At 34.8% G+C, this 142,755-nt stretch overlaps 13 protein-coding genes and 2 pseudogenes across 16 annotated transcripts; 7 read left to right on the top strand and 8 right to left on the bottom strand.

The window, feature by feature from the left end:
• Nucleotides 1–8,593: 8,593 nt before the first annotated feature.
• LOC110623174 lies at nt 8,594–9,264 on the bottom strand. Its single transcript, XM_043960121.1, has 2 exons — nt 9,178–9,264; nt 8,594–9,076 (listed from the first exon to the last, which is right to left on the bottom strand). Exons 1-2 carry the CDS (start codon nt 9,262–9,264, stop codon nt 8,594–8,596), a joined length of 570 nt encoding a protein of 189 aa, XP_043816056.1.
• A 2,881-nt stretch (nt 9,265–12,145) lies between these two features.
• Nucleotides 12,146–18,404, bottom strand: LOC110623702 (vacuolar protein sorting-associated protein 55 homolog). The gene is made up of 5 exons (XM_021768721.2): nt 18,224–18,404; nt 17,350–17,401; nt 14,373–14,412; nt 14,208–14,292; nt 12,146–12,526 (listed from the first exon to the last, which is right to left on the bottom strand). Exons 1-5 carry the CDS (start codon nt 18,241–18,243, stop codon nt 12,343–12,345), a joined length of 381 nt encoding a protein of 126 aa, XP_021624413.2. The 5' UTR covers nt 18,244–18,404; the 3' UTR covers nt 12,146–12,342.
• Nucleotides 18,405–18,720: 316 nt separating this feature from the next.
• Nucleotides 18,721–20,146, bottom strand: LOC110622450 (WD repeat-containing protein LWD1). Of its 2 annotated transcripts, none has more exons than XM_021766946.2 (2): nt 20,022–20,146; nt 18,721–19,884 (listed from the first exon to the last, which is right to left on the bottom strand). In XM_021766946.2, the coding sequence occupies exons 1-2, from the start codon at nt 20,038–20,040 to the stop codon at nt 18,863–18,865; spliced, it is 1,041 nt and encodes a 346-aa protein (XP_021622638.1). In that variant the 5' UTR covers nt 20,041–20,146; the 3' UTR covers nt 18,721–18,862. The 2 variants fall into 2 exon arrangements, with proteins under 2 accessions (XP_021622638.1, XP_021622639.1); XM_021766947.2 differs by having other exon boundaries at nt 18,721–19,889; nt 20,022–20,134.
• An 18,680-nt stretch (nt 20,147–38,826) lies between these two features.
• Nucleotides 38,827–49,409, top strand: LOC110622405 (probable UDP-N-acetylglucosamine--peptide N-acetylglucosaminyltransferase SPINDLY). 2 transcript variants are annotated; one of them, XM_021766895.2, is made up of 18 exons: nt 38,827–39,136; nt 39,603–40,039; nt 40,409–40,570; nt 40,700–40,875; nt 40,979–41,054; nt 41,323–41,451; nt 41,674–41,793; nt 41,876–41,944; nt 42,028–42,109; nt 42,371–42,465; nt 43,190–43,254; nt 43,942–44,140; nt 44,951–45,145; nt 45,869–45,963; nt 46,100–46,235; nt 46,384–46,601; nt 48,054–48,181; nt 48,465–49,409. In XM_021766895.2, the coding sequence occupies exons 2-18, from the start codon at nt 39,629–39,631 to the stop codon at nt 48,887–48,889; spliced, it is 2,781 nt and encodes a 926-aa protein (XP_021622587.1). In that variant the 5' UTR covers nt 38,827–39,136; nt 39,603–39,628; the 3' UTR covers nt 48,890–49,409. The 2 variants fall into 2 exon arrangements, with proteins under 2 accessions (XP_021622587.1, XP_021622588.1); XM_021766896.2 differs by having other exon boundaries at nt 38,835–39,136; nt 39,629–40,039.
• Nucleotides 49,410–50,196: 787 nt separating this feature from the next.
• Nucleotides 50,197–52,371, bottom strand: LOC110622841 (peptidyl-prolyl cis-trans isomerase CYP18-2). Its single transcript, XM_021767520.2, has 6 exons — nt 52,233–52,371; nt 51,981–52,076; nt 51,822–51,883; nt 51,359–51,492; nt 50,640–50,724; nt 50,197–50,406 (listed from the first exon to the last, which is right to left on the bottom strand). The coding sequence occupies exons 1-6, from the start codon at nt 52,302–52,304 to the stop codon at nt 50,361–50,363; spliced, it is 495 nt and encodes a 164-aa protein (XP_021623212.1). The 5' UTR covers nt 52,305–52,371; the 3' UTR covers nt 50,197–50,360.
• A 13-nt stretch (nt 52,372–52,384) lies between these two features.
• Nucleotides 52,385–76,139, top strand: LOC110622840 (mitochondrial fission protein ELM1). 2 transcript variants are annotated; one of them, XR_002489188.2, is made up of 10 exons: nt 52,385–52,724; nt 52,806–53,101; nt 53,244–53,340; nt 53,607–53,756; nt 73,123–73,249; nt 74,325–74,437; nt 74,516–74,579; nt 74,663–74,724; nt 74,837–74,945; nt 75,620–76,139. XR_002489188.2 is itself a non-coding variant. In XM_021767519.2 (10 exons), exons 1-10 carry the CDS (start codon nt 52,539–52,541, stop codon nt 75,740–75,742), a joined length of 1,359 nt encoding a protein of 452 aa, XP_021623211.1. In that variant the 5' UTR covers nt 52,385–52,538; the 3' UTR covers nt 75,743–76,139. The 2 variants fall into 2 exon arrangements, 1 of the variants encoding a protein (XP_021623211.1); XM_021767519.2 differs by having other exon boundaries at nt 74,663–74,756.
• LOC122724568 lies at nt 59,218–62,914 on the top strand (annotated as a pseudogene).
• A 1,941-nt stretch (nt 76,140–78,080) lies between the features above and the next one.
• Nucleotides 78,081–79,071, top strand: LOC110621888 (casparian strip membrane protein 1). The gene is made up of 3 exons (XM_021766166.2): nt 78,081–78,503; nt 78,599–78,722; nt 78,808–79,071. Exons 1-3 carry the CDS (start codon nt 78,244–78,246, stop codon nt 79,027–79,029), a joined length of 606 nt encoding a protein of 201 aa, XP_021621858.1. The 5' UTR covers nt 78,081–78,243; the 3' UTR covers nt 79,030–79,071.
• A 655-nt stretch (nt 79,072–79,726) lies between these two features.
• On the top strand, nt 79,727–86,353 carry LOC110622925 (mRNA-decapping enzyme-like protein). The gene is made up of 8 exons (XM_021767665.2): nt 79,727–80,078; nt 80,204–80,244; nt 80,423–80,472; nt 80,703–80,847; nt 82,048–82,104; nt 83,353–83,476; nt 84,593–85,057; nt 85,914–86,353. The coding sequence occupies exons 1-8, from the start codon at nt 79,920–79,922 to the stop codon at nt 85,968–85,970; spliced, it is 1,098 nt and encodes a 365-aa protein (XP_021623357.1). The 5' UTR covers nt 79,727–79,919; the 3' UTR covers nt 85,971–86,353.
• A 930-nt stretch (nt 86,354–87,283) lies between these two features.
• LOC110622304 (small RNA-binding protein 11, chloroplastic) lies at nt 87,284–89,969 on the top strand. Its single transcript, XM_021766772.2, has 4 exons — nt 87,284–87,560; nt 89,262–89,330; nt 89,420–89,526; nt 89,607–89,969. Exons 1-4 carry the CDS (start codon nt 87,449–87,451, stop codon nt 89,769–89,771), a joined length of 453 nt encoding a protein of 150 aa, XP_021622464.1. The 5' UTR covers nt 87,284–87,448; the 3' UTR covers nt 89,772–89,969.
• An 8,193-nt stretch (nt 89,970–98,162) lies between these two features.
• Nucleotides 98,163–99,433, bottom strand: LOC110622138 (probable F-box protein At2g36090). The gene has a single exon (XM_021766543.2). It carries the CDS (start codon nt 99,350–99,352, stop codon nt 98,282–98,284), a length of 1,071 nt encoding a protein of 356 aa, XP_021622235.1. The 5' UTR covers nt 99,353–99,433; the 3' UTR covers nt 98,163–98,281.
• A 6,226-nt stretch (nt 99,434–105,659) lies between these two features.
• On the bottom strand, nt 105,660–107,834 carry LOC110622530 (protein trichome birefringence-like 8). The gene is made up of 4 exons (XM_021767064.2): nt 107,359–107,834; nt 106,645–107,034; nt 106,368–106,526; nt 105,660–106,255 (listed from the first exon to the last, which is right to left on the bottom strand). The coding sequence occupies exons 1-4, from the start codon at nt 107,739–107,741 to the stop codon at nt 105,922–105,924; spliced, it is 1,266 nt and encodes a 421-aa protein (XP_021622756.1). The 5' UTR covers nt 107,742–107,834; the 3' UTR covers nt 105,660–105,921.
• Nucleotides 107,835–109,431: 1,597 nt separating this feature from the next.
• Nucleotides 109,432–113,869, top strand: LOC110622144 (annotated as a pseudogene).
• A 5,589-nt stretch (nt 113,870–119,458) lies between these two features.
• On the bottom strand, nt 119,459–120,885 carry LOC110623539 (B3 domain-containing protein At2g36080). Its single transcript, XM_021768524.2, has 2 exons — nt 120,007–120,885; nt 119,459–119,798 (listed from the first exon to the last, which is right to left on the bottom strand). Exons 1-2 carry the CDS (start codon nt 120,746–120,748, stop codon nt 119,599–119,601), a joined length of 942 nt encoding a protein of 313 aa, XP_021624216.1. The 5' UTR covers nt 120,749–120,885; the 3' UTR covers nt 119,459–119,598.
• Nucleotides 120,886–124,367: 3,482 nt separating this feature from the next.
• Nucleotides 124,368–134,512, bottom strand: LOC110623538 (lysosomal Pro-X carboxypeptidase). Its single transcript, XM_021768523.2, has 11 exons — nt 134,363–134,512; nt 133,813–134,151; nt 133,524–133,713; nt 133,316–133,449; nt 132,271–132,383; nt 132,050–132,173; nt 131,749–131,904; nt 125,004–125,150; nt 124,823–124,902; nt 124,649–124,698; nt 124,368–124,549 (listed from the first exon to the last, which is right to left on the bottom strand). Exons 1-11 carry the CDS (start codon nt 134,495–134,497, stop codon nt 124,440–124,442), a joined length of 1,578 nt encoding a protein of 525 aa, XP_021624215.1. The 5' UTR covers nt 134,498–134,512; the 3' UTR covers nt 124,368–124,439.
• Nucleotides 134,513–142,755: the final 8,243 nt, after the last annotated feature.

Raw genomic sequence — 142,755 nt, 5'->3', positions numbered from 1 at the left:
TATTATCCCGAGACAGGACAAAGTTCTTGGGGAACTTGATGTCATCCATTTTAACCTCAGAAGCTGCAAAAAACACGAAATCATAAAGAGTCAGTATACTTTCTGATATCATGAGCAAAGAAGAAACAGAATTGCTAGACAAAGCAATATACCCGTGTCCCGGACATCCCTAAGATTGGACACGAACATACACTTCTCGACGTCATACTTCTCGACGTCATACTTCCTTTCAACGGAAGTCAGTCGAAGCAACCCCACCTGCTCAATAAGGCTCAATTGGGGTAGCTCGTTGCAACCCGGGTGGACCTCCTCCCAACTTAGATCCACCTCCCACGATCGGGCGGACTCTAATTTCAGCTCCACCACAATGAAATTCTCTACCCATCCCTTTATGGAATCCTTGTAGCCCGTGAAAAGAGACAACCCAGTACGGGGGGAAAAGTAATAAAAATTCTGAACTGCCCTAACCAGACAAAAAAAAGTGACAAACAGACACGCTGTGGGGGTAAAACCCTAACTCAGGCAGATAGACTCAAAACAGGACAAAAACAAAATAGAATTTGGGGATAACATCCGAGGGGTTACCCCGAAGTACTCGAAAACCTCAATAAAGAAAGGGGTAAAAGGAAACGGTAGACTGAAATCCCTCTGTTTGAGAAAGAACACTATACAGCGACCCCTTTAGGGATCAATCAAACCAGGAGGAGGAGGGTTAGGAAGGACTATCCTTTTGTTTTGAAAAGGCGCTCGAATAAGATACAGTGGAGTATCTAAGAGCCTCTGGGAAATGTGCTTAGTTATGTTGGAAGAAGTAATATGCGACCTAATATTAACGACATCGGGGAGCTTCGGACCCTCCATAGAAGAGCAAAGAAGCGTACCTGAAAGCACAATAAGATGGAAGAAACAGAAGAAGTTGCAGGAAAACAGAGAGCAGAAGAGAGCGAGTTTCTTGAGAAGACAGGGAGAATTCAAAGGGAAAGGCAATAATGAGATGAAACTTTGTTCTGAGCAGTTTTGTCTTGGAGTGGCGCGATCATTAATTGCTCTCGAAGTTTACCCTCTCAACGGTTAGATGGTAACCAGCGAGAAGGTAAAGGGGCAAGGAGATGACCGCTGGGCTTCTCCACCTCTACAAAGGGCCAGGCCCACGACAACGACCCATCAGCTGAAGGCCAGCACGCTATTCGCATAAGATAAACAAGTTGTCAAAACTCTAAAACCGAGCTCCAGTCGAATCCCTCCCTCAGGACGATCTGACGCGCAAAATGCACGTCATCACCGCTCAGGCAGTAAAAACCAAGGAAAAAGAATAAGTCATAGAAAAGCCCAAGGAGACAAACAGGAGGAAGCATGATAAAGGTCATACCTGCCCACCACTTAAAAAGTTATAAATTTGACTTATCATTATTAAACAAAGGCTACGAGATCGGAAATAAGCAATGAGGGCACTCTGGAATTGTACAGAGCTGAGGGCTCAGAGTCCAACTCATGAATAAAAGACAAAGCTCACAGGTCGATTGGTCCAACCCGGGGAACATAACTTGAGAGCTCAGTTGGCTAAGGAGACTCAAAGCTCAATTCATCGAGCAAGGACAAAGCTCACAGGTCGGATATTCTAGTTCGGAAAAAGTTAACCGAAAGCTCAGTTGGCTAAGTGAGTCCGGAGCTCAGCTCATCGATTAAAAGCAAAAGCTCACGAATATGGTCAGTCCAGCTCGAAAAAAGCAAAACAAAATTTAGTTGGATACAACTACAAAGAAAGCAGTCTCAGTACTTCATCCACGACAAAGAAAGAACAGCTCAAGTATGAACGAAAAACAAGAATTTCGTTAAAACGAAAGTTTCATTACAGCGCGTTACAAATACTCGCATTACAGAACAAAAAGCTATCCTTAGAGGATTTACATGATCAGATACATCGTCTACGTTTACATCATTATCACCTATCATTATCCTAGTCTTCGACACAGAGGAACTCTTGAATACGGGAAACGAGCTCAGTAGGTCGGCCGAACCCTGCGTCGTTATTATAGGAGAACTGAACAAGTTGATTCCCATAAGCATTTCTCACTGTTCCCCTATGGACAAACATTCGGTTGCCCAAATGTGATGCGCGGTACATCCGAACAAGCTCAGATATTATATGTTGTCCGGATGTCGCGCATGAAAAACATAAGTCTTCGAGTTACGGCCTCAAGAAGATCGCAGAGCATATATTCGAAGGCATCGCCGAAAGCTTGACTGAGTGCAGCAGATCTCAGCCTTTCATAATACGGGTACTTCACACCAGAGGGGGTAATAAATTGATCATTTTCGCCACTTCCATTTATATCAAAAGAAGACAACATGGACATCGGGGAAATTTCCTTCTTGAAGGAAGATAAAGTCAAAACAGACCTCCTAACAGCCCATAGCCTCCTTGAAGCCCAAACAACAACCAAAGGGGGAGGCCAGCCAGACGATCTGGATAAAACAGTTTCAACGACCCGCCGAACGACTCCACCCGCCAACCGCCCTACTAGAAGGACCTCAGAAGCAACATTCAGACTCCCTCGAGGTAATATCAGATTTTTAAGAGTTTTGGACTGACCCATCTTTATCTCAGGTACTGCAAAAAATTCCAAATAGAGAGGTCAGGGTAATTTTTTGTTAAAACAAAGAAAGCGAGGTAAAAGCAAATCCCTGGGGCAACAAAGCAATGAAGCCTCTGGCTCACCTTAATCTGTGTGAAGAAAACGTCAAATACATCCTTTGCGGAAAAAACAGGAGAATCTCGCTGGAAGGAAAGACTCCTTTTCTTCGACAAAGGGCCTAGAAGTGAAGAAGAGTCCACACTGATATATACTCGAAATCTGAAGTCTTAGCGCAAAGTAACTCTAGACCCTAAGACCACAAGGTCAGGATCCTTAACAGATATTCATGGAAAAGGAAAAAGAAGCGCACCCAGGCAATAATGACAAGAAAGTAAAGAAGAGCAGAGTACTTGAGAGGTAAGGAAAGACCAGAAAGGGAAAGAGGCAGATAGAATTCAAGAAATGAGGAATGACAAAAAGATGAAAGGGAGTTATGAAGGCATCTGAACGCGAACAGACGTGGTCATAATGGTTCTCGATATTCACCCCCTCGGCAGTCAGAGCAATAACTACCGAGAAGGTGAAGGGGCAATTGATGACCGCTGGATTCCTTCATCCCGGTCCAGGGCCTCGACCACAACCTAAAGCCCACTAAGTAAAGGCCCACGTACTTGGCACCCAAAGCAGGTCCGGCTCATCCAACTTCCAAGGCCAGGCTCGATCAAGCCTCCTCACCCAGATTGGCTCAGTCCGTGCGAAGCAGGCCCTTTCCCCTCTGGCCCAATTCTCGGCCCGACCCAGTATCCAGAATGATACTCACCGGACAGCCTGGCAGATCCGTTTGAACGTACACCCAGGGAGAATCAGGGGCCGTTACGCATGGGGCAGGCGCCTGATACCCTCGTACGCCCGAATCTGTATGGCAGAGACGCGTGGCCCAATCCTAGAGAGACCTTTACACGTCACCAGCAAGCAAGACGAAATGGATAAAAGGGGAGTCCCCCCCTCAGAATGTTTAAGCTTTATTTTCCCTAATACAAGAACCCTTGTAAAACCCTATTCTATTGGATCTCAGATCATCAACGACGAACCCATCTAACAGAAATATCAGTTCTAGAGTTTAACATAGATTTACAATCATTTAAAATCAAACCCAGTTTAAAAATGTTTAAATGTGTAGACTGAAGAGTTTGAACTACTTGCAAACAGTCCATAAGAATGTAGCCATTCAAAGACAAAAATTCTGTCACAAAGAGCAAACAGTGACGGAGAGCTAAAGGTTCAACAATTATCGGCGTACCATTACCTTTCGAGAAACAAAAAACACCATGTTAAAATATACCCTCAGAGTTTTCCACAACAAAAACGTAGCCAATAAAATCTTGAGCTTGAAACGAAGTCCCATCAACTTGACAAAACCAACTGAAATTGTCCAAACTTAAAGATGACGCACGAATTTGGAGAGGAATGGTTTCAGGATCACGAGCAGGGTTAGAGAAATAAAACAAGTTCTTGCCCTGATATAAAGTAGCAGTGGTATTTCTATGCAATGTTGAAGCTCTACATCTTGTATTTGCGAACTTCCATCATCAGCCTCTACATCTTGAAACTCTTCCTCACTTCTTAACATGGTTGCACTTACAATTTGTTTGGGATTCACCTCTGTTTACGATGACAACTCCCACTGAGATTCAAGCTTGCTCACTGAAGTGGCCATTTGATCTATCTGCTGTTGGAGGCTTTGCAAAGTCTTCACCACCTCATCAAGACTAGTATTGGAACTTGGAGGTACTGGTTGGGCTTGATATCCTTGATAATTTTGGTAGTTGTTAGCCCCTGCATAACTGAAGTCTGGATAGGCTCCCCAATCTGGATTGTATGTGTTATAGTATGGATCATGTCTTGGCTATTCATAGAATCCTCCAAATATATGTCTAAACTGACTATTGAATCCTCCAAATATATGCACTGGTTGGTCATCCTCATAAAGTATAGGACATTGATCAGTTGGGTGTCCTATATGTGCGCAAATCCCACATAACTGAGATTGTTGAAGTTGTTGAGCTTGACCTATGACATAACTTTTCACAGCAGAGGTTAGTTCAGAAAGTTGAGAATAGAGAATAGATGTACTTATCTTATCCATGAATCAGTTCTGCGATGGCATGCTCTTCTGTGGAGGTTCGGTGGTGCTTTGATCAGATTTGGTCATGAAAGAAAAATAGATTAGTTAAATCAATTTCCCGGCAACAATGCCAATTTTTGACTCGCGGTTGTCGAAGCCATTCAAAAATAACCTTTCTGATTATCAACAATCTTACAACTGTAGATAGTGGTAAAAGGATCGAATCCACAGGGAATTGAAAACTTACCTATCTTCCTTATCAAGACCAAGAGAATTAACTAAAAGCAAAGAAACTGAAAGCAAAGTAAAAGTAAATTGCAAGTAAAGTAAAATGGGGGTTTTGAGATTGATTCAGTTAAACTAATAAAGAAAGCAATAAAAGAAGGCAAATAATTAAAATAAAGGAAATCAATAATGAGAAAGCTCCAGGTGAAGAATTGGATCCACTTTAGTTGTTGGGATTGATCATTAAAACTTAGGTTCTTTTGATTGATTCAATAGATTAGTTATGGAGATGGAAAACGCTTCTCACCACCATGTCTCTCCTTAATTATAAACCAATTAGGAAATGTCCTCTAATTAATCACTAATCAACAAGTTGCCAAGGAACGTCCTTGGGTCTTAGGCATCAAAATAACTGTCAATTGCATTAAGAAATAGAGAGATCTAATCCTAACTATCCAAATATATGGTGATATTGCTAGATTATGCAACTTCCTTAGTTTTTACACAAGTGTTCTTGTGTTTGAACAATACAAGCAATTACGGACTCAAAATTATTCAAACTAATAATATATTACCTTGCAATCAAGAGTCAAGTGGCCACATTGATCATAATAACAAAGCAATAATGGAATTAAGCACGAAATTGCACAAATATTGAATAAACCAAAGATAACAATGTATGTTCAGATCTCACAATCCATAAAACAATCAAAGTTTCAACCAATCTTCAATTAGAATTAAAGGTTTCAGGCACTCATGGCTGAAACAAAACCAAAAACAAAAAAAAGAAAAAAAAAAAGAAAAGAAGAAGGGAGAAGAGTGGCCGAAGCCTTGTCTTGCAAAGGGATGGTGCGCTGAATGGGATAGATGGGAGAAGAAGGGTGTGCGGCAGCCCCTTGATGGTCTTTATATAGTGTTTGAGTGTTGCTCTAGTTGCTGCCCAAGTCTTGCCTTGCCACCCAACCTTGCACATGATGAGGTGAAGCCTCCCTTTGAATTTTGAATTTTGAATGTGCAAGACTTGAGGTGACATGTGTGTCTTCTTTAGCTTCCTTGACAAGCTGAATTTGAATTTCAAATTTGAATGTGCATCTTCATAAGATTTGGCTTCTTTAATAAGGAAAAGGATTCTTGAAGATCTTGAATTTCAAACTGCTCTGTTGACTGCACTTTCCTTATTTGCCACTTTCCTTATTTGCCACTTTCCTTATTTAGCACTTTCCTTAATGAGCTGAATCTTGATTTTGAATTTTGAATTCTCTTAAGAATTTGAAATTTGAATTTCAAATTACTTTCCTTATTTGGATCCTTTCAAGTTGCACTTAGCATGCTTGCTCTCCTTTGCTCCATTTCAGGCAATTTTAGGGGCATTTTCACCAAATTGTCTCTTTACGCCATTTTCTGCAAAATAAGATTAAAATCACAAAATTAGGCAGAAAAAGTATAAATGAACCTTAATAATATCATAATAAAATGGACTAAATTATGCTCTATCAAATACTAATAATAGCCCTGATATCTCTTGAAGAAAAAAGCTTTATTAAAAGAGCAATGTTCCAAACCCTCCCATTACCTTCAAAAAGATCACAAACACGCAAATGTGATTCAATAAAATCGGGGCCCACATATGCAAAAAAGGTATCCTCCTTAGGAATCCAGGAAGCTGAAGCCACTAAAATCTTCTCTCCATTACCCACCCTCCACCTTGTACCCCTTCGAATCAACTCCCTTGATGCCATCACACTTTTCCAAATAAAACTAGCACCATTACTTATATTGGCGGAAAATAAATCACCATTTGGGAAGTACTTTGCTTTAAACACTTTATAACAAAGAGTATTAGGATTTTTTAAGAACCTCCACAGTTGTTTGCCAAGTAAAGACAAATTAAAACTCCTAAAGTCCCGAAACCCCATACCCCCCTCATTCTTTCTACTACACATCTTCTCCTACGCTAGTCAATTAATACCCCTTCGCCCTTCTCTTTTACCCTCCCACTAAAAGTCATTGACCATTCTATGCAATTCATTCAAAATAGTAATGGAAATCAAAAAATTATTCATGCAATATGCAGGTATAGCCTGCAATACAGATTTTATGAGAACCTCCCTGCCTGCTCTAGATAGGAATTTGCTGCTCCATGAATTAATCATATTCCACATTCTTTCTTTTAGAAAACCAAAAATTAGTTTTTTGTTCCTCCTAATAAGAGAAGGTAACCCCAGATAGGCACTATGACTCAATGGTAAATGAACATCCAGGATATTACTGATATTAGACCTTACCGCTCTAGATAGGAATTTGCTGCTCCATGAATTAATCATCTTCCACATTCTTTCTTTTTGAAAACCAAAAATTAGTTTTTTGTTCCTCCCAATAAGAGAAGGTAACCCCAGATAGGCACTATGACTCAATGGGAAATGAACATCCAGGATATTACTGATATTAGACCTTACAGAGGATACCACATTGGGACTGAAGAAAATGCCAGATTTGTTGAAGTTCACCACTTGACTAGAAGTAGCCACATAGGTATTGAGAATATATTTAATAGTATGTGGTTTCTCCAGTCTAGCATTAAAAAATAGTAGAGAATCATCTGCAAAAAATAAATGTGAGATCTTTGGGCATCTAGCACCTGCCCTATAGCCCTGCAACTAGCCTCTAGATTCAGCATCTCTAAGTAGTAATGATAAGCCTTCCGCACACACCAAATAGAGATACGGGGAAATAGGATCCCCCTGTCGAAGACCTTTACCAGGCATAATAGGACCAATCCAATCACCATTAAAATTGATTTTGTAAGAAACTTCCGAAAAGTACATAGTCAACCACCTAATCCATTGAGTAGAATAACCAAATCGTTCCAGCATGCCTTTTAGAAACTCCCACTCTACCATATCATAAGCCTTAGAAATATCAATTTTAAGTGCAAAATTACCATCATTTCTGCCCTTATTAATTTTCATATTGTGTATCATTTCAAACGCAACCATAACATTATCGATAATCAATCGATGAGGGATAAAGGCAGACTGATTCTCAGAGATAATCATAGGAAGGACCCTTTTAAATCTGTTTGCCAAAGCTTTAGCCACAATCTTATATCACACATTACATAACGCAATTGGACGAAAGTTTTTAACAGTTTCAGGGCTATCCACTTTAGGGATCAAAACAATCAATGTTTTAGTAAGAGAAGAAGGAAAAATACCTTGTTGAAGCCATAGGCAACAACCATTGAAAACATCATTGCTAATCAAGTGCCAAAATCTCTGGTAAAATGCATGATTTAACACATCCGGCCCAGGTGCCTTGTCTGGATGCATCTGAAAAAGAGCAGCTCTAAATTCCTCATTTGAAAGGGAGCACAATGATCAGTATTATTGGCATCACTAGTAAAGGGCGGCACCAACTCAAAAACCCGTTCACAATCCACAGAACTGCTATAAAATATAGACTAGAAATAATCCAGAACATGATTTTTAATTTTCTGCTCATCCTCAATCCAGGTACCCGATGACTCCTTTAATTTAGTAATACGATTCATTCTTCATCTACCATTAATTTATGCATGAAAAAATTTTGTATTTCGGTCCCCATTTTTAATCCAAAAGCACTTTGCCTGTTCTTTAAGTCTAGCTTCTTCCTGCTCAAGGAAATGATTTCAATCTTCCTTTAAAGAGGCGTGAGAAACAGTACTGGTCCCATTATCCAATAATCTATGTATAGTCTTCTTCTTTTGCCAAAACTCTCTATTTCTACTCCTACCCCACAACGAAAGAGCAGAAACTAAATCATCACGTTTCATCAAAAGGTTGTATGGTATAGAATTAACCCAAGCTCCTTTAACAACCTCAGCCAGACCCTCATCACATAACCATGCATTATCAAATCGAAATCTCCTTCTGTCTCCCCTATTATCCTTAGGAGTTGTATTAATCACCAACGGTTTGTGATCCGATCTAGAAACATGAACAACCAAGCAGACAACATTAGTGAATTTACGAGCCCAGTCCTCAGTAGCAAGGGCTCTATCAAGCTTCTCTCTACCTAGATTATTCGACTCCCTGCCCTTCTCCCATGTGAAGAAAGAGCCAACAGTGGGTATTTGAACAAGATTAATGTCCTCAAGTGCCTGTCTAAACACCTGCATAAGATAATTTGGCAAAGTTGCTCATCCTTCTTTCTCATCTCTCGAGCATAAATCATTAAAGTCTCCTGAATAAAGCCACAGAAGAAAGCTTCTACGAGATAAAGCTCGAATAAGATTTCAAGACTGATGTCGTCGTTGCGATTCCGGAAACCCATAATAACTAGTAAACCTTCATTGGACATTATCTTGCAAAACAACCGAATCAATAAAATTTGAAGAAAAACCAATCACAGAAACAAGTACATGACTCTTCCACATTAACGAAAGGTCTCCTCCAAATCCTTTTCTATTGACTGAGAAGCAACCATTAAATTGTAAAAAACTATGAAAAAATTTCATACGAGAACTAAGAGATTTTGTTTCGATAAAAAATAAAATGACCGGCTTGTAACTAGTAACCAAATCCTTCAATGCATTAACTGTCTGAGAATTGCCGAGTCCTCGGCAATTTCAACACAGGACGATCATTACTTTCTGCTATCCTGACCTTTGACGAGATGAGCTTCTTCGATAGTCAATTAACGCAGATCGTTTTCCATGAGAGAAGGGAAAATAAGAAGTTAGATTTAAGAAGAGGAAAAGATGAGAGCATCAAGTCACAGAAAAATTACAGAGGAAAACTTATCTAATTATATAGTTTAGTTACTAGTCAAAGGATATATATATATATATATATATATATATATATATATATATAATATTGGTTGTATTTTATTTTATTTTATTTTTTATAATTTATCATTTTAAATTATTAAAATAAAATAATAAATAATTAATAGATTGTATGAGTAAATACATAAAAAAGAAAAAGAAAAAAAAAAGAGAAAATAAATAATAAAAAAGAAAAAAAATAAAAGTTAAGGGACCAAATTAAAAATACACTAAAATTTAAATAATTTTAGATGAAAATTACTACTGAAATTAAGATTATTATCTTCGTATATTTATCTGTTGCTCTTAATAATGTCTTAGCACTGGATTTTAAACATAAGTTTGATAATTAATGGATCATATTAATGAATTTAAATAAAAAAATCATGGACTTTAGGCCTTATTAACTATTAGATTAATATAATGGTCTAAGAAATAAATATTCATATGTAATTTTATTAAGTGTAAGAAGGTAATTTAAAAAATAAAATAAAATAATAATTATTAGAAAAAAAAAAAGAGTCTAGAGATCTCCGCCAGTGCCTTGCTTTTTTTTTCCAAAAGAAAAAAAACCATCTTTAAAAATTTTACATTGAAAATATATATCACCTTTTAAAATAAATATATAAAATAAAAATATTTATTATTATTGAAGGCATATTATAAAAAAATTTTATTCTTTATTTTGCAAAAGATGCAAATATATCCAATCACTATAATTATAATATCAAAGTTAAACATTATATTCTTCGACAAAAAAGAAGAAGATAAACAGTATACTTGAATTGAAATTTTAGATTATAAATGATTTCCTAAATTTTATATTAATAAATTTATTTGGAACTCAAATTTTTCAATATTAAAACTCTGTATATTTATAAAAAAAAATAATTTATATGTGAAAAAATATGTTATGTTAAAAATTCTTTGTGGATGGAAATAATTTTACTTTTTTATTATTTACTTGGGATATTAAAATATAAAAGATACTAATAAATTTATGTATAGAATTAGTAATTTTAATAAAATTTGAAAAATACATTTTTTCACAAAAAATTATTTTACTCAAAATTGATTAGAAAATATTTTTTTATTAATAATTATCATAAATGTTCCAAACATAAAAAGCATGGAAATTTTTTTTCTACTCAATTGAAGCATAAGCCGTGATTGGACTAAGCCAAGATTGCCTTTAAATTGACGTAATTTGAACTAAATTCTAAATCAGCATAAATAGTTTTTGTATATGTGATATGTTTTTGTATATGTGATATGTAATATCCGTCCAGATCTCACGAGGCTATTATATTAAGTTATAAAAGTTTCACAGAGAAAAAAAAAATTTGAGTATCATATCACTCGATATTCAGAGTAATATAAAACTCATCTCTTCTGAATTAATTGTCTCTTATTCTCCATAATGTCTCTAATCCGAGATTTTTTATTTACTAACGGATACCACTCGAATTTTTAAAAATTCGATAATTAATTTTATTTTTTTACAGTATAAAAATAAAAATTATATAAAATTTAAGATATATATTCTTCATTTTTTACATATTTACTCTAAGATTAAGATATTTCTTAAACTTGTCATTGTCATTTCTAATAAATTACATACTTTAGCATCGATGTGATTGTTTATAGGCATCCAACCATTCTACTATTTTTTTCTTTACATATTGATTAATCACACTTAAGCTTATTAATCAGTGTCTTTAGCAAAAAAACTATGATGATTATGTCAAATTTGGCTCTCTGCCATATTACCAATTAAAATATTGAGTCTAATAATATGAAACTCACTATTCATTCTCTTATTAATAATTTCATTTTATTAATAAAATAATAATTTATTATATATTCACACATTTTTATATTTTAATGATTTAAATAAAAAAAAAAGAAGAAAATGAATACATATTTACTATATAGCCTGACTTATTTGTTAATGATATATGGATTTGTTTGATAAATTAGATTTAAATTATTTTCCCTAATTTTATATATATATATACATCATGGTAAAAAAATTAAAATAATCTAGAGTGGCAGTGCTCTCTTATCAGCGTTATCATCGGATGACTAGGAGGATCATAAGCACCATCAATTAGCAACGAGGATTATTACAATTGATTTTGATCCGTTGCTAATTCATTGACAAGGATTACAAACATACATCTTTTAGTAACAAAATTTGATTTTTTTAAATAAAAATAAATTTATTTGCTCAAACAAGTAGTTTCTTCAAAATAATACAAAATGTTGGGTCAATTTCAATTAAACAAAAAATTTCAAAATATTGACTAAATAATTTAATGCTAATTTACCCAACGATTTTTAGAAACATAAAAAACATATGCTGAATTTACCATATGAAAATAATGGAAAATAAATCGTAACAAAAGCAAATAACTGTGAATCCATGTTCCCTTGGAAGATTTAAATAAGTGGAATTTACAGGATGGGAAATCTTACTCTTCTTTTCCCAGGTATATACAACTAATTGGTCATAATCTGTAAGTTCAACAAAAGCATACAAGTTATATCAGAATTCATACATGTCATATCAGAATTTGACAAGCGTCAATTATCAATCATTCAATCAATCACCAATCGTCCTCTAGACTGGCGCGATGAAAACACAAGACTGTGCAAACAAATATGAAGAAAGATGTGAACTCGATCAACATAGCCCCCGTTTCAATCATATGAGCATGCCTAAGGATTATAGGAATGGCTATGCTCCCAACAGTTGACGCCCCTGTAAGGAATTTAGCAGCACCGATCCAACTGCAACACAAATAAAAATAGATTCAATATAGTGTTGCATTTGGAAGGCAAGCTTTAAAAATCAAGAGATTCAATTATGATAAAGCTAATCCACCTCCCCCAAAACAAAAAAGAAACCAAAGAAAAATTTCTCCCTATGGATGTTCTTGCGTATACATATCTATTTTTTCACAGAAAATAACTTGTCTATAGAAAACATTTTCCATTTGTTGTTTAACAACAATAACAACCAAGTCTTAATCCCAAATTAGTTGGGATTTACTATATGAGCCTTTTGTTGCCGTTAAGCATTGACACCAAGTTCATATTAATAGTCAAGACTTGCAAATCCTTTAATATTACTTCTTTCCACATCATATTTGATATTACATTTTGTCTCATATGGCATTAAAATATATATATAAAGAGTAAGTTAATATATGAAGCATCTCAAACTTTGTGAGTTTGAGGAGCGTTGATGCATGCAGGCTTCTCAATAATGGAAGGGGGAAGAACAAAAAGCAAAGTAGAAAAGGAAAATAAAGCAAGTGAAAATATATATGTATAAATAAATATAGGAAATGAAGTCACAGCAAATCAAAAACTAACCAAAAGGAGGTGGAGCATGGCCGGAGAAATAACTTCCTATCCTCGAAACAGGAAGTTATTTTCCCTTACAAGGCGAGCATTTTCCCATGAGTGGGGAAATGACTTCCTCTCCCTTAATTTTCTTTTGCACTCCCAACCAGTGGAGAACACAGGTAATATTTTCTAGCCATGAAACAATCGGAACCTTATAGGAACAGAAAGTTTCAAACATAATGAAGTTGATAAACTTTTTGGAACAGACGCTTTTATAGACCGAATTCAGTAGTGATGCCAATCAGCAAGATCCAGACATGATCTTTTGGTTTAAATTGTTTAATAAAGTTTAAGAATTATTATTTAGTTTATTATATTCATAAATATGTGTTAAAATATAAATTTCAATGAAAACAAATTTAAGTAGTTCTAACTTTTTTGGAGAATTTGAATAGAATTTCATATTTCATATCACACATTTTATAAGAATTTCAGAAGTACCTCAAATAAGTTTAAACATAGGCACTCATGAATCTACATACAGCCAACCCAACTCATCTGAAATTGAAGCCTAATCGAGTTGAATTGCTCTATATTCATGAAAGTAACCCGTCAAAAAGAGCTTATATGAAACCTAAATGTCAACATCTCAAATCCCATGAACCAAATGCAACATTACTGCATTTGCACAACAAAATTTATTTGATTTGTGAATCTACATGTAGCCAACCCCATTCCATTGGAGACTAAGGCCTAGGTGAGTTGGTTTGATCTACAATCATGATTCCAACAAATCAAAAAGAGCTATTGATTATCAAACCTAAATTTCGACATTTCAGATTCACTAGTCCAGTGCATTTGGAAATATTTGAAGAAAAAAACAAACAAATCTGTCATAGAAACAAGATTTGATAATAAAATTCTTGGAATGGAATACTGCATGAGATGCGGCTCATGAAGAAAAGGGTGAAAAATATCTGTAAAGCTTCAAGTTACCATAGAAGATATGAAATAAACAAAATACCAGCTACTGTCTCCCATGTGTGTGTACATGAACACCCACATAAAATAATTAACAAGAAATAGTTAACAGTACAAGGGTCTAAAATTAAGTACTCACCCTCCACCATCCCGGCTAATCAGAAACTGAGTGGACCCACCTCCAAAGAATAAACAAGGCATAGGCACCAGCACATACATGAGAGCTGTTAGACAACAGAATTACATCATCACTCTGTAATGTGAAATTGTAGCATGCAAGTCGAATATACCAAACAGTCCAAACCTGATAGCATAGGCCACCAGTTGCTGTATATTGCACAAGCCTGCCATCCCAAGCAAAAATTTTAAGGAATTAGAAAAAAAAAAAAAAACTCTTGTTAATAAATAAATAGACAAACAAACATCATCTTCTAAACCATTTGTAGAAGATTCATACAGTTTCCTTTCCTTTCAGCACTCGTCAGCCCCTAACCCCTCTTCTTTTTTACATTTGATAGAAGAAGGAATTATTAGTTAGAGTTGGCAGGGAATAAAATCAGGAAATGCATTCTCCTTCAATTGACACTAGAAATAGAACCAGAAAAAAAAAATTAACAGAGGTAGCTTTAACTTTGTGCCTTTCGACCTGGCAAAATAACTAAATTGGTTTTCAAAAATGACTCCAAAACACTAGCAAAATCTAGTTTTCCTCAGAAGATAAACAACAAGCCACAGGTTTCTTCTAATTTCAAATATCTCTTATCCATGATCCCATCAGAAAGTTTTAATTTGCATTTTGCACAACCATAGGCCATTTCAAAATTCAATTTAATAAAAACTTTCCCATGTTTATTCCTAGCATCATTAACAGCCTCAGCAACTACCAAATCATCATCCATAATTTCTCATCCTTCAATAAGAACAATATGGTTGGAATAATGGTATCATCTAGAATGACATTCGATTTTATCAGATAAGACACCATAAACAATTTTCTAGATACTAGTCTCCATACTAATAGGTTGGAAATTCTTCATGTTAAAAGACAATCCTTCTAAGAAACAAGGGTGAAAAATTAGATCCAGAATTCCAAGTTCCAAGTGTTACGTTCTAACCACATCACTAGAAGAGAATTCTTAAGAGATTTAGCAAATATCCAACACTCCTGAAAATTTTTTCTAATATCCCATCTTATGACTTTCCTTATATTTTCCTCACTAAAATACCTTTGAAACCACCTACGTATTTTTTTCAAAAAACCAAACTTTTTTCTGGTATTGTTAGAATTGATAAAATTTCATGCTACATTAAGGGGGTGTAATGGAAAGTTATTCATATTTAACATAGGATTTGTATTCCTAAATAGATAAATAATATATGACTATAATTACTAAAATAGGAAGACTTGATATATTCCTATTATAGTCGGAGAATCGCTTAATTTATAGTATCACACCATATATGTCTTAGATCCTCTATTATAAATGGAGAAGCCTTTATATTTTAAAAATATAATCCAATTCAATAAAGATATAATCTTTTGAAGCTTTGTGTCTGTGGATGTAGGCTCTCGTAGACGAACCATGTAAATCTTTTAGTATTATTTTCTTTTCTCTTCTATTATTCTAATTTTAAAAGGTATAACTGAGCATGATGACTTGATCTTGAGAACAAGCCAATTGGCGGACTAGAATTCCCTAGGACGTGCAATTAGATAAAATGTCACCTTAGATGGATGACCCAAAAACTCCAGTAGCTTGAATCCAAACAGAGAAGGGGGGAAAAAGATAGTCCAGATTCTACGTTTCTTGAGACCTAGCTGTGATACCATGCTATTGTTGGTGTAGAAAACTGAAATATATTTCATGAAGAATGACTACAAATTTATATACAAGCCTTCCCAAAATAAAGCTAACTAACTAGGAAAATATACAAACTCTATTCCTATAATTATGCTAATTGATTTGGAAATCTACTAATTTTCTTCCTATTATTTAACAAGGACAAAAGTCCAAACCACCTTTAACTAAGATCCATATTTTAATAAAAATCAACGTAAAACAAAGTAAACTATAGGATTAAAAAAAGTCTCACTGATAATTGCCAATTTATTAATGGTAATCTTCCTCCACAACAATTAGCCAACAAATGGAAAAGTCAAGGGTGGAAAAGTCAAGGGTCCAAGTGTCATAATCCCCCTTTTTTTAACTCAATTCAACGGAGTTTTAAACCTCAAACTACTTTCTTGCCAATAGCTCCAATGTGTTTGCCCAATCTAGATTGAGTTAATTGTATTTAAACTCATTAAATAAATCATAACATAAAACTTATATTAATTCCAAAAGCATTCAAGATGTAACCTATTAAACTAGGTACTTTCTGACAATTAAATACCAGTAAAAGACATAAGCAATATTTAGTCATCAAATGAAACTAGAACTTTGTACAATGTATTTAAAGTCATGATTCAATAAAGCATAGTCCCTTCCCGTCGGCCTACATTGGCACACAGTTAAAAAAGAATAAAATGAGGAAAGCCAATGCTCAGATCAAAAAACCAGAATACAATGGCCCTTTACTATGGTTTCTTCTAATTATTCCATGTGGAATCTGAAACAATATGTCATATGACAAATTTATCATCTCCCAAGTTCAGCTCCCCCTCTCACTCCTGCAATGGCTATGATGATCATGCACTTAATGGCCCAACTTGTGATTCTATGCAACCTTTACACTTCAACTCAGAAAGGCAACCTCACACTCTCCCTTTGTGCTTACCCATTGACAATGGACATTAACTAAAAAAAATAGGCAATTTTTGGATTGTTCCTAGATTGCCTCCCAGTTTTTCAAAGTGTTAAAAATGGTCCGTCCATCCATCATCTTATTTAAAGGAGTAGATTACACAGAAAAAAAAAAGTACATTTTTTATTCAATCTTGCAACAATAACACAAGCACAAACTAAGATAACTTGACTCGTCAAGACAAGTGAAATAAAAGTAACTGGATAAATACTCAAGGCACTTTAAGTAGAGAAGCATGCCATCTCTTTCATATGAATCTCCTAAAAGTATAGCCAAGGAAAGACGACATCAGGAATGAAAAAAGGCAGAAGAAAAATATGTCTAAGATCAGCTAATATACACCCTGAAACATGAAAAACCCATCAGACAGTAGATCCAACATGACATTAAATGACAACAATATCAATGAAAATCCCATTAGATAATAATTACAATACAGGGTAATCACAATGCAACCAATCAAATAAAAAACATACCAATACTTGCAGTAGAATGCTAGCTGAAAACATAAAAGCAAGTCCAGCAAGCCTGCATTTCAGTTAACACATTATAGGCATTATTTGGAATACATGACAAGCTAAAATTTTGGATTCAAGCATCCAACTTACACTGCAGACAAAGGTCAATGTCCATTCAGCAACACCAGAGCAGAAATGCACCCGGAAAAAAAAAAAAAAGAAGTTAGCATCAGAAATTAATATTAGTGTAATAAAACAATGAGGTGCCAAACATTAAAAATCAATAAGAACTGATATTATACACTACATTACAGTAATTTGGACTCCAAATAAATACATGAGTTTGAAACATGAATAAACACAATCCACTATCAAACCTAGCCCATAAATTACAGATAATTCTACCTTAAAAGATATTGTACGATAAGTAAGCTTCGAACATACAAATCGGTATGCCTCATTATTTTCAGCAAGTTCCATTAGTAGAGTAAGGAATTTAAACCAAACTAATCTAACGAACCAATCAATATTGTAAAAAAAGAAAAAAAAATGCCATTTACATCGTTCCTTCGCTCTTTATCCCGAGAAACAAACAGAGGATTAGCCTCCAAATAGTGAAAACACACATCCTCTTAGGTGAATTTAACTCAAATTCAACACCTGTTGAATCCAAAACCCTCGAAAACTAAAGCAAACCCGAATTGAAATGACTAACTGGAAAAAAATTCTATAAATAGGTACAATTGCTACAAAATTAAACGAAACAAAAGGGGGGAATGCATATTAAATGGGGAAGGGAAAAAAAAAACAAAAAAAAGATGATCTGATCTCAATTCAAAACGAAAAAGAGAAAGTGGAAATGACTGAAGAAAGAAGAGATTAAGAAACAGTACCTTCAATCGTCATCGCCATTTTTCTGTTTTTTCTTCCTCAAAAAATAAACTGAAGGATCCGATTTCGCTTGTGTGTCCGGAAGAGTGAAGGGATGTTCTTGGTCCTTTCCCTTTTCTCTCCTTTCCAAATAAAATAAAGTCGAATACTATCTGTGACTTTTAACGGCCGGGAAGTAACCGACAGTAACTAAAGCCTGCTCGAGAATGGAAATTTTTTTTTAAAATACAAATACACGTTTATTAAGAATATGTCCTATAAAATAGCAAAAAGAAAAAAAGTCAATCTCTCTCCTTTCTTGTGAAATATTATATTTTTTTATTTTATCCAAATTATTTTTTTAATTCATTTTATTAAAAATAAAAAATTAAGTTACAAATATAAAAATTTAAAGATGAATGGTAAGTTAAATATGAATTTTTTCATAATAAAATATTATCATTAAAAAATAAATACAAACATCTCCTATCTTTGCTTTGAAACTAGAACCCAGTCAAATTCTTCCATGGTTTGGGCAAGAGCCACTCAACTTTTTATTCATTAAATTGATGTTAGGACATGTTTCAAACGAACAACTAGTCTCAAGCTAGCTGCATTTCAAGCTTAATCACAAGTCATACATGAGAAGGTGTGCAATTTTCTAAACCTTCAAGAGTTGCAGTTTATTCAAAGAAGCTACAGCAATCCAATCCAAATGAACAGGCGACCAATGTACATTGTTGATTTCAGCCATTGATCCATACCACATAACAGGTTCCATATCACCACCATCACCGTTTTCTGACCGGAACACTGATTCCACCACTTCCCATATCAAAGCTCTTGAATCATCTCCGACCGAGCATATCTGCCGTCCAGCAACCGAAGCCCAAGATATAGCATTCACACTTGCCTTATGTTTACATAGCACCATCAAAGGAGTAGTTGGAAAGCGAATGTCTAAAACTACCACCTTATTGCTATCCATACCAACTGTGGCTACGAACCTTGGGTCAAATTTATTCCACTCTAATCTTAACAAAGGACAATCTTGAATAGGATTCTCATAAATTATAGTTGATCTCTCTTTGTCTCTTAGGTCGAAGACTCTAACTGAGCCATCGCCAGAAACAGAAGCAAAAACGTTGAATCCTCCCCAAGAAATATCATACACTTCTTTATCATGGGCAACTAATTGAGAGTCTACAGTCTCTTTCTCTATATCCCATATTGTACAAGTGGTGTCTACACTAGATGTCGCCACTCGACGAACGTCAAAATCAGCCCAATCAAAAGAAGTTATAGCAGAATTGAACTCGCTACTCTTGTTACCGTTGAAAAGGGACTTGAGCTCTATCCTGTCGTCGTAGATTTGCCATAGACGTAAGAAGTCGCCGGAGGTGGCCACAATGTCGGGATTTGAATCATCTTCAGATGGGAAGAACATTAGATTTGTGGGTGCATAAGGGTGATCGAAGATGAGGCGGTTATCGGTGGAGAAATCACAAGTGTCGAGATTGAATTGGACGAGTTCAACTTTGTTGCTATAGTCTTCGAGAAAACTCCCAATGGCTAGCCGGCGTGTCTTCTCATGGCGAACTGACCAAGCTAGCGCATAAACAGGCCACTGAGCCATGTACGTGTAGACCCCTACTCGTTTATTCTCTGAAGAGCTTTGCATGGCTGCTCTATACACATCAAATCCAAAATGAATGCATTAAGAAAGGAAAAACTGTAATTATAATAATGTGGACAAGTAACCACGGATAGCTTTACCAAGAAAAATGAAGAGGGTGAGAGAGAAGCAGAGAGATTCTTACATCGATGAGGAACATCCATGGGAGAATTGTCTGAGAAGAAGACAGAGTCCAGAGAAGAATAATTTGATGTATATAAAACAGAGAGAGGAGAGGAGACGGTGAATTAAATGGAAGCTGAAATGAAGGGAAGAGAAGGAAGGGAAGGTGAAGCTAACAGTCAAATATAGTCAAATATGTTGAGGTGCACTGTCATGATTTATATAATCGTGACATCTCAAATTTAATTATTATAACTTTTGTTTTTTTTCTTTAAATCGAAGATTAGGGATTGAATGTAAAATTTCAGATCTCTCAAATTTATTTAGATATATTTATCGGGTTAAATATGTGGGTATATAACCAATTATTAATATCTTCGTAAAATTAAAAGAAAAGTCTAAAATATGAACTAAAAATTCCTAAAATTTCACCAAACTGCTAAAGTTCTAATAAGAAGAGAGGCTGCGGGTTGCTTCATTAAGAGGGACGGTTGGGAATTGCATATCTTCCCTTCCTCTTTCGTATTTAATTAGCAAATGTGTCAAATGCTATGTTTCAATGTCAACACTTAAATTGACAATATATGAGGTACTTTAATTTAATTAATTTATTATTATTTATTTAAATTGATTTATCAAATAGGATATTCAGTTCATAAAAATTTTATTTTTATTTTATTTATAGTAATATTTTTAATAGATAAATTATTATAAAAATTTATATAATTTAAAAAAATCATAAAAAATATTTTTATGTAATGTAATATATTTGATTTTGATAATTTATAGTTATATAAAATATAATATCAGTGCATATTTATAAAATTTGATAGCTAAACTAATAGAAATAATTAAATTTTTAATAAATAATATATTTTTCAATTATTCATTTATAAATGATAACTTATTAGAAAATATAATTTTGTATTTTCTCGTCCTAAAAATAACTATTTTAATAATTATTGAGATTTAAATTCTAGATTTGACATAAAAATAATGAAGAGTTTTACAAAATATTTAGAGACTGAAAAAAAAATCATTCACTTAATAATATAATAATATTACTATTAAAGACTTAATTGGTTGCTAAAAATAATTTATTTTAAAACTTTATTGTTTAAATTAATCATGAGTTTATATATATATAAAATTATTAATTATTATACTTAAATTATTTTTCAATGAGTTTTTTTTACTGTAACTAAAATTAAAACATTATCTACCATTTAATAAAAAATTAGTATTTTTTTGCCAAAAAATGATTTTTCCTTTAAGTCATCCACATTATGAAAAAGAAATTGATTAAAAAATTGTAAATTTATAAATATAATAAGAATAATTTATTTGTTATATAATATATATTATTTAATTAAATAATACCTTTATTGATTATTAACTTAGCAATTATATCTAATTTAAAAAATATTCAAATATATTATTGTCTCATATGATGAATTTATTATCAATTATATTAAAATATATGTATTTTTAATAGAAATTATTAAATATTAGTATTAATAAATATTAAAAGGATTATTAGATAATTGTGATAAAATTCAATGTGAGTACAATTTTATTTTTAATTAAATATATTAAAAATTAAGATAATTGTTATATTATTAAATTGTTAGATTGTATTTTAAAAAATATATTATCAGATAATGCAATAATGATATGTTACAATTACAATTTTTTAATTTTTATATATTAAGTTTATTAATCTTAATTAAGTGATTTTTTTTAATTCAAAAATATATTTTTTGAAAACCATCATTTCTAGTTAAATTATTTATATAGGGTGACCATGGTTTAAATACAAATATTGAAGAAGCATTAAATAAATAATTATAGGGTTGTATTATGAATATAGTAATTGAAATAATTTTTTGAAATTTTCATTTTTTTAATAAATTGAATGATAAAATATGAACTAACCCTAAAATTGAATGACTAATCTAGTGGCTTTTTGAGTTAGATTATAAAAATTATCTTATAAGTAGATATGCTTATAAATTAATTATGCTTATAAACATTTAAATTTTTTAATAGTTAGATGATAATTAAAATACTTATAATAATCAATAAATAAATCTCATATTTAAAAAAAATATTTGTTATTAAAATTATTTAAAAAATATTAACTAATCCTGCTTAAATTATTTAATTATATAAAAATATTAATACAAATTAAATCGGTATGAACTATCACTATAAAATAGAGTCACGTGTTAAAAATCTAATAAAGTAAAATATTGATATCACCCATAAAAACAAAGATCACGACATATTCAATACCTCAGCAAAACTCATATTTTCTTGAGTTGGTTGAGATTTTATAAAAAGTTACTGTCAATAGATATAATTTAATAAATTTTCATTATATATATAATCGTGAAATTTTTTATTTCCTAGAATTAGATTTTAATTATTGCTGTTAAATTTTAAAAAAATTTGATAATTAATTCTAATGGTATTAAAGCTAAATAAATCAAGACATGTTAATTACATATTCAAATTTAAAAATAATTTATTATATTCATGTATTCTTTCAATTTACTATTTAAATATCAAAATGACCGTTAATAGACGCTAATTACCTTATTTTTTTTCCACTTACCACAATTTAAATCTATTTCAATCATATCAAATATAATCAATAAACTCAATTATTTTGAACCAGATATATTAATTTTGACTAATTGAAATTATCCATTTTTTTATTAGTTAGTATAGTTGTAACAGCCCGAAAACCGAACTGCTACCGGCACTAGGATCCAGATCGACTTAAGGTTGCCGGGACCCGTAGTAAGCCTGCTATACTGTCTGTGTACCTGTGAAATCTCATACATGAGCATACATTTTCTGTTAAACCAGTAAAACTTGTCTTTCCTCCAGGGCTTAACTTGTGCATGCACTATATCTGGTCTATCAACTCATAGTGTTAAGCCTGGTTTTCTCATAGACATCATCAATAAAGGAAACATACATACAGAAACTGACCATGTATATACAACAAGGGATTACAACTCTCTAAGTCAAGCACAAGTCTATACACTGTACACTATCTCTTTATACAATTTCATGTCCATACTAGCTATTACATCACTTTTCTTCTTCCAAACCCTGCTGGACTCCCTCTGGACTCTGAACCTGCAAATCTGGGGGATAGGGGAGAGGAATGAGCTATACAAGCCCAATGAGCAGAACTATAAAACATGAGTTGAAAACATGATCTCATGGAATGTACTACATCACATCATCTCAGGGATCAGACATGACCACCAACAATCCCACTCAAGGATGCCTGACCTAGCTAGGTCTTACAACCTCCGTCTGCCTGGCCCGGCCAGGTCTTACACTCTGCCTGCCTGGCCCAGCCAGGTCTTACTATCTCTGCTGCCTGATCTAATCAGGTCTTACCTACAGATGGCTGCCTGGCCCGGCCAGGTCTTATAACAGAGTTTGGGCTATTGGAGTCGCCTTGGTCTATCCACAGCCTCATACGCATCGTATTATGCAATGCATCATATTCGTGAAACTAATGCAATCATCCTACTAGACTCATTATGATGCATGATATATGCTCAAAGCAGTTTAAGTCTGAAAAGAGAAGTTTCACTCACCTCTGGCTGACTCTGTACTAACTCTGCAGGTTCTGAAACCGTGCTCACTGCTGACTTCCCTGATTCCTCTGGTCTGTTCCTACACAAATGAGGGACCAAACTAACTCAAGACCATCTCTAAGAAACTCCCCAAAAACCCTCTAAACGATTCCCAAACAATCACAGAAAACATACAAAAGAAAGCTGGACAGGGCACTTTCGGCGGCAGGTTCGGCGGCCGAAACCCCTCTCCAGAGATGAAACTCATGCATGTTCGGCGGCACCTTCGGCAGCCGAAAGTCTCGTCCAGAGACGAAACTCAACCTTCGGCGGCACTTTCGGCGGCCGAACCTTGCCTCCAAAGACGAAAGTCCCAAGCTTCGGGGGCAAGCTTTGGCAGCCGAAACTGCCTCCACAAGGGGTTCGGCGGCCGAACCTGGTTTTGCCCGATGGGCAGAACTCTGCTCTGTTTCATGCAAACTTTGCCCAAAAACCTACAACATGAATATCAACTACTCCCAACTAGCACATACACATATATATGCACAAAGGGGTCTCAAACTATCCTAAAACCCCAAACAAACATAGCACATAACACTTAAACATGCTTGAACATCAAAGACCACCAAAAAACCTCACCTAAACCTAATCATGCATACTACCCCTCACCCTTTCATAAAACCTTGAAAAATCACCAAAGAAGTTCAGGATCCACCCTTACCTCCTTAAGAACTTGAGGATGAGTGATCCTAACGTGGAGATCTGAAGAAAACCTCTTTCAAAACTCCAATAGGCCGGACTTGCTATTTTTGCTCAAAACCTTCAAAACACACCACAACTCTTAAAACCCTTGAAAGATTTGGTGAAAAACATGGAAAACATGAAAGTCAACTTGGGAGAGGCTGGAACTCACCTCTGGCTGCAAGTGGATGAGAAATATCCTCCTTCCACCAACCTTTGGCCCTTAAATAGGTGGCTGGCCAGACCACCTTCGGCAGCCGAACGTGAATCCGAAACCATGCAATGTTCGGAGGCCGAAAGTGACCTTCAGCGGCCGAACCTTTGCATTTTCCCTTATTGCTTTTCTTTCAAAACTCATTTCCTTTCACACGTAAAAACATTCAAAACCTCTTTAAAACACACCTGAAAACATATGTCTTACCCTTCTCGAGGGTTCCGACACCCGAGATTCCACCAGACGACAGGAATTCCGAGGCCGGACTCGAGCCGGGTATTACATTCTCCCCCCCTTAAGAACATTCGTCCCCGAATGTTCCTCAAACAACGAAACACATAAACACATAGATATTTTGCAAACCTAACCTTAGAACAGATATGGATATTGTTGGAGCATGGATTCTCGTGTCTCCCAGGTGCACTCTTCGAGGTTATGGTGGTTCCACAAGACTTTCACCATTAGTATCTCCTTGTTTCTCAGCTTTCGAATCTGGGTGTCAAGGATTCGCACTGGCTGCTCGACATAGGTGAGATCGCTTAAGACTTCCATCTCAGGCTCACTAAGAACCTTCTCTGGATCTGACACAAACTTTCTTAACATCGAAACATGGAATACCGGGTGAATCCTTTCCATCGATGCAGGTAAATCCAGCTTATACGACACAGGCCCGATCTTCTGCAAGATCTCAAAGGGACCTATGTACCGTGGAGCCAATTTACCCTTCTTTCCAAAGCGAACCACTCCTTTCATCGGAGACACCTTTAGCAACACCATATCCCCCTCCTGGAATTCTATCTGCTTCCTACGGATGTCTGCATAGCTTTTCTGTCTGCTTACAGCTGTTCTGATCCTCTCTCTGATGATAGGCACTAACTTGCTGGTAATCTCAACTAACTCTGGCCCTGCAAGAGCCTTCTCTCCTACTTCTTCCCAGCAAACAGGTGTTCTGCACTTCCTCCCATACAAAGCTTCATCAGGGGCCATCCCTATGCTAGCATGATGGCTGTTGTTGTAGGCAAACTCCACCAGAGGTAGATGCTGCCTCCAAGAACCGCCAAAGTCTAACACACACATTCTCAGCATATCTTCTATGGTTTGGATGGTCCTCTCTGACTGACCGTCTGTCTGTGGATGGAAAGCAGTGCTGAAATCCAATCTTGTACCCATAGCAGCTTGCAGACTCCGCCAAAATCTGGAGGTGAACTGAGGTCCTCTATCTGATACAATCGACACTGGAACTCCATACAGCTTGACTATCTCATTCACATACACCTGCGCTAGCTTGTCCACAGAATAGTTACTCCTGACTGGAATGAAGTGGGCAGATTTAGTGAGTCTATCCACAATCACCCATATGGAGTCTAGCCTGTTGGACATCGCCGGTAACCCCACTACAAAATCCATAGCTATGTTCTCCCATTTTCACTCTGGAATCGGCAGTGGGTTAAGCATTCCAGCCGGCTTCTGGTGTTCTAGCTTCACCCTTTGACATGTCTCGCAGGCTGACACAAACTGTGCCACTTCCCTCTTCATTGCTGGCCACCAATACACCCTTCTCAGATCTTGATACATCTTGGTGGCTCCAGGGTGAACGCTATACCTTGCATTATGAGCTTCCCTCATAATGTCTTCCTTTAAACTGCTATCATCTGGTACACATAATCTCTTACCATGACGAAGAATCCCCTCACTGTCAAAGCTGAACGCTGCACTGTTGCCAGACTGAACAGTCCTGGCAATTTTCACTAACTCAGGATCTTCGTGCTGTTTCAGAGCCACTTGCTCTAGAAACACTGGTGGAACTCTCATCTGTGCAATCAAAGCACCTGTACCAGATAACTGCAACTGAAGCCCTTCATCCATGAGTCTGTAAAAGTCCTTCACCACCGGTCTTCTCTCTATTGCAATGTGGGATAAACTGCCAAGTGACTTTCGGCTTAAGGCATCAGCTACAACATTAGCCTTACCCGGATGATATTGGATCTTACAATCGTAATCACTGAGCAATTCTACCCACCGTCTCTGCCTCAAGTTTAACTCTCTCTGACTCAAGATGTGCTGCAGGCTCTTATGATCCGTATAGATCTCACACTTTACCCCATAGAGGTAATGCCTCCACATCTTAAGTGCAAAGATAACAGCGGCCATCTCCAGATCGTGTGTCGGATAGTTCAGCTCGTGCTTCTTAAGCTGTCTAGAAGCATACGCTATCACTTTGTCATTCTGCATTAACACACAATCTAATCCCACTCGGGATGCATCACAAAACACTGTGAACTCATCATCACTATTCGGCAGAGCTAACACCGATGCTGAAGTTAACCGTCTCTTTAACTCTTCAAAACTCTCATCACAATCCTCTGACCATACGAACTTCTGATTCTTCCTGGTCAGTCTGGTCATAGGAGCAGCTATCTTCGAAAAGTCCTGAACGAACCTCCGATAGTAGCCTGCCAAACCCAGAAAACTCTTGATCTCTGTCACTGTCGTGGGTATAGGCCAATTGGCTACTGCCTCTACCTTCTTGGGATCTACTGCTATTCCTTCCTCTGATACGACATGTCCCAAAAAGGCAATGCTCCTTAGCCAGAACTCACACTTGGAGAACTTGGCATACAAGCCATGCTCTCGCAAGGTTTGCAAAACTAGTCTCAGATGCTGGGCATGCTCCTCCGCATTCCTGGAGTACACCAAGATATCATCTATAAAGACGATCACAAAACGATCCAAGTACTCCCGGAAAACCCTGTTCATGAGATCCATGAATGCTGCAGGGGCATTAGTCAACCCGAACGGCATCACTAGGAACTCATAATGCCCATATCTGGTTCGGAAAGCAGTCTTGGAAACATCTCCTTCCCTGATCTTTAACTGGTGGTATCCGGATCTCAGATCTATCTTCGAAAAACAACCTGCTCCTGACAGTTGGTTGAATAGATCATCAATCCTGGGTAAAGGATACTTGTTTTTGATAGTAACTTTGTTCAACTGTCTGTAGTCGACACAAAGTCTAAGAGGTCTATCCTTCTTTCTGACAAATAATACTGGAGCACCCCAGGGTGAGGTACTCGGACGGATGAAACCCTTAGCTACCAAATCCTGTAACTGCTCTTTCAACTCTCTCAACTCTGCTGGTGCCATCCTGTAGGGAGGAATAGAGATCGGTCTGGCACTGGGCATCAACTCTATCTCGAACTCTATTTCCCTATCAGGTGGTAGTCCTGGAAGCTCTTCAGGAAACACATCTGGGAAGTCTCTAACAACTGGTACTGAGGATGGTTCCCTAACCTGACTGTCTAGCTCTCTCACATAAGCTAGGAACCCCTGACAACCCTTCCTCAACATCCTATGAGCCTAGAGGGCTGATATCAAACCCCTAGGTGTCCCTCTCATGTCTCCTCTGAAGACACACTCTGACCCATCCTGGTCTCTGAGACTCACTACCTTGTCCCTGCAGTGCAAGGTAGCACTATAGGTAGATAACCAATCCATCTCTAGAATGACATCAAAATCTGTCAACTCTAGAACCACAAGGTCAGCTGGAAGGCATCTATCCTCTATGAACACTGGATTGAACTGACAGACTGACTCTGCCAATAATGGGTCACATCTAGGTCCACTGACCCAGAGAGGACACGCTAACTCGGATACAATCAACCCCAATCTCTCTGCGGCTCTAGAAGAAATGAAAGAGTGAGAAGCACCGGGGTCCATCAACGCATACACCTCTGAACACCCAATGATGAGATTACCTGACACCACTGTGTTCGAAGTGTCTGCCTCCTGTTGCGTCATGGTGAAAATCCGTGCTGGAGCTGACGGACCTGCACCTCGGGAACCCATCCCTAATGAAGAGGCTGCCCCTCTTCCTCTACCTCTGCCACTGCTTGGTGGACGGACTGAAGCTGCTGACTGTACAACTCTACCTGAGGTCATCTGCTGGGATGGTGCAACCAAAGTCGCCTGAGGACATTCCCGTGCATAATGTCCCTCCTGCCCACATCTATAGCAGGCTGTAGATCCCAACATACAAGCTCCTCTGTGCGGTTTCCCACACCTATTACAAACTGGAAGATCTGTGCCAGAGCTGGAGCCGCTACTCATGCCCAGACCCGTCTTAATCCTGCTCCAGAACTTGCCTCTCTTTCCTCTGAATTTATCCCATCTCTTTTTGCTCGCACTTGCCGTACCAGAAGCCTGTGCCTTTGCTTGCTTGACTACTCCCTGACTGATGGCACTGGCCTCCATCTTTCTAGCAGCATCCACAATGGAGTGGAAACTCTCCTTCTCCGCATGAAGAATCAAAGAGAAATACCTGGGATGAAGCCTTGTGGCATATCTCTTTGCCTTCTTCTGATCCGTATCATACGCCTGACCCACGTATGGTAACAATTCCAGGAACTTATCTGTATACTCATCAACGCTCATCTCCTTCGTCTGTCTCAACTGCTCAAACTCCACAACCTTTATCTCCCTAGAACTGTCAGGGAAAGCCCACCCAGCAAATTCGTTGGCGAACTCTTCCCATGTCATACTGTCTATTCTGGGGTCCACATAGTTCTTGAACCATTCTCTGGCTTTCTTGCATTTTAAAGTGAACCCTGCCATCTCAATGGCCCTACTCTCATCTGCTCCCAACTCACTTGTTATCATTCTCACTGCACTGAGATACTCAAAGGGATCATCTCCCGTATTGAATTTAGGAGCATCCAACTTTAAGTACTCAGTCATCTTCACCTTACTTCCCCCTGAAGAACTGGGTTGTGCTTCAACAACAGGGGCTACTGGTTCAGGTGGTGGTGGTGGAGGTACTGGTTCTCTGGCTTCAGGCGATGCTGAACTTGGATGAAAAGGTGGGGGTGGATACATATGATATGGTGGATAAAAGGAAGGATAGGGCATATAGGGCATGTAGGGTGGATATGGGGCAAAGCTGGAGTAATCCGACGTGCCTCCCATCGGATACCCTGGGCCCTGTGGAAAAGGTGGATAGCCAAACCCAGAGGCCTTTGCGCCTCCCTGGGACTCCCCCCTACCTTCTTCTGACCTTCCTATACCCATACTTACATCTCTACTCTGAGCTTCCTCCACAGCAACTCTCTCTTCTTCTGATCTTCCCCCTCTGCCTATTCCTCTTTTGCTTTCGTCAGAAGACCTTCGAGGGTCTCTTGACGTTCCCTCCTTGCTTGACCTATGAGTCCTTGCCCTTGGCAATGCAGGAGGACGAGCAGCTGTACCCTCACTCTCAGGTGGGACTCCAGTCAATCTCGCGGATCGACGAGTTCCTCGCATCTTACCTCTCTCTGGAAACAACACATAACAGCGCACATAAGCAACACATAGAGGAAAACAACACATGCAGCATGACATTGCACATCATCAGATAGACAGGACTAACATCCTATCCTAGTGGACATGTTTTCCTATTGTGCTTGACCCACTAAACCTCTATGAGCCCAACTCTAGCTCGATAGGTCCGACCATGTGAACCTAGGGCTCTGATACCAATCTGTAACAGCCCGAAAATCGAACTGCTACCGGCACTAGGATCCAGATCGACTTAAGGTCGCCGGGACCCGTAGTAAGCTTGCTATACTGTCTGTGTACCTGTGAAATCCCATACATGAGCATACATTTTCTGTTAAACCAGTAAAACTTGTCTTTCCTCCAGGGCTTAACCTGTGCATGCACTATATCTGGTCTATCAACTCATAGTGTTAAGCCTGGTTTTCTCATATACATCATCAATAAAGGAAACATACATACAGAAACTGACCATGTATATACAACAAGGGATTACAACTCTCTAAGTCAAGCACAAGTCTATACACTGTACACTATCTCTTTATACAATTTCATGTCCATACTAGCTATTACATCACTTTTCTTCTTCCAAACCCTGCTGGACTCCCTCTGGACTCTGAACCTGCAAATCTGGGGGATAGGGGAGAGGTGTAACGCCCCGAAAATCGGACCGCTACCAGCGCTAGGATCCGGGTCGACTTAAGGCCGCCGGGACCCGTAGCAAGCCTGACATAAAACCTGTGAACCTGTATAATCCCATACATGATCAACAACATGCATAAAAATTAAAACTTTTCTTTCCATACTCATCAACCAATACTCAACCTGTGTATAATATTAACATAACATTGATCCCTCTATGGGACCTCATCTGTACCCCCAATGGGTGGTATAACATTCGTTGAGTTGGTTTACATAAACATCATAAAAATCTCTAAGATCATGTGTTAAAAGGGATACAACAATCTATAGTCAAGCACACACTAACATCCATAAAACCTCATTACATAACTATACTGTACTTTTACATTACAATTTGATCATGTCCATTTCTAGCTATTACATAAGCATGACTTCTTTACTCTATCCGGACTCCCGCACTATACTGTACCTGCAAGCCTGGGGGTAAAGGGAGAGGGGTGAGCTAAAAGCCCAGTGAGTAGAGCTAGTAAAATACATTAACACTATGCTCAAATGGAATGCATCATAACACAAACAATTCACATAAGGGTTGGGTGAACTTGTCACCAATTAGTCCAAGCTAACATAGTGCCAGGCCGTAGCATGGGGTCCTGGTCTTCCTGTCATACATACATTACTTACCATTATTCCAGGGCCTCCTCTGGGCTCCTGGTCTTCGAGTCCACAATCGTGCCAGGCCGTAGAATGGGGTCCTGGTCTTTCATTTCCGTGCCAGGCCGTAGAATGGGGTCCTGGTCTTCCTGTCATGGACTAATTGGGTCATCCAACATTCACCCACATCAACAACATATGATGCAATGCGGCATATTCGTGGAACTAATGCAATCACCCTATTGCATAATCATGATGCATGAAACATGATAAAACATTTAATTTAAAAGATTAAGTTTAGTTCCACTCACCTCTGGCTGACTCTGACAACACCGAAGCAGCTGAACTCACTGCTGGGGTCCTCGGTTCCTCGGGTCCGAACCTACACAGGTGGACTCAAATGAGGGACCAAACACACCTGAACATAACTATAAACTACTCCCCAAAAACCCCCTAAAACATCATGAAATAATCACATAGAAATATGCATGAAATGGCTGAACAGGGCACTTTCGGCGGCAGGTTCAGCGGCCGAAAGTCCTGGACAGATCCGAAAGTCAGGCACTTTCGGCGGCACCTTCGGCGGCTGAAAGTCCCAGACAGAGACGAAAGTCTCTTTTCGGGGGCTACTTCGGCAGCCGAATGCTGCCTCCACAAAGGGGGTTCGGCGGCCGAAACTCCCTTCGGCGGCCGAACCTGGTTTCTGCCAGAAGGGCAGAAACTTGGTTCAAACAAACCTCTTGCCTCCCAAAACCTCCCATCATGCATAATCTTGTTCTACAACATGCATACTTCACATACATTACACCTAGGGGTCTCAAACTATCATATACCCCAACTACAACACTTCAAACACACAAAAATCAACATACATTGCTCAAATCATCAAAATAACCCATAAACTCAACATATAACCTAACATGCATTTCTACCCATAGATCTTGCATAAAACTTATTTAAAACACATATGGAGCTTAAGATCGGTTCTTACCTCTTGAAGATCGAGAGGGAGACGACCTAAACTTGGAGATCCACGAAAATGAGCTCCTGAGTTCCCAAAGCTCCAAAACTTGTTTCAAAAGCTTAAATCTTCAAAACCAAGTGAAAACAAGTGAAAATCTTGAAAGATTTAGAGGAAAGACGCCAAAGATGGGTGAGGGGCGGCGGAGACTCACCTTGGCCGAAAATGGGGGAAAAAGCTCGCCCGTTTTCGGCTAAGGGACCCTTTTATAGTGGCTGGCCAGACCATGTTCGGGGGCCGAATGTGCCTCCGCATGCATGCCATGTTCGGCGGCCGAACATGAGGTTCGGCGGCCGAACCTGGACTTCCCTCACTCATGCTTTCGGGGGCCTAACGTGCCTCCAAAACGCATGCATGTTCGGCGGCCGAACTTGTCTTTCGGCGGCCGAACCTGGGTTTTCCTCCAAGGACTTTTCATGCAAACACTCATTTAATTTCATACTTAAAACCATTAAAAACATGAAAACATTTTACAAAAACATGATTTTACCCTCCTAGAGGTCTCCGACATCCGAGATCCCACCGGACGGTAGGAATTCCGGTATCGGAGTCTAGCCGGGTATTACAAGAGGAATGAGCTATACAAGCCCAATGAGCAGAACTATAAAACATGAGTTGAAAACATGATCTCATGGAATGCACTACATCACATCATCTCAGGGATCAGACATGACCACCAACAATCCCACTCAAGGATGCCTGACCTAGCCAGGTCTTACAACCTCCGTCTGCCTGGCCCGGCCAGGTCTTACACTCTGCCTGCCTGGCCCAGCCAGGTCTTACTATCTCTGCTGCCTGATCTAATCAGGTCTTACCTACAGATGGCTGCCTGGCCCGGCCAGGTCTTATAACAGAGTTTGGGCTATTGGAGTCGCCTTGGTCTATCCACAGCCTCATACGCATCGTATTATGCAATGCATCATATTCGTGAAACTAATGCAATCATCCTACTAGACTCATTATGATGCATGATATATGCTCAAAGCAGTTTAAGTCTGAAAAGAGAAGTTTCACTCACCTCTGGCTGACTCTGTACTAACTCTGCAGGTTCTGAAACCGTGCTCACTGCTGACTTCCCTGATTCCTCTGGTCCGTTCCTACACAAATGAGGGACCAAACTAACTCAAGACCATCTCTAAGAAACTCCCCAAAAACCCTCTAAATGATCCCCAAACAATCACAGAAAACATGCAAAAGAAAGCTGGACAGGGCACTTTCGGCGGCAGGTTCGGCGGCCGAAACCCCTCTCCAGAGACGAAACTCATGCATGTTCGGCGGCACCTTCGGCAGTTGAAAGTCTCGTCCAGAGACGAAACTCAACCTTTGGCAGCACTTTCGGCGGCCGAACCTTGCCTCCAGAGACGAAAGTCCCAAGCTTTGGGGGCAAGCTTTGGCAGCCGAAACTGCCTCCACAAGGGGTTCGGTGGCCGAACCTTCCTTCGGCGGCCGAACCTGGTTTTGCCCGATGGGCAGAACCCTGCTCTGTTTCATGCAAACTTTGCCCAAAAACCTACAACATGAATATCAACTACTCCCAACTAGCACATACACATATATATGCACAAAGGGGTCTCAAACTATCCTAAAACCCCAAACAAACATAGCACATAACACTTAAACATGCTTGAACATCAAAGACCACCAAAAAACCTCACCTAAACCTAATCATGCATACTACCCCTCACCCTTTCATAAAACCTTGAAAAATCACCAAAGAAGTTCAGGATCCACCCTTACCTCCTTAAGAACTTGAGGATGAGTGATCCTAACGTGGAGATCTGAAGAAAACCTCTTTCAAAACTCCAAACTTCCAAACTTGCTATTTTTGCTCAAAACCTTCAAAACACACCACAACTCTTAAAACCCTTGAAAGATTTGGTGAAAAACATGGAAAACATGAAAGTCAACTTGGGAGAGGCTGGAACTCACCTCTGGCTGCAAGTGGAGGAGAAATATCCTCCTTCCACCGACCTTTGGCCCTTAAATAGGTGGCTGGCCAGACCACCTTCGGCAGCCGAACGTGAATCCGAAACCATGCAATGTTCGGCGGCCGAAAGTGACCTTCGGCGGCCGAACCTTTGCATTTTCCCTTATTGCTTTTCTTTCAAAACTCATTTCCTTTCACACGTAAAAACATTCAAAACCTCTTTAAAACACACCTGAAAACATATGTCTTACCCTTCTCGAGGGTTCCGACACCCGAGATTCCACCAGACGACAGGAATTCCGAGGCCGGACTCGAGCCGGGTATTACAATAGTAATACAAGTTCCTTTTATTATTATTATTACAAACAATGTATATCCTTTAATAATTAATTAATGGTAGGGAGATTTATAATTTAGTCCCTGGATATTGCCATTATTAACAAGTCAGCCCCTATATGTTTAGAAACCTATTAAAACGTCCCTATGTTTTATTTACATCAACGAAATAGTCCTTCCGTCCTCTTTTCCATTAAAATTAGATAAAGGAGGAGAGAGAAAATTTTTAAAAACTAATTTTACCCTCAAATAAAACCTCTTATTTAGTCATTGGATATTGCTATTATTAACAAGTCAGTCCCTACATTTTCAAAAATCTATTAAAACGTTTCTATCTTTTTTCATATCTATTAAAACGTCCTTATCGTTTCTTTCTGTCAATGAAATAGTACCTATCTTTTATCATATCTATTAAAACGTCCTTATCTTTTCTTTCCATCAACGAAATAGTCCATCATCATCGTTTCTTTCTGTCAACGAAATCGTCCCTCCCTATATTTTTATAAATCTATCAAAACGTCCTTATCTTTTTTCATATCTATTAAAATGTCCTTATCGTTTCTTTTTGTCAACGAAATAGTCCCTATCTTTTCTCACATCTATTAAAATGTCCTTATCGTTTTTTTCCGTCAACGAAATAGTCCCTCCTCCTCCTCCTCCTCTTCCTCCTCCTCCTCCTCCTCTCCTCCTTCTCCTTCTCCTCCTTAAAAAGGAAGAAGATGATGATGATGATGAAGGAGAAGAAGAAGAAGAAAAAGAAGATGATGAAGGAGAAGAAAAAGAAGATGATGAAGGAGAAGAAGAAGAAGAAGAAGAAGAAGAAGAAGAAGAAGAAGAAGAAGAAGCAAAAGAAGAAGTAGAAGAAGAAGCAAAAGAAGAAGCAGAAGAAAGAGGAAGAATTGATGAAGAAAAAAAGGGAGGAGGAGGAGGAAAAGAAGGGGGTAATTTGGTTTTTTACTATATTTTTAACGGCAAAAATAGACGGAATGACTATTTCGTTGACGGAAATAAAACATAAGGACGTTTTAATAGATTTCTAAAAATACAGAGACTAACTTGTTAATAATGACAATATCCAGAGACTAAATTATAAATCTCCCTTAATAGTATGACATACATTTTATTTTATTTTCGGTTGGTTCAATAGTAATTATTAATTTATAAAATATTTTAATTTTATTTAAATTCAAATTGTTATTTTATTAATTTAATTAATTTAATATTTGACTTTCTGTAAAATTGAAAGTATTTATTTCTTAAGGGAGACATCTCACCTAATTAAGTTATTTTTTTAGGAAATTTATTTTCTAGAAAATAATAAATTTGAATCAAATATATAAGATAGACAAATCTGTTTATAAACTTTAACAATAATATATTTTGAACTTATAAATTGAACTAATAAGTTAAAAATGGATTAGATTTTTCATTTTTAATACCTGTAGATTAACTTATAATCTCATTTTATCTAAAAAAAAATTATTGTATTGCACTTACTATTTAACAATTTGTTTATTAAATAATGAGGGTATTTAGCTTAATTTATAAAAATTAATTTATAAATACTAAATGCTTAAAAGTTATTTAAAATTTATATAAGCATTTAAAAATTCTAAAAAATTATGTGTTTAATTAAAATGTTTATAAGTAATTGATAAGTACACAATAATTAATTTATAAACACATTTATTATTAAAATTATTAAAAAATATTAAATATGATATATAATAAAATTTTAAAATTAAATAATGGCAATATAATAAATTATTTACTTCATTAAATCATCTGATCTGTTTACTATATATAAGTAACAAAATGAAAAGCTAATTTTTTTCAATTTATTTCTTTATATATATATGAGATGATCGTTTAGAGCGTGATAATCCAACCTTGTAAATCAATATATACTCTAGCTGAATTTGAAAATTGAGTAACATCATCAAATTATAATTAAATTAACCGGTTTATTTGCAACACAGTTTATTTATTTTTGTCAATAAAAATATAATAGCTAATTACATTAAATATTATTATAATGAAAATCGGTTTCCATTAGAATAATGCTAATTTTAGAGTTTATTTCAATCATTAACTATTTTATCTTCATATTTCATATTACTCAAAACTCAAATAATTCAGTATACAAGTTTATATCTATCGAATAACAAATACTCAACCGAGTCTAATAACTTTTGATGGGTTGAGATCCAAAGAAAGTAGAGTTTTAATGTGTATTTTTATTTATTTATTTTTGTTAATAAAAACATATTAGCTAATGACATTAAATATTATTATAATAAAAATCAGTTTTCATTAGAATAATGGTAATTTTAGAGTTTATTTCAACCATTAACTATTTCATCTTCATATTTCATATTACTCAAATAATTCAGTATATAATTCTATATCTATCGAATAACAAATACTCAACCGAGTCTAATAACTTTTGATGGGCTGAGATCCAAAGAAAGTAGGGTTTTAATGTGTATGAAAGAGTTTGGTCTAAAAGGGTATGTCTAAAAGGGTTTTAATGTGTATGAAAGAGTCTGGACTCTCGGTTAGCCTAGCCTACTTTAGTCGCGGGTAGGATGGTGTGTTGATGGATCGGCCTAATTGGTGAGTTCTAATGGATCTTAGATCTGTCTTTTTCTCTACCTCAGCACAAATGCTAGAGACCCAACGACCATCAACCTTCAATTTTTTTTACTTATAAAGCTAAAAAATATTATAAATAAATAAGAAAATGTATTTTGAAAACTTACAAGTTAGTTTATAAGCAAAGTACTAAGAGAAACACGTTGAATAATAAATTAACTTATAAGCTGAATATATCATTGTCTCTCCATAGATAAGATGCCCCAACTTACCAATCTATATATTTTTTTTTTACATTGAAAAAAAAATCTATTAATTAAAAATTATTGAACCAAAATTAAGCAGGCTTTGGAAGATTGATATTGATTTTCATGGAAAAAGAGTTTTTCAAAAAAGTATCACTTTAAACGTTTTTACAATGAAAATATATTAATTTTTTTTCAATCAATTGTAACATTATTTAATTATCATATTTTTAAAAAGTATTTTTTAATAGAAATTATAAATCAACATTAACCTCATACTTATCACATGCAAGCTGATAAACATCTAAAAATAAGTATATATGTTATTAAAATAAGTAAAAATGTATTAATCATTTCAAATAATAAATTATGTTATTTTTTTTACTATAATATTACCAAAACATGTTTCCATCATATTATAAAATAAAATTTATTTTAAAATAAATATAAAATCAAAATTACTTTTTAATTTTTAGAATATAACATAATTAACTCATTTAATATAAATATTTTTAAATAAATTAAAATTAATGTAAATAGTTCGTGGGGTTTAAAATTAGATTAACATAATGTAATAAAATATTTAACTAAATTGATTTATAAACATTAAAATAATCCATTTAAAAAAAAATATTAAAATCAATCACCGCCGAACTTTCTATATTTGGAGTCAAGGCCGGACTCTGGAAAAAGAACACTTACTCAAGGCTCATCAGACTGCGGATCCTAGTCTGGTAACGCAAAGCAAGTCTGGCCATACGCACGAGCCCATTCGAAAGAAATCTAGTATAGTGACGTGACAAGAGATAAGAGAGCCGGCCAAATCAACTCACAAAAATTAAATGACCATCTGACATGGAGAGAGTTTTGACACATTCATATGTACAGATATGAGTGACAGAAACAAGTTGCACTATAGCAGAAAAGTGGTTAGACGTCATTAGAGAATAAAAGAAAAATGAATAATAAGAAAGAAACTTTATTTTCCATTTAAACTTACACGACTACTTAAACGATTACTCGAAATTCTATTCTATTTTTTTAAGTTTCATTTAAATAAATAGTTAAATTTAAAATTATATTTTTAAAATACACTATTTAAATAAATGTTAAAATAGAGATACTAAAAACAAACGTTTTTAAGATTTCAAATTTGATTTGAATTTATAAACTTTTTATGTGAAATTAAAAATTTCAGGAAAATTTAATTAATTTTTTATTTAAAAAATTATTTATTTTTAACTTATAAAGTTTTATTTTTTAAATTAAATGAAATTATATATAAAATTATTAGAATTCATTTAGATTATTTTTCTTTAAATGAATGAGAGGGAAATTGTTGCACTACTAGATATATTTTGATGCTAATGTATTAAATGAATTTGAAAAATCTAAAGTTGAAATTTTTGCAATTTTCTATTTTTCTTGTAAATTTAGCCAAAAAATTCATAAATTGTTAATGGTTTCAATTATATATATATTTTTTTAAAATATATTTTTTTTTTTGGAAAAAAATGATATAAATCCTGACCCAAAACCAAACCGTGGCTTGGACCGACAGCAGCTGCTCTTTCTTTCCTTCTCTTTCCTTTCGTGGGTTTTGGGACACATCAAACATTTAGCTGTGTCGGAGACGAACGCTTACTGGGTCGGACACATCTGCCTTTTCTGCATTGGACTCATATTTGCTCGCCAATTTACCTCCTTTCTGGACTCTGTTTTGCACTCGCGCCACGCTTAACCTGCGGTCCTACGCTCCTCGCCCTGCTTATCATGCTCCCACTCTAAACAGAGTTCATAGTCCGCCAAGCAATTCTGTTGTTTCATAATCTCTCGCTGGCTTCTCTGCTTTGAATGTGAGTATCAAATCTCTAATTTCCTCTCTTTTTGCCCCATGTATTTTCAGTTTTTTTTTTTGTGTCTTTTTCCCTTCTTCTTCTTACTGTTTATATATATGAGATTGCACAAAATGGGATCCCATTTTGTGCAAATCCCTAATCTTTCGTTTTTACTGGTGATGATGGGTTTTACTGGGTTTTGGAGCTTCTTATGTGATGTGATATTATATTTTTCTTCATTAGGGTTTTGCTTTATATAAAGTGATATGGGTTCAAGAACATAGCTTTTCTCAGAGTGGGAGTTACTTCAATTATTTTATGTCATATTTAGGGTTTTCAAGTGCGTGCTCCAATGCCTTCAAATGATGCAAAGAGAACTTCTCATTTCGTTTGTTCTGTTATGCTTTTTATTCTATTTATATACTATATTAGTTATCTTTGTAATGCTTTCTTGAGGTTTAGTCCAATGTGTATGTTGATATAGGAAAGCGAGAATTTTGATATTTCCAGATGGCGTGGACTGAGAAAAATAATGGAAATGGGAGAGAGCAGGGATCTATTGGAGATAATGGTTTCTTGAAAGGGTCACAGCCTTCTCCTAGTGCAAGTGGCTCTCCTGTTGGTATAACTGCACCATTGAAGGTTTTTGAAGGGAAGGATGATCTCTCCTATGCCAACATTCTTCGTTCCAGAAACAAATTTGTTGATGCTCTTGCTATTTATGAGTGTGTCTTGGAGAAAGATAGTGGAAACGTTGAAGCTCACATTGGAAAGGGCATATGCCTGCAGATGCAGAACATGGGAAGGCTTGCTTTTGATAGTTTTGCTGAGGCAGTCAGGATGGACCCACAGAACGCATGTGCCCTCACGCATTGTGGTATGTTGTTCAAAGATGAGGGTCGGCTGGTAGAGGCTGCTGAGGTATTTTGTGACAATTTATTCGTGTTCAGTAGGGAAAAAATATAGGCAGTTAAGATGGTGTTGTTTCATACTATTGTAAATTAGTTCGCACAGATGTCTCTGAGTTAGTTCTATATGAAGGTTGCAATTTTTTGTATGTGATAAGAAAACTTGTTTCTTCCAGCATATCTAACATGATTCCTTTTGCCTCTATTTTCGTTTTTATGACCCATAACCTGTTTGCTTATGCATATTATGTATATAATATTTATATATTTTTAAATTTGTGTTGTTTGTTGTATTGAGGGTGAAATAAAAATGATAATATATAGTACTGGAATTTGCCTTGCTTTTAGTTATTTAAGACTTGATTAACTTTACTTGTTGTAGTCATATCAGAAGGCTCTGAGAGCAGATCCTTCATACAAACCAGCTGCAGAATGCTTAGCCATTGTCTTAACAGATCTTGGTACAAGCTTAAAGCTATCTGGCAATACACAGGAGGGAATACAGAAGTATTATGAAGCTCTTAGAATAGATCCACATTATGCGGTAAATTATATCTTTCCCATTTCCACAAAAGTAACTTTTTGCTTTTAGTTTTTTTCTTTTTTTTTTTTTTTTTGTGTTGCTTATGTCATATGGATTTATATTTTTTACACGCTTACTTCTTACATGCAGCCTGCATATTATAACCTTGGTGTTGTGTATTCTGAAATGATGCAATATGACACTGCCCTTAATTGCTATGAGAAGGCTGCATTGGAGAGGCCCATGTATGCTGAAGCTTATTGCAATATGGGTGTAATCTACAAAAACCGAGGTGATTTGGAGTCAGCTATTGCCTGTTATGAGAGGTAGCCTCCAGTTAGCAACCTATCCTTTCTACCAGGCCTTTATCTAAGGTGTATCTTTCGTGGTCTCTGCTTATGCTGATGCCCTACTGTTATGCTGTTTCAGGTGTCTAGCTGTGTCACCAAACTTTGAGATTGCAAAGAATAATATGGCAATTGCTTTGACAGATTTAGGAACAAAGGTGGCTTTTCCATCCTATTGATTACTCTTGTTCTGCAAATTTCTTCTATCTATTATTTCAGTCACTATGTTATTTTTAGAAAATTCCTTTAGGACTTATTCACTCTATCTTTTGTTGGTTGTGTTAATGAGGTACTTGAGCATATGGTCTTTGCTCAATCATTGTTATAGAATACCTTTTTACCATACTTGATAAAAATCCCTTTATTGGGATTTTTGCACATTTTTTTTTCGGTTTTACTTTGACTGATTTTGGATTCAGTATTCAGGTTAAATTGGAGGGAGACATCAATCAAGGTATTGCATATTACAAGAAGGCTTTGTATTACAATTGGCACTATGCTGATGCCATGTATAATCTTGGTGTTGCATATGGTGAAATGCTGAAGTTTGATATGGTATGTGATGAATAATTTGCACTGAGAATGTTTTTGTGCACATGTACACATTGTACAGTGAGGACTGAGGATTAATTAATTTGTAGCTGCTACAAATGATAGTGAACTCGTAACTTCTTTGTAACTGATTCAAAAAGTCACATGGTAACAAACTTTAGTCAGTTTTATTTTTTAGATGGCTTTAGATTGTTCATCTTTTCAGTAGACAATTTCTATTTGCAGGCAATTGTGTTTTATGAGCTTGCTTTCCACTTCAATCCTCACTGTGCCGAGGCTTGCAACAATTTAGGAGTAATATACAAAGACCGAGACAACCTTGATAAAGCTGTGGAGTGTTATCAGGTAGCTCATGATGCTGGTGTAGGATTTTAGGTTTTAATCTTGAGTTTGTCATGGGTATCATAATTTCTTATTGTTTCTGCAGATGGCTTTATCAATCAAGCCAAACTTCTCTCAGTCGTTGAACAACCTTGGTGTAGTCTACACAGTCCAGGTTCAACTTGGAGTTTTTTTGTTAGTAATTTAAAAGGACCTTAGACCTGCAATGTTTGCTGATGATATCTTGCTATTTGTTAGGGTAAAATGGATGCTGCTGCAAGCATGATTGAGAAGGCCATCATGGCGAATCCCACTTATGCTGAAGCATATAATAACCTAGGTTTTTATTTTATTTGCACTCTCTGACTCTCCTCCTCTCTCTTTCTCACAGATGCACTCGCATATACGCACTGAATAATTACACTTTGCGTACTGTTTCTTTGTTATGTTTGATATTTCTCTTGTTGTTCTCAATTACTGTTGATTTACTTTATTCTTTTCTTATTCAACTGATTTTAAGTTTTCTGGACTGAAACAATGTCTTATGTCTATCCCTCTTCTTCTTTTCCTGAATGTCATTCTGTAAATCCTCTATATGCAGGGGTCCTTTACAGAGATGCAGGAAATATAGCTATGGCCATTAATGCTTATGAGCAATGCCTTAAGATAGATCCTGATTCTCGCAATGCAGGCCAGGTACTGCAGCCTACAAACTTGCTCTAGAGAATGTTATTTACTTCTTTCTGTTTAGTTATTATAATTGGATCCCTTGTACTCCTTAATCGGACCAGAAAAATACCTCATATGGTTTAACATGTACATGTGTAGTATTTTAGGAATTCAACATGTACGTGTGTAGTATTTTATCTGACAAGAACAATGCTATTTTCGAGAAGTTTGCCCAGCAAGTTAAAATCTGAATATAGAACTTATAACCTTTAATGTCAAGTAAAACTTAAGAATCAGCATTCAGCCCCCTTTTTTTCTGGTTTAACCAAGGTGCTTTCAATTTCCAGAAATCACTTAGGAGAAAGGGCAAGGGAAGTTTTTGCATGGACTTATGATTCAGTAGATTAGATTTTTAATGTAAGAGTGTTAACATTTGTCAAATGGCTTAAACAGTAGAATATATCCCATTGTCTCTTTCTCCCTTTTGAGTAGCTTTCTTCAAGGACATGAAACATTAAGTGGCTCAGTCAATGAAATAATGTTTCTTTCACATGTTCAGTCACCTATGAAAAATTTGTTGGCTGAATACATCTTAAATGTTGTCACAAATGACACCAAAAGATTGAAACAGTGTCCCCTCCTTTTTCTGTATGCTAGATTGCTAATACTGTTATATGTTTGATGGTTGACATATCTTCTCTTCTGTATCAATGCTGTCTCATATTTTTTTTTTATGAACTCACTTTTGCAGAATCGGTTGCTTGCAATGAACTACATAGATGAAGGACATGATGATAAGCTTTTTGAGGCTCACAGGTGTCACATAATTTGGATAAATGGGGCATGCTTCCCCCCGTCTCCCTTCCACCCCTTCTTTTAGTTCTTTTTCTTTTTGGACATAAAATGCAACATTATGAGTCCATCCTCTTATACAGCTATTAATTTTTTGCTAGTTGTCATTCTTGTGAACTTCATAGTGTGGCCATGTAATACATGCTTTAGAATATGCATAGATTACTTGTTGGAGGATTCCTGAGCCTAGAATAAAATTCCATTTGACCTTGCAAGATTTGATGTTTGATGAAAAAATATGCAAGTTGAAGCATGTGAGGAAGACATCTATTGGAATTCTCTTTGAAAATGATGATTTTTTGCTATGCCCAATTGGATGCCTGCTTCAATTTCACATTAGAAAAAAAACAAATAACTTAATTCTAGTTGGTCCATCAAACTGATTGTTGATTAAAATGTTGACACTTTGTCTTTATAAATTATATTCTTCTGGATATTCGTCTTTCAACTTCTTCAAGTTTCCTGCTATTATCCCTTTTCTTCTTTGATGCTTATTTGCAAATGAAAAGGATAATCTGATACCACTTGTTAATCATTTTTTACTATATATATTTGCATTTCTATACTAACAGCTTTATGGCTCTAAGAAAATATTGGTTTAGGCTTTGGTGAGGCTTCATCTGAATTGAAATGCCTACATGCTACTTGCAGGGAGTGGGGTAGGCGCTTTATGAGGTTATATTCACAGTACACTTCATGGGACAATCCAAAGGATCCAGAAAGGCCACTTGTGATTGGATATGTATCTCCAGACTATTTTACCCATTCTGTGTCTTATTTCATTGAGGCCCCCCTGGTATATCATGACTATGCAAATTACAAGGTGGTGGTTTATTCAGCAGTTGTGAAGGTAACATTTAAAATTGTCTAATACAATAACTGTTTAATAAAATCTTGAACATGGTGCTAGGTAGTCCTATTTATGCCGTTGTGCTAATATTTATCTAATCAATGATCTTGCTTTAAAGGGCTAAAAAGCAGCTGTAATGGGTATACATGAAGTTTCAATAAGGGGTTAGGAACATTGTATGTGATACCTAATTATTTCATTGCGGTGCCACAATGTTGCCGTTTTCACAAAATAACTAGTCATTATGTTGATATGATTAAATGAAAACATTTTACCTTACATGACTTCATTGCCTGACTCTATATCTTTGTTTCTACTTTTGCTGCTCTCCAGTCTTTCCTGTTCATTTGATTGATTGGGTGTTGCAATAAGTGATCGTATTTTGTGTCTTTCCCCAAATGCATTGAAAAGGTAATGTGGGTGCTGCTGTGGCATATGCTTTTATTCTAACCTTGTCATTTATCAACTCTATCACTTCTGCTGTTGCTATTGCTGTTACTGTTCATCCACTGGTCTTGTACATCCCTTGGCAGCAATGTTGTCAATCATTATTGGCTTTATTTGCAAAGAGTCAAATTATTTTTTTAATTTTTTATACAATTACATCCTCTCTACATCTTCACAGAGTTCCTCTAAAGTCTAAACTGTTTCTGACATTGTCATAATTATCATTGCCATGATCTTTTAATATCATATTATTCATTCTAGACTATTCAGTTGTGTGTTTATATATGCCACACTGATATATCAAGTGACATTTCACATTTGACCTTTTTCACATTCTGGATTTACATTTCTTATGAATCACAGGCTGATGCAAAGACTAATAGGTTTAAGGAGAAAGTCTTGAAAAAGGGTGGTTTATGGAAGGATATATATGGAATTGATGAAAAAAAAGTGGCAAGCATGGTTAGAGAAGATAAAGTTGACATATTGGTAGAACTTACTGGACATACAGCTAACAATAAATTGGGAATGATGGCATGCCGACCAGCACCTGTCCAGGTACGCTTCAGGTTATTTTTCTTTAGGTGTTTTTCTTGAGGTTCTATTTCTTTCCATTTAAGTTAACTGTTAACAGTGTTTGCCCCTATAATTTACTGAGTATTATTTTCTTTTTAAGCAGCTACAATATTATAATCATTTATTTCCATATCCAATCATATTGCAATCCATATGAGAGTTAGTGTACTTCAAAAGCTTTGATTTGAATCATTTTGGCTTTTCAAGGCTTTCCTGAATGAATTGTTGGCTTACTGCACTCTTGCTTTCTTTAATGAGTAACCATGCATGAGAAGTTTGTAGAACTTGAAATGAGTAAACAGTAAGGGGCATTTTGGTAACCATGCATGGGAAGATTCTTTAGTGGGTAATCACTTAGGGGCATTTTGATGTTTTCACATGATTTTATATGAACTTTGAAGAAGAGCTAGAAACAATATGGACACATACAGACTAAAATGCACCAGAAAATACAAGTGAAAAATTAAAGAAGCCCTTAAAAGAAAATGATTAGTAGCTGGAGTCTCAGCACATCAAGTACCTGAGACATTTTGGCCATCTATGTCCCATATTTATCCTCTTGGAATTTTTCTTATGAAATCTTATCATAAAATATGTGCACAATAATAAAATGGTATGCATTGTGTTCATGTTAAGGATCTGTGTGTTTGAACATAACCAAATGCAGTTCATCTCTGACCTTATTTTGCTTTACTTCTAATTTAGGTAACTTGGATTGGCTACCCAAACACAACTGGTTTGCCTACCATTGATTATAGAATCACTGATTCACAGGCAGACCCTCCAGATACAAAGCAAAAGTAGCTCCTTCTTTTGCTTTTTCCGATTGGCATTTTCAAGTGATATTGTTTCTTACCTTTTTTTTTTGTCTAAGTTCTTACCTTAGTTTATTCTTAGATGTTCATGTGCTATTCTTATGATCTTATCTAATGGCAGGCATGTGGAGGAGTTGGTTCGTCTACCCGAATGCTTCCTTTGTTATACACCATCCCCAGAAGCTGGGCCTGTTTGTTCAGCTCCTGCACTTGCTAATGGCTTCATTACATTTGGTAGCTTTAATAATCTGGCAAAGGTATTGATTAGGTTTGTATATTTGTCAATTTTAAGAGAAGACATATTTGTTCAAATTATTAGTATGTGTTACTTGATCTTTCTTTTTACCATTTTACAATTTCTCTCTTTCTCTTTCTCTCTCCCTCTCCCTCTCCTCCCTCCCTAAGATAACTCCGAAGGTACTACAAGTTTGGGCTAGGATACTCTCTGCAGTACCAAACTCTCGCCTTGTGGTTAAATGCAAGCCATTTTGTTGTGATAGTGTTAGACAGAGATTCCTTTCAACATTGGAGGAGCTGGGATTAGAATCATTGCGAATTGATCTTTTACCTCTAATTCTTCTTAACCATGATCATATGCAAGCATATTCTCTCATGGACATTAGGTAAGTTATTGAGCTCTAATCTTTTTGTTGGTCAGCTCTTTTTTGTCCCTTTTCTTTCCTTTCTGACAATTGTTATGAAGAAGTCTACTGTGGTACGGTGTTTTTCATTTCTGTGATCATTTGATGTGTACCCTGTTTATCCGTACAGCTGGGATTTCCCTCATCTCATTTGTCCTACGTGTTCATGGAGTTGATATCCTTCTTTCTCGACTGTGAAGTTGTTAAACTCAAGTCTTAAAAAGGTTATAGAAAATGTCTGTAGCAGAAAAATTCATTTCCAGTGGGAGGTGATAAACATCCAATCAGGAAACAACATATTTTGAACCTAAAATGTCCTAAACCATGCTTTTTATGTTTTGTGTATAATCTGCATTAGAGGCTGAAAAACGGGAGAGGAGTCCTAATATCATATTAACTAAGGCTGAAAACAATATACAAGTACTTTTTTCTTAAGGAGTGTGAATGACATAATTCTATCTGCGTCATGTTATTTCTTGGCACTTCTAAGTTCTAATGAGTAGTTATTCAGCTGGCATGAAATGAATATGTATAAGGAGACGTTTACCTAATTAAGGTGGATTATTTATTTATTTTTTGGGGGTGGGGGTGTTGGGTTTTGACTCTGATAATTTCCTAATTTCTTTATATTGTTGTGATTTCAATGGGCCAAAATGGTATTCAAAATGAACATTTTAATTTTTAAGTCTACAGATGAGGAATAATATATATATATATATAAGAAACAGAATTAACAACAATTGTACATCTGCTGAGTATTTCAGCATCAATAAGCAAGAATGTATGCTTGTTGAAGACTTAGAAGTAGAATGAGAAGGCAGAATTGGTAAGAGGCATATGAGATCTGAGCTGAGGACTTTAGCAGGAATAAGCAAGAATGAAGAGTGAGAGTATAGAATGAGAAGCGGTGAAGGGAGAGGATGGCTTCTTGTATTTAGCAAATAAACAATTAACAATCCATACATTCTCTGCGCATGGATCGCATGCTTAGTTAGAGTAGCCACCTGCAAGTTAAACTGGTAAAAAAATTATTGTCAATTACTAGTGACATGAATAACCGCTCACAAGCTTGTTGCTGTTACACTTGCTCCAACTTGATGCGCATCCCTAGGATCTAAGATGCAGAAGCAATTAGGATATTCTGCAATTCCAAAAGTCAGTTTTTTTTTATTAAATTCTTCAACTTAGGTTTTTGAGAACAGAGGGTCATTGATGCGGCTAGGAACCCAAGGCTGATGTTTGTTATTTTTGTCCTATATGAGGTTGCTTAGCTTACTGTATTGAGTTAGTTCTGAGTGGTGTATATGCTGCCTGTGAGATACTTGTCCCAGTCATGCATGGTTGATGAATAAAATTCTGAATGTGCTTTATTTTATGTGCGATCTGGTGCATCATGTCAATCTTCTCCATGGCTCCTTTATTTTCTGTGTGTAGTTTGGATACATTTCCATATGCTGGAACAACGACAACATGTGAATCTCTATACATGGGAGTTCCATGTGTAACTATGGGTGGTGCAGTACATGCTCATAATGTTGGTGTGAGTCTCCTCAGCAAAGTTGGTGAGCGACCTTTTCAACCTTTAATGTCTTTCAAAATTGTTGTTGGTGTTGGCATTATGTACATTCTACTGCTTATGCTTACATGATCTAAAATTGGAAAAAATCTAACTGCCATTTTGAATAAAAGGTTAGAAATGGAGCCATGATATGCACTCTATTGCCGGTATACACATGGGTATACTAACCAGTATCATTTTCCATTGTTTTACCTTTTCTTTAAACTGCTATTTTGGGTGTGGTTTCATGTAGCCTCTTAGGTTAATGTGAACCAACTGTCATGCAGGGCTGGGACATCTGGTTGCCAAAGATGAGGATGAATATGTCCGGTTGGCTTTGCAGCTTGCTTTGGATATACCAGCTCTTGCAAACTTGAGAACGAGTCTTAGGGATCTTATGTTAAAGTCTCCTGTCTGTGATGGACCCAACTTCGCACTTGGTCTAGAGTCCACATACCGGAACATGTGGCGTAGATATTGTAAGGGTGATGTGCCATCTTTAAAGCGCATGGAACTCCTTCAAGAGGGGATTTCTGAAACATCACCTATCAAAAACTCTGAGCCAACAAGTATCCCATTCTCAGTAGAGGGCCCTCCTGAATCTGTCAAGGCAAATGGATTTATTGCAGTCCCATCATCTACTGTGAATCACTCTTGTGAGGAAAATGGGAGTTGCAGTCGGTTGAATCATACTTCAGACAAGCTGAGCTGAACTAAATTGTCTTGGTGGATTATATAAGGTGTGTGTGTGGAGACATGCTTGGAATGTAATACTGACATGGTAGACAGAGCCTCCGGTCTGTATAATATTGTGGCTGTATCTTGAAGAGAAGTGTCGACGCCGTGGCAACCCTATATTTCATATGATCGGATCATTTTTTGTGGGGAGGGTGCTGGCAATTGTCGGTATCTGGATTTTTTCCCCTTTCATGCCAAAGCAGTGAAATTAGGAAGGGAATCTGTAGGCTGTTACGAGTAGGACCGGACCTGTAACATTTTTTCTCTCCATGGTATCATAGAGTTAGTGATGGCTTGTAAATTGTAAGGTGAGTTTCTCTTTTTTCAGATTTTAAAATGGCTGGGTTAGATCAGCAGAGGGGCAGATTCAGGTTATGATTCAGTATATATATGAAATATTAATCACAGGATTCACTGATACAAGTTCTATTATTGTCAACTGTAGGTTTTAGATTTGCAGCTTTGGAGTTCAATGAAAAATACTATTTTTTTCATTGTATAATTTTTATTCAGACATTAAAAAAAATAATTTTTTTTTATTAACGTTTTATTTATAGTCATTTTAAATAAAGTAAATGTTTTGAATGCTTCTTTTCTATAAAATTAAATAGGATTATAATAATTAATAAAATATAAGGACTGAAACGTAAATGTCTTAAATTATAAAGATCAAAATGATTGAGATTTTTCTTTATTTTTAATTTTTAAATTTTTATGCTTCTTGCTTCAATACAGCCCATTGCCTAACATATTTTTCCATGAAATTTAAATATATAACCAAAATGCACAGCCATGGATCCTGCTAGGGCTGAGCAGAATCCGGTTCAAACCGAAAAAACCGACCGAACCGAACCGATTTGAAAATTTAGTTCAGTTTTTTATATATTTCAGTTCGGTTCGGTTTTAAATTTCAGAAATTCCGGTTATTTCGATTTGGTTCGGTTTTGATCAGAAAAAAACCGAAAAAACCGAACCGATTAGGTATAATAATATATTTTTTCAATAATATAGAGAAATTAAATTATATTAAAATTAAAATATTTTAATTAAATTTTAAAATACTAAAAATAAAGAGTAAAAAAGTAAAAAATATTAAAAATCGAAACCGATCAAACCGAACCGAACCAAATCAGACCGATTCGGTTCGGTTCGATTTCTGACCAAAATCGATTCGGTTCGGTTTTCATAAAAACTAAAATTTCGGTTTTCGGTTTATTCGGTTCGGTTCGGTTTTGAACCGAACCGACCGAATGCTCACCCCTAGATCCTGCTGGGAAAAGATGGCAAACCTATAAAGGCTGGCTTAAAAAATTGCAGTCAACAGAACAGCATTAAGCACTGCTTAAGGGGGAAGCACATAAAATTACAAAATTCAAGTACTACAATTGTTAAGAGGCTTTCCATGGAAATATAAGTGTCTGCCATGAGAAAAACCTTGAAATCATTTAATCTTTTACCGATGTCCGTAATATCTTCACGTCATGGATAGGCCTGTATGAATAGAATAAGAACATGAAATTCCTTGAGTTTTAAAGCAAGTGAATAATCTATCCCCCCCCCTCTCTCTTACCATGAAAATAGCAATGGTAAGTGTGGAAAAAAAAAATCTTCAAGTAAAACTCATATACTTATCTCTTTTAGAAAACGAAATAAAAATTTACTCAACTTCGTTAGTTCTGTGTCAAAGTCCTCAAAGATTCAGAACATACAAAAGAAGACTTTACCTATCATTATTGTCAGTTTGGACGCTACCAAGTCTTTTGATTACTTCCATTCCCCTACATACTCTACCAAATATGGTATGTTTTCCTGGACAATGACAAGTCAAAAGAAGTGTCAATAGTTCATATGCAAATTTTATGAATAAGTCTATAGAGATATAAATTGGACAAATTTAACGACAAACTTCACCCATAATAGAGACTTTCAGGCATCCAATCAACAAGAATATTTTGAAAAGGTTACCCGATTCTTGCCATTTAATCACATATCTTTATCTCACAGACAAAGAGGCAGAGCCTCATTAAAGTTTTTATTTTCTCAAGCAATGCTTCCTCAAAGATGATGGCTGGAGCAGCAGAACACCTTCCTAGATAAACCTATTACCTAACTTCCAAGATTTTTGCTTTCTATGACAGATTTTAGACTTCCAGTTTCCAAAGGTGACAGTATTAGGATCAATTAAGGATCGCGATGAAAGTATTTGCACTGCAATTGGCAAGTAATATCCTAGAATGATCTTGTGCTCACAATGATATAAATTTATAAATACTGTAAAGAGATTCAATGTTCTGCAATAAAATCACTTGCATATCAACTTATCATACTACTTAGCTGAAAAGTGTAATGCACTACACTTTTCAGTAACTTATGATTACAATAGACAGTGTTAAAGAAAGTTAATCAGACAAACCATAATGATAAGTAGAGAAAAGATCATTACCATCTAGAGATGGAGTTGGTGCCAAAGTAATAAAGAACTGGCTTCCATTGGTATTTGGACCTGCATTTGCCATGGAGATGATCCCAGCTCCAGTGTGCTTCAACTCAGACCTTATCTCATCCTCAAACTTTGGACTGAAACACAAAACAAAATAGCTCAAGTGGGAAAAACACCCCCAAATCAGAAATTTTCTTTCTCCAACAACAGAATCCGAATAAACATGCTGGCACCAAACAAAGTCCTAGACAATAAAGCAACAAAACAAACTGAAACAGAACGAAAGGTACCCTTCTGAGAGCAGCTCAAAGGTAATTCACCATGTACATAAGCAGAATAAACACATTCATCATGTACATAAGCAGAATAAACAAAGTGGAGTGGTATAATATTAATTATGCAGACTAATTAATTAATAAGCATCCACTACTATAATTCAACTTTATAAGTTTAAAAGAAAACTAACCCATATATGGATTCTCCACCTCTTCCAGTTCCTGTCGGATCCCCACCTTGCACTATAAAATCCTATTCCATAATCAACACACAGTTTCATAAACTTCATACAAGAAGTAAATAAAAGGAAAATTTATCAATATACAAGAGGATAGTTGTGGCTCGATACCTTAATAATTCGGTGAAATTTCACGTTATCGTAATAATTTCTGCGAGCTAGTTCGAGGAAGTTTCTGCAAGTTTTTGGTGCATGCTTGTAATATAGCTGCGTAATTAAGCAAAAAAGAAAAGGGGAACGCTTTCAGAATCTGAAAAACAAGGAGAAAATATGACGCTTTCAGAATTAATTTTCTTATCCTTTTCTTCGTTTTCTCGGAGATCAAACAGATAGTAAATCGAGAAAAAAAAACGCAGAAAATACCTCAACAGTGAAGGAACCCATGGAAGTTTCCAGAGTGACCTCTGGAGCACCCCCTTCTGAGCTTGCCCACATCTTTAACACGCCGAGAAAACAATGGTCACTTCCAGTCTTCCGGCATTTTCAGCGATTCTAGGTTTAGTGCCTTAAATGGGTCATGGGCATAGCATTCGGGTCGGTTTCTTTCATGAATTGGGCTATCGGGCTCTATTAGCCCAAGCCAACATGTGAGTGAACCGCGCGGGCCCATCAATTTTCCGGAAACTACAAACTTCCGGAGGTAACGGAGAGAGCGAAAACCTTTGTTTTATGAGACCAATCAGGCTTCCCGGGCCGCCGAGCGGCGAGATTCCGGGCACGCTAGGGTCGAGTGAAGGTTTAGTCTCCGGCGTGATCAGACGAGCAGCAATAATCGGCAATGGATTCTCCGGCGCTGAGAGTCAGTGCTTAGGCTTGGTTCGCGCTCTGGGCCTCTCCTCCGGCCTTACCCTTTACGTAATTTACACTCCTTCCATGTTCACGACTTCACCATTTTATAATCCAGCGTTGTAATGTTCAAGTGTGTGTATTTTCCAGCGGGCCACTAGGCCAAGAGGAGGTCTCAACAAGTGGCTCCATTGGCTTCCAGTTTCAATCCACAGAAGAGTGGACTCTCTTATAAGGAGTATCTATGACGATTATTGGAGATATGGAGGAAATGCTAATGCCCACATGGGGACGCCTTCTTCAACTGAAAGAACTGGTATTTTATGGGAAAATTGTAATTCTCTCTCAGACTTAGAATTGAAGAAGTTTAATAATCTAAATGGTAAGGTGGCTGGGCTTGCGGATGCGAAGCAGATTGCGAGGATGGCTCGTGATACGTTTAACAAGTATTTATTTTGGAGCTTCTAAATTTTTGCTTCTTTGACAAGTGCTGTTGTCTCTTTTGGGCTTAGCAATTTTGCTTGTTCATGATTAGTGATTGGTTAGCTATGTGTTTAATGATACTAATTAAGGTGATTTCTTTTCTAGGGATGGTCCCTTATTGGTGGTAGCATCTGGTAGCGGTACCATTTCAGTATCAAGCTCTATAAGACGATTAGCTCCAGAGAATGTTTTTGTTGTTCAGGTTGATCTTCATTATTCTTCTTCTTCTGACTCTTCTTTTGTTTGTGCATATATATTTGGTGTTTGATGATTGACTGTATTTTTGCATATGAATGATGTTCATGTAAAAAAAATACAATTTCTTTTTGGGTTCAGTTAAGTTGCTAAATATGTTCTCCTGTTTTCTGTGTTCTGTTCTACTATCTTATTGTATATTGGAGATTTATTTGGTATGTGTATGCTGTGATGTTTAATATAGATTTGTTTTCCTTTGAAATTGTTTTACAGATACAACATCCCAGATCACGTTTGAATAGGTTTGATTTGGTGATTACTCCTCATCATGACTATTATCCATTGACTCCTCAAGCTCAGGAGCAAGTCCCATGGTTTCTTCGGAAGTGGATAACTCCACGCGAACCTCCTGATAGGCATGTGGTATGTGTTTGAGTTGCTAAATAATTGCTCAAATGGCTCAATGGTCTAAATCACAGGTAAACTTGATCAATGGTGACTTAGGGTATTGTAATTTGTAAGCAATGCAGTATCTAACTTCAATTTGTAACATAAAACTCATTCAACTTTAGTAACAAATTTCCTGATTATGTTTGTTTGTTGTCTGATTATATTGTCTCTCCTTTCTCTACATGGACTTGACACTTACAGAAAATATTTAATTAATAATAAATTAAATTAGTTTCTCTCTTGCTTTCTCTTTCACCCTTGTTCTGTCTCTATGACCAATTCTTACCCTCCCTTTCTGGTCACTTCACTCCAATAATCCAAGAACCCAAAAGTCTCCCACTTCTATACCCTTCCACTTCAATTGCAATGATAGTACATAAAATAGGAATAAGAACGACACACAATGAAAACACTAAAATAAGTCTTAATGTCAAGAGAAATTACAGACAAAGTATATAAATTATACTTAATAGCTCATTATAATTAAATCTCTCGCTCTTTCTTAATTAAAGATATCACACCAAAAGATCTCTACCTCCTTTTTAGTATTTTAATAATCCTCAAACCCTTCTCCCTTTCTCTCTCTCGCCTAAGGCAAATTACAGGAACAAAGGACAAGGAGCAATAGCATTGACACAAGCACTATGTTAAGGAGCAAATCAAGTCTGCCATTTCTTCCTCTTGTAGGTTTCTCCTCACCAACTACTTTAACTTTGCATCTTCAGACTCTAAATATTCAAAGTAAAGAGTGTTTCTTTCTTTTTTTTTTTTTTTGTTTAAAGGAATTCTCCTTCTTGTGTATAAATAATGCTCTTCTTAGAGAAAAAAAATTCTCATCTTTTCTTTGGGTTGGCACTAGTACATTTTTTTGTGTTTCATGGCCTTGTATAATTTATCATGATTTTTTGTGATTCAAATATTGTTAGTGAGAGATTAAATGGTACAATGGTACCATGGGAGACAAATAGACATCTTGACAAAGAGAGCTCAAACCCTATTCTGATGGTAAAAGTCATTGATGGTACCTTAATTTAGGACATTGTAACAACATAATACGAATTCAATTTTCAATTCAATGAACATAAAACTCACTCTTCCTAAAACGTTTCTTGGTTATTTTTGTTGACCTGACAAATGTCAAACATAACAATTTTATTCTCTCTCCTCTTTATTGATTTGACACATCAAAAATTTTTTTTACTAATAATATATTCAATTAATCTCTCTCTCTCTCTCTCTCTCTCTCATCCCTCCACGCATTCTCTCTCCATGATCCCTCCTCCCATCACCTTGAATCACTTTAATTTTCTCTCCAAAAAGATTATATTTTCTCCATAATCCCTCTCCTCGAGTTCTTTTTGCAGCCAGTATTAGAGTGGAGTTCAAGCTCTCTTCTTCAAGATGCTTACTTCTCTGCCATGTTACCATAATACCATTCACCCTCTCATTAATAGCCTGCGAAATAATAGAAAATCATGATGAATTATACAAGTTCATCAAAAAAAAAAATATTAGTGCCAACCTAGAAGAAAGAGGGAAACTTCTATTCTAAGAAGAAGAGAAAACGAAATTCCTTTTTAGAAAAAAAAAAGAAAGAAGAAATATTTACTTGCAACATTTTGAGTTGGGAGATGCAAAGAAGCAATGGTGGGTTTGATAATATGGTGTTTGGTGTTTGTACTGCTACTCTATAGTTGCTCTGCTCTTGTGACTTGCCTTAGCCTTGAGAGAGCAAGAGAGAGAGGAGGGAGGAAGGGGGAGTAGGTGTTAAAATTATCAAAATACTATAAAAAGGATGTAAAGATCTTTTAGTGTTGAAGAATTTTGAGAAAATTTAGAGAATTCTTGTATTTCACTCTTAATCTTTACAATTGGTCTATATGACTATTTATACACAAAGAATTATATCTAAACAGAAAGCAAATAATCAAATAATAATTACAGAGATAATTAAGGATCCTAATCAAATCAAATCATATCCCTAGAATCAGTTAGGATCAGCAAATAAGTCAACACTCCCCCTCAAGTTGGTGCAAAGATGTCGCACATGCCCAACTTGCAAATCAGATTATGGTAGATTTTGTTGTTGAGGCCTTTAGTAAACACATCTGCAAGTTGCCCAGTAGAAGTCACATAAACTAGGCTCAAGACACTGTCTGTTAATTTTTCTTTAATGAAGTGCCGATCAATTTCAATGTGCTTCGTTCGGTAATGTTGGACTGAATTTTGTGCTATACTTATAGCAGCTTTATTGTCACAATACAAAGTTATCTTGTCTCTCTCGAGCAACCTCAACTCCTCCAATAATTTTTGTAACCATAAGAGTTCACACACCTTGGGCCATTGCTCTGTATTTTGCTTCAGCGCTTGACCGAGCAACAACACTTTGTTTTTTGCTCCTCCAGGTGACAAGGTTCCCTCCCACAACTGTGCAGTAGCCAGAGGTGGATCTCCTGTCATCGAGAGATCCTGCCCAATCTGCATCTGTCAAAGCTTCAACTCGGAGGTGACCATGTTTGGAGTAAAGAAGCCCTTTCCCTGGCCCAGACTTTAGATATCTTAAGATGCGAAGTACAGCCTGCATATGAGTCTTGCGAGGATCATGCATGAATTGGCTGACTAAGCTAACAACATAGGCTATATCCGGTCGAGTGTGTGAGAGATAAATCAACCTTCCTACCAATCTCTGGTGATATTCTGAGATCCAGAGAATATGGTTTACAGTATATGTGTGTAAGCTTGTCCCTAGAGAAAAAGGGTTTCTCTCTTTTTATTTCTTCCCTTTTGTCTGCTACTATTGACGTGTAATGGCCTCCCTGCTACAGTGCCACCTGCCCCTGTCATGTAGGTCCGTACGTACGAAAACGTCAGATGTCCTCTCCACTCCAGTTGGCCATTTAATTTCCCCCCAGCGCGCGTGTAGACAGGGCTGCGAGGTGACTGGGCCTGCTGTCCTTTCTCCTGTCGTGTTTCAGGGCCGAGCTCATGGCGGGTAGGCTGGGGCTTGTGAGTGACCCGACCTGCTTTTTGAGGCCATGTCCGGGCCGAAGGGGCCGGTCTGACCCGACAGGGAGGATTCCTGGATCTTGGGCTGGGGCAATCTTCGTGGGTGTTGAGATTATTTCTGTAAATAGCCAAGATTTGTAGTGATAATTAGAGATATGATTGTGTGATATGATTGGGATATGATTAGGGAATTAATTTATTTTCTTACCTAGTGTGTACTCTTGTAAGTGGTATATATACCCCAATTGGCTTGGAGGGAATAATCAAATATTTTTCTTTCAAATCTTCTACTCTCTTTTTCTTCGTTTCATCAAAGTTTCATGGTATCAGAGCCAAGAAATTTGGTTCACCTTTGAGTTGCAGATCTGACATCTTGCTTTGGTGACTTTCTGGAAATCAATTAGTCTCACTACCCAGCCCATTCTCCACGCGCCACCCCGCACAGATTTGTTTCCGGCCACGCGCCGGTGCGTGCACCACTTTCCGGCGACCGTTTCACGCCAGCGATTCTTCTCCCAGCTTCGCCCAGCTCCGGCGACCAAAGCCCAGTAGGTCCGGTCATCAGATCAGCTCGCCTTCACATGTCCTTCATCCACGCACGGATGCGTGCACCACTTTCCGGCGACCGTTTCACGCTAGCAATTCTTCTCCCAGTTTTGTCCGGCACCGGCGACCAAAGCCCAGTAGGTGCAGTCGTCAGATTTACTGTTCACAGGTGTTCTTTTTGGCAGATTCGGCTCCTTTTTGCAGATTCGGGTCCCTACTCGGTCCCTTGTTGTTTCAGAATCTCTCTTGACATGTCTGAGAATCAAAACACCCTCAATACATATTCGGATTCAGTCTCCATGGCCCAATCAAATATTGCCCATTCTGGTAATTCTTTTACTTATCTAACCAAGTCTTTACCCATTGGTTCATGGATCCTCGACTCTGGTGCTTCTGATCATATCTTTGGTAATCCCTCTCTTTTCTCTACTCTTGTTTCACCTTCCACACCATCTAAAGTCACATTAACTAATAGTTTACAAACTCAAGTTAAAGGGATCGGTAACGTATATCTCCTTCCTTCTATCCCCTTGACTAATGTTTTATTTACCCCAGACTGTCCATACGACCTAATTTCTATTAGCAAATTGACTAAAGATCTTTACTGTTCAGTCATTTTTACTACTGAATCTGTGGTTGTGCAGGACCGGAGTACTGGAAAGATGATTGGAGCAGGATATGAGTCACAAGGATTGTACTATTTTTCCACTTCTAACTCTCCAATTGCTTTTGTGTCTTCCACCTTCGCTAAACTCATTCATAGTCGTTGGGGACATCCAAGTCTGAACAAGTTACAAAAACTGGTTCCTAGCCTCTCTTCCTTGCCTTCTTTAGAATGTGAGTCTTGTCAACTCGGGAAGCAAACTTGAGCTTCTTTTCCCAAGCGAATCAATAATAGGGCTAGTTCTATGTTTGACATTATTCATTCAGACATTTGAGGTCCAAGTCGGGTTAGTACAACTCTGGGATTTCAATATTTTGTTACCTTTATTGATGACTATTCTCGTTGCACTTAGCTTTTTCTGATGAAGAATCGTTCTGATTTGTTCCCTATTTTTCAAAAGTTTTATGCTGAAATCCATAATCAATTTGGTGTTCGCATTAAGATACTGCGAAGTGATAATGTAAGAGAATATTTGTCTTCCTCATTCACTCATTTCTTGTCTACTCAGGGTATTGCTCACCAGACTTCTTGCTCTTATACCCCACAACAAAATGGAGTTGCCGAACGGAAAAATCGGTATTTAATTGAAACAGCCTGCACTTTACTCCTACATCACAATGTTCCGTTGCGTTTTTGAGGGAAAGCTATCCTCACCACCTGTTACTTGATTAACCGAATGCCTTCCTCTGTTTTGCAGCATCAAAGTCCTCATTCTGTCCTGTTTCCTAACCAGAATACCACCCAGTTGTCTCTGCGTATTTTCGGATGTATATGCTTTGTTCATGATCATACTCCTGGCAAAGACAAACTCCAACCCAAATCAGTTAAATGTGTCTTTCTCGGCTATTCACAGCTTCAAAAAGGTTACAAATGTTATGATCTTACTACTAACAGATATTTTGTGTCTGTAGATGTCACCTTTTTTCAAACCTCTCCTTACTTTTCTTCTAGTTCAACACACAAAACTTTTGTCCCTAGCGCTTTGCCTGTACCTCCGGCTCCTATTTCTTCTTTGCCGCAAGTGTGTCCATCTCCCACTCCTATGCCACTTCTTCAGGTCTATACACGTCGGTCTCACCCATCTGCTAATAACAATGACATTTCTCTCCCTAATGTAGGTACTTCTAATGACTCACCTCCCGTTCCGTCATCACCTACTTCGGTCATGCCTTCAACTACAGCAGCTACTCCTCCTCTTGCTCTTCTAAAAGGTATTCACTCTTCCCGAAATCCTCATCCCATTTATAATTTTATGAGTTACCATCGTTTGTTTCCTTCCTATTATACTTTTGTCTCTGTTGTGTCTGCTGTCTCCATACCCAAGACAGTTAGAGAAGCATTGGATCATCTTGGTTGGTGTAATGCCATGGTTGAGGAAATGACTGCTCTGCATAACAATGGAACTTGAAAACTGGTATCCTTACCACCTGGTAAGTCTACTGTTGGTTGTCGATGGGTTTACACAGTTAAGGTGGGACCTGATGGCAAAATTGATTGCCTTAAAGCTCGCTTTATAGCTAAAGGTTACACACAGATTTTTGGGCTTAATTACAGTGATACTTTCTCTCCCGTAGCCAAAATAGCTTCTATTCACCTTAAGATTGGTTGCAATTAATCACTGGACCCTGCATCAACTGGACATTAAAAATAGCTTTCTTCATGGAGAGCTCGCTGAAGAAGTTTATATGGAGCAACCTCCAGGGTTTGTTGCTCAAGGGGAGTCAGGCTTAGTATGTCGTCTTCGGCGCTCTTTGTATGGGCTAAAACAGTCTCCAAGAGCATGGTTTGGACGATTTAGCACTGCAATTCAACAGTTTGGAATGTCTCGAAGCAATTCTGATCATTCCGTATTTTTTCGTTATAATGGTGATAGATGCATCTACTTGGTGGTCTATGTTGATGATATTGTCATTACAGGAAATTACCATGATGGAATCTCTCAGCTTAAGCAACATTTGTTCAGTCATTTCCAAACTAAAGATCTAGGGAAACTAAAATATTTTTTGGGAATTGAAGTGGCACTGTCTAAAACAGGTATTGCAATTTCTCAACGGAAATATACTTTGGATATATTGGAAGAAACAGGCATGTTAGACTGTAGACATGTGGACACTCCCATGGATCCAAATGTTAAGCTTATTCCTGAACAGGGGGAGCCATTTAAAGATCCTGCTAGATACAGAAGGTTAGTCGGTAAGCTCAATTATCTCACTATCACATGACTAGATATTTCTTTTGCTGTACGTGTGGTTAGTCAATTTCTTCAAACTCCATACAGTAGTCACTGGGATGCAGTCATTCACATTCTTAGATATATCAAAGGAGCTCCAGGACGGGGTCTACTTTATGAGGACAAGGGTCACTCACAAATTGTTGGCTATTCTGATACAGATTGGGCAGGTTCTCCTTCAGATAGACGATCTACTTCAGGATACTGTATTATGATTGGAGGGAATCTCATATCCTGGAAAAGTAAAAAGCAGAGTGTGGTTGCAAGATCAAGTGCAGAAGCAGAATATCGAGCTATGGCTTTAGCAACATGCGAACTCATCTGGTTGAAGCAACTCCTTTAGGAATTGAAATACAGTGATACTGGCCAAATGAAGTTGATATGTGATAATCAAGCTGCCCTCCATATTGCATCAAATCCAGTTTTTCATGAGAGGACGAAACATATAGACGAAGCATATAGAGGTGGACGAAGCATATAGAGGTGGATTGCCATCAAATCAAGCTGCCTCCTGTAATCCTAGATGACTGAATAAAACAGTGATTTTGTTCCTTTTTATGTCTGTGTTGTGCTTTTGCCCTTTTACTTCCAACACTTGATTGTATGCCGATCTGCAATGAATGGGATCTTATTTCTGTTTGTACTTGTACTTATTTTTTTTTTTTGCCTTTATTGTCTTGCTGGTTTCACCGATTTGCTCAAATTCTTTAATACTTAGCTTATTTTCTCCATCTGTCTTGCGAATTTCTTCTAACTTAATCATAAAAGTTGTAAGCCAAATGCTTACTTAGCAAATTCTGACTTACTTAACTTTACTTAATTAATGGATTAGGCCGTCTCTTCTAGAATTTTGCTAAACGTACAGGCCTGGGCTGAGAGCTCGGTGTCTTGCTAAACTTCTGACTCGTGAGTTTTTCTTATTTTCATGAGGGCCTTTTCATCATTTGCTCGCAACCTCCTCGGTGTTGCGAGCTCGGATATGTAATGCTCAGAGCGATCATCTTTGCATATGAGTTTTTTCGTATGAGATGGTTTCTTGGGCTTGTCCGAGCTACAAGCTCGGAGGCATTATCCTCGAGTTCCTTCTTTACTTGATGTAATATTTAATTAAAATTGTAAATTAAACATTCTGAGCTATAGGCTTGCCCGAGCTGCCAGGGATTCGTCTGATCTGCGAGCTCGGTTGTTTTTACACCTTTATGGCCTGTGGGCCCGCTCGGATGGGGAGCCCCGCTTTTGACTATTTTTCCATACTTAACTTGTTTAGTTAAGCGTTTGTTCGTCGCGGGCTGATCTGAGCTGAGAGCGCGGTTCTTTGTTTTTTTTTTTGCTTAGGCTTTTATGCCTATAGCCTGTGATGTTGCCTGTATTGCGAGCTCGGGAGTTCGGAATTTCGCTTTCTGCATTTTAGTGCCCCGAGCTCTTTTGTGAAGTCGGACTTAATTTCTTACTTTCTTATCGAGCCTTATACGGGCAATGTTTCAGTCTGACTGCTTGTTTGTTCGGCTTTAACTTTTCTTTTATAGGCTTATAGCCTTATCGGTACAGACATAAGGTCCCTCTAAGCTTCTAGGAGATCGTCCCTGGATTAAAGAGGTTGGACTATCTGTTTTGGACTTGACCATACTGCGGTTCGATTCTTTTGTATCCTAATGAGTCAGGGCTTTCTACTGTCTCATCCGGTCATTCAGAATGGTTTATTCGGCCTTTTACGTTGCTCATGTCTCCTTGATTCTTTATCTGAGCATTTGGTTCTCGAGTATGTCTCGGTTAGCTGGGTTGTTTGCCCCCGAGTGTTTTCTGTGCTGTCCACTCTCAAGCGTTTTGCGGGCTCTTTGCTGCTTAGACCTTTCTCTAGGCTAACCGAGCTGGTTTAGCGCCAGCGGTCAATTTTCGAGGTCGGTGCCTCTTATGATCGCCCCCGGTCTTTTGTTTGATTCTCTATCCCGGTATGCCTTTTGCTTAAGATTCACTTCGCCTTAATTTTGCCTGCCTATTGGCTTTATCGGTGCCGAGCTCATTTTCATGAGATCGGCATGGCGCTTTGGCGCTTTGGTGTTTTGGCTCGTTGAGCCTTGAATTGGCTTTCAGTAGGCCGCATGGCTGCATGAAACGAGCTTTGGGGTGCCTTAGTTTACTTTCTTTATACGCTGGCTGCTTGGCGAAATCGAAGTCTTATTACCTTGTGACTCGAGCTCCTTTGGAGGGTCGGATTTTAACTTTTCATTTATGGTCCCGTGCCCCAATCTTTTTATGTGAGGTTGGAACTGTATTCTTATTGTTTTTGCGCTGTTCAAGCTTTTTTATACGAGGTGGGAGTCAGGCCTTTGCCTTTCCTTTTGGAGGCTCGTGGCCTTTATTGATGTTGTTTTTCTATGTTGGCGTTCGCTCCCTAACCGGTTTTGTGGTGCCAGCGGTCATTTTCCGAGACCGGTCACCTAACTCACTGAGGGCTTCCTCCTCTCAGCCGGTTTTGTGGTGCCGACGGTCATTTTCCGAGACCGGTCACCTACCTCACTGAGGGCTTCCTACTCTTAGCCGGTTTTGCGGTGCCGACGATCATTTTCCAAGACCGGTTACCTACCTCACTGAGGGCTTTCTCCTCTCAGTCGGTTTTGTGGTGCTGGCGGTCATTTTCCGAGACCAGTCACCTACCTCACTGAGGGCTTCTTCCTCTTAGCCGGTTTTGTGGTGCCAGTGGTCATTTTTCGAGACCGGTCACCTACCTCACTGAGGGCTTCTTCCTCTTAGCCGATTTTGTGGTGCCGGCGGTCATTTTCCGAGACCGGTCACCTACCTCACTGAGGGCTTTCTCCTCTCAGCCGGTTTTGTGGTGGTGTCGGCGGTCATTTTTCGAGACCGGTCACCTACCTCACTGAGGGCTTCATTCTCTCAGCCGGTTTTGTGGTGCCCACGGTCATTTTTCGAGACTGGTCACCTACCTCACTGAGGGCTTCTTCCGCTTAGCCGGTTTTGTGGTGCCGGCGGTCATTTTCCTAGAGCGGTCACCTACCTCACTAAGGGCTTCTTCCTCTTAGCCGGTTTTGTGGTGCTGGCAGTCATTTTCCGAGACTGGTCACCTACCTCACTGAGGACTTCCTCCTCTCAGCCGGTTTTGTGGTGCTGGCGATCATTTTTCGAGACCGGTCACCTACCTCACTGAAGGCTTCCTCCTCTCAGCCGGTTTTGTGGTGTCGGCGGTCATTTTCCGAGACCGGTCACCTACCTCACTGAGGGCTTCCTCCTCTCAGCCGGTTTTGTGGTGCTGGCGATCATTTTTCAAGACCGGTCACCTACCTCACTGAAGGCTTCCTCCTCTCAGCCGGTTTTGTGGTGTCGGCGGTCATTTTCCGAGACCGGTCACCTACCTCACTGAGGGCTTCCTCCTCTTGGCCGGTTTTGTGGTGCCGGCGGTCATTTTCCGAGACCGGTCACCTACCTCACTGAGAGCTTCCTCCTCTCAGCCGGTTTTGTGGTGCCGGCGGTCATTTTCCGAGACCGGTCACCTACCTCACTGAGAGCTTCCTCCTCTCAGCCGGTTTTGTGGTGCCGGCGGTCATTTTCCGAGACCGGTCTCCTACCTCACTGAGGGATTCTTCCGCTCAGCCGGTTTTGTGGTGCCGCTGGTCATTTTTCGATACCGGTCACCTACCTCATTGAGGGCTTATTCTTCTCTTTCTAACATTTTTCTGTAAAGTAAAAGCTTGCATAGAGTATATTACAAGTGAATATAATATTAATTTTGACCAACCCTATCTTTTTATGTCATTCAAAGGATTCATTAAATAATAATTCTCATGTTTGGCTCATTTTATAGTTTTTTCTCAACAACACATCTTTAAGCTACTTCAACACACCACCAGGTTTAGTCTCATACACATAGGGCCTTCGTCTACAATCTCAATTTTATAACTAATCATGATAATGAAAATAATTTGGGTTAAAGAAGTGACCGTGCAACTTAGTTATGACGCCTTTCTTCCACGATTTGTGAATCACCCCGGCGTTGCCCTTCTTTTTCATATTGACGTATTCTTCTATCCGACTTTCGCCGTATGGCTTTTGATGTTCGTGGTGATTCTCGGGTCTTTTCCCGTCTCGTGACACCACAGAGTTGGAGAATAAGAACTGTGGTCTTTCCCGAACAGAGCTCAGATCGTTTGGGATGGCTCCGGTGTAATTTTCACCATGATTGGCCATGTGGATCTCAGTGGGTATTATGAAAATGGAAACTCCGGTGAAGGAAAGATCTCCTTCGTTTCCCACAGACGGCGCCAATTGATGTTCTGAGATCCAGAAAATATGGTTTACAGTATGTGTGTGTAAGCTTGTCCCCAGAGAAAAAGGGTTTCTCTCTTTTATTTTCTTCCCTTTTGACTGCTACTAGTGACGTGTAACGGCCTCCCTGCTACAGTGCCACCTGCCCTGTCATGTAAGTCCGTACGTACGAAAACGTCAGACGTCCTCTCCACGCCAGTCGGCTATTTAATTTCCCTCTGGCGCGCGTGTAGACAGGGTAGCGAGGTGACTGGGCCTGCTGTCCTTTCTCCTGTCGCGTTTCAGGGCCGAGCTCGTGATGGGTAGGCTGGGCTTGTGAGTGACCTGACCTGCTTTCTGAAGCCATGTTCGGGCCGAAGGGGCCGGTCTGACCCGACAAGGAGGATTCCTGGATCTTGGGCTGGGGCAATCTTCATGGGCTTGGCCCCTTTCTTGGACGCGTGAAGCCCGACGGTCATCATCTGGTATCTTCCAATATCCACGAACTCACCAATTCCTGTTTTCAGCTTGTGATTACTTTCAATGAGAGATTCTGCTAGTTTACACCCCATCATACCAGTTTCTTCCAAAAGATCCAGAATGTACTTTCTTTGGGAGATGAAAATTCCTTTTTTTGATCTAGCCACCTCGATACCTAGGAAATATTGCAGTTTTCCTAAATTTTTGATTTCAAATTTCTGAGCCAACAACCTCTTTAGTTGAGCCATTTCATCTTTGTCATTGCTTGTCATTACTATATCATCAACATAAACAATAAGAAGGGTGATATTACCTTTGTGATGTTTGATAAACAAAGTGTGATCAGCATTGTTTTGTTGGTAACCAAAAGACATCATGGCTCTGCTAAACCTGTCAAACCAAGCTTTGGGAGATTGTTTTAGCCCATACAAAGCCTTTTTTAACCTGCACACATTTCCTTGTGTATTATCATTTGCGAACTCAGGAGGAATTTCCATGAACACTTCTTCCTCTAAATCTCTATGGATAAAAGCATTCTTCACATCAAACTGTTGCAATTCCCGGTCCAAGTTGGCTGTGCAGGATAACAGAACTCTGATTGAGTTCATTTTTGTAACTGGAGCAAATGTCTCTTGGTAATCCTCTACTCCATAGGCTTGGGTGAATCCTTTAGCAACCAATCTGGCCTTAAACCGTTCAATTGTGCCATCAGCTTTGTGTTTCACTGTGAACACCCATTTACATCCAACGAGTTTCTTCCCAGGTGGGAGAGTGACAAGCTCCCAGGTCTCATTTTTAGCTAATGCTTTCATCTCTTCAATTATTGGTCCCTTCCATTTAGGATCTGCAAGAGTTTCCTTCCAATCCTGTGGAATAGATACAGAAGAAATAGACAAGACAAAGGCTCTATAGGAAGGAGACAAGGATTCATAAGAAACAAAGTTAGAAATAGGGTGTTTAGTACAAGATCTGACCCATTTTCTTTGTGCAATAGGTTTATCTAAGTTATTGGAGCATTCAAGAGTTATGGGTAACTCACCAGAAGAAGATTCTTAACTCTGAGTAGACTGCATAATGGCTTCTTTTGCCTTGTCTCTCCTCGAATACCTTCTCAAATCTGGCTTGTCCAAACGACCAATTCTCTCTCTCTGATTGTACATCTCCCCCTGTCTACTAGAACTCAAACTTTCTAGTTGAACCATATCATTCAGAATCACAGAATTCGGGATCACCTCTTCTTGCTCATTATTCTCCCTTTGAAGAGGTGGGTGGGTGGTACTGAAGTAAGGTTCAGTTTCTCGGAAGGTAATATCTATACTGACTAAGTATTTGCTAAAGGGAGGATGATAACTGAAGAATTTTGAAAAAATTTAGAGAATTCTTGTATTTCACTCTTAATTTTTACAATTGGTTTATATAACTATTTATACACAAAGAATTATATCTAAACAGGAAGTAAAAAATCAAATAATAATTACAGAGATAATTAAGGATCCTAATCAAATCAAATCAAATCAAATCATATCCTTAGAATTAGTTAGGATCAGCAAATAAGTCAACACTCCCCCCCTCAAGTTGGTACAAAGATGTCGCACATGCCCAACTTGCAAATCAAATTATGGTAGATCTTGTTGTTGAGCCCTTTAGTAAACACATCCGCAAGTTGCCTAGTAGAAGCCACATGAACTATACTCAAGATACCGTCTGTTAATTTTTTTTTAGTGAAGTGCCGATCAATTTCAATGTGTTTCGTCCGGTCATGTTGGACTGGATTTTGTGCTATACTTGTAGCAGCTTTATTGTCACAATATAAAGTTATCTTGTCTCTCTCGAGCAACCTCAACTCCTCCAATAACTTCTGTAACTATAAGAGTTCACACACACCTTGGGCCATTGCTCTGTATTTTGCTTCAGCGCTTGACCGAGCAACAACACTTTGTTTTTTGCTCCTCTAAGTGACAAGGTTCCCTCCCACAACCGTGCAATAGCCAGAGGTGGATCTCCTGTCATCGAGAGATCCTGCCCAATCTGTATCTGTAAAAGCTTCAACTCGGAGGTGACCCTGTTCGGAGTAAAGAAGCCCTTTCCCTGGCACAGACTTTAGGTATCTTAAGATGCGAAGTACAACTTGCATATGAGTCTCGCGAGGGTCATGCATGAATTGGCTGACTAAGCTAACAGCATAGGCTATATCCGGTCGAGTGTGTGAGAGATAAATCAACCTTCCTACCAATCTCTGGTATCTTCCAATATCCACAGACTCACCAGTTCCTGCTTTCAACTTGTGATTACTTTCAATGAGAGATTCTGCTGGTTTACACCCTATCATACCAGTTTCTTCCAATAGATCCAGAATGTACTTTCTTTGGGAGATGAAAATTCCTTTTTCTGATCTAGCCCCCTCGATACCTAGGAAATATTGCAGTTTTCCTAGATTTTTGATTTCAAATTCCTGAGCTAACAACCTCTTTAATTGAGTTGTTTCCTCTTTGTCATTGCCTGTCACCACTATATCATCAACATAAATAATAAGAAGGGTGATCTTACCCTTGTGATGTTTGATAAACAGAGTGTGATCAGCATTGCTTTATTGGTAACCAAAGGACATCATGGCTCTGTTAAACCTGTCAAACCAAGCTCTAGGAGATTGTTTTAGCCCATACAAAGCCTTTTTTAATCTGCACACCTTTCCTTGTGTCTTCTCATTAGCGAACCCAGGAGGAATTTCCATGAACACTTCTTCCTCTAAATCTCCATGGAGGAAAGCATTCTTCACATCAAACTGTTGCAAGTCCCAGTCCAAGTTGGCTGCACAGGATAACAAAACTCTGATTGAGTTCATTTTTGCAACTGGGGCAAATGTCTTTTGGTAATCCACTCCATAGGTTTGGGTGAATCCTTTAGCAACCAATCTGGCCTTAAACCGTTCAATTGTGCCATCAACTTTGTGTTTCAATGTGAACACCCATTTCCAGCCAACGAGTTTCTTCCCAGGTGGGAGAGTGACAAGCTCCCAAGTCTCATTTTTAGCCAATGGTTTCATCTCTTCAATCATTGCTTTCTTCCATTTAGGATCTGCAAGAGCTTTCTTCCAATCCTGTGGAATAGACACAGAGGAAATAGACAAAGAAAAGGCTCTATAGGAAGGAGATAAGGATTCATAAGAAATAAAGTTAGAAATAGGGTGTTTAGTACAAGATCTGACCCCTTTTCTTTGTGCAATAGGTTTATCTAAGTCATTGAAGCATTCAAGAGTTGTGGGTAACTCACCAGAAGAAAGAGTTGTGGGTAACTCACCAGAAGAAGATTCATAATTGGGTAACTCACCAGGAGAAGATTCTTGACTGTGAGTAGACTGCATAATGGCTTCTTCTGCCTTGTTTCTCCTCGAATACCTTCTCAAATCTGGCTTGTCCAAACGACCAGTTCTCTCCCCCTAATTGGATATATCTCCCTGTCTACTAGAACTCAAACTTTCTAGTTGAGCCATATCATTCAGAATCACAGAATTCGGGATCACCTCTTCTTGCTCATTATTCTCCCTCTGAAGAGGTGAGTGGATGGTACTTAGGGATGTCAGGCGGGCGGGTTTTTACGGGTACCCGATCCGCCCAAACCCTATTAGGACGGATTTGGGTTTTTACAAAACAGATTTGGGCGGATTCGGATTTAAAAATTTTTACCCGTTTCGGATTCGGGTAGGGTTCGGAATTAGGTAATCGGATACCCGTTACCCGAACCCGATTACCTATATTAACAAACTAACCCTAATTTCCTTTTTCATTTTACTCTTTCCTCTCTCCGTCGGCGCCTGTCTCCCTTGCGTTCCTTTCCTCTCTTCGTCGACGCCTCTCGCGTTCCTTTCCTCTAGCGCCTCTCTCCCTCGCATCCCTTTCCTCTCTTCGTCGACGCCTCTCCCCCACTTCACTGACGACTGCCGGCAGCCCAGTCGGCACCGGCTACGTCTCCTTTCTCTCCCCGATAAATCTTCTCTCTCCACAGTGCGATATCTCCTTCTCTCTCTCCCGTCCCACTTCACTGACGAGTGTCGGCAGTCGGCACCGGCGACGTCTCCTTTCTCTCCCCAGTCGACGATAAATCTTCTCTCCCCGGTCAGCGATATCTCTTCTCTCTCTCCAACGGCGGCATCTCCGACTGGTAAGTGGGAGACAACTCTTCCTTCTCCTTCTACTGCTATTTCTTGTCATTAAACATTTCTCCTTCTACTCCTACTGCTGGGTGTGCTGGGTGTGCTGGGTTTGCTGTTTCTTGTCATTGAACATTTTTCCTTCTACTGTTAGGTAGTTTATTTGGTAATTTTTGTCATTGAATTGATTATATTTGATTAATGTAATACTGTTGATTTTTAGAATTTATGAACAATTAATGGTTATTATTTGCTGGGTTGCTGCTGAGTTGCTGGTTCTTGTCATTGAATATTTCTTCTTTTACTGTTAGGTAGTTTCTTGTAACAGAACCTGTTCCGGATATGGGAGTAAAAGAGCCATCATCAATTCTGATACTATCTTGGGTTAGAGAAGGAAAATAATTGAGAAAGCCTTTAGAAGAGCATGTCATGTGTCTATTCGCACCAGAATCGATAATCCATGGAACATTATTAAGAGAGTAAGCATTACCTGACTTTACAAAGTTAGATGTGGCACTGGAGGACGAGGAATCAGAGTTAGGAATCGAGACCCTTTTACCTTCTGCCATGGTAAAGATTTGTGAATCGTGAAAGAATAGGAGGTACCCAAGGTTGTACACACAAGAGAGCCCAACCGATTCACCAAAAGATCGGGTAGCGGCACGGGAAGGCCGAAAAGATGGTCGAAATCATCGCCGAAGTGATTGGAGCCGCGAAGCAGCGTCAAGCGATTGGTCATGTGCCGGGAAAGGGAGCCGTGTGAGCCTCACGTGCGGGCTTTTTCGACGTCGGAGCTGGGCGATCGGCCGACGACAGTCCTGGTGTCGGCGGTGAGAGGAGGAAAGACTCCTAAATGGGTTAGTACCAAAAAAGGTAGATCTAGGGTTTTGAAACCCTAAAGAGGAAAAAATTAAATTTGAACCCTAAAATCAGGAAAAGGCTCTGATACCATGAAGAATTTTGGGAAAATTTAGAGAATTCTTGTATTTCACTCTTAATCTTTACAATTGGTTTATATGACTATTTATACACAAAGAATTATATCTAAACAGGAAGTAAATAATCAAATAATAATTACAGAGATAATTAAGGATCCTAATCAAATCAAATCATATCCCTAGAATCAGTTAGGATCAGCAAATAAGTCAACAATAACATTTGTATCCCTTCTGTGTTGGAGAATACCCAACAAACACACATTTAAGGGCCTTGGGATCCAATTTTCCTGCTGTCCTAGTATGGACAAAGCAAACACACCCAAATACTTTTGGTGGAACAACGTATGAATTCTTTCCTTGTAGAATCACCAAATGACTAATAAAGTCAAAGGTCTTGAGAGGCATTCTATTGATAAGATAAGCATATGCAAGGATTGCATCTCCCCAATATGCTTTGGGTAGATTCATGGTAAACATAAGAGATCGAGCTACCTTCAATAGATGCCTATTTTTCCTCTCAACAACGCCATTTTGAGCACTAATATAAGGACAACTAGTCTGGTGTACTATTCCATTACTCTCCAAATAAGCAGAAAAACTACTATCCATGTATTATCTTCCATTGTTAGTTCTCAAAATTTTCACCTTAGTATCAAATTGAGTACAAACCATCTTATGAAGGATTAAAAACAAGAAAAGATATCACTTTTAGCTTTAATCAAATAGACCCAAGTCATTCGAGTGCAACAATTAATAAAGGTGACAAACCATCGATTACCAAATAAGGAGATAGTTTGAGTAGGCTCCTAAACATCAGAATGAATAGTCGCAAAAGGAATTTGACTTTTATTATGACTCAAAGAATAGGATGTTCTAGTGTGTTTAGCATACTCACAAGCATCACAAAATAGAGAATCAAACTGAGTTCTAGCAAACAAATTAGGATAAAGTTTTTCTAAGGCAAAAAATGATGGATGCCCTAACCGTTTGTGCTACTGTATTATTTCTTGATTGACATTCTTATTTTCTCCAAAACAGGTTTGAGATATCGAAGAACCTGGATCACCCTCCAACATATATAAGCCATCATGCAACCTACCATTGCCAATCCTCTTTTCTGTGCGAAGATCTTGAATAACACAATGATCAGGAAAGAATTCAAATTTACAATTAAGGGCATTGGTGATAGCACTGACAGATAAAAGGTTGACAAGAAAGTGGGGAACATGAAGGACATATGATAATTTAATGTTGGATGTGCAAATAACAGAACCCGTTCCGAATATAGGAGTAAAAGAGCCATCAGTAATTCTGACACTATCTTCGGTTACAGAAAGAAAATAATTGAGAAAGCCTTTAGAAGAGTTTGTCATGTGTCTATTCGCACCAGAATCAATAATCCATGGAACATTATTAAGAGAGGAAGCATTACCTGACTTTACAAAATTAGATGTGGCACGGAGGACGAATAATCAGAGTTAGGAATCGAGACCCTTTTACCTTCTGTCATGGTAAAGATTTATGAACCGTGAAAAAATAGGAGGTACCCAAGGTTGTACACACAAGAGAGTCCAATCGATTCACCAAAAGACCGCGTAGCGGCACGGGAAGGCCGGAAAGATGGTTGGAATCGTCGTCGGAGTGATCGGTGCGGCGAAGCAGTGTCAGGCGCTTGGTCACGTGATGGGTCACGCGCCGGGAAGGGGAGGCGCGTGAGCCTCACGCGTGGGCTTTTGCGGCGTCGGAGTTGGTCGATCGGCCGGTGACAGTTCTGGTACTGGCGGTGAGAGGAGGAAAAACTCTTAGATGGGTTAGTATAAAAAAAGGTAGATCTAGGGTTTTGAAACTCTAAAGAGGAAAAAATTGAATTTGAACTCTAAAATCAGGAAAAAGCTTTGATACCATGAAGAATTTTGGAAAAAATATTAGAGAATTCTTGTATTTCACTCTTAATCTTTACAATTGGTCTATATGACTATTTATACACAAAGAAATTATATCTAAACAAGAAACAAATAATCAAATAATAATTACAGAGATAATTAAGGATCCTAATCAAATCAAATCATATCCCTAGAATCAGTTAGGATCAGCAAATAAGTCAACAAGTGTGATATATTCATGGTTAAGAAAGAGAGATTTGAGTGTAATGGGTTATTGAGTTTTAACTTATACTCTTTATCAACAATTCCCTTGATATTAAGACTCTTTTAGTGTTTTTGCTGAATGTTGTCCTCATTACACATCCATGATTGCTTCTATATTACTCAAGTTTCTATTGGTTTTCTTATTCTCTCTATGCTTAAAGTGGTAAGAAGGAGATAAAGGGGGAGACTTTCAAATTAACACTTTGTCTGTGAGGAGATAAAGTAAAGTAAGTTTTTCATGTTTTCAAATCTTTATACTTTTTTATTTTGGAGGAAGGAAAAGTTTTTCAAAGTATTTGGAGATTTTGAAGAGAAAATTTTTTTGACCCACTGATTGATGGATTAAAAATGAAGGTTTTTAAGTTTTTTTGCTTAGAAACCTCTAAACATCCTACTTTAAAAAAAACCTTGTGCTCTCTGAAACGTAAGTTGTAAACCTTGAAAATCTTCTATTACATTAAAAAACTCATCCCAATAAAAGGCTAAATGGTTAATATGTATCAATGGAGGGACGTAAATAGAGAGGGACGGGATGGGATGAGAGGGGTTGTGGAGAGAACACAAGGGGGGGGGGGGGGGGAGAGGGAGAGAGAGAGAGATTAATTTTTTATTAATTAAGTATTTTGATAAGAGTCAAATCAACAAAAAGAGGAGAGGCAAAATATATATATTTTTTTTTAATCACAATTGCCGCTCAGATGTAATTGGGATCTTGTTATTGAAGGTAAGAGGAAGTTTTATATGTATCAAAATTGAAATTGAATGGGTTTTATGATAATAATTGAGTTCAGGTGCCATCAGTGAAATTTTCCGTCTAAATCAATAGTTTTAGCTAGCCATTAAGCTTTAGCTTCTCATTCTATTTAATTTATTACTATGGTAGCAGTATCTATAGCTCATAGTTTTGCCTGTTCTGAATCCCAGGTTCTCACTGTGGGAGCTCTTCACCTGGCTGACTCTGCTGCATTGAGAACTGCAGCTTCTGTTTGGCATGATGAGCTGGCAGTGCTTCTAAAGCCCTTGCTGGTTGTCAATATTGGAGGGCCTACCAGTAAGATTTCTCATTTTCTGGGAGCTTTTTGCCTGAACTTCATCGTATTATTGTTGATTAACGCCCGAGTAGTGTACATTCAGAAGTATCGGGAGTATTTAGTGGTTGTAACATGTTTTAGAATAGCTGCAGATGCATTATTGTGAGAATATGTTCAAACATACATCTTCTACCACATCTTATTAGAGAAGTCTTTGATATTCTGGGAGTTATATAAGAGCAGTCCACAGAATGCAAATATTCTCTGTTAAATTTGGGTTAGGCCTAACTCACCCCAAAAGCTAGCTCAAGGGGAGGAGTGCCTATGGTCCGTATAAGGGGCACATTACCCCTTTTCACAACCGATTTGGGATTCAACATACCCTCTCACGCCTAGAATTTTACTGGTGCGTGACATATTCATGGGAGGCCCAACATTGGATGGGAGACTCTGATACCATGTTGAATTTGGGACAGACCTAACTCACTCCAAAAGCTAGCTCAAGGGGGAGGAGTACCTATGGCCCATATAAGGGCACATTACCCCTTTTCACAATCGATGTGGGATTCAACATTCTCAATCTTGTATTTTATAAGTTGTGCAGCAACGAGCCTGATGATCATCTCTAAACCAAGTTTTAAGCTGGCCCACTTATCATATGCTCATGCACAAGCTGGGGATAGCCTGGTTTGTATTGTTGAGTGAGATGTAGGTGTTTGATAATTGGCTAGGTTTATTGCTGGCGGTTGATATGTTTCAACCAAAACAAGGGTGTGTTTGGCAGAAAGGGAATGTCACATGGTGAGATGTTTGGATTTCTTGTTGGATAAAGGGTTTATTTCATTATTTGTTTGTTATTGCCTGAATTTTTTCTCATATAACATTAATTTTTTTTGCAAATAAAAATCCTATGGGCACCAGATCACTGTTACACTGTGTGGTACATAACATGAACCTTGTGTTATTAACATATCTATATCATCTTAATTTCACATAATGATTTATTACTTTCAAGTGAACTGCATTTTCCTTCGTTGAGTAGTCAAATTCATCCTTTTACCATAATCCGTATCTTACGTCTTGTTTTCTTAATAGGCAACTGTGAGTATGGAACAGATCTGGCAGAGCAGTTAACAGATATGCTGCGGAAAGTTCTATGGAGTTGTGGAAGTGTTCGGATATCTTTTTCTAGAAGAACACCTCAGAAGGTTCGTATGCTCTAATGCAATTTCTATTGTCATTTCTTTTGATGTATAGTCGCTATTTGTTGGTGCTGTTATTGGCAGGTGTCTAATGTTTTAGTGAAAGAATTTAGTAATAACCATAAGGTTTACATTTGGGATGGTAAAGGTATGCAGCTACTTACAAGGACATTTTCTAGATTACTTTTGCTTGTAGGAAGAATAAATTCCTTTTGAATGCTTACTGCTTAGGTCCAAATCCACATATGGGGCATCTAGCTCTGGCTGATGCTTTTGTCATCACAGCAGATTCTGTGAGTATGTTGAGTGAGGCTTGTAGCACTGGGTATGTTTATTGGATGATAATGAGAGCTGCTCTCGATTTATGGCTCGTGCGTTTTTCTGATCTTGGTTTTTGGGCTGCAGGAAGCCTGTCTATGTTGTAGGAGCTGAGCGGTGCACATGGAAGTTTGCCGACTTCCAAAAGAGATTATATGATCATGGAGTGGTTAGACCATTCACTGGTGAAGAGGATGTAAGTGGCCATCTATTTCACCTTATACTTTGCTGCTGCTTTATTAGAAGATGTCAATCCTATTTATTGTTCAAAATTGCAATTCTTTATCTGTATTAAATACCTTCTTTGAATTTCCTTTAGTTAAATTAGAGGAAAAAATTACTATTTTGTCCTTGTAGGAAAACTTAGTTTTCCCCTAGTTTTGAAAAGTACATAAAACATCCATTTTGAAGTCTGCTAATTAGTCTTTCAGCTAATTTTAGCTATTAAGTACTACAAAAAAAAATTTTAAATAATCTTAATATGGAGGGACTAATAAGTAAACTTTATATAAAACTGAGTGATTAACTAATAGATTTTTTTAAATAACAGGGATTAAATATTAAAATATTTAATGTCTAAAACTAACTAAATATATTTTTTAAAATCGAAAATCGAGGAATCAACTAATGAGTTTACTGACATCCTAACATACTTACTAAATAGTAAATTTCCCTAAACTAAATTGCATGCATGCATTAAGCATCAAAAGCTACTGCAAAGAGATAAATTAGTTCTATTAATGGTTAGATCATTACTGCAATAGCACCAAAAAATAAGTTTGTGGTCTATGTTTACCCATAATCACAGTACACTGTCACTTAAGAAAGCATCATGCTCAACTTTCACTCATCAGTGGTTTGATCTTACAGATTTCTGAGGTCTGGAGCTATCCTCCATTAAATGACACTGCAGAGGGTGCTAGACATGTAATGGACGCGCTCGCTGAGCGTGGATGGAGAATACAATCAGCTGAGAATGATGTGCTCTTCTAACTTCAGCATGACCAACTTTATGCAGTGCACCAAATTGATTCCTCCCTGGTGCATTGTTTATCTGAGATTTTAGCAGTTGCCAAAAGCAGTTAAGTTTAAACTGACATCTTGAACTTCTGACACATTGTAAAATTAATTTTGAATTGATCCCCCAGTTTTGTCGTTTGATACAACCTAGGGTTTTAGTCTATAGAAGAGCAGCAAGTAAAAAGAAAGCAGACATGACAGTTTCACAGTATCCTATACAGCTGCTTTCAATTAATGTATTTTGCTGTGCACTTCTTAATTTTGGCAACTTTAGTGTATGCTAATTAACAATGAAACATTGATTAACCTGGGTTAAAATGGATGATATTTGAGATCATTGATTAACCTGGGTTAAACAGCTTCACAGATCTAACCTTTGCACTTGTTAAGGCATATATGATAGTAAATTTTTTTAATGAAAATTTTTAATTGCAAAGAAGAGAATTGATGAAAAAAGAAATCAATTAAAAAAATTAGTGTTTAAGTTCTTAATTTCTAATAAGGGATGAGGGAGTTTGAAGATTTAATTCCCTCAAGGAAGATTATATAGACAAATACATTTTAAATCTATTAAACCCCTAAATTTTATTAAAGTCATAATTATGACTTGAAACAAAAATTAGAAATGGTTCCAGATTTTTGTCTTTACTATTGTGACTATAAAATTTTATAAACAAAATAAATTTGCTTTCGTCTAAACTTATGAATTTATAAAAGCGAAGAACACAAATGGTAAATTTACAATGCAATCAGCGATAATATGTATATTTTTTTTTTTCTACAAATTATTAATAATATAATTAATTTTTATTTACTTATTATGATTTTATAAGGTAAAGTATTTAATTATGATTTTAATTAAATATTCAATGCATTAATCTTGAAACTAACGTAAATACAAATACAATGGTTTCTTTATAGATATTCAAAATATGTTAAGGAATTGCAGAGAACGGAGTTTTTCCTGTAACTGCTTGTCCACTGACATCTACACTAAGATCGAATTCTGGAAGAAGAGAAGAAAGAGTTAGGCCTAAGATTCATTACTAGTCATTAGAGTCCACTATATAAGTTAATCCATCGGTACACTATCCAACCCATTGCTAAAATAGATTGAGTTGACTAAAAATTCGGGCTAATCAGAGAGGAACCAAGCTTATTTGACGTGATGGTAACGGTGACGATGACGGTGACGATGACGGGAGTAGAAGAACAAGTCCAACTATGTCGTGACCCTATTAATATGAGCGCCGAAATAAAATTAAATGGCCGCCTGATGGGAATTAAATGACTGGTTGACGATGGTGGACAAGCAGGTACGTCTGTACGTACAGCTCTGTGTGACAGCAACAGGTGACACTATAATAGGGTGGCAGTTATACATCACTAAAAAAAATAAATAAAAGAGGAGAGCACCATCTATCGAGATTAAATTTTCTCATACACACAAAAACCCTAATTATCACTCGCTCAAAATTATTTAATATAGTCAAATGTATATATGCTCAAAATTATTTAATGTAGTCAAATGTATATATAATATTCGGTTGTTGACAGTGGATCATATTGATACAATGATGGTATAATATGCTAAAATAGTCTGGTCCAAATGACTAATTAATATTCCTCAACAATTCATTTTAAATCAACTTAAGTTCTTTTAAAAATACAATAAACCTTGCTACTATATATAATATTTTTTTAAGTCAAAATTACCAGATAATTAAATTTTATAAGTAATAGATTATGAACAGATATATAATATATTGATTCATACATTCTTACACATCCAATCCATCAAAATTGAGTAGTTAGTATTATTTGCTCAACTTTTATTTTTTCAGCTTTTGCTTCATAAGCAAATTTGACCAAAAGGCTAATTGACCTTCTAATTATAAAAAAGTAAATTATTATTAAATTCTTAAATTTTTATAAAATTAACTAACTTATCTCTATTTTAAAATCATTTAATTAAAACGTTTCTATATTTTATAAATCTAACTCTTTAGTACTTTTATTAAACAAAAAATTGTTAATTATTTTAAATTATTTATCATATTTAGTTTTTATTATCATAAATAATCATATTATTTAGTCTTATTTGATAAAAAGACTAAATAATTTCAAGAGACCTTTTAATTGAGTGATTTTGAAATAGGGATGAACTAGTAAAAATTCTACAAGTATAAGAACTTGATAGTAATTTTTCATTATAAAAAATGAAAATTAGCAACAACTCCTCTCAAGCCTTACTAACCAGAAATTTCTTAACAAGTATATTTAAAAAATCACAGTTGAATTTTTTCTATTACATGGTTGAGTATTCAGAACACTAACTACTTCAACACAACCAACTCCTCTACTTCTCTCTTATATAACCCTTCAACCTTTCTTCCCCTGTTCATCACAAGCAATTTTCACTCTTCTTATTAAGTCCCAAAATCTAAAAGCTACCTTCAATTTTCTCTTGAAATATGTCAACTTCAATTGATATTCCTGCCGCTGAATCCAGTGCTGCTGCTAAAGGAAAAGCTCCTCTGATTGGAACTTCCACCACCAGCCATGGAGGAGGATATAAAAAGGGTATTGCTATATGTGACTTTCTTTTGAGACTTGGTGCTGTAATTGCAGCTCTTTCTGCTGCTGCAACAATGGCTACCAGTGATGAGACTCTTCCATTTTTCACTCAGTTCTTCCAGTTTGAAGCTAGTTATGATGATCTCCCCACTTTTCAGTACGTGACATCTCTTCATCTTAATTGATTCTTACGTCAAAACTAGTTATGTTTATGCATGCAGTAACTGAGAAACCCTTCATCCATGGCTGCAGATTCTTTGTTATTGCTATGGCGATAGTTGCAGGCTACTTAGTCCTCTCTCTTCCCTTCTCAGTTGTGGCTATTATTCGCCCTTACGCTGTTGGACCAAGGCTTCTTCTTCTCGTTTTGGACATTGTAATGTTTAAAAGTTTAGGATTTTGACTCGTAATCTGGTATTTGATATTGAAAATGATGTGTGATGTTTGTTTATTATATGCAGGTTGCGCTAACTCTAAACACGGCGGCTGCTGCGGCTGCGGCGGCTATAGTGTACTTAGCTCATAATGGAAACTCAAGCTCAAACTGGCTTGCTATTTGCCAACAATTTGGTGATTTTTGCCAGAAAGCTAGTGGAGCTGTGGTGGCTGGCTTTGTTTCAGTTGTAGTGTTCATGTTGTTGGTTGTGATTTCTGGTCTGGCTCTTCGAAAACAGAAGAATTAATTATTCTCTTCATGTTTGCTTACGAGTGTGAAGTATCGAATTTAAATCCTTACAATGAGTCAAAATGTTTCTAATTTCTTGTCTTGGGAATTATTTAAATGAAAATATTATTTTGTGTTGCTTCATTGGCCATTGCTTGATCTTCTTTATCATCCTTTTTCTTTTTTCCTTTTACTCCCATATAATTAATTAAGCTTAAGACGATAGATTAAGGATCAAATGCAAATTAACTATTAAAAGAAACGAAGTTGTCTATATTAAAGTATATCATACATTTGGTAGACACAAATCCTCACTCCTTTAATTTCTTAATAAAAGATTTTAAAAAATATTCAAAAGGGAAATCTCATTTAGCCTTAGCTTAGAAAACCCAAATAATGCAATTTATGAGCTTAAATTATTGACTTAGCCCCTTTTTTAGGGTTCTAAATTGAGCTAGTGTAAGCCTAATGTTAATCACTTTTTTTGTAAAAAAAAAAACTCATTATGTAGCTTAATAAATTAATAATTTTGAAATTAAATATTTACAAAAATTATATATTAATTAATAATTATATATCATGTAAAGAATTTTATAGGAATTCGATTTAAATAATCAATCTAAATTTAAATTTATTATGGTACAAAATGGAATTTATATTATTATATGGAAGTGGAACCACACCGCATCCCTACAGAAAAACACAAAGCCTGCTGAGTAAGTAAAGAAGAAGCTCTTGAGGGCCATATTTGTCTTTCTGGAAAATAAATTGCTCCATTTTCCCTCACTATAACGGAACAGTAGTCCTTCACGGCTCTCTCTCTCTCTCTCTCTCTAACATCTTTCCCGGGGAAATAGAGGGAAAATTCTCAGTCAGATAGGGTTTAGGGTTGTGTAACGAATCATAAAAATGTCTCAGACGGGGAAATTGATGCCGAATCTGGATCAGCAGAGCACTAAGATGCTCAATCTCACTGTTCTGCAGAGAATCGATCCATTCATTGAAGAGATTCTGATCACGGCTGCCCATGTCACTTTCTACGAATTTAATATCGAGAGCAACCAGTGGGTAGGTTCGCTTATTCTTTTGCTTTCTTTGTCCGTTTGGCTGATGAGCTCGTTTTAGATTTATGTTTGCGTTTCATTTTCCTGATTTATTGCTTTCTTCTTGGAATAATCATTTTGTCGTTGCAGAGTAGGAAGGACGTTGAAGGATCTCTATTTGTCGTTAAGAGGTACTCTGTTTTTGGCTCTCACTCAGTGTGTTTGTGTGAGAGAGAGAGAGAGTCAGAGAGATGTATTACTTTTTTGTTATTAATCGATTATAATGTGTTAGAGAAGATCGGATTTTACCGAAACTTGGCTGAACTAATGTTGGCTGCTGTTTTTCTCTTCTTCTTTTCATTGTTAAAGGAATACTCAACCGCGGTTTCAGTTCATTGTAATGAATCGGCGAAATACAGGTTCGGATTTGTAGACAATGCTTCTTTTGAGTTGTGATATTACAGCTCTTAGTGCTGAATGCAGTTCCATACTATATTTTTGCATTTTTCAAGTTTTTTTACCCAACCAAGCGTCAGTTAACCATTTTTTACTGAAATATTGATTCATGAAGATGCATTCTATCATATGTAGTTACTCATTTGTCATCAAGTTTCTTGAAATTTTTTTTTTAATTTTTTTTTACAAACAGAAAACCTTGTAGAGAATCTTTTGGGAGATTTTGAATATGAAGTTCAAGTGCCATATTTGTTGTATCGAAATGCAGCCCAGGAAGTTAATGGTATTTGGTTTTACAATTCTCGTGAATGTGAGGAAGTTGCCAACCTCTTTAGTAGGTACAGAACATTTCTTATTTAACATTTTTAGATTGATATCAGAAGTTACCTTCAAATTTCAACAGACTAAATGCCTAATGAGTATTATTGGATGGGTGAGGAACTAATTGTATGAATCTAAGACTTGGGTAACTAATGGAGGTTATAAATTGGCCTTGTTAGAAGTTAAGAGAATTTTTGCAGGCGGGAGAAAAGCACAGGGGATTATCACAGTGAAGGACATTTGGAAATACTAATCATATATATATATATATATATGATTAGTATATTGAAAGAGGATTCATTGAATGAAAGTAGTTGATTTCATTCTTTGGTTTCAGTTCAGCCTATCAGACTATATATAGTAGTGGTGGGTTGAAGTATGTCTTGTTTATTAAAAGGTTTATTTGTTTGGCTTTGTGGATAACTTGTTCTTTTGCTAGTAGGCTTTTGTTTGGATAGTGTCTGGTTCTAAAAATTGTGTATAATTCTATTTTTTATTAAGACTGCATATCCAATTTTCTTTTTTGCTTTTTGTTCACAAGTTTGTTGAATGGGCTATCTGTGACTGTGGTGTGACCAAGTTATTATTTGTAAAAAAACGTTGACTGCCTTTCTATTTTCTTTTAATTTTTGGGTTATTTTGGTTTTCCACTCTTTTACTTGATGAAGTTATCAAAGTTAGGTGCCATTTTTCTCTGGTCATATAGCTGTTATTTGTAAAGATTTTTTTGGTTTCCCACTTCTCATATAGATGTGTTTTCTGCATTTTTCTCTAGGATCACGCTGTGTATTATGTTTTTCACAATGACTTTGGTTATGGAGTTCAAGTCATTGCTTATTTTATTTTATTTTTATTGTTCAATGGATTGCATTTAGTTGTGATGTTGTATTGAGTTTTCGTCCTTCGCTTCAGTCGGATAGCTCTCCTCCCTACAGTCCCTTCTGTTCAGCAGAACATGGCACCATATCATTTTCTTAGATGTTATTTTGTACTGGAAGCAAAGAATAAATAGTAGCTAATATCTGTTTATCTATTACTTTGTCAACTTTTAAAATACATGCAATATCAAAGCTAATACAACCTGAATGCAATTCATTCAATAATAAGGTAAAATATCAAAACGTAACGCTTTGTATAGCGTGGGCTTGCTTGCTAGTTTACGTTGATATTAAGTGTCTGGATCTAGTAGTTACCGCTTGATACTTTTCCTTTTACAGGATACTTAATGCATACGCAAAGGTTCCTCCAAAGTCAAAGGTATCTTCAAGTAAAAGGTATTAATTCTATTAGAATATATTCAAAGGAAGATTAGATACCTCATAAACGTTGATTCTCATGATATATGAACCACTCATGCTGGTGCAAACACCCATTTGCTCATGCACTTGTCCTGTCTTCTGCCTTTACAATGTGAATCCAAGGACAATAAGTGGCAAATAAAAATACTATGGAATGTGATGTTATAGTGGTTTAGAAACACTACATGACTGAGATTGAGAGCTGTGATTTGTTTTTCCAGCTTTATGTATTATGCATATATAGGAAGATTCTGATATAGATTTTACTCTTCGGGTTTATTTATTTATTTATTTTTTAAGTGGTAATGTAACTTTTAATCAGTGTTGTTAAAGGCAATAAAAGGCAAGAGGTGAGGCGCCACCCCCTCGCCTCGCTTGACTGAGGCAAGGCGCCTGCACAGAGGCGACTCAGTCCACAAAGGCACCAGAGGCGACGCCTCACTGAAGCAAGCCCTTTTTTTTTTAAAAAAAAAAATGCTTTTAAACAACAAAAGAGAAATTCTAGTCTCTCTCTATCTCTTTCAAACAGCAGATAACACTTCTGCAGCAAATTTCTTACTCTTTCTTGCTCCAAATAACATCAACCAGGTATGTCTCTCCTCCGTTCTCTCTTTCTCTCTTCTTCTTCTTCTTCTTCTTTCTCCTCTCTTCTCTCCCCACTGTACCAGCATAGCAGCATGTCTTCTTTTTTAATTTTTCTCTCTTCTCCTTTTTTCCTTCTCTTTCTGATCCTCTTCTCTCTTTGCTGAACCTGGCACAGCAGCAAATCCTCTTTTTGTTTTCCCTTTTTTTTAAAAAAAAAAATTTCTCTCTTGCAAATAATATATATTTCATTTCAACATGTAATTTTTCCTTTAAATATGGGTGTTTATTGAAGTGTTTATATGCATATATATGTCTATTTATAATATATAACAAAATTTTGGCTTTGTCGCCTTTTTTAAAAAGGCGTTGCCTCGCCTCTCACCTGCGGTGATAGGGGACCCTATCGTCTTAGTGTCACCTCTCGCCTTGATAACACTGCTTTTAATACTGTTTACTGGAGTACTTTCCCTTTTCTTCTCAAGTCTAGGTCATGTTCAATAATTCAATTATTATAGATTCACATTTTGTTCTCCAGGAGTTTACAAATGTTACCATGGAATACCGTCCTATTATCTTCTATTTTGCCAATTGAGATGTCAACATTTTTTAGCCCGTTACTCATACCATATTATATTGTAGTGAATTTGAGGAGCTTGAAGCAGTTCCGAGTATGTCAGTGATTGAAGGTCCGTTGGAGCCTTCATCAACTGTCTCTGCTCCAACTGATGGTCCAGAGGATTCTTCCTTTGATAATTTCTTTAGTGTACGTGCCTCTAGCCCACCACTTTTCTTTTAGATTGTTTTAATTTACAATCTGCTATTAATATAATATATTCAGTTATTTGTTTCAGTGAATGTATGGATGCTGTCCTAGTTTTTCAGACTATTTCTGAGTTCATCATTTTAGGTGGTAACTCATTGTACAGTAGATAATGATGCAATATTGGAAGTTTAAGGAGTTATTAGTCATTCTAGAATTTGGAAGTTTAGAGTTTTATGATTTTGGAATTTTAACAAATCTACTATTGTTATTGGATTTATTATTTTGTTTCTAGTTTGTTTTGTTTAGGAATCCTAATTAGTATTTGATTAGGGTTTCTTAATCCTAATCTTAGTAGGATTGCTAGTTTTTAAATACTTATGGTTAGATATTTTATTAGTAAGACTTTTATTATGATTATTATTGGCAATTAAATAAAGCTAAGGATTAGTTTCTCTTTTGTGTCTAGTGATTTTTTTTCGCCTGATCCCTTTGTTCAACATCAAGAGTTCTATATTTTTCCAATGGACCTGATTATATTGTGATATTTTAAGTACTACTTTAACTATTACTACTGTATAGTGGCACTACAGAAAGGATTGTAGATATTTTACAACTATTGATCAGTAGCAAGAATCTCGTTCTTACTTAAACCACTTGTCCTTGTAATTCTAAGGAAGTTATTTTGGTGGTCCTTTGGGACATTTCACTAAATTGGAAATTTCTTCCATGCATCATATTATAGACCCGTAATTACTTGTCAGAGTCTGCCATGTATTAGTTATATCATATGGTACAGAATGTCCCCTCTTGGCTCTTGTAGAACTGATACAATTGATGGAAGTAAATCCAGAAGCAGTAGCGTGAGCTTCCAACTACTGGCTTATATCATTCAAAACTGGAGCGATAGCTAAGTTGTGGAGAACTTGTTTATGATTCGCAGTATATGGTTTTCCATTTAATTGTTTATGATGTGTGTGCTTTTGGCATGCAACATAGTTGACATTTGCACATTTACTTGCTATGCTGCATTTGTGTTATTTTGGCATCATTTCCACCTGGCTCTTGTTATGTCCATCATGTCACTTCCTGATAAGTTGGTTGATACTATTATTGCAGGCAGCTATGAATATTGGAAGCGGTGCCCCTAATTTGGCAAATTCAAGACAACCTTATCATTCTGCAGTCACTGTCTCAACACCCTCCCATACGCCTAATATCGTTTCCCCACCTTCACAAACTCCACAACTACCATCTCTTCCTCTTTCATCTTTGCCTACTTCAGTAGCCATCCGTGACACACCTGATCCAATCAGCAGTAGCAATCGTGTTACTAATCTTGTGAAGCCCTCTTCATTTTTTACTCCACCTTCTTCGTCCACATTGATGGCTCCTCCTATCTCATCACCTCTGCCTACTGCTCCTGCTCTTCATCCTCCCCTAAATCTGCAACGCCCATATGGGACCCCAATGCTTCAACCCTTTCCACCTCCCACGCCACCCCCATCTTTGACTCCTAGTTCTTCTACCACACCTGTTATTAACAGAGACAAAGTCCGTGATGCACTTTTGACACTTGTTCAGGTATTTTACTCTCTGATCTCCCAATTCTGTGATTTCTCATCTTCTTTAAAAGATGAAAACATTTTTTCTATATTTTCTCCATTGCTGAGAACATAAAATGTCTGTGCTGCTGTGAATTAGGGGCTTTATGCTTTCCTTCTGATCAAATTTGTGAAAATTTTTGCTGTTAATTCACTCTTTTATTTATTGGAAATGAGTGGTAATTAGCTTGCCACTAGCTCAGTTATTTCACAGTTCTGAGAGGTAGTGGATACATGTGATAAGCTTACCTTATAATCCTTGACATCCGTGAAAATGTTTCTAAGACTTGTTCATGGAACTGAGTGGTGATGAATTGATCTTTGCTGCTTTGGCATCCATTAGAAAGTTGCAACTTACCCCTCCGATGCAGGCATTGAATTTTAAGCTTGTGGTTATCCATCAGCCTTTTGACATTTGCTGGTTCCTTGTTCAGGCAAATAGTTGCCCTAACATTCATTTGACTTTGATATAGTACTTGAAATCTGAAGTTGGTATGGTGGGACAAGAAAAATGCTAAATGGGGATTTGTGTAGGGTGGAAGTTGTGTACTAAGAAAAAAAAGAACGGGGGGGGAGATGGAAGGTTGAGAGACTGACTGAAGGGGCAACCTTGGTCCCTCCAATTGCTTGGAATTTGAGAGAGAGGGAGATATAAACTAATGGATAACAATGGTTCTAGAATGTTACAGCTGAGTATTTGAAATATTTTTTGGATGCTTAGCATGCAAGGTTCTGATCCTCTTTTGTTGTGGATTTTTTACAAGCACCCATTGATTTTTAGTTTTATTTTAAATGTTAGAACATCTATTAACCTCCTGACACACTTATTTTGGCAGGATGATCAATTTATTGACATGTTTTATCAAGCACTGCTGAAGGTGCATCATTCCTGAGGTACTAGAGAGACACGGCAGCCTTTTCCATTGGCATATCTGATCACGTAAAGGATGCATGCTTGTAACATTGAGTTTGGTGTACAGTCTAGTCCACAGATATAAGGGTGACACACGTCCCTGTAATGAGCTTATTCATATTTGCCGTAAAGTTACCTGGTTGTGGTTGGAAGGGATTTATTATTTGTTTCAGTATTAGGGTGTCCTCCACTCTGATGGAAATGTTGTAGCAATAGAAACAGAAAGTTTTTATGAATCTCAAGAGGTCATTTGCAGTTTTTCAGGCTCCGTAGGACACTAGCAGTTGGGTCAAAATCTGTGTTAATAAGGAACTAAGGACAGTTGGTGGGAAATGATGTTTGCCTCTGCTTTCTATTTCTTTATGACGCCTCTTCTTCATATTATTTATTTTTTCCTTTTCTTTGACTTTTAATTAATACAATCTATGGGATTCATTGGATCAAAAACAGTCTTATTTCGTGCTGTCCATAACATATAACAAGAATGCATGGAAAGTTGAAAGTCCTCCATAGATGTCAAAGCAAACGCCCCGAAACGCCACCGTTTAAAACTATGGCCATCAACTATACAAACACTGGACAGATTTAACAGACTCCATGTCGGCTTTCACCTTGGGACAATACCTACAAAGATGCAACAGTCTCTGCTCCTAGGCCTCAAACTCCAAATGTTTCAATTCACCATTTATTTAAAATTGAAAACGTAATAATTAATGGCTGAAATATAAATTTATTTGAAATTTTTATATAATGTTGATAACTGATAGCACGAAATGTAATAAATTGAGGCCTAGGCTATGAGGTCTAATTATTTATTGATGTAATAAATTGATATATATGAATATTTATTAGTTATTTTATACACTAACAGTAGATAATTAGAATCAATTATCAGCTATAATTACAATCAACTATTAATTATTAGTTATTAGTTAATTTCAAAGTATATGTTAGAAATCAACAGGATCTCTGTAAAATTTTTACAGACAAACTGAGGGATTTTAAAATAACATTATTATTTACAAAAAAAGGGGTTTTAAGCAAGACATTTTTTACTAAAATCAAAACTTTTTTAATTCATCAAATTGAGGAATTGTTTTGAGATATTATGATAGTTCAGTTTATATTATTTTCCCTTTATTTTACTTAAAAAAATTGCTTTTACCCATTTAAAAACATTACAAAGATTAATTTGATTATTAAAATGTCAATAATTTAATGGGGTGACTTTTTAAAAGAAAAGGATTAATGTGTAAATTTTACCTCACCACAAAACTAATTTATAATTTACCCAATCTTAAGTCTACACGAGTACATTTAGGCAGGTGGAGCTTCGCTAACGCGCACCCTTCTCTTCTGCAGACTAATCGGAAATTTAAGTTCACCGATCGACGTCGATTTTCCGACGGAGATTGCGGACAAATACACTCACTCTATCTCTTCCACTCACCACTTCTAATGGCGGCTCTTAGGAGAATCGCGGGAAAAAGCAGTATCATATCAACTTCTCTTCTTCCTCCTGCTCTTTTGGTTTGCTGCCGCAGCATAGCTACTAAGCTCTTTGTTGGAGGTATTCTTTTTATAATTCTGATAGTGAATTCGCTTTACTTAATATGATTTTTAGTTTTCTTCTTCAGTTTTAACAAATTCGATGTAACTGTTTGTAGAAATACCTAAGCCAAACCTGCCATCTATTCACGACTTAAATTTTAGGGTTTAGCTGCTTCCGAGCTCTTTATTTTGTCATGGTTCTAATTAATATTATGAGATTCTTCTTCCATATCAATGGCACTACACCACCCTGTTCTTTAATCTTCACGTATCTCCTCATATGGACTGATTTATCATGTGCTTCGAACTAATTTAGTGTCCTTTTTCAGTTCTATTTTATAAATGTAGTGAAACTTTCTTTTGATATAAACGAGTTTGAAACTTGGTTTTAGTGCGAACTATTAATCAGTTCGAAAATTTTAGGTATTTAAAATAACTTATTGGTCTAATAATATTTTAAAAGTAGGGATATTCAGTCAAGCAACACTATGAATTGCATTCAACATTAAGTAAGACTAGTTAAACAATGTTTTCTCATTAGGCAATGTAATAGTATAAGTAACACCAGGGTTATAGACATAAGAGTTATACTATAAAATGAGGCATCCTCTACTTGGTTTAATATTTTAATCTGGTAGATAGTGATACATTTAGGGTGGCTAGTTTCTTCTAGAAAAAAAAAATACTGGTTGAATCCTGTCTTGCATATATTTATCTTACCTTTTCCTCTATCAATTATGTTTTGTTGTTGCGTTAATTCATGTGCAAATAGCATATTCGTATTTGTTAGAATGGCACATACATAATCACATGATTAGAATATGAAAGGAGAGAAAAAAAGTATATATATATACACAAGATACATTGATAAAAATTCGACTATAATGAAAAAAGGGCAAGACGCGATCTCTCAAGACTCTCAAATCCTAAGTGTGTTTCCAAAATTCTCAAACCCTAACCCCAAGCCCTTCACTACAATATATTCTTTTAGGTTGTAGTGTGGCACTTTTCTAATTGGATCACAATTTGATCCATGAAAAATGTATCCAAAGTCAAACTACATAAAATAACAATATTCACAATTTGTATATGGTGGATTTGCAAGTAGCTGCTGTGAACTATTGACCTTTCCTTTTGGGTGGCTTGCAAGAAGCAATTTGCGAGTGTAATGAGACTAATATCCTGGCCACCAAATGCTCCAACGTCATATCTGCTAGTCCAGCGTACTTATGAGTGGAATGGGGTCTATTCATGGCTTAAGCGGGCATGTTGAAATAGCTTCATGGGGATCTTCTTGAATGTTTTGTAATTGTGATATAGGTTTTATCGAAAGGCTAATGCATAGAATGTCATTGATGCAAGTTGTATTGGTTTATTCCGGTATCAACTTGAACAAAACAATATCTGGTGGTTGTTTGAGCATTGCTTTTGTGAGTGTATTGGTTTCCTGCTGCATTTAGAACTTGTATCCCCCAGCGGTGGGTGAGTGAAGGGGGAGTGCTAGATCTCAATTCTCTTGTCGCCTGGGATTTCCTATAACTTTACGGGGTAGATTGTTCTTTTAACTTTTTTGCCAGTGAATCTGTTAATCATTTAAGATGTTTCCCAGATCAAAATCTTAATGTTTACTCAAAATATGTTTATTTTAAGCAACTTTTATGGTCATATATATTTGATATCACCTTGAATTTCTAAGTCATAAAAACTTGGTTTGTTGCAGGATTGTCATTTTACACCACAGAGAATGGTTTGTCTGAAGCTTTTTCGCAATATGGTCAAGTTGTTGAAGGTACCCTGAGATTGCTGCAATATTAATGAACTAACTTGCTATGTAAACATTTTATGAACCAGATTTTTTTCTTTTTGTTTTTTCCCCAGCTAAAATTGTAAGTGACAGAGTCTCTGACAAATCAAAAGGTTTTGGATTTGTCACCTTTGCATCTGAAGATGAAGCATACACAGCTCTAGGCGAGATGAATGGAAAGGTATATAAGACTTCTCCTCTTGTTATAATTTGGCCATATTTAACACAAAAAGTTCAGAAATAACAAGTTATGTCTGGCAGACGCTGAATGGAAGAGTTATATTTGTGGAGGTTGCAAAGCCCAGGACTGGATTTCGTGGGGAATTGCCTATTGCTAGGGGGCCTCCTGAACCATCTGAGATGATACATAAGTCGCAAGAAGACTTGCAGACAGAATCAGATATTCACAAACCAAATCTCAGTTAAAAGCTCGTCCCATATTCTCTGTTGTGCACAAGGTTAATTGATCAGAAAATATTGCACCAGAATCTTGTCAATGGATTATTAGTTGATAACAAAACACTGTAGATCTAGCTGTGCAAAGATGGTGGTTTCAGAATTTTAGTGGGGTCCAGATGTTTATTTTTCGGCTTGAAGTATGATTTGCAGCCTGTTACCTTTTCTTCTTCTTTTTTTTTTTTTTTCCATAAAATCATTCCTGTTTTATTGTTCGTCTGGTTTTAAAGTAGAAATTGGTTCTTCTTTTTTTTTTCTTTCCTCCCTTTTTAATGGGTTCTATTGCATGACAAGGCAAACAAAATTTCAATTGCCAAGTGAAAATGGAGTAAGGACTACAAATCCACACGATATTGTAGATATTGTAGTAAGGGTCATACATTAAAATGAAAGAATTACCAGACCTAGAAGTGCTTTTATGGAAGACAGGAAGATAAACGGAAAAAAAAAAGGAAAAAAGAAAAAAAGGAAGCTATGTGAGGAAAACTATATTCCTGTTAAATCCTATATGTGCATTAAGACTAGGATTAAGACTTTGTTTGATTAGAAGTAAGTTAACTTAAAACCTTCAAACTTTCATGAAGTTAACATATTCAAACTTGTTTTGGTGGGTATTTATCTTAATTTTTAAGAATTTAATAAAGCTATATTTTTTTTATTGAATAAATGACACTTTAATATTGAAATTATATCATAATTAATAAATTAATATTTATATTTTTTAAATCGAATACTTAAACCTTTTAATTAAAACCATTTTTGAATCAAATACTTAAACCTTTTAGTTCAAAGATAAACGGCTGGTTAAACTTCTCAAAACTTTTTTTTTTTTTTCACAATATTTTTATTGCACAATACAACATATCTAACAACTCAGCTTGTTATTATCCAAATCCATTTTGAAATAACAAACTGAGAATGGAAATCCAGAAAATCATGCAAGACTGGATATGGTTCCACTCGGTATTGCCATCATTGCAATCTCTTTCCAAGATGAATACTCCACGATCACATTCACCGCATGACATTGATGATGAACATGATGATTCCCTGTCACTCACCATAAATACTCTTGGCTTATTATTGTTCTTATCTTTCCTACTTACCCTTTCGACACCTTCTTCAAGACCGATCACACATGGATTTGCTCCACTCACACATCTTGGAAGTGGAATTGAATTGACTATTTCCCATCTCATTTTCTCATTTTCTTTCACTTCTCCGTCGCTTCCTTTTTGCTGCTGCTGTAATTGCTGTTGGTCGCCTCCCAAGAACCAGCACCACTGATATTCATTTTTATTGATATTAACTGCATTAGTGGTTCCTCTTAGCCTAATTCTTGAAAAGGGCAAAACTCCATCAACCTTGGACCAAGATCCTGCATTTGAATTATAGAACTCGACATCAAAACTAAAGTGCCTTTGACTATCCGTGCCATAATCACTCACAATCCAAAATCTGAAATCACCAACCCAAGCCAGCCCTGGACACTCATCCCTCACTTAAATCATATCTGGCAACTTTCTCCGTTCGTCTTTTTCAACATCATATACCTCCGCTTATCGCAAGGCATTTTTTTTATCATCGACGCCTCCAATTACATAAAATTTATAGAAGATCTAACTACGGTATAAACGAAAAAGGTATGAAAAAAAAAATTGAATTTAGATATGAAAATAGCAATACTCTGTAAAGAAAATAATTTTCAGAGATTTAACTTGGTATTTACCTTGAGAAATAAATGATGGGATTACGCATTGGGCCGGAATGAAAATAAAATAATTTAAATATTCAGTTTTAAAAATAAAGAAACTAACATGTTAAATTATAATATAATTTAAGAATTAAAATATAATTTATTTTTTTACTAAATAAGAAGTTATTTGTCCTTGTAAGAGTAAATTATTTCTTTTTAAAGTGAATAAAAATTTAGGTCTAAAATTTTATACAGAAAATAATGTGAACCACAAGAAAAAGTTCTTCAATTGATGAAGAAAAAAAAAGAAATTAATTTAGAAAAAAGAACAAGGACCAATTAAATTAGAAATAGAAAGCTCATCATGTCCCAGCAACTCCTAAAAACTAATAAATATGGTCGTTAACTCCCTACCTAATTATTAAAAGTTCCAAGTTTTAATGCAACGAACCTTCTTGTCCAGAAATTAAAGTTGCATGCAAGTGGTTTCTCTGTCCTTGCTAGAGGAAATTTTAATTTTATTTATATATATATATATAATTTCAGATATACAAATTTAATAAAAAAAAATTAAACTATATATAAAGCATTTTTTGCTCAATATTCAGTTAATGTGAAACTTAATATACAATACATTTATCTAGTTAATGTGAGACTTGACGCTTTCAATTTAAATTTTTTATGCCAAAATGATAAAAGGAAGAAACTTTTACCCTAAAATTTTCTTTTTTATATACTTTTTATAAATTTTTGAAAAATTATTTTACAGCCCATTAATTAGGTCGATATATCTATAACAGTCACCGCTGTCTAAATTAAATTATAAAATTTAAAATAAATTATATATTTTTAAGTAAAAAATCAATAAAATTATATTATATTTTTATTTACATTTTTTATTTATATATCTATAATGGTTATCACAGTATACATTTGAGTTTGAATAAGTGAAAAGGATATGAGTGTACATCAGATTTTAATATATTATGGTGAAAAAATAAAATCCATAAATTTTAAGTTATGAAGTAATTTAGCAGTAGTTATAGTTATTAATTAACGATTTAAATGAATCCGTAATTGCAGAATTAAATGCATGAAGTGAATGTTTTGAAATTGACTCCAAGACAAAAAGAAAGCAAAAATCCTTCAGCTTTTTTATTGATCTCTAGTGAGTTTGTATTATCACGTTTTTATCATGTGCCCAATGCTCACTTTTTAAACATGGAGAGTAGTAACTCTTCATAATGTACATACATTTATATTTATTATTATTATTATTATTATTATTCACTCAATTCAAATTTATTATTTACTGGATTTAAATTTATTACTCACTCAATTCAAATTTATAAAATAGTAGTTCGCGTTATTAGCAAATAATAATAATTTTTAAATGTTGATAACTGTCGGACTTTTTTCATTTAGAGTAAGGCTGAATTTTAAAATAGAAGATAAGCTCAAAATCCATCAAGACAAGCTAAAACAGACCGGTCCAATATCACATGTTTCAGTCTATGTCCAAAACAAACCAAACTGATAAGTTCATTAAATAATAGTCTAATTCGGTGATACGACAACAGGTAGGAGAGTAGATCCAGTCACCTCGTAATCCTTTCATTATGCGTACTGAACGAAATTAAATGATCGCCTGACAGAGAGAGATACACTAGTATATCCATATATTTGAATATGAGTGACTGAGACAGGTGGCACAATAATAGAGTGATAATTATGTGTCACTGAAAAAAAATGAAAATGGATAAAAGGAAAAGAGTGATCTTCTCCAACTAAGCTCACTCATACACTGTAAACCCTATTTTTTAAATGCTGAAATAACAGATGAAATATAATTATTAATTAATATTTTTATTAATTATATATATATATATAATTATATGTAATTTTATTAATTTTTCACTTAAATTATATAATTTAATTTATATTAAAATTATATTTTATGATATAATTTTTATATTATTATATTTAATAATATTTAAAAATTATTTTTTTATTAACCATATAATATCACTTTAATACAAATTGAATAACAAATATTAATATAAAAACTGAAAATTACTTTTTATACTCTCCTTACAAAAACTTTAGCTTTCCGCAATCTTAAAGAAAGACATTCCTACACATATATGATATCTTTATGAGAATAGTTTTCTTTTGTAAATCTATTTTTTGCAAAGTAAAATAAATTGATTAACAAATATCTTTAAAATTATTGATGATAAAATTTTAATTTAATAGTAAAAAAATAAAATGCAAACAAAATAAATAAATAAAAAATAACAATAGAAAAACGCCCTTTTTGCATATCCATGATCTTTTGAAATAATTATTTTATGTATTAAAAAATCTTTCTTTGCAACAAACTTTTGCCTTATCATTCCTAGAACCTGCAATTTTTTTATATTAATTAAACAGAATACTTACAGTTACTATATAATATAGGAAATTGATTGAGAAAATAATAAAACCAGCATTTTTTACTTGAAACAAAAAAATTTTCAACAATTTTATAACATTTTAGTTTTTGAAAAATTGAATAAAACTATTTAAATTATATATACACACAATATATTTAGAATATTTTCAGCTTTTCTATAATGTAAATAATTAATATTGATTCGAATTTTCTTTAAATCGGTAAAATAACAATAAATGTCGGGTGATTTGGTAGGTAAAATTTCTTTAGAAAGATCCGTTCGAATCACGGTAAAATAACAATAAATGTCGGGTGGTTTAGTAGGTAAAATTTATTTAGAAAGATCCGTTCGAATCACGAAGTACTGCTACGAAAAAAAAAGTCATATTTTGCTGCTCTTGACTTGAATGCCAATATTAATATTACATTTAAGACCACTAAATGTTGGTGGCATCTTTGTAAACTTTGCACTGGTTGTACTCCAAATACAACAATACAACAATACGAATATTTTACTATTCACTTAGAATCTTAAAACTTGAGGCAATAACTTTAGATATTGTGAAGTATTTTTTATATATGTTTTGATTCTCCTTATTATAAATGATACATTGATTAATATTTTGATTTTTTAAATGTAAATTGTCTATTGCCCCTTGAATGATATGTTTGTAATGTAACTATTATTGTTATTAATATTAAATAAGGTGTATAATGAAATTTTAAAATTAAATAAATCACTCACAGACTTAATCTGGTGGTAAATGTATATAAATAAATGTGAGAAGTTTTATATTTTACTCTCTAATTTTTAATTTTTATTTAAAAAAAAATAAATTAAATAAAAGTAGCATAATAAAATATTTAGTTAAATTAGCTTATAAATTTAATATTCCTAAACAATAAAAGGAGAAATTGGTTATCACAATTTATTTTTTTAACTTATAATCTAAGTTTATAAATTTGAAAAAAATATTTTAAGTAAACGTTTCTGTAAGCTAAAAATTGATGAAAATCAGTATCTTTTATTCTCCAAACTTCGTAAATACTTATTTTTCTCTTTTCGAAGTTTTTTAAATTAATACAGAGTATATGCAAGGTGATACATTTTATAATAGCAGTTGTAATCCAATTCAACAAAATCTTTGCATCAAAATATTTTTTTAAAGATAAAATAAATAAAAATAGTCAAAAACTTTTTGTAGTAATTATAGTTAATACTTCCATAAATTTTTATTTACTTAGTATAATAAAATTATACTATGTTATGATATAATAATTTAGTCATAAAATATCATTATAAAATAAAAATTACTCAATAAAAATTTAATAAATTGACATGTTGTTACTGATGTCTCATTCATAGAAAAAAGATCAGGACTAGGTACTATATTAAAATTTGTTCTTTTCGTTGTTGATTGAGCGTTCATAGAAAGTTACCGTGAGCAAGATATAATCTAGGGAAAATTACTTCTTAGTCCCTGAGGTTTAACATAATTAACACTTCTGTCCCTCTATTTTGGCGACCCAACACTTAAGTCCCTCACTTTCTCTTCCGTCCAAATTCGCAGTCCTTCCGTCCATTTAAACCGTTTGGTCAAAGAGTCAAAAGTGAGAGGTGATAATTTTTTCCAGAAATACCCTTCTCTTAATGTGAAATTCCTTTTTTTTTTTTCTCTTTCATGCTTTCTCTCTCCAGTTGCAGAAGAAGAAGAAGAAGAAGAAGAAGAAGAAGAAGAAGAAGCTGCTGCAGAAAGAGTAGGAAGAAGAAGAAGAAGAAGAAAGAAGAAAGAAGAAGAAGAAGAAGAAGAAGAAGAGGAAGAAGAAGAAGAAGAAGAAAGAAGAAGAAGAAGAAGCTGCTGCAGAAAGAGTAGAAAGAAGAAGAAAGAAGAAGAAAGAAGAAGAAGAAGAAGAAGAAGTTGCAGAAAGGGGAAGAAGAAGAAGAAGAAGAAGAAGAAGAAGAAGAAGAGGGTTAATTTTGTCAATTCACGTGTTCCAAACGGCTATTTTGGAAGGAAGGACTACGAAGTTGGACAGAAAAGAAAGTGAGGGGCTTAAGTGTTGGATCGCCAAAATAGAGGGACAGAAGTGTTAATTACGTTAAACCTCAGGGACTACAAAGTAATTTTCCCTATAATCTAATAAATCTCCGTTACGCTTATAAATGCAAGATCCTTTATTCACTAGCCGATAATAGTCAAATTTTCAGGATATTTAATAATCAGTTTGATTTTATTACATTATAAAAATTAATGAACGCCAATATCAAAATACACATTTTTATATACTCATTACTGAATTTAAAATAATTTATTATATTTATTCATTTTACTATTTTACTACTGATTTGAATGTCAGAGTAACTGTTCATATATATCAATCATTTACTTTTATTTTTTCATATTAATCAATCGCAATTCAATTATGTTTTCAGTTTCGACTGTTATAAATTTTATTAATTTATATAATTTAATTAGTATAAAAGAAAATTTTAATTGTGAGATGCGAACAATATTTGTCCAAACTTTCTATATTTATCCAAAAAAAAAAACTATACTTATCCATTTTTGAGAGGGAGAGAGAGCCAAAGTCACACATTTTGTATGCATGCTAAAATGTCAAAATGTTTTGGTAAGAGAATAACGGATTCCATTCCTTCGCGAATCAACAACCTCCACTCTATTTCCACTGAATACAATTCCGTGACTCATCATATCTCCTAACTCCAATTCACAGCCTGAGGCACAATCAAATACTAAAGAGTCAAAAGGAGAGATTCTAGAGGGATCACGATCCAATAATACCACAACACGTATAATAAAAAATTATAAAATAAATGAAAATAATTAAAAATTTTAATTTTTTTCAATTAACATATTAAAATATAATTATATTATTACAGCAACTAATATTTTCTAGTTGATATTACGGGTGGTATTCTATATTCTTTTTCAGAATTTATATTATATTTAATTAAATATATGTTCAGAAGCTGCTTTAAATGTCACTGAATAAATTTATTTTTATTATAATATGTAAAAAAAAAAAAAAAAAGAATTGCTGTTTTTTTTAACTCAAGCCAATCAGTGAAGTTTTCGACAAGTTAATTTGAAAAGAGTGCATTTTTAAGCTTATTATGAAATTTATTATTATTTGAGTTGAAAAAAAAAAATTGCTGTATGGTAACTAATAAATAGTAAAACTAAGAATAAGAGTAATTTCACTATAGTAAAATTAAAATTAGATTTTAAGAGTTTAAGTATATGTAAAAATATTTCTAAAGTAATTTGATGTTTTAAAATGATAATTTATAGTTATAATAATAAGCAATTAAAAATTATATCCCATTTAATTTTAAATCTGGACCATGTAGATATAAAATAAATACAATAATTTTTTATGCCACAAAAACATTCTATTGTTTAATTTATTTTTTAACTGTAAAACTATTTTTTAAATATTAATTTGATGAAAAAATATCATTCTCAAATTTAAGAAAAGAATTAATAGATAAATTATTAAAATAGATTTTTAACGATATATATATATATGAAATTCTTTGCATATGCACACCCAATTTATAAAATATAATTGAATGCGACATTTATCATAATTTTTATTTATTTATTATTTATTTATGAATAAATACATGTGGATTTAATGTGTATTAAAATTTAGGATAATTTATAATATAATTTTTAAAATTCAGTAAAGCAATTTAATTTTTATTATTTTAATAGAAAATAATATAATTTTTAAAATTTTATTAAGTTAATAAAATAATTATTCCTATAAAATTCAGATTATAACATTTTAATCTTTTAAATTTATTTTTTATCGCAATTTAATTTCTTTAATTTTAAGTAATTTATAATAATTTAATTTTTATCATTTTAATATTTATAATAATTTAATTATTTTAATTTAAATTAATTTTTTTAATTAACCATCGACTAACAGTAAAATTTTATTAATAAAATAAATAATTTTTATTAAAATAAATTAATTAAATTATAAATTCTATTAAATTTATAAAATTATCCTATAAAATACCATAGAATTTAATGGGGGGACATGCCTTGCTGCTAACCCCACATCATTGGAATTTATACCATGGCATCTGGAAACTTTTAGATGGATCTCAATTTTGATTCAAAATGAATCGAATGGAGACAAGTATTCTTTTATTTATATAAATTATTTATAATAACGATATAGATAATTTAATGTATAATAAGTATAATTCTTTTTTATTCAAATAAGTTAAATTATCATAAGTACAACTCTATTTTATTCTATAGTGGAAAATTAATAATTTGTTTAGAAAAACAAAAAAACAAAGCTGCAAATTTATCTCAAGCAAAGAAAGCCAAGACAAACAAGAACCAAGAGTCCGAAACCCACGCATAAGGTGTCTAATGTGCCTTCAGTTCTCAATTTTCTTTCTTTCCTCTCCCTTTTCATTTCCAAGAATCCTTCGTACCTTTTCCTTCCTTCCTCCTCCCTTCTTCCCTTAATTCCTTTCTTGCCCTCGAATGAACCGTTCAAAATTCCTAAACTGTCCTTTCCATTCAAAAACATTCCATCCATGTCCTCCACTTGCAGGCTCACTTCCCTAACGTGCATTCCTCCACCCCTAGTACCTCCTCCACAGGTCACCAGAATTCCGCACTGCACAAACTCCGATGACGATCCTTTCTCGCCGGCCAATATCGAAGCAAACCGCGCGTGTACCTCACCGCTCAGCCAGTGTCTCTGCACCGAAACCGGCTTGTGGCTTGAAAGGTTCATTGATCGCCGTCCGACAGCGTCGATTAAAATCCAGCTCAGAGTTAATTCTTCCGCCAGCTCTCGGCGAGCGTCCTGTGTGTCCGGATGCGATATAGGCGTAGGACACGTATCTTTAGGGTCAAGCATGTCGATTCTAAAAGGCGAGCACCGGAACCACCCGGACTCTGTCTCTGTCTCCACAACTCTACTGAAAATGAGCTCATTCCGGTAGTAAATATCGACGGCAGATATCAGTTCGGATGGACGATCATGATTGACCGGAGAAGTGGCGGAAGCTTGATCGACGGAGAGCAGAGGAAACGAGGCGGAGAAGAAGGAACGAGGTCCGTGGGGAAAAGTAGAAATAACTTGGCGCAACCGTGGTACGTCGGTGGACGGCCAAGTAGAGCGGCAAATGATGGTCCACAGATCATCTTGAGAAGCGAGGGAGTGGAGTTCCGTGGAGGCACAAGCGACGGAGGCGAGGGCGGGACCGTCGAGACGAGTTAGGATATGCGTTTTGAGAATGTCTGGATGGACGTCAGAGATATAGGAGGAGGAGGAGGAGTCGCCGTGGATGGAGAACGCGGTGGTTGTTTCTGCGGTGGAAGGAGGAAATGGCGGAGGCGGAAGTTTTTGAGGGACAGCCATGTGACTGACTCTTTGAGGTTGTTGTGTGAAGAGAAAAGAAAGGTTTTGTTTGGGTGGAAGAGCTTGAAGAGAGGACTTTGTGACTTGGAGTTTATATGGGAATTTTTTAGGAGGGAGTATAGTCTTCTTTGTTGTTACTAAATGTCCTTAGTCTTTTGTTTTATTAACAAAACTGCCACAAGCTATCGTTGACTGCAAACCATGCAGGCCTCCTCAGCTTGAATACAAAATTGACCATTCTTCCCTTCGGAGTAAAAAAAAAAAAAAAAAAAAAACAAAATAGATATAGAAATTCTTTAAAATTTTATTTTTGAATTTAAAAATAATTATTTATTTAAATTACTAATATGTCCACTACTAATTGATATGATATTATTTATATTCGAGTTTTTTCAATTATTTATTTAAATTATATTTGATTTTGTTAACAAAAATGACATGGTATTATTTACTATTGAAAAAATTAAATACGTTAGCAAATTGGGGACTCTGCAAAAAGAAATTACGTTAAAAAGTAGTTTTAGTGTAAGAGATATTAAAGTTACCAAATTATCATAATCCTAATTTTATGGATTTCCTAATAAGTATGCTTCTAAAATTAGAAAATAAATAAAATTATTATTAAATTAAATTAATTTTTCCATACTCAATAAAACAAAATTATATGTGTATTATAAACTTTTGAATTTATTATATACTTTTTCAGTTTCTTTCTATGCATTGCTATTACCATTAAGTGTACTCTCATATGAAAAATCGAGCAGTTAATTATAAAAATAATGAAATTTTTATAATAATGAATAATAAAATGAAAATTATTGCATTTGTTTTTATTGTCACAATATAAAATAATAGTTTTTTTATAAATAATAAAAAATGTGATTAAATAATTATTTTATTAAATATAAAATAAATTAATTATATATATATATTATTGTGTATAATAAAAAATTTTATTTTATTTTTTAATAATTTTAAACTATTGTCATATTATTTTTTATTTAATACAATAATTTTGTAATTAAAATGCTTTATTACTTTTATTCTATATATGATTCATATTTATTTTCAATTTAACACATTTTTTTTACTTATGTTTTTTTTTATCCGTCTTTGGGAAGAACAACAACTACATTGTAAGAAACAACAACCATTGTGAAAACACTATTTTTCAAGAATCACCGTTAGCACCAACTGTCATGTTAAGGAGTGAAAATAATTTATAATTTAAAATAAAATGTGAGTTATTATCAATTATTTTATTAATTTATCTTTAGTTTAAAATTGAATTAATTAAAAAATATTATATTTTAAAAAATTAATTTAAATAATAATTACATTTGACTAAATCTGAAAAATTTCAAATTTTATTCTTTTAATTTTTAATTTTTTTTTAAATTTAAAAATTATTTATTTATTTAACATAATACTTTGTCTATGACCTATTTGACTAGTTTATTTTGACATTTTTTTTTCAAAAAATAAGTAATGCATGAGATGGGTGATTATGCATTTGATGCAGTGTTGAAAACAATAAATTTAACTTTAATATGCATAAATTAGTATAATTAAGAAATAATATTAACAATAATTAAAATTAGCTTATGGGGTCATTCGTCCTTGTCTGTCTGATGATATTATTTTTTATTAAATTTAATAATGTAAAATTATACTTGACTCAATAATAAAATAAAACTGGATATCAATGTCAGAAATGTTATTTATTTTAAGATTATTTAAATTTTTTAATTTCTATATATAATTAATAATTAATAATTTTTTATTTGTATGTCATTGTCTTACGTAAGCTAGCAGGATAAGGGGTTGCGCATTGAATGTCCAAAGATCACACTGGCTGAGTTTTTTTTTTGGGTCCTGATCTTTAATTAAAAAAGCAACGGTCTTTTTTAAAATTAGAAATAAATTTATGCAGTCAAAAAATATTTAATACCAGCAGATTTTCTATTATTTACAATTTTTACCAAATAATTAGAATTTTAATAATTAATTAGCATAAATATATTTTAATTTTTTAAAAGATTTAATAATTATATTTTTGTACAAAATTAAATGTTATATATTACCGACAAAAAATTAAAGTGTGGATAAAGAGTAAACAATGCATCTATGGGGACATGTCATTGTCATTAGGCAAAACAAGCAAATGTCTGGTCAGTGTTCAACACGTTTTACTTTGTAGCTGCTGGCTGGCTGGCTGGCTGGCTGGCTGGCTTTTCAATTAATAACACTATTTTTATTTATTTATTGTCTTCTAAATTGGAAGTTTCTAGGCATCAGCTTTCTAGTGGCTTCATCCTTTCATCATCGACTCTTTTTTTAATATCTTTTATTATTATTATTTAAAAAATTTATCATATAATCTTTATATAATCAAATAACTTATTAATTGATTCTTAATTTTAAAAAATATATTAAAAATATTTTAATTTTTTTAATATTTAATGATAAAAATTAATAGATGAATTAATTAATATTTTTTTTAAAATATTAAAAAATTTTAATATATTTTAAAATTTAAAAATTAATTAAAATTTTTTATAATATAGAAATTAAATAATAATTTTATTATTTTTGTTGGTATTTGGGTCAATTTTTTTTTGCCAAAATTAATTGGGTCAATGGAATTATGGATCAAAAGTGGAAGACTATTTCTTTAATGAAGTCATGGCAGGTTATATTCAATTTTAATGCTAAGCTCAAATTAGAGTCAAAAGGAGCATTATCAATTATCAATTATAGAAAGATATTTTTCTTTTTCTGGGAGAACTTTCTCACGGATCTTTATTTCTACTGTATCTGGATGATTTTGTCCGTCTCTATCAAGTAACACTTTCTCTCAATCTTTTAAAGATATTTACTGTTTAATCATTATGAAAAAATTTATTAATTTTAAAAATTATATTAAAATATTTTTATAAATTTAAAAAAACATATTAATAAATATTTTTATTAGTGAATATTAATTTTAATAAATTTTATATGAGCCTTTTTAATAATTAAATTAAATAAACTTTTCGATGTAAGTTTTTCTCTATGATTTTTGGTGCTTCGATATTTTTTTTTTTTAAATTGAACTATATTTAACTTATTTTTTTTTCTTATCCATAGAAGACGATCTGTATTAATTGACTATTAATGAAAAATAAAATATTATTGTTCCTATTAAGAGTTCTAGAGATATTCCGATCATCTCTTATAATTTCTATATAGTGCGGATATTTTTTACATACAATCCAATCAATTTTTAGAATATACAGACCTTTTTGACAGATTTATGACGGCAATTCTCAGACAGTTATTGCATTAAAGGATTTGGTTTCTAGTTACACGTCATATATTTTATTTTTGATGGAAACAAAAACTCTTAGGTCTCGTATGAAATTTTTTTATAATTTTTTACATTTTGATGTTTACTTTTCAATCAATAGACAAGGATTGGAAGGAGGCCTTTCGTTAATATGGAAGAGCCATGGGTATGTTTCTGTGGTTGACTTTTTTTTAAATTTTATTGATTCGGTTGTTTCGGAAGGTAATACTCAATGGAGGTTTACTAGTTATTATGAGTTTCCAGAATCGCAACGACGACGTCAGTCTTGGAACCTTATTTAAACTTTATCTCATAGAAGTTCTCTTCCGTGGTTTTATTAGAAAAACTTTAATGATTTATGCTTGAGAGATGGGAAAGAAGAATAAATATTTTTGCCAAATTATTTTATGCATTAGTTTAGACAGACACTTGAGAAGTATTTTTGCTAAATTATTTTATCTAGAGATTTAATTTTGAATGATTATAAATTTTTATTAGACTTTATAACTGATATTTCTGTTAGTTGGATTTGTCGTAATACTATTTTAACTGTTCATATTTTAACTAGAGAATCTATCAAGTATAATCGTTTCTCTATTAAAAATGATATCTCTTTTTATTCGATAAAATTTTATTAATATAATTAGTAATTTTACTTTAAAAAAAATTTAATTAGACGATTATTTTGAAAAAATAACATAATTTAAAACGGAATAAATAATCTGTGAATTGAATGGCACTTCATTTTATTTAGATTATATTTTCAAATGAATTTTAGTCTATTCAAAATGGATTAGTAGCTATATACACGTCACATTTTATAAAGAGTTCATATTATAATTTTATCATTAATTTTTTTTAAGAGTAGATAAAATGTATTTTTTGAGTGGTCTAGAAAAGCGGAAACTTTTTTAAGTGTTTTGATGTTGAGTTTTTAACAGTATTCTTTATTTTTCCTTAAAAAATTATTTAAGTCTATAGTATTGACTATTGATTTGTAATTGATTAGAATTTTAAGATGAATACTACACTTCTATTTAGGTAAAAAATAATTTATATTTATAAAACATTTTTATGAAAAATATTTAATTTATTTAAATAATTTTGTCCCTCCATATATTTAATTATTAATGGTTAAGAAATATTATAAAAGTAAATAAATAAAAGTAAAAATTTTAGTAAAGTTTACGGAATATAAACACATTAGAAGATTAACCAAGAAAATAGTAATGTTTTATTTATGATTGGGTGGATGACTAAAATTAAAATTTTAGGTTTGGATTAGTTGTGTAATCAAAATCAATCAAAATCACAAGTGTGGACCAAATGCCCTTGTATATTTAGCAAATATATTACTCATTTTAGGAGTTTTTTTTTTTTAAAAAAAAAACAAGTGTCTTTATTAAATATTTTTGTATTTTCTCTTTAATAAGTGGGTATTATTTATATTCATATTATTTATATAAACCTTCTAATTAAAAAATAATATTGTCTTTTTATTTTTATTTTAATTTATTTTTTTAACTTGTGTGTAAAAACTTTAAAGATGGATAATTAAAAAAATGGTAGCAAGATATGCTCAGCTATGTGACGTGTAATGCATTCTTTTATTAATTTAAAATTTTTACCAATCAATTTTATCTTAATTAAATTTTTTGTAGTGTATTTTAAGATATTAAAAGCCTTGAATTTTGAATAAAAAATATGAAAATATTTTCAATCGAAGTTCTTTTTTATCCTTTGGGATTTTTTTTTATATTTAATATGGATGAGTAATGTTTGGTTCTGATCCAACTCAATTAATTTGAAAATTAAGTTTATTTTGATTTAATTTAGTTTTTAATTTTAAAAATTTTGATTATTTCAATTCGATTCAATTTTGATAAAAAAAAAATCAAATCAAATCGATTAGTGATAATAATATATTATTTTTAATATCAAGAGAGATTAAATCATATTAAATTAAAATATTTTAATTAAATTTTAAAATATTAAAAACAAAGGATAAAAGTTTTTTATTAAATTTAAACGGATCAAATCGAACTGAATCAAATCGATTCGATTTGATTCAATTTCTAATCAAAATCGATTCGATTTGATTTATTTAAATACCAAACTTTCAATTTTTAATTTATTCAATTTGATTCGATTTTGAACTGAACCGACTGAATGCTCGTTAAAATACTATTTATATAATATTTTGTATCACTGTATTAGCCACACATCACAAAATACTAAAATATTTTTAATAAAATATTTTATTTATAAATAAAATATAGAGCAATTTATTACCCAAATCCAAATATGATAACATAAATAATTTACTATAAATAAATAATGTTTTATTGTTCAATTTTAAACAATATTCAATTTAAGTTGCTTAAATAAAATTAAAAATTTCAATTTAAACTCAATTTATTTTAAAAATAGGGAACATGAATAAATTAAACTTATTAATTTTTAAGTTAAATCAAGATATCAGAAAATTTAATATAATTTTTTTAAAAAAATTTCTCACTTTTTGAAATTACTTGTAATCAAGTTAAATGCTAAAGGAAATAGAATTTCTTCAATATATTATACTGCTTGGACTTCCCTTTCATTTGAATATTTATGTATTTATTTATTGAAACTTTTCATTTGAATATTTTAACCAACGAGAATAAAAAATTAAATTGCTGAATTAATTCAGTAATGATTTTATAATTTGTGTGTGTGCGAGTGTGTTCCCCTAATCACTGAAAGTCTTCAATTAATGCATTCTTTTATTATTTTAATTTTATTTTTGTATTTATGTTTATTGTTAGGGTAAATAAATTGATATGAAAAAAATCGATTGAAATTGAATTAATTTAAAATTTAAATTAAATTTTTTATTTTTTGATTCAATTAAAATCAATAGTAAATTGTTGTATAAAAATATTTTTTTAATAAAAAATATTACTAATTAATTAACATATAAACAATTTTACATGGTTACATATTGAACAGTTTGTCGTCCTTCAGGTTACTGGAGCTGGGCATGCGGCTGTGTTGGCTGTCGTCCAGCAATATGTGCCAATTGGCCTACGATCATAGCAACTTCCCTCCAACAATTGACAGATACCTTCCACTTGTGGACTAGAAAAGTTGGAGCTCTTGAGGAAGCTTGAGAAATTGAAGGACAAAAAACCAGTGAAGCTGATTTACAGCCCTGACTTTCAAGGAAAATTTTTCATCACTCTTTTCTGATCAAGAGACGTTACTTGGTTCTGAATCCCATTGACAGTAAATGAGCATATAGAATTTGATTCCAAACATCTGGTACTCCGGGCAAGCACCAGTGGCTGCAGTCTTGTGGAGCACGAACTGGAGTGCCTTGCTCGCGATGGACTGAAGGGTGACCATCAAACCTGAACTGTGTCAGATATGTGATGTTTAAGTACTGAATCTTACTATTTATGTGTTCCAATTCCATTTGTTTGATTACACTGGAAATCAGTTGATTATTCACAGGCTCAGGTTCCAGATTCGTCTTGTTTGTCTCTGGTTGCATATCCACATCACATCTACCTCCTGTATTCCATGTGCCATTCCTGCAAGTTCACTCTCGTTAAAATTTTGAAACAATCTATCTCCTTAAACTTTAAATGGAAAATTGTTATTTAGTGCATATCGTTTAGTGAAGCTGATGTTGAGAAAACTTGCCTGTAATGTACGGGAGAAAAGCTACGAAAGAAAATATGACTTCTTTGAGGATCTAAATTCTGTATTGCCCATGACTTCCATGTTTCTAGAGATCTTCCAAAAGCTTCCAGCGCATGCATCGAAGTATTTACTTTTCCTCCATTCTCAAAATAGCATCCCCTGCACACATTCCAACAATATATATATATAAATATGATAAGTCTTTCCCGCATCCGCATGCATATACTCCGCTAATCGAACGATAACTATACTAGGTAGGAGAATCAGAAGTTCATACATCTTGAGAGTTTTATCTTCATTCCACCAATGGCCTCCACCGAAAACGAGAACATCAGCTCCGACCCATTTCTCGGAGAACCAGTGCAATTGATCGACCTTAACAGTCATTTTAACATCAGTAGAAGAATCAAGTGGAGGCCGACCGACGACTACAAGGAAGGGGACCCTGTAGTATTCAACTGTGAGATTGTGCTCACTGAAACGCATAGATAGAAAACCTTTGTGTTTAGTTATGGGTTGTCCACGTTCTTCATATATTGTCGACGTGTTGAGAACTCCTTGGCTTAGCATACATAGGAAGGACTCCCATTGATTTCTTACAATAGAGTCTCCGGCAAATACTATCCTTCCATTCCTGCTCCTCTCCAGAAGGTCGCTCGCATTAAATCTGTGTATGGAGATGTATCAGGATTGTAACAAAAAGGTTTTTTTATACAGTTAGTGCCGATTAGGATGTGAACTCAAAACCTTTCAATATCTTACCAAAATCTCCTTTCATTTCATTCAAAATTCAAACCCTTTCCTCAAAAAGATGTATGTAATGAATTTAAATTTCTCCATCTACCTCCAAAGAGTTCTCTTAATTCTCATTCTCTAATTGACTCTTACACCAACACCACATGATCAATCATGTCCATGCATACAACAGCAGATATCCAACCCAAGCCAAACCCTGCATGAGAAGAGAAGCTAGCTTTATTTATACATGTACCTTGGTATTTCACAGCCCTCAGGCTTCCATCTCCATTTCAGATACTCTACATCTTTCCTTCCACACTGACGACACCGGAAGCCGGGATCGAGAAACGGGCAGGTTTCGTCGTAGGATTGAATCTTGTAATAACTTTGGTCCCGAACCCATCTTCCATTAGAGTAGTCACAGGCTCCCTGCGATGAGTTTTGATTCTTTAGTAGGACTTGTGACAAGAAACCAAGACGAGAAAGTTGGTGGGAGTCAATAAGATCAAAGACAAAGATTGAAGAGATTAGGATGAACGTGATTAAACATATTGCATAAACAAGTTCTCTTTTGATTATAATGGGGAGAGAAAAAAGGTGGTGTTTTTGGGCTGAGGGTTGATGATGAGGATCCATAACAAGGTTTTTTTTAATTGATTTTGAAAGAGTCTTGGACGAGAGAGAGAGAGAAGGAGAAGTTTTGTGGCTGAAATTTGTCTTGAGGCTATTGTTTCGATTGAAAATAAAAGGAATTCTTGATGGGATTGTGAATTGGATTTTGCTATAAATTTAGATAATTACAAAATATCGAAAAGAAAATACCAGAAATGTGATGATTTTATCGAGAATGAATGGAAAGGAAAAAGCTTGAAACCAACTTATTGGAGAATATAAAACATTTTGGCTTTTTTTGAAACAGATTCCATATTAGATAGCAGACGGCCGTCGGCTGTAGCTAAAAAAGAAAATTTTCCTTTTATTATGTATGAAGAAGATTATATCTATATATATTATTATTATATTTATCTATTTTTACCATCCAAATATCTATTTTTAATAAAATATTAGCTTATTTTTTAAAAAAGAAAAAAGTTTCCTTATATGGAAGTCTTTTGTGGAAATTTTTTTAAAATATTTTATATATATGCAATAATTAATCGTATATCTATATATATTAAAAAAATATTAATTATAAATCAATTAATTATAATTTTTTATATTATTAGTATAAAATCTGTAACTAATAACCATATTTAATAAACATTAATGATTGTAGTGTTATATTTTTTTTAGAAAAATATATTTTCAAGATAAACCTCTCTAGGAAATAATTGGATCTTGGGCCAAAGTTTTTCGGTTAAGACTAAGTTGAATAACATTCTATTGAAATAGAAAAAATCAATTGAATTAAATTAAAATTTTAATTTAATTTGTTGTTATTTTTTGTTCGATTTAATTTTTATTTTTAAAAATTTTATAATTTTGATTTGTTACAAATTCTCAATATTGATTATTTTTAAAAATTTAAAAAAAAATATTTTACCTTTTCAATGGATTTATTTAGTAAAAATATAAAAAAAAATCACTTATTTATATCTTAAAATTTCATATGAGTCTAAATAATTATTCTCTTTTTAAATGCAAACCATTTAAATAGGCATGCTACATTAATTTTTATTTATACATGCATATAATTAATATTATGTTATAGTAAATTAAATAATCAATTTATTTAATTTCATTTAAATTATAATTATATTAATTTTTAATATATTAAAAATTTAATGTATCATATGCATAAAATACTATTTTAAAAAATCAAATTAAATATAAATTAAGACTTACTGAAAAACAATTCTAAAATTAAATTATATTGAATAAATTTATTTTATATGTAATTATTAACATTAACGGCCTTGATCATAGAAAATAAAGAAAAAAAATAAAATAAGAGGAAAAGAAACTTTTTTATTCATTTGGTTAAGAGGTAAAATAACAATGGAGGATTGGAAAAATAAATTTTATAATCTCCAAATCAATTTCTTCCATTAGGAAAGAAGGAAAGAATTACTATTTATTATTTATTATCATAAATAATAAAATTTTATTTTTAACCTATTATGAAAACTTTTAAATGTGTAGAGGGTAAATTTATAAAATTATATAGTATTCCTTTCATATCTTTTTAAATAAATAAAATATTTTTATTTTTCATTTGATTGATATTTTCTTTCTTTTATTTTTCTTAAAAAAAAAAAAACAGAGAAGAATTTAATTTTATTTTCCCTATTTTATTTTCTTCACATTAACCAACCAAAGTATAAAATGTAAACTGAACCTCGAAGCTTTTTTGGCGTGCTCAGCTGCACGCTTTACGTGCTTCCAATCGCTGCTTTGATCTTCTTTGCTGTTGCTCATCCGCTGTTCTTCTGCCAGCAGTAATCCACTAACTGTTGTTCTATCCAGAAGAAAATTTCCTTCATCTCGCAGGTGAGTGTGTTCACTGCTCTCTGGATCTTGTATCTGCAAGTAACTTTTCCGGTGATTAGAGTAATATTTCAGGATTAATTTCTTCGAGTTTTTTTGGACATTGTTAGTTCTGCATCTGCAAAATTATTAGATAAAGAAATTACATTAGAGATTTTTGCAATATCCTAATTTGATTCTAAGTTAATTTATAGAATGGTTACTTAAATTCTGCTGAAACTGGTATAATTTGCTTCAGTTGAAAAGGAAAATGAAAAAACTGAAAAGAATAATTCAAAAGAAGCCTGACTGTGAGAGGCAAAGAAAAATTTATGGAACAGAAGCTTATGTTGATGTAAAAAAGAAAAGCCTGTAACCTAGATTTAACCTGTTAAAACAACTTCTTATTTCATTTATTTTATTGCATAAGTGTTTACTTTATTGAGCATATGGGGGATGGAGATAGTATTTGAAAGAATGAGATGAAGATTGATAAAGTTTATCAGATTAGATTAGAGTTACTTTATCATATCTTTTGTATATCTCTATCCTGTAAAGCATATCTTGATAATCTCCTTGTAATCCAATCTCTACTCAGGCTGTATATAAATACCAGTAATGAATAGATGCAATTCACGCTTTGCTTGATCGATAACAAAGAATTAAAGGGGAAAAGAGTAATCTTTGTTAGCGAAGTCTGATTTCATTATTAATTTTGCCTTTTGTTTTTTCTCGAATTCTGTCTGGTCAAGATAGTTTCAAAGAAGTTGTTGCTTTAAGAGGAAAAGTTTAAAAAAAGAAACAAAAAAAAAAAAAAAGCTAATGCCTATTCGTCATTCATCAATGGAAAGAAAAGCAATTACATCATTTTATTTGAATGATGAATATTTCTGACATGGGTAAGCAATTTGTGTGTGTGTGTGTGTGTGTGTGAGTGAGTGAGTGAGAACTTCATTTCATAGAGTATATGTAAAACCTATAAAAACAGTCTTCTGTATTATAAAAAATTCTTTCTTTAAAACGGCAAGTTGACCTCATAATTGATTGGTAAGTCTATTATATGATAGAGTATAGGCCTTAAAGAATAAGTTTATTTAGAATAAGCTTTCGACATAGAATTAACTGATTGAATTTGTTGGGTTAGGTTAAGCTGTGTATGTTATGTTTAAATTAGGTTGGCTCAGTAATGTCCTCTGCTTACATGATAACTTAGTAATCTAACTTAATAATAGGAAGATGGTCTTGGCTAAACAATTTCTTTTTCAATTATTTTTCTCTTTCTCAATTTTAGCATATGTTATTCTAATGTCTAAATATCACCTTTCCTTAAGTATTTTAGCTCATGGTACTTCATCTGCATCCTTTAACTGTTGCACTGTTCTGCCACTGTGATTGGGCTAGGATTTGATTTTGTTGTATATTTATTATTGGATGTTTAATTTAATAATGAAATTCTTAATATATGTTAGGAATTTATATAGTTGTATAATTTTATTTCCTCATCATCTACCCATGTTTTTGTTATTATGATTATCTATAGGTGGACTCATGGTATTAAAGTGGACCTCGAATCATATCAACATGAGAAGTGGGAAATGAGGAGGAGGATGTAATAGAGTTAGATGGATTAAATGGGTTAATATGTTAAAAATTGTAATGACCTATTTGTTTAAATTGGCTAAATATATCATTTCATGTCATATAATAGAGCAGTTTACGTATTGTATTTTGGATTAGATTTGTTTATGTTGTAAATGTATATTGAAGCAGCAATTTATGACATGCCAACATGAATTGCTGGTTTTGTGCTCGTTATTTGAATGAAGAACAGAACGCAGCAATGACCTTCACCATGTCAAATCTCTCCTCTGCTATTTCCTTGCCTCTCCCAAGTGGTCTGGCCTTGCTATCTCTAACAAGGCAGTGGATGGAATTAATTGCTGTGACTGGAAGGGCCAAGAATTGTTGGCACACTTCCAGTTCTGTTCCTATTCTTATCGAAATGAAGCTAAGAGTAGTGAGCAGAAAGGTGTAGAATTACATTCGCTACAATCTCAAAGAAATAGCATTTCACTCATCACTGCCTGACCCTCCTCATCTCAAAAAGCATCGCAAATTGACTTGGCACGAGCCCTTTCTAGTAAGGGCCTTCTTCCTTTTCTTTTGCTTAAATGCATCACACTTTAATAGTTATGAATTGTGATATTTTGTGTCCTTTTAGTGTTTTCCTTATGGGTTATTAATGAAGTGTGTTAACTAATTTACGTCAAACTTTTAAATTGGGCACATTTCACACATTTGTTGCATGAAGGCTTTTTTATCATTGAAGTTGTAAAAGTTTGGCAACAGAAGTAAAATGGACAACATTAGGTGATAAGGGTTTTGCTTGAAGATTGAAGTACCAAGTGCTTTATCAATTTGTGCTTCAGGTGTTGAAGAAAGCCTCAAGACTTTATGCTGCAAGCTGGGTATGGGATGGCCAAATGACTATAAGGAGGAAGGAAGTGAAGGCAAACCCAATGGAAGAAAGAGCACTTCACCTCAAGAGAAAGAGCCTTCGGTATTTGAAGATCTTGGTAAGAATCCTCAGTCTTGTGGATTGACTATTGCGATTGTGTTGTCAACTATTAACAACTTTTTCTTTTAGTGATGTACATGATTGTCATTCATGGTGAGATTGCAGAACTTTGAACATGCACTTTATTCATTATTGATTCTAGGTTAACGGGGTAGAAGCATGATGAGGATAGCTATAGAAGTTGACACAGGAAATAAGCACATAAACAAGCTAACATGCCTAAGCCTCAAACATTCTATAATCGACTAGGAATATGTTATAGAGTCTATCATACTGTAAAAGAACTGAAATTTTATAGAAGTTAACTATATTAAGGTATCATCAGATTTACTTATTTTTCGGATTACTAAATAGAGAGAATATTCTAAGGTAATTCATTTTCCTAGATACTCGTACTTTCACTACTTAATATATTCTATAAATTTGAAACCTAATTAATGAAGCAAGGCTTTTAGATAATAAGTAAGACTTGATTAAATGCTCCTTCTCAAAAGTCAGAAGTGTCTTTTGAGAAGTAATTCATACAAGGTCTCTGTTTCATTCATAATGAATGTCTATTTAACGAGTCAAACATGTGGTCTAGTTATGAAGGTGACAGGCTACTGTATCTTTTGTTCTTGTCTCTGGGTCCTTGAATTGGATAATTTGGAATCAGAAGTGTTGGACCTATGGGTTGCTTCAAGGGACAACAAGAAGCTTTGGCTATAAGGGAGTCACTTTTTGGTTCTAGTTGGTGTATCTCCAGCCTTTTAAAATTTTGCAAGTCAACTATTTTGGGTTTGAGTTTAGTGAATTTGTTTCTGGGTGTTGCCTTATGATTTTGATTTTACAATGATATAAAGCATGCCTTTTGGGTACAATTATTCTTGTTATGACCCAGCTCATAATCCTAAAATTAAAAGAAGATGCAATGGGAAACGTGAAGGTTTGAAGAAGATTACTTTGAGCCACTTTATGCTCTGGTTACTGTCATTTTGAGTATATTTTCACAACAATTCCTTTATGGTGAGATACAAATACCTGGGGTTTTATTTTGGAAAAGGAAATATTGATGCTTAAAGGTGCCCAAAAGAGCATATTATATGCCATATGCCATAGAAACATTATGCATTAGGAAATTCATTTGGTTAGCATTCTTTAGAATTATGTAACCATACTTTACTGCTAAATTCCTCTTACTCCTCATCCTACTACAGACATAAGGAAAATAAAGCCACTCCAATGTTCTGCTTGATCTTTATATTTCTCTCTGTGAAGCCTTAACATTCAGTGTTCTTTTCTGCTGTAAATTGAATCAACAGCGGTGGCTGCAAGAGGAGGTTTCGAGACATTAAGGCCTGCTTTGCAGAGGGTGTACGTGACAAGAGCGTCAGCATATAGAGATGCTCTCAAACGCTTTATAGAAGGATATGAAGAAGGTGTCCAGCAGGTCAGGAAGAAGAAATAAGAATCTAAAACTCAACAAAAGGATGATACACCAAGAAATAGACTACTAATTACTCTGACTTAGGAAATGCAAGTTTTTTTTTTAATTATTATTCCGCATGCAAGTTACTGCCCTAGCAAAAAGAGTGTAAGAATTTACTAGGTTGATTTATCCACTTATTATGAGGGTTTCATTGTACATTAAGCCTAGTCTGACAACTATGGATCCACTGAAAACGTTTTGTGTATAATTTCATTATGGACAACTATGAACAGCATTAAGATTTTCTTATCCTATAGATTTGAGCTCTATCTCATCATGTGGCAATGATTGAAAACTTAAGTGCCGTTTACTTATGAGAAAACTATCTCCATTAATTTGGCTGAGGCGTATTTGTATAAGGTTTCCTACCATTGAATTTTAATTTGTCTATATGAAGTGATAACTCGTTGTTACTACCACTGGCTTCAGTTCCATCGCAGCTGTTTGTGTTCAAAATTATCTTCTTTTTTATGGTGAGGGATTAAGTGACCACAAAGGAGTGGATTTGTGCACACCATTTTCAAACTAGTTGTGAAGCCTTTTTTTGGAGGCTCTCAACTCTGTTGATGGAAAATAAATGCAAGTCCTGCACTCATGCTGTCATGCTTTCAATTTTCTTTATTTTGGTGCCTCTTCTACATATTTTAGGTGTTGGCTTCTCTCTGAACTTTCTGAATCTTTCAGCCAACTGCAGGAACGTTCAGGATTTTTCTCTTTTTTTTTTTCTTAAAGAAAAATGATAATTCTGAAACAAAATTTTGATTGAGTCTATTTTTTGAGAGCACGCTGAGCGTGCATCTCTATAAGATAATATGAAGATTTATGCTTTCAGATACTGCTTCTTATCAGTTAGGTTTAGGTGATATTGGTGCTCTGAAGATGACCACTAAGCACTTAATAGGAAGATTTTATTGCTGTTACTGATCTCTGAAGCGGAAAGCAACTATCATGAGACAACTAGGTAAAGTAGGCGACTGTTTTGGAGAGAACAATTACGTGGCAGACACTTTGGCTCATAATAAGTATGAAAGGGAGATGCAGAGGATTGATTATGACTTGCATAATGTAGAAAACTCGGTGAACCATACAGCTCTTGGATTAGAAAAACTGCACATCAGTAACCTTTTTAATGAAAGTTGATTTGATAATCAGAAGGGGACAATTTGAGGTATCATTCTCTCTTTACTGTTTTAAAGCAGAGTTTACTATTATTGAGAAACTGTTTGCGGGCTTATATTTCAAGTGATTGTTAGTGGAGTTTCCACATCCCACCTGCTGCTTGATGGTTGGCTTTGCTCAAGTCTTTTCAAGCACATGGCCTTTCACTTTAAGTCTTCTCAGAGATTTGATGGTGTGATTAGCATTCCATCGCTATTAACTGATAATATTTATGCCTACCTGTGATGGAGCCTTGGGAACAAGACATTGATATATTTCTTTTATATATATATATAGAGAAAGAGAGAGAGAGACTACATCTGATCCAATTATGAGATGAAATGTTATTTTCCAAAACTAAGTGTATAGGTGGCATTTTCTGGTGAGTAGTTGATAAGGACATGCTCAGTTTTTTGTGATCTTTACACATTTTTATTATGTTTTAGAATCTGCAATAGGGTTTATAATATAGGTTCTTTTTATCTTTGGAAGGTGCAAGAAGGGAGGTAAATGTCAGATTGACCCAGGACTTCCGAAGCTAAAAGCTTGAAGAGAAAAGCTAATTATTCCTTTTTGCTTTTTTCTACTGTACATAGTCGTGCATGATTGAAATTATTCTTCCAGTACAAATGCTGCATTATACAGGAAAATCCCTACATTCTTTTTGATTGGTCACTGCCTTACGCGTATGATAACTGCACATGTTTAGGGACCCTTCCACTCGTAGAGCACTAAACATTTGACACCATTGCTAGCAGATGTCAATGGTATCTCTTGCGTCTCAATCTTTTTGGGCCCTGACAATCACTTGACACTTTTTCTGGTCATCAACTTAGGTAATGAACGTACCTCTGCTATTCTCTTGTACTGAAATTTATTGCTCAATTATATTATTCCTTTCAGTTCATTTGTAAGTTGTGTTGAACATGTGGTCACAAGCTACGAGGTTGTGGTTTGGACAGGGACCCTGTACAGAGTGATCTATTGTCTAAGCTTTGCTTTAATACTATTCAAGCTATTCTAATTAGTGGATTGCAATTCCGTCCACTTATACACACACACATAGACCCCATTTTTTAATCATCTTCTCGGTTTGTCACACTGTGATTAGATTTGTTGCTGATTAGGAAGTCTGAAAGGACCTGGGAAATGGGTCCTTCATCATTTATTAGATAGTGCTCTGCTTGTCTTCACAAAAAAGCTTCAAATATTGAATTTATTGAGGATGAGTATGATGGGACATAAAATATAAGTAATTATTCTTATAGGCCAAATTTTGTAAGAGAAAATGACCGTTTAATGTATTTTATATTTCAGATTTTATATTTTAAAAATATTTTAATGTATTTTTTACTAATAAATTTTTTTATAACACAAACTTTTTTAAGAGACTTTAAACTTATGAATATTCTTATATAATTAGATATCTCACAGAGGAGTTCTTATTCTGTGAAAATAGTTTCATTATGACAGTTGGTTATAATGGAATTTATTATCCTATTAGTTTGATTGCATGATACTGCTACATGAAGCTAACTATTTATGTTCTGTTTGTGGTATAATGCTGTAGCAGTACTCTTGACTAATGATTTTTTTAACCAAATTAGGTCCTTCATTGCTGAGAACTTTGTGTTTTAAAACTGTAAGAAAAACATCAATCTTTTCCTTTGCCATAAAATTTTACCCTAATTTCCTTCAACTTTATAAGTTGAAACTTTCCATTGACTTGCAATAAATCACAATGACTCTCAAAAAAGCCAAACAAAAAAAAAAGCATTAAAACAGCTTTGGTTGATGGTTGGATAGATTGAGACAGGGAGAGAGAGTGGAGTGGTAGAACATTACTGGGCTGCCATCCATCAATTCAAGGACACTCGCTCACCCACCCACCCATCCGCCACCACGGCCCCTCCCCCCCCCCCCCTTATTATGATTATGATACCTAATGAAAATCTTCAGGGAGAATCTTAACAGTGCCCAAATATATTCCTCCCTCAATTTCAATTCCCAAACCACACAAAATTTTCTCATTTGTCGTTTGCTACTGTTCCAGCCACTCATTTTGGGCCCCATCTTCCATCCCTCTCCTCCCTTCCCTGTTTTCCTTTCACTCTAATACCTGGCTTGAAGTTTGCATCCCAAAATCAGGGATTGTTTTATATTTATATGTATATATAAGTCTATAAGTAAAAGAAATAAATTTCAGAAAATCTTGTTGACCTTTCTAGCCCCAGTGGCCAGTAAGGTGAGGGTGTGATTCAATTAAGTCAAATCCAGAGAAGTCACATCCATAGATCTTATCCTCGATCAGCTATTTCTCCTCTGCTTGACATCTCCTGAAAATTAAAAAAAAAAAAAAAAGTGATTTCCTGTTACAATCACACCCTAATTCTTATGTCTAGTTATTTATCACACTTTTTTTTAATAAATTTTTACCCATTGTCCTTCTATAGGACATACTTTTAATTAAGCTAAAATGATAAATTTGACTCTAACAGCAAAAATTATTTTAAAATTTATCTATCAATTTAAATTTATTCATGAAATATCAATAAAAAAACTATTATTTATTAAGAATTTAGAGTATAAGTGTACTTGATATTTTTTTAGCTTATTTAGACATTTAATGTTAGTTCAGAGGAAAATTAGATTGAAAGATGAATTTTGATTTTTTTTTTCAACATTCAGGTGTAAATTATTTTTTTTTCTTATTTTTAATTTGGCATTCTTAACTTTTTGTCAATTTCAATTTAAATATCTTTGAATCCTTATTACTTATTCTCTTTCATAATATTAAATTTCTTGTTTATTATTTTTACTTTAAATATATGCTTTTAATTCTTAAGTAGTATTAAAAATTTTGCATTATTAATTTTATCAAATTTTTACTTTTTGCTATCTATCCATATCTTATAAATTTTTTAAAATATTGTTATGAATATTATTAATTTTGATTTTAACCATATATTTTTCAAATATTATTATGAGTTCTAGTATTATTAATTATTATAAATCACTATTGTGAAAACAATTTAAATTTTATTTAAATTAATATTATTTAATATTGATTTTTAAAAATGAAATAATAATTAATAAATTGATGAAATAAATCTAAAGTATTTTAAAGTGCTCCTCTTTCTTACTTGTTTATTTATGCTTGTATTCTTATGAGAGGGGAAAAGAAAGAATGAAATTGGTGAGAGACGAAAGGAGCAAGATGTAAATTTTTTAATTGTGATAATCGTAATATAAATTTTAATGACATTTATATTGAAAGTGAGTAAGAATTAAAAAAATATTAAAATTGTCAAGATTTCTCAGTGCGACGGAAAAATATATATATGAGATTTTGAATTCGATTTCCAATTTCTGTTATATGCCTTTGTGTATGTAAGTTTGGCAAAAAAATATTAAAATAAATAATTAATATTGATATTTTAAAATTTAAAAAATAAAAATTTTATGATATAAGAATAAATTTAATTAGAACAGATCAAGTCTTTTTTTCTTTATCCCTTTTCTTTTCATTTTCTAGTGACGCATAATTGCCATCTTATTACAGTGCCACTTGTCTTTGTCGCTTAAATCCGTACATATGAATGTGTTAGTGTACTTTCTCTATCAGACGACCATTTAATTTTTCCGAATCGCACGCTGATAGAACTATAAGGTGACTGAACATACTCTCTTATCTCTTGTCGTGTTATCAAGTTAGACTATTTTTCTACGCACGTGATCAATCCGGTCTGATTCACATTAACGAACTTGAACAAGCGATGTTGAGTTGGTATGCTTGAGAACAACCTGATGAATTTTAAGCCAATATTAACCGTATTAACCTATATATGCATTGCTATTTTGTTTTTTTCGTTAATTGTTAAAAGCAGAGAACGGAAAGTATATGTTATAATTCACTAATATAAAAAATACTAGTTTTCGAGTTAGAAAAAATGTGAAACAATCAAAGGGTTGATTTTTTTATTCATTTGATTTTAATAAAATAAATTGAAATTAAAATTTACTGAAGATAATTTTTTTGAATTCCAAGCTATGAGATTCATGGTTGTCCCTAATTAACTTGACATAACAAGTCTGATCTCGTTATATTTGACTCTTATTAGTTTTTATATTTATAATTAACTGATTGAAATTCAAACTAAAATATTTTAATATTGGACACGATTAAATATAACTTTAATATTACTATTCAGGTAAGGGACAACAAAGCAGATCGGTAGGGACGGAGAGTTGATGAATAAAAAGCAAAAGAAAGAAGGTGTTTTCAAACACTAGAAGCTGAAGAAGACTAATTCAATACTAACTTTTGATGGTTAGGCTCTGGTCGGTTTTGTTTTTTTTTTTTTATTCATCGAAGGCTTTGGTCGGTTTATCTTACGTGATTTGATTCAACTCTAACTGGAAAAAGGCCAAAATAAATAAATAAATGAGAAACCAAAGAAAAAAAAAAAAAGGCATCGTTATCCCTTTTGGTTGAGCATCAAAACCCATTATTTATACCTCTAACTATATAATTATTATTATTTTTTTCCTTTTTCTTTGTCCATATTCAAGACATAATAATAATAATAATGCTAAAAGAGGCCAGCTACCCACATAATCAAGCTTCAAAATTTGACTAATGCAATTTGAACATGTGCTTGGCTTGGCCTACTCTTGGCCTCATTAATCAGTTAATCTCTTTAATTATTATTATAACTATTATAATAATAATACTCTGTCTCTCTATAAGAAACACCAAAATCAAAACTATACAGTAGAGAATATTTCTGCTTAGAAGTTAGAAAATTTTATATTATATAAAATTACATGTAGCTTACCATCTGACTATGGCTACTATTTGAAGAAGAAGAAGTTGACGAGTAAAAGCTGTAGAGTTGCTGTTGGGTCGGACCCTGGCTCGACAAAGACGAGCCATCTGGTGTTGATGGCTCCGATTCTTCTACTTGGCACTCTAAGTTCACTCCAAATAGCCTCACTTTCTTTGAATTCTGCACACCAGACCCTGCAAAAAACAATCAATATTCTGTGAAGAAAATGTAAAAATACAGAAGACAAGCTCTGAAAATTAGCAGAATCCAACCACATTCCTCCAAAGTAATTGGAAGGTGTTGCTCACGCACTTTAATGCTTGTATCCAATTATCAAAATCCACTTTTTAAAAAATAATAAATAATTAAAGAAACTTAATAATTTTTTTTTTTTTTTGATACCTGCATGTTGAAATGGGACACCACCGGCGATAACATTAACCCTATGGCCATGTTGATAAGGCTGGTACCCAGATGAAGATGAATATGATCCTCTACTCCACAGCCCACCATTGTTACCCTGCGCCACCACCACACTGCTGCTGTTATCTCCTCTCCTCCTCCACCCTATAAAAAGTCTCTCACCGTCATCTGTGCGGTGCCGTTCAAATGAAACAACATCGCCTGCATCGAGTTGCTTCTCCTTCACATACCTGCTCCACCCTTTTGTCAATACATAGCTTTGGCTACTATTCCAATATGAATATCTGAACCTCCATAACTTGCCTGACTCGTCCTCAAAACTCAGAAAGAGTCCTTTATCAGCCGAGTCACCGCCGAGAGGGAAATATTTTTCCGCATGTTGTTTTGGTATTACTAAACGGTTTAGCTTCCCGACGTCACTTGGGGTTAAGGGTTTCTCGAACATGGGTTCTTTTTCCAGTTCCGGTTGGCGGTGGTGAGGTTGCTTCGCCTCAGGGTCTTGTTCTTCATTGTCGTCGCGGTTGAGGCTAAAATTGAAAGAAGGGCTATGAGGAGAAAACAAGAGGTGGTGGCGGTGGTGATATTGGGAATATCGATGAGAAGGCCAAGAAGAATTGGGGTGAGTATTGGGATCCATGATTGATAGCTGGTGGTGGCGGCGGAGGTGTTGAGTCCACCGAAGAGTATGTGGAAGGTCTGTTGAGAAGAGATTGATGAACATAAGAGAGAAAGAAGAAGAGTTTAATTTTGGGTGTTATAGATATAGAGAGAAGAAAATACGAGAGAAGCAGAAGAGAGGTGACTGTGTGCTGGTAGCGGCGTGATGATTTTTTTTTTTTTTTTTTTTTTAAATAATGGAGTAGGGGAGTAGGGTATGGAACTCAATTTTAAATTTAGTAGGCGACTGATATGATTTTAATTTAATTACTTCGTTTCGTTTTATTTTATTTATATATATATATATTTTTATTATATTTATTTTAAAAATATTAAATTTTATTAATTATTAAAATATATTTTAAGTGATTTTTTAAAAAAGAAAAATAAATAATAATTTTAATATGCCTTTAATTACTGAATAAGTGGGGGACCCAACTTTTTTTAAGGGTGGATGCGGAAACTGTGGGTATATTTCTTATGGCTGTGGCAGGATATGACAAGAGAGAACGGTGTGGGATTGTACGTAACTACAAAATTGCTTTAAGGGTTTGCGTGATGAAAAATATTAAATCATTATTTTCTTTGTAATTTTTTTTTTTTGAGTGTTTCTGATTTATTTTGGAGTGAAAAGCTTAGGGAATTGATCCATAAGTTTTACTTAGCAGTCAAAAATAGTTTGATTATAAATTTACTAATTTAGGGCTTGATAAAAAAATCATTATCACTTTCTGTATGTTGATTTTGTAATTTTATAATTTGATTTTTTGTGTTAATAAGTTGGCAAACAAATCAAATGGTGGGGCCAACCTACTGAGCTGATCTTCATAACCTGTGTTCCCATCCAACGGCCGGCATAGCACTTTGTTTTTCCAGATATTTATTGATTAGGCACGTGGAAATTAAACCTCCCCACAAGTAACAACTTGCAAACCAGCTATTTATAGTTTAGTGAATTTTAAATATAATACAATATTAAAAAAGAAGATGAGAAAAAAAGAAAAGAAGAAATTAAGTAAATGGGAAGAGAAGGGAAAAGAGAAACAAAAATCAGAGATCCCTTCCATTTCCAATGAGAGATTAGATAAGATTTGTCCATAGGGACACGACCCATTTCTTTTCATTAGTTTGGTAGACATGCTGTCGTGTTTGAATCTTCTCCTCACATTCACATCTCTCTCTTATTAATCATGCAAACAAATAATACACCAAAATCATAAAACTCATTTTCTATCTGACTGCTGAAATATTTATATTTTATGATTAAAAAATGCATAGTTGATGGATATGTGTTTCAGACAAAACCCCACACCTCAATTTCCAGGTAGATTCAGACACCCTTTTCATCCCTATGACTAGTTGTTAATAATTTAAGACCACATGCTGGGATTACACATATATATAATAGCTAGAGAGTTTGTTGCCTGCCTTGTGTTTTATACTTTGTGTAATACAAACAACTTGCTTCTCTCATCTTACTCATCGGCTACCTACATCTACACAAACCCAATATTTATCTATAAAAATTCTTATAAGCATTTATATATATAAGTGTCGACCAATAAATAGATAATATATTATTTAAAATTATAATAATTTTATCGATGAGTGTTGAGATGAGTTGGTAGATAAAAATTATAAGTTCTGGTGACCTTTCTCTATTCTGAGTGAGATTGGGCCAAAAAAAAATAATGATCCAAAATCCATAAAGTTTTTTTCATGAACAGATCAGTCCACGCGGAGCGTTCTGATCCGAAAATATGAAACAGGATGGACCAAACACGCGCGCAGACCCATCTTTTAAGAACTCAGCCCAATGACGTGACAAGATATAGGTAAGGCATATTTAGTTACTTCGCAGCCTTGCTTGCCTGCGCGAGGGAGAATTAAATAGCAGTCTGACATTAAAAGAAATTTTGATGCGTCCGTCTGTACAGATCTGAGTGAAAGATCATTAGACGTCATTAACAGATAAAAGGAAAAAGGGATAATTATTGTATGTATACGTTAGACGTCACTAACATGCCGTTAGACGTCACTGATAGAGATGTCTGTACGTACGAAACTAAAAATGAAGATTTTTCTTTTCAGTTAAATTTATACTCATACTGTAAACCCTATTCTCTATATTTTAAAATATTAAATTCAATGAAATATAATGATAAAGATTAAATGTACCATTATTTACGTTATTAGATATGTATTTTTTTTATTATAACATTATTTTTTTTACTATACAATAAATCCTGATAATTATTGTACCAATGGAATTTCGATATGAAATTGCATATACCAACGAAAAATATTGGCTCTCCGGTAATCGGCCTGCTTGTAATGGTTGATGAAAATGAAGATTTCACATCCCATCAGATCAGAAGGCATGCGTGGGCTAAAATCAGGGTGTCCACTAGATTCAAAAAGAAAGAGGGTCCACAAAGTCCATGTCCCAACCAAACCAACCCATTTCTTCTTTCTTTTTCTAATTTTTTCTTTCCCTTTTGGTGGTCTCCCCTTCATGCTACTGTTGATGGCATGCTTCCCCTTACCTTTGCGTGCAAAGTGCAGCCAAGGAGCTTGATGATGATAATAATCATGATGATGAAGCAGTTGGGTTTTTGACACGTCGCACTTGTGATTCGTAGGGAAGCGGTGGACGGGGAGTAGTGATGGTGATAGGGTTGTAGGGTGTGGGCGTGGGACCGCATATGTAAAGACTCATCAGGAAGCATGGTCCCTTGTGTCCACTCCCCTTGAATGCTTACAATTTCATAGCTATGTCCCTACATGGAAACCCAGCAATTACATTTGGAAATTATGGACACGTATTATTTATTTATTTATTTATTTTTCCTCAATTATCATGTGGAAATTATGGACATGTATTATTGAATATAACGACACTTTTTTTATCCTCTCGTTTTACATAATTTATTTTTTAAAATTAAAATTATAAAAATATAAATCAATTAAATTAATTTTTTTATAAAATCTATGATTTTGATCGGAGAGTTTTATGTTATTTCCAAGAAAATTGAAACAAAAGTTGAGACCACTCCATCAATCTAATCAGCTAATTGCAAAGTTTGAACGGTGGACTAACGTGTCCCATTCATCCTGCCCTAACTTTGAAAGTCAAACACAAGCTTAAAAGGGCAAACACATGTTTATACATTGCCTTGCCTTCGTCTCAATCATTACATATAAATATATTTTAGATACGGTTTTAAAAAATAATGTAGAAATTATTTTATTATTTTAATATTATTATAATAAAATTTATTAAATTTAATTTTAATATTATATAATTAATATATTATTTTATTTATTTTAAATTTTAAAAATATTTATTAGAAGGTAAATTAAATCTGTTTTCGTGATAATTTTTTATTAAGCCTGTATATTGATCAATTGCGTTTTCCTTTCCTATTGATAAAGCAAGAGAAATGTAATTATATTATGAAAAAAAAAAAGAAATCTAAATACACTACTATAAAAATTTTCTTGGATTTAAAAAGCTAATAATAATAATTTAAAAATTATTATATTTATTTCTGTTATTATAATAAAAGATAATAAAAATAGAGTTAAAATTATAATTTTTTTTTGAATGGAATTAAAATTAAAAAAATAAAATTTAAAATTTTTTAGATTTATACGATATATTTATTATCAGACTAAATTTATGAGTGTAAAATTATAATATTATTAAATATAAAATAAAGAAGATATTAGAAATGTGTATGGGCCAAGTCATGTTAATACTCAGAGAGCCACTGAGCAATGATGGTAACCTCTCTTTGCCTCACTTGTCGAAGCCATGTTGGGTCTTCACTTGTTGCAAATCTCAAGTCTACATGATGAGCCCCTTATGTACGTTCCACATATTAAATACCAAAAAAAAAAAAAAATTAATTAACCTAATTTCTAAATTAAAAGCAAAATTAATTAATTCATATCCACTAACCTTTTTCTGCTACTATGGTAACTATGCTCTTGGATATATCACTTACCACCCTGCAATAATACCACAAAATTTCTAAATTAAAAGCCAAAATTAATTTTGATTTTTGGATAGTTAGGGAAAGAAAAGAAAAGTATGAACTAAACAAAATTAAGAGAAGAGAAGGAGAGAACGTACCCTCCACCACTCCAGGGGTCTCGTAAGCCATTAAAGAAGATGATATTACTTCCAAATCTCTTCAGCACTCTCTTGATATTCTGTTGAAAACAATGAGAGAAACTTTAAGGATTCATAAAAATTGTTGGAATTTTAGTTTGATAATATTTAAAGAATGGAATTAAATAGAAAATTGACACACATGACCACCAAACTCTGTAGGAATCCAATCGGGTCGAGGCTCAACACCAAGGCAGGAAGAGGGCCTCTGACTGTAGTTCCAATTTGAAGCTGGAAATATGCTTTCTTCATCGCTGCCTCCTGTTGGAAGTATCATCTCTGTGCATGCCTACATTTCCGATTTTTCTATTTTCCCATTAAAAAAAAGTTTGAATTTCTAGTTTTTTATTTTAAATGGACTTTTGTGAGAGAAGAAATAGAATTTCTCTTTATATGAGTTATAGTTTTCTAGAGTAAAATTCTAAGTTCAGTGAAAAAAGGTCAATTAATCAACCATACAGTGCAGTGAACAATCAAGTGTAATCTTGATTCAAGCTACAATTATCACCTATGTTTATTTATTTTTGAATTTGAAAAATTCTTGTTTTTCCAATAATAATAATAATAGAGTTAGAGTTATACTTATTAATTTAAATTTAATTTAATTTATTTAAAAGCTAGTTGAAGGAAAAGGTGTAACCAAGCCACATTACTCACTCTCTCCCACGCTCAGAATCTAATTATCTTAAGAATCTTGAAGGTAAAGAAGAGAGAATGGATAAGAAGGGAATTTAAATGAAAAAGACAAGATGGGCCATGTAAATATGATTAAGGAAATAAAACTTTGCCGAGAAAAGCTAAAGATAATCTTAGTATCATTATCTTTACAAAACATCAGCATGTGAAGGAACATGCGTGCATGCATCCATTTCTTGGATACTCTTACATTACTACACTTATATTGAAGAAAGTAAAAAAATTTTATCACCTAATTATTTTATATATGAGGTTATGAGATTTAGAGAAAATAGAATTTATAGGGGTGTGTCTAAGTTTAGTTTAGAAAGATCACGTATTCCCTCTTTATTCCTTTTTTATTTGTTCTCTAGTGACGCATAACTGTCACCTTATTACAGTATTACCCGTTCTTGTCACACAGACCCGTATATACGGATGTATCAGCGTACCCATCTCTGTCAGGCGTCCATTTAATTCCCCTCCGGCGCACATGCTGATAGGGCCACGAAATAACTGGGCTTGCTCTCCTACCTCCTGTCACGTTCTTGAGTTAGACTATTCTCTGATGGATCCAAGCCTAGGGTCAACTGACCTGCTTTAGTCACGGGCTAGATGGCGTGATGATGGGTCAACTTGCTCAATGGGCTCTATTGGGCTTTGGGCCTGTTTTCTCCTCCAAGGTCCGGCCTCGGTCCGGGTGCCAGAAGCTCGGCGGTCATCAAATGCCTCTTTACCTCCTCAGTAATTATTTCATGATTAATAAGAGGGTAAATCCCTAGGTCTTCATTTATGACCGCGCGGTCCTAGAGAGGCTTTTGTAAAAAACGTCTCTTCTCTATCTTTACTCTTTTATTAATAAGAGGGTAAATCCCTAGGTCTTCATTTATGACCGCGCGGTCCTAGAGAGACTTTTGTAAAAAACGTCTCTTCTCTATCTTTACTCTTTTCAAATTCAAATTCTCTATTTTTCTCCAGACTCTTCTTCTCGCCCTGCTTTCTGTACTTCGTCTTCCTCACCTTCTGTAAAATTTCTTTGAGGTACGTCTTCTACTCCGTAATGGCTGCCCCTAGAATCCCGACATCATAAATTTGAGGTCCACCATCACTTCTGCCTCCCTTACCAATTTCTTTTCTCCCAATTACCTAAATACCTCCATTTACAACATTAGGACTCCTCACCGCAATGAGAGGATCGTTCTTCCTGTTCCTCCTCAATTGGGTTTGATTAACCCCCAGCGGGATCGCAACTTGATCTTCTATGTCAAGCAACACGATTTTGGTTTGACCTTTCCTTTTTCTCCTTTCTTCATCGAGGTTTTCCATTACTTCGGAGTAACTCCTCGCATGCTCTCACCAAATTCCATTCTTTTCATGTGCTCTTTTGAATCTATTAGCTTGTGCTGTGGTTTTGTCCCTTCTGCTATTTTATTTTCTATCTTTTTCGTCTAATTCAGACTAGCCAAGGGTTCTATTATTTTACTCCCCAAGGAGAGTTGTCTATCTTCTCGGGGTACAAGGACTCCATTAAGGGCTGGGTTGAAGGCTTCATGATGGTAGAGCTGAAGGAAGACTCTGGTATAACTTGGAATGTTGATCTCTCTTGGAAGGATGTCCCCCAGGTCGTAACAACCTTCCTCGGCTGCCCCTGATGGACAAGATCTGCCTTCTCCGACTGGCCTCTATCTTGCGGAAGTATGATATCGAGAAGTGCATGTTCGTGTCCAGTCTTTGGGACTGCCAGGAAACTGGTATTTATTTATTGATGTTTTGTTTTTTCTTCTACCTTTTTCTTTTTTCTTTTGTTTATCTCTAACTTGAGTTATTTTTGTTTTTTTATCCTCTTATGTGCCGATGGAGAAGATTAAGCCTCCCAAAAATTTTACGATGTTCCGGGAGAACATGAAGGCCTTCCAGACTGGTCGATCGGTGGCGGACGTGACTCGAGAGGTGTTTCATACCATCTGTCCCAGCGTGGCAGGCCGGGCTGCTGCCCTGCCCCTGCTTCTTCCCGGGCGCTAGTGCTCGCGTCTAAGGGCTCTCGTTCTACAGCCTCCCGGGCCTCTACTTAAGGAAGGACTCCGGGCTCTTCCAAGTCTCCTGCGCCTCCAAGGCTTAAATCAACTTCCACTCCGGCTTTCCAGGAGCCTATCACCATCGACGAGTCTACGGAGGGTGGCTCTAAGGGGGGGACCGAGGTCGCTCCTTCTGCAGCTCGATCTCAATAGGCCATTGGCACTGGCGCTATTGTAATAGGTAGTGCCACTAGCAAGCGAGCCTAAACTTCCAAAGTCCCTCCCGAGGGCCATGCCGCCAAGAAGGCACGTGTGGCTCCTCCCGAGACTATTCTTCCTCCTCCTGCCGACAAGGGGAAACAGGCCATAGGGCAGTTGTCTTCAGCCCCTGACAACGAGCTCCTCAATGCTGCTGAGGTGACTCCTAGGTCCGCAGCGGCCTCTATGGCCGAGATGCTGCACGAGAGAATGTTTGGAGGGGTCTTTGATGTATTTGATCCATGCTTTCTCGTTTTTGCCAGTCATCTAACCTGCTCCACCAAGCAATAGGTGTCTTTTCGCTCGCGGTCCCGGGAGGACCTAGGGGATAGTTTTCGGGAGATGCTCCTCATTGTGAGTTATTTCACTATCCTTAGGTTTGCTTTTTTTTTTATGGTATCCTTACTCTATTTGTCATCTCTTTTGTGTCAGGTGCTAGACATTTTTATGGAGATCGACGCTCGGGAGCAATCCCTCCAGAATTCAATGGACCAACTTGTTGACGAAGCCTGCCTTGAGGAGAACATTGTGGCCACTGGTGAGGCTCGCAGGCATATAATCGACCTCAAAAATCAACTCGAAGACCTCACTAAGCGCTTAGGGGAGATGCGGGAGGAGGTGAGTAGGGCTTTCGAGCGGGCTTCTACGACAGAGTCTCGATGGCATGAGGCTTTGGTGCAGTTGTCTTCTTTGGCGGAGTCCTGCCGCCAGCGGGATGAGGCCCAGGCTCAATGCGACGAGGCAAGGGCCCAGCAAGAGGAAGCTTTGGCCCGTGTTGCTGTCTTTTAGCAGGAGCTCAACAAGCATCCCGAGGATCTGAAAGGCATGGCTTCGGTGGAGGAAGAGTCTCACCTTCAATAACAACAACTCAGCCAAGAGGTCACTGCTCTAGAGGAGAGGTGTTTTGCCCTGCCGAGGGATGACAGGGGTGCTGAGGATAGGGTCTAGCTGGCCTGTGAAGAATGCCTCCAAGAATACAAGGACTTTGCTAAACTGAAGGCCAAGATTCAATAAGCCTGTGAAGCGCTACTTGAAGAGTACAAGGCCTCTGATGAGATGAAAGAGAAGATATATAATAAGGCCTTCAATATGTTCGCTTCTGGGTACAATCAAGGCCTGAAGGTAGGGGTGGTTCTCCCAACGTCAAGGCCACCTTCACCTTCCCTTCTACTGCCACCGGATTCCCCCTATCCCCTTGACCGGGGCCTGATCCCTCACCATTTGCTCCTCTAGTATGTTCATCTACTGAAACACTCTATAAGGCAGCAAGTTCACTTTACTTCCATCGTCTACCAGGATCTTGCAGACCCTGAAGTTGTGAATGACGACCTTAATGACTAAGGCATCGTCGTGGGGCATCTGAATCCTATGAGTATCTTCAGGAGAAAAGGAGATGGTCACTAGGGAGTGCTTTACTATCTACGGGACTTCATTGCTATTCCCCTCTCTATTCCAGCTTCTCTTTTTCCCTCTCTTGCTCATCTGACCTTTAGTTCCTCCCATGATCATATTGATGGTTCCACTGGAGCCATCATTCACTGGCCCTGCTCCATGTCTATGGGGTCTTTTCGCCACTGCATTCTGCTGGGGCCTCTCTCCTTCTGGTTTTTTCATGAAGTTCCGGAGGTGCCCTCTCTTGATCAATCTTTCTATCTCATTGATTAGCTGGTAGTAGCTGTTGGTATCGTGATCGTGCGTCCGGTGATATTGGCAGTATTTATCAGGATCCCTTCGGCTGGCCTCAGCTCTCATGAGTTTAGGCCATAGGATGAAGTCTTTATCTTGCACCGCCATGAGTATTTCGGCTCTGGATATGTTCAGAGGGGTGATGGCTTTAGGGATCTGGGGTTGGTAAGTTCTCTGCTCTCTTCTATCCCAGGGCTGCCTGTTCACTTCAGGTCCCCGATTCTGCCTCCTCTCCTGCCTCTCACGCCTTCTCTCCTTCATAGCCTTTCTCTTGTCTCCAGCCTCCCTAGCGAACCTACTAGTAGTTAAGGCGTCATCCTGTCTTATGTACTTTTTTACTCTCTTCATCAGCTTTGCCAGGGTGGTGGGTGACTTTCTACACAGCGACCCAAAAAACTCAGGGGATGTAGTCCCCTTCTGCATAGCTTCCACCAATCTTTCCTCGTCTAGCTCGGGGGATCTGCAAAGCCTCTGAGTTGAAACATGCCACGTACTCTCTCAGATATTCATTCTTCCTTTGTCGGACCGTCTTCAGATAGTTGGTCTTCCTCTTAGCCAAGACCCCTGCAATGAATCGGCTGATGAATATGTTGACTAGGCCCATAAAGCTCTTAATGCTCTCCGTCCCTAGGCTATTAAACCACGCCCTAGCTGGTCCTGTGAGGATGATGGGGAAAACTTTACATATCAAGGCGTCTGAGAGAGTTTAGAGCTCCATGAACATCTTATAGTTTAGGATGTGCTCTTGGGGGTTTCTTGCTCCGTCATAAGCCTCTATCGGTGGCATCATAAACTTTTTCCGGATAGTCTCCTACTGGATCCATCTTGAAAATGGTGAGGATATAGATAAGAGGGCCTGGCTATTATCTTTTGCCCCCAGCTCAGCCAGGAGTTGTTCCTTCATTCTCTGCAACTTTCGATCTACATCTGTCTCCTTTTGCCTTGGCCTTTTCTCCAGGCGGTATCCCCTCTCCCACTCTTCGCTTTCTGTCCTCCCTGTTGGACCAACGGAATAGCTCTCAGTCTCATCGTTCTCAATGAGCTCTCTCGCCCTCCGACCTCTAGATCTAACTGCAGTCTCATCTTCCATAGCGGCCCCTCCACTTCTTTCTCCTGTTCTCCGGCTACTTTGTTGGGGGATTTGGTAGTTAAAGGTGGGTTGGGATTCAATGGCGTTAAAGCCCTCAGCTACAGGGGGTACGTTCAACGGGATATTAAGGCATCTCTATTACAGCATCTGCCCCAGCCAGTGTGCAGTATTCTGTAGCTGAAGAGCCATAGTTTGGAGCTCTTGATCATATAGAGTTATTCTGGATATGTTCCCTGCCGAGCTCGGCTAGGGATTGAACAGTACAAGTTGTTGGTTTAATGGGGTTGTGGGACTGAAAAATGAAAACTGCTAATCTTCTTGAGCTGAGCTCAGGTCGTTTTGGGTGTTGCTAGTGTGGTTTTCATTGTAGTTAGCCATGTGGATCTCAGTGGGTGTTTATGAAAACGGAAACTCCAATGACGGAAAGATCTCCTTCGCTTCTCACAGACGACGTCAATTGATGTTCTGAGATCCATAGAGAATAGGATTTACAGGGGTGTGTCTAAGCTTAGCCTAAGAAGATCACGTATTCCCCTCTTTATTTCTTTTTCCTTTATCCTCTAGTGACGCATAACCACCATCTTACTATAGTGCCACATGTCCCTGTCACACAAACCTGTACGTACGGACTTACTAGCGTATCCATCTCTATCAGGAGGCTATTTAATTTCCCTCCGGCGCGCATGCTAATAGGGCAGCGAGGTAGCTGGGTCTGCTCTTCTACCTCCCATCACGTCACCGAGCTAGACTCTCCTCTAATGGATCCAAGTCTATGGTCAGTCAGGCCTGCTTTAATCATGGGCTGGATGGCGCGATGATGGGTCAGCCTGCTCAATGGAGTTTATTGAATTTTGAACCTGTTTTCTTCTCCAGGGTCCGGCCTCAGCCCAAATGCTAGAAATCCGGCGGTCCTAATAAATATTCTAAAATTTTTCTTTTGTTACCAATTAAGAGAAACACATTCTAACATCTTTTAATTTATGTTGATATGATATTAATTTTATTTTTTATTTATTAAAAATTTAATATATTAGATAGTGATATTCATAAAATTAAATTTTTTTAATTACAACAAAAAAGGTCATCAAATTTTAAATGCTAATTTTAATTTGGCAATTTTTTTCTATCAAATATGAAGGAATGTCTTAGATTTTATAAAATACCTGCCAAGACCATCCACCAAGACCGTGAGGATCAGAAGTATCATTAAGATCGAAACACGTGGCGGTTCCAGTGTAGTTATAGTAAACGCTAGCTGCACCGGACAACTTTGCTAATGTATCATTTCCAGTCACTGGATCATCTATCGCCTTGCACATCTATTTCGTAAAGTCAATTGCTTAGTGACCATTTTACCCTCCAACGGAGATGAAAGCTTAACGGATTAATTCTCAATGTTACATTATATTTGGCTAATGCATTGAATTAAATATGAAAATTCTCAATATTTAATTAAGAAAAAACCTGTTTGACTGGATAAGCTGGCATGGGATTTAAAAAATTGGATGGAGTTGGATAATCAGTCATTGCTGTGTAGACCCACGCAGTGGAAAGCCAACTCAGCAGAGCTCCTCCACTAATATAATTCCTGAAACATAAACAAAATTAATATTTAATATGATTAATTTTATATATTATATGCTAATTAATTAATTATAAATAATTAAGAAAATGCTCTTTCTTACTTGCATATTTTAAAGGACTTGCGCAGCTTTTCGAGTCCTCCTTTTTGATTCGCCATGTCTTCAATTTGTTGCCATGATGCTTTTATCACTTGGTAGCAATTCTCACTTTCACTCTGTTTTTTCCATTTTCACAATCAAATTACTTAATTTAAAAGGCTAAGTAAGAAAGTAGGTACACTAAATGCACCGGATAATTTCCCTCTTAAATATTAAAAGAAATTATTATTTACTCTTAAATATTATTATTATTATTAACCAATCAATTTCTATATTTTTAAAAATTTATTATTTTTTCTTTTTATTAATAATTTTTTTTTTCATCAAAAAAATAATTATTTTTTTTATTAAAAATAAATAAGAGATGAAAGAAAAAAATTTTAAAATTCAATTTTAACTTCAAATAAAAATTTTTATTTAATCTCTAGATATTGTAATTATTAACAAGGTAATTCTTATATTTTAAAAAATATATTAAAATATTTTTATCTTTTTTGACGTACGTTAAAATATTTTTATTTTTTTTAAAATTTATTAAAATATTCTTATCACTCCCCCCTACGTTAATGAATTAGTTCTCTCATCCTCTTCAAAAGATAGAAGAAGAAAAAGGAAAAAAAGAAAATGAAGATGAAGAAAAAAGATGAAGAAGATGACAGAAGAAAAAAAACAAGAAGAAGAAGCAGAAGAGAAAGACAAATAAGGAGAAAAATATGATGATAAGGAAAAAGGAAAAGAATCACTTCCTTCTCTTTTAAAGAAAAAGAGGAAAAAAATATTGATAGAGGAGAAAAAGAGAGTAATTTGATTTTTTTCTATATTTTTAATGGTAAAAATAATTAAAAGGAGTATTTCGTTAATAAAAAAATAATGACGTTTTAATAAATTTTTAAAAGTATAAAAATTAATTTATTAAGAATGACAACATGAACTAAATTATAAATTTTTCTAAATATTATGATTATCATGCCTAATATATTTTAGCACAAAAACTAGTGGAAATATAAAATGCAGATGCAAATGTCACGGGGAGAGAGAGAGAATGTACTCTAAAATCTTTAGTGATGATTCGAGTGAAGCTATAAGGAGAAGTTAAGTTCACAAAGCCAAGAATTGGTGCAGAAGAAGCCAAAGCTCCAATGGCAACATGAGGATATTTGAGTCTAAACCAAGCGGCCAACACTGCAAAGTTTGTATATATATATATTCTTAAACAAGGGAAAAAGAGACCAAAATGTAAATAAACAATGCCTTACTTCCGCCATAGGAACCTCCAAAAGCCACCACAGGAGAGTCAGTTGCAGACAAATTGTTCTTTAGATCAGTGACGAGAGTGGCGTAATCAGCCAACGCCTGAGTTGAACTCAGGTAACCAAGAGTACTCGCATTGCTATAAGCAACATCTTTATCACCTCCAAAAGGCATAGATTCCCCATAGAACCTATGCTGCAATTTCATTCAGCAATTAATTCATCAGCTCAATCCAAAGCAGCTTATAAACTTCAAGGCTTTTCAAGAACAGAACACATTGAGAGATCATTGTACCTCAATAAAGACCAGAAGGGCTTTGAAGCGAGGAGCATTGTCAAACATGAATCCTGTGTTTTGAGCAAACCATTCAATGTCTCCTTCATTTCCTGTGTACAAGAAGATTGGAGCATTTTTCTCTGGGCCTCCCCAGAATGTGTCATTGATCAAATATCTCTGCTGAAATGTTTGGTAGCTCTGGGGATTGAAATTGAAGTGATCAAGTAATTGAGTGAAGAATTTCTCTTTGTAAAGCCCAGTTGGGGAAGAAACAGAGACCTTCTTCTCTGCCTGAAACTGAGTGATAGGAGTAGGAAACCTTATTGGAACGAAATGGGCAGATGAGATAACAAAAACCTGCAAAGAAAACAGAAGAAGAAACCACAGAGACATGGACCCAGTTTCCATTTCCTAATGGGATTAATAATCTAACCAAAAAGGTAGAGTCTTCTGCACACAGGGTGAGAAAATAAAGAAGCTATATGCTTCTTCCTTGTTCCATGTATGAGTGTGAGCGGGGAGAGATTCTTGAAAACATCAATAGTCTTGTATAGTTGTGCCAATGTACCTGGAAATTTCTTGTGCATAGGGCGTAGATTCCGAAGTTCAAGTTTACCTGCAGTGGGTGAGGGGAATCATTGGTTTCCTGGTTTGTTTTTGTTTGGTGCAAATGGATTTGTCTTCCATCTTTTGTCTGTAGCATTATCTTATCCTAAAAATGCAAACAGTTGTACAGAAATGGTATACTATGCTTTTCAGCTTTTGGACGTTTATTTTTGGTTCAGCATTTTTTAGCAGGCCTTGCATATTTGGTTCAGCGTTATCTTATCCTAAGAACATTTATCTAAAATTTTTTTTATTAAATTATAACTTATTTTTACTTAGAGATAAAAGGTTGATTGTTTTATTTGATCAAATAATTAAATTGAGTTATTTGAACTCTTATAAAAAAAATTTGGAGGGTTTATTTAAACTGAGAGGATTTAATTGATTATTTCTGCCCAAGTTTTTAGTCATCACTCTCTCTCTTTTTTTTTTTCTTTTTCTTTTTTTTTTTTTGGTGAAGGGTCACTCTCTTTACTCAGCCAAGCTTTAGTAACATTAAAATCAAATTAAAGTAGGGAAAAGTCTTAAGTGGTACAATGATGTTTGGCTCCTCTCTCAATAAATTGAGTTCATTAATTAATAATTTAATGATGGAATAATATGTGTTTTATAGTGTTCAACGTTTTATTTTTTTTTTCTAAATTGAAATTATTATTATATGCAGAAAAAAATATTTTTTAATTTCTGAGATATAGCGTAATTAATATATTCGTTTCTATTTTTAAAATCCACTATTTTCGTCTCTGAAATTTAATTCTGTCAAAATTAGAGATTTCTCCATAAAAAATATTGTCAGTGAAAGAAAAAATGACCGAATTACCTTTTATAGAACTCAATACTTTAGTCTCTGAAATTTAATTCCTACAAATTTATAGGTCCTTCTTTTAAAAAATTAAAAAAAAAACATATGTTTTTATCTCTAAAATATTATATAATTAATAGATTTATCCATCTATTTTTTAAATTCAATACTTTAGTTTCTAAAGTTTAATTTCATCAAAATTCAAGAAATAAAATCTCAAACTCAATCTCCATAAACAAATAAAAATTTTAATGAATTTAAGATTCAAATTTGTTAAATAATAAAAATCAAAATATATAAAATTTAAATTATTAAAAATAAAAAGTTAAAACTCAATAGAAATTATTTTTGTGATGCCGTTCACTGTCGATTACTACTCGTTATTTAAAAAATTCATTAAAATATCTATGACATTTTAAACAGTGTACTAGTTAATTTTTTCGTTAATTTTAGTCATTAAGTATTATTAAAAAAAATCTAAAATACTTCTGAGGCTAATTAGTAAACTTTTTAATAATTTGAGAGATCAACTAATATTTTTTTCTAAACTATAGGAGCTAAATAATAAAATGTTGATAAAATTAATAGAGAAATTACTAGTAGATTTTTTAAAATGTCAGAGATATTTTAATATATTTTTCAAAATTGAGAGACTAAATAACGAGTTTTTCCATAATATAAAAACTAAATATGTAACGACCCGGAAACCGGACCGCTACCGGCGCTAGGATCCAAATCGGTTTAAGGCCGCCAGGACCCGTAGCAAGCCTGCTATGCACTCTGTGTACCTGGTAAATCCCATACATGATCAACACTTTCCAAAAAACATAAAACTTTGCTCTGTACCAAGACTCAACCTGGGCATGCACTATCTCTGTACTACAGAACCCCTTACTAGAGCTCTCATCATTGCTCTAGACGGGTTAAAACTCTTGATATGTTCAGCCTGGTTTTCATACTCATAAAAATACATTTACATAAACAGACCATGTATACAAAAAGAGAGTTACAAAACATATGGGTCAAGCACGCTACTATACTCTATACAAGACTAAAACATCTCTTTACAATATTACATGTCCACACTATGCTATTACACAACTTTTACTCTGCTGAACTCCCCCTGTACTCTGATCTTACAAGACTGGGGTTAAGGGAGAGGGGTGAGCTATACTAGCCCAGTGAGTAGAACAATAAAAACATGTTAATAAATATGCTCACATGAAATGCATCACAGCACAAGTAATCACATACCGGATGGATTGAATAAAAAATCCCTCAGTGCCCGGCCCGCGAAGGAGCTCCTCAAAACTTTATTATACAATCAATAGTACAAAAGTACTCTGTGCCCGGCCCTCTCAGGGCTCCTCAGGACTTTACTGTGCCCAGCTCTCTCGGGGCTCTTCAGGACTTTACTGGAAGGGCTAATGAAACAAACTCTATGTCCGTCTGCAAATACAAGAAATAATGCAATGCACATAATAGTGAATTCTAATGCAATCAATCTATTGCATAAGCATGATGCATGAAACATGCTAAAAGCATTTGATTTCTCAATTAAAAGGATTAAGTTTAGTTCCACTCACCTCTGGCTAACTCTGGACTCACTCTGAAGCAGCTAACACTGCTAAACACTTCGATTCCTTAGGTCCGATCCTACACAGGTGGACTCAAATGAGGGATCAAACAACTCTAACATAGCTCTTAACATTCTCCCCAAAACCCCCTAAAACACCTCAAGCATGCATGGAAAAACAAGCAAAGAAAGGCTGGACAGGGCACCTTCGGCGGCCGAACCCTCTCTCCAGATCCGAAAGGCAGACACTTTCGGCGGCACTTTCGGCAGCCGAACCACCTCTCCAGATCCGAAAGGCAAGCATCTTCGGCGGCTAAACCTTCCTTCGGCGGCCGAAAGTCTGCTTCAAAGCCGAAACTCAACTTTCGGGGGCAAGGTTAGGAGGCCAAACCATGCATCCACAGGCAGCTTCGGCGGCCGAACCTAAGTTCGTCCAGAACTCAGCCTCTCATGCATACAAGCCTCCCAAACCTTCCAAACACCCAAAACATGCATCCAACCTCTCCAAAACATGCATATGCCCTTAACCATGCACAAAGGAGCTTAAAACAAGCTTAAACTCCAACAAACAACATCAAAGCAACACATAAAGCAGACATAGGCATAAAGGGTACATAAACCCTTTTCCCTTCATAAAACTCACTTAAAACACCATAAAAGCCAAGGATCTACACTTACCTCTTGAAGATCAAGAGTTGGTGCGACCCAAACTTGAAGATATGGAGATCCAAGCTCCAAAAGTCTCCAAGCTCCACCTCCTTGCTCCAAGCTCACAACTGTTCAACACAAGGAGAAAACTCATGAAAACCTTGAAGGATTTGAAGAAAAACCATGAAAACAACCCAAGGAGAGCATGAACTCACCTTAGCCCGAGAATGGAGAGAAAACTCCCCCCCTTTTCGGGACAAGGGGCCTTTTATAGGCGGCTTGGTCAACCATTTCCGGCGGCCAAACCTGCATGCAAACCTCCACCACGTTCGGCGGCCGAACATGGGCTTCGGAGGCAGCAAAACATTAAAACTTACTAAAACACATTAAAAAAACATATATATTACCCTTCTAGAGGATTCCGACATCCTGGATTCCACCGAACAGTAGAATTCCGATGCCAGACTCTAGCCGAATATTAAAACTCAAATCCTTTGCATTCAAAACCATAACCATAAAACACTTAAAAACCTTTTAGAAAACATTTCTCTTTTACCCTTCTAGGAACCTCCGACATCCTCGAATTCCAGATTCCAACGGAAATCCCACCGGAAAGTAGAATTTCGATGCCAGCGTCTAGCCGGGTATTACAAAATAGTAATTTTTTCATTTTATTATTAATAAGGATATTTTTGGGATTATATTTATTCTCAATCAAGTAGAAATCATTGATTTAACATAAATTTTTTGATGGAATGACCTTAAATTTTAACGAAATTAAACTTTAAAGACGAAAGTGTTAGGTTCTAAAAATAGAAGAATAAATTCATTAATTATGATATATCTTAGAGACTAAACAGTAATTTTTTACTTATATGTAAGGTGGATTAAAGTGGGGCAATTGCTAAATTTGCCTGAAATTTTTGTTGAAATTTTTGTTGAAGTGTATAATTGAAGTGTGGCAAATTTCTAAGATAATAAAATAAAATCTAATTAGTTTGAGATTAAGTATGAGTCATTGTTGTTCTGACTATTCCTATAATTGCCTGCCTTTGCTTGTGGTGCAAGTGAAAGGCAGCAAGTGGTATGACTAGGGGAGAGCATAAATCGGTCTGAACTGAAAAATCGAACAGAACCGATCAATTTCGGTTTAATGGTTCGGTTAATCGGAAGGTTCAGTTCGGTTAGTATTTTTCAATTTATTCGGTTTTCGGTTCGGTTCGGTTTAAACGTGTTAAATAATCGAAAAACCGATTTTATACATAAAATTACTGATTTTATATATTTTTTTAAATTTTAGATGGATTTTTATGGATTTTTTAAGTATTATTATTATGTATTCAAACAATATTTATTGATAAATTTATGTGAAATATTTATTAAATTATTCTATTGAAATTAAAAGCAGAAAATTAAAAAAAATTACAAATTTCGGTTTGAATCGAACCGAACAGAACCGATTTTTATCGGTTCGATTCGGTTCGGTTATATTTTTATAATCGATTTTTTCGATTTTTAATATTTTTATAATTCGGTTTTCGATTTTTTCGATTCGGTTCGGAACCGAACCGATCGATTGCACAGCCCTAGGTATGACTTACAACTCCCATAAACAAAGCCAAACAATTGTAGGCATAGTGATTTAATACTTAGACATGCATCTTCTTTCTTTGTGGAGATTTCTTTAGTTAAAAGCAAGCAGACTCAACTTAAGGAAGTGAAAAGCTGATAGGCGTAGAAACCATTAAAAATAAATTTCTATTTAAAATAAAATTTATAATAATGATAGATATGATCTATCCAAAAAATAAAATAAATTAATTCTATTAAATGAATAACAAATAAAAATAAAATGAAAAGATTTTAAAGGTAGAAAAAGAAAAATAAATAAAATCAATTAAAAAAATAATTAAATTTAAGGAAAATAATTAAAATAATAAAGTAAAAGAATAATTTTAATTTTAATTTTTGTTGGTTGATATAAATATAAAAATAATTTAAATTTAATTATTAATAAATTAGTTATAAATATAGAAGATGTTTCATTTATCCAATCATTTTTTAAATTTTAAATTAGTTAAGAGGCGTTCGTTAATTAGTTTTAACTCTTGTACAATCGTAGGAGACACTCCTAAAATTTAATCCAATTATCGCGTTAAGAATTAAAAGAATTAAAAGAATTTTATTCCAATGAACAAATGTGAGACACTCGATTCATTTAAATTAAATTATACTATTCTTAAGAAAGGTTTTACGCAATTTAATTCACTACTTATTTCAGTTTAACTAAACAATTACAAATTTAATAAATCTGAATAGTAATATATCATTCTATCAATTTTAATACCTTAATGCAACAACCAACAGAATAATAGTAAACAATATAAAAAACAATTGAGGAAATAATAGAATCACAAAAATTTCACAACCAATTGAATTAAAACTTTAATTATTTTTTAACTAAAAAGAAAAAATTTAGCCATACATGTTCATGGTTGAAACATCACACGAGACAAGTGTTTTTAGCCTCCTAAACTAATTAAAAATGGAAGATGAGAGATGAGATTAGATGTCTGCTAAGAGTTTTAACTCAACCTAAATACAAGTAACTAAAATCAAAATCGAATATATCTTGATAAATAAAAGTTATTTGTTTGTTTCCCGAATTTAAAACTAGACTCTGTTCATCAAATATATTATACTCATAACGTAATTCATAACACAGTTCTTTTGGAAGTTATAATTTAAGTATGATTCTACTTTTTTATCCTTCGATGGATTTAGTTTTGCTCACATTTGATTTCATAATGTAAAGTCCAAATTTTTTGTCTTATTATTCTCTAATTGTTGTTTAATTTACCAAAATCAACCTGTTTTAAATAAAATCAAATTTAATATCTAAGTGTTTTACAACATTAAAATTACATAAATGTGTATATTATCAAAGATTAAAAATATTTTTATTATCACTTTATTTAAAATTATTCATTTTATAAGAATAAATTAGAGGCAATTAATTTGTTTTCATTTCAAATAAAATAATTAATATAAAAAAATTAATCAAATTGAATTATTATTGATAATTGTAAAATCCACTAAGATTCAAATATTTACACATGTGGAGTGTAGAAATTCCAGATTTGATATGTGAAAAAAAAGATTATTGAATGAGGGGAGTAAACATCCTGAGTTTGAGGTGTTTAACGAAGTCTTAAGAATAGGGAGTAATGGAGTTGAAGACAAAGTATAATTTGTATTTTCTAAGAGAATTAAAGTTCTTATATTTTCCTTTCCATATAGGATACAACTAACAAATATTCCCTCAAATCGAGGCGTTGTCCTCTGAAAGAAACTTTTATTAAAAATAAGTAATTGACTCATTTAATATTTAGTCAATTAAAGTTATTTTCTTCGTGCTACAGGCTAGGTTAAGGCAATAAGAATATGAATATTTGAAAAGGAGTGTTGATTGAGAGGGCTACTAGGTCTCTTGATCTGGCAGCTCGACAAGGTTTCTCTAATTCGATTTTTGAAGTTCTCAAACTCGTTTTTGGATAATAATTCGAATTTAGCTTTACCTGCATTATTTAGACGGAGCATACATGTGATATGATTCTAAAAAAGACTATATTGTATAAGTTATTAATTATGAAATTTTTAATCTTAAATAGGGTTATAAAATTAAAGAGTTACATAAATAGAACATCATTTTTGTTAATGATGGAAATGGATGTAAGCCTATAACAATAGTTTTCCAAAACACAATTTTTCTTCCATATAATGTATGTAGAATTTAAATTCATACAATTTAATAGCCGACTCCTCCTAGATCTATACAATAATCATTCAAAGTAGGTCATGGATTGTCAATACTAAATAGAACCACATGACAAGTATTTTATAAATGAAGAATGATAGGTATCTTATAAATGAAAAATGTGGACTAGTGCGAGAAAAGGAAGATTCGGACATCTTAACACCCAGACCATTATTAGAAGACTCGCTATTCTCACAATAAAGCAAGTCTCAATATAAAGTTACTCTTATCACACACATTACGTCTATAATCACGAAATTTCCACATGTTAGCTAGTGATATCTCATATCAAGCAGACGACTACATTACTGTCGGATTATCAGAAAAATACAATGTTTATCTCTACCTCTTACAGTATAAAAGGAGAAAAATCACAGGAATAAAGGTATACTATTTTAAAATACAAGAACTCTCGTTACTTCATTATATTTTCTCTACTTTTAGAAATACTAATTAGAGTGTTGGAGTGGTTACCGTGAACACTTACCATTATCTCAGGTTTTTTTTCTTACAGATTCTAACCAATCACGATACAGTCTCATTCCGTCTACGTTATCAATATAATCTCAACAATATCAATTATATTTACTAATTATTATTCATTTAGTTATATTAAAAGCTTAAATATTTCTTAATAGATTTGAAACTCATTTAATATGTAATATTTGAAATTTTTTAAATTTGAAAAAAATATATTTTAAATTATTGAATTCATTTAAAAATTTTATTATTATTATTATTATTATTCAAAAAATATATGAATGTGCTTAATTTTATAAATTTTAATTTAATGATAATGAAATTTAAAAGGTCAATTTACATTTTAAAATTTTTAATAATTAAATAAAACATTAACTTCTATATATTTATTTCATATTATATAATATGTATAAAAAGTACAAAAATAATTGTGTATATATATATAATATTGATTAATGTCAACTTGCTTATATGTTGAGTGAATGTTGGGCTGTGCTGCCTATTGCATATTATCATCGTCATATGTAGTTTAGGGAAGTTATGCTCTCCATTAGATTGCTTAAAATAAGAATTAGTCTAATAGATGGTTTTGATTTTAAATTGAACTAAAATTGAAAAATAAAAAATTAAATTTATTTATTAAAAATGTTAACTCTCTTTTTTTGAATAAAAAATGTTAACTCTCTTTAACTTTCATCAATTTAATATCTTATGTTATGTTCCATATTGAAAATCTAAAGACTGCAAAAATAGTTTTCATTCGAACATTTTGATCAATTTGATTTAAAATTAAATCGAATTGAATAAATTGAAAATTAAAATTTTAATATTTATAAAAATCAAATCGATTTTAATTAAAAATTAAATTGAATTAAATCGATTTGATTTGATTCGATTTAATTTTATCGATTTAAATTTTTAATAAATTTTTTATTTTTTACAATTTTATTTTTAATATTTTAAAATTTAATTAAAATATTTTAATCTTAAGATCTAATCTTACTACATTATTAAAAATAATATATTATTATC

The sequence above is a fragment of the Manihot esculenta genome, chromosome 9, assembly GCF_001659605.2.
Source record: "Manihot esculenta cultivar AM560-2 chromosome 9, M.esculenta_v8, whole genome shotgun sequence".
In the NCBI taxonomy this organism is placed as follows: Eukaryota; Viridiplantae; Streptophyta; class Magnoliopsida; order Malpighiales; family Euphorbiaceae; genus Manihot; species Manihot esculenta.
The sequence above is the reverse complement of the archived record's forward strand: the minus strand, read 5'-3'. Positions and strand labels throughout refer to the sequence as shown.

Excerpts from the sequence above, each read along its gene's own strand:
- LOC110623702 (XM_021768721.2), bottom strand. The coding sequence starts at position 18,243 with ATGGCGATGACGATTGAAGG. Across the intron at positions 14,293-14,372 it reads CTGGTGGCCTATGCTATCAG|CTCTCATGTATGTGCTGGTG; the intron begins GTTTGGACTGTT and ends GTTGTCTAACAG. Across the intron at positions 12,527-14,207 it reads ATTAGCCGGGATGGTGGAGG|TTGGATCGGTGCTGCTAAAT; the intron begins GTGAGTACTTAA and ends TTTGTGTTGCAG.
- LOC110622841 (XM_021767520.2), bottom strand. The coding sequence starts at position 52,304 with ATGTGGGCAAGCTCAGAAGGGGGTGCTCCAGAGGTCACTCTGGAAACT. Across the intron at positions 52,077-52,232 it reads TGGGTTCCTTCACTGTTGAG|CTATATTACAAGCATGCACC; the intron begins GTATTTTCTGCG and ends TTAATTACGCAG. Across the intron at positions 50,407-50,639 it reads CAAACTGACAATAATGATAG|GCCTATCCATGACGTGAAGA; the intron begins GTAAAGTCTTCT and ends CTATTCATACAG.
- LOC110623538 (XM_021768523.2), bottom strand. The coding sequence starts at position 134,497 with ATGCTACAGACAAAAGATGGAAGACAAATCCATTTGCACCAAACAAAA. Across the intron at positions 132,174-132,270 it reads AAGTCCTTTAAAATATGCAA|GAATTATATTAGTGGAGGAG; the intron begins GTAAGAAAGAGC and ends TTTATGTTTCAG. Across the intron at positions 124,550-124,648 it reads TACCATAGTAGCAGAAAAAG|GGGCTCATCATGTAGACTTG; the intron begins GTTAGTGGATAT and ends AACGTACATAAG.
- LOC110623539 (XM_021768524.2), bottom strand. The coding sequence starts at position 120,748 with ATGTTCATCAATCTCTTCTCAACAGACCTTCCACATACTCTTCGGTGG. Across the intron at positions 119,799-120,006 it reads TGTCCCATTTCAACATGCAG|GGTCTGGTGTGCAGAATTCA; the intron begins GTATCAAAAAAA and ends TGTTTTTTGCAG.
- LOC110621888 (XM_021766166.2), top strand. The coding sequence starts at position 78,244 with ATGTCAACTTCAATTGATATTCCTGCCGCTGAATCCAGTGCTGCTGCT. Across the intron at positions 78,504-78,598 it reads GATGATCTCCCCACTTTTCA|ATTCTTTGTTATTGCTATGG; the intron begins GTACGTGACATC and ends CCATGGCTGCAG. Across the intron at positions 78,723-78,807 it reads TTCTTCTCGTTTTGGACATT|GTTGCGCTAACTCTAAACAC; the intron begins GTAATGTTTAAA and ends TATTATATGCAG.
- LOC110622405 (XM_021766895.2), top strand. The coding sequence starts at position 39,629 with ATGGCGTGGACTGAGAAAAATAATGGAAATGGGAGAGAGCAGGGATCT. Across the intron at positions 40,040-40,408 it reads GGCTGGTAGAGGCTGCTGAG|TCATATCAGAAGGCTCTGAG; the intron begins GTATTTTGTGAC and ends TACTTGTTGTAG. Across the intron at positions 42,110-42,370 it reads TGAAGCATATAATAACCTAG|GGGTCCTTTACAGAGATGCA; the intron begins GTTTTTATTTTA and ends CTCTATATGCAG.
- LOC110622840 (XM_021767519.2), top strand. The coding sequence starts at position 52,539 with ATGAGACCAATCAGGCTTCCCGGGCCGCCGAGCGGCGAGATTCCGGGC. Across the intron at positions 53,102-53,243 it reads GCTCGTGATACGTTTAACAA|GGATGGTCCCTTATTGGTGG; the intron begins GTATTTATTTTG and ends TTTCTTTTCTAG. Across the intron at positions 53,757-73,122 it reads AACCTCCTGATAGGCATGTG|GTTCTCACTGTGGGAGCTCT; the intron begins GTATGTGTTTGA and ends TCTGAATCCCAG.
- LOC110622925 (XM_021767665.2), top strand. The coding sequence starts at position 79,920 with ATGTCTCAGACGGGGAAATTGATGCCGAATCTGGATCAGCAGAGCACT. Across the intron at positions 80,079-80,203 it reads ATATCGAGAGCAACCAGTGG|AGTAGGAAGGACGTTGAAGG; the intron begins GTAGGTTCGCTT and ends TTGTCGTTGCAG. Across the intron at positions 80,848-82,047 it reads GTTGCCAACCTCTTTAGTAG|GATACTTAATGCATACGCAA; the intron begins GTACAGAACATT and ends TTCCTTTTACAG.
- LOC110622530 (XM_021767064.2), bottom strand. The coding sequence starts at position 107,741 with ATGGATCCTCATCATCAACCCTCAGCCCAAAAACACCACCTTTTTTCT. Across the intron at positions 107,035-107,358 it reads GAGGGCTGTGAAATACCAAG|ATTTAATGCGAGCGACCTTC; the intron begins GTACATGTATAA and ends CTCCATACACAG. Across the intron at positions 106,527-106,644 it reads GAAGATAAAACTCTCAAGAT|GGGATGCTATTTTGAGAATG; the intron begins GTATGAACTTCT and ends GAATGTGTGCAG.
- LOC110622138 (XM_021766543.2), bottom strand. The coding sequence starts at position 99,352 with ATGGCTGTCCCTCAAAAACTTCCGCCTCCGCCATTTCCTCCTTCCACC.
- LOC110623174 (XM_043960121.1), bottom strand. The coding sequence starts at position 9,264 with ATGTCCAATGAAGGTTTACTAGTTATTATGGGTTTCCGGAATCGCAAC. Across the intron at positions 9,077-9,177 it reads TCTTATTCGAGCTTTATCTC|GTGTTTAGACAGGCACTTGA; the intron begins GTAGAAGCTTTC and ends TATCTTATGCAG.
- LOC110622304 (XM_021766772.2), top strand. The coding sequence starts at position 87,449 with ATGGCGGCTCTTAGGAGAATCGCGGGAAAAAGCAGTATCATATCAACT. Across the intron at positions 87,561-89,261 it reads TACTAAGCTCTTTGTTGGAG|GATTGTCATTTTACACCACA; the intron begins GTATTCTTTTTA and ends GGTTTGTTGCAG. Across the intron at positions 89,331-89,419 it reads ATATGGTCAAGTTGTTGAAG|CTAAAATTGTAAGTGACAGA; the intron begins GTACCCTGAGAT and ends TTTTTTCCCCAG.